Source organism: Oncorhynchus kisutch, linkage group LG2 (assembly GCF_002021735.2).
Source record: "Oncorhynchus kisutch isolate 150728-3 linkage group LG2, Okis_V2, whole genome shotgun sequence".
Lineage (NCBI taxonomy): Eukaryota > Metazoa > Chordata > Actinopteri > Salmoniformes > Salmonidae > Oncorhynchus > Oncorhynchus kisutch.
The window spans coordinates 20,404,229-20,533,179 of record NC_034175.2 but is presented as its reverse complement, the minus strand read 5'-3'; the positions used below and the strand labels follow the sequence as shown (position 1 = coordinate 20,533,179).

At 42.8% G+C, this 128,951-nt stretch overlaps 2 protein-coding genes across 6 annotated transcripts; both read left to right on the top strand.

The window, feature by feature from the left end:
* The first annotated feature begins 23,587 nt into the window (after nucleotides 1-23,587).
* LOC109902035 (thrombospondin type-1 domain-containing protein 7A) lies at nucleotides 23,588-119,440 on the top strand. Of its 5 annotated transcripts, XR_004203064.1 has the most exons (29): nucleotides 23,588-24,391; nucleotides 55,039-55,870; nucleotides 59,758-60,012; nucleotides 60,970-61,151; nucleotides 64,831-64,899; nucleotides 67,431-67,586; nucleotides 69,417-69,620; nucleotides 74,395-74,589; nucleotides 82,077-82,326; nucleotides 86,610-86,725; nucleotides 89,328-89,463; nucleotides 89,719-89,822; nucleotides 91,226-91,420; nucleotides 91,845-92,111; nucleotides 97,300-97,479; nucleotides 98,369-98,507; nucleotides 98,740-98,893; nucleotides 100,319-100,460; nucleotides 103,844-103,959; nucleotides 104,624-104,741; nucleotides 107,340-107,485; nucleotides 110,843-111,017; nucleotides 111,416-111,589; nucleotides 113,951-114,046; nucleotides 114,184-114,269; nucleotides 114,634-114,847; nucleotides 115,479-115,566; nucleotides 115,786-116,074; nucleotides 117,335-117,442. XR_004203064.1 is itself a non-coding variant. In XM_031790356.1 (28 exons), exons 1-28 carry the CDS (start codon nucleotides 24,232-24,234, stop codon nucleotides 115,970-115,972), a joined length of 5,136 nt encoding a protein of 1,711 aa, XP_031646216.1. In that variant the 5' UTR covers nucleotides 23,588-24,231; the 3' UTR covers nucleotides 115,973-119,440. The 5 variants fall into 5 exon arrangements, 4 of the variants coding, with proteins under 4 accessions (XP_031646216.1, XP_031646229.1, XP_031646221.1 ...); XM_031790356.1 differs by having other exon boundaries at nucleotides 115,786-119,440; XM_031790369.1 differs by lacking the exon at nucleotides 115,786-116,074 and having other exon boundaries at nucleotides 23,589-24,391; nucleotides 117,335-119,440.
* Nucleotides 119,441-119,905: 465 nt separating this feature from the next.
* On the top strand, nucleotides 119,906-126,387 carry LOC109903747 (neurexophilin-1-like). The gene is made up of 2 exons (XM_031790346.1): nucleotides 119,906-120,296; nucleotides 125,033-126,387. The coding sequence occupies exons 1-2, from the start codon at nucleotides 120,222-120,224 to the stop codon at nucleotides 125,792-125,794; spliced, it is 837 nt and encodes a 278-aa protein (XP_031646206.1). The 5' UTR covers nucleotides 119,906-120,221; the 3' UTR covers nucleotides 125,795-126,387.
* Nucleotides 126,388-128,951: the final 2,564 nt, after the last annotated feature.

Sequence of the window (128,951 nt, the reverse complement as noted above, 5' to 3'; positions counted from 1 at the left end):
TGGTTGCACTAATCGCACTGTTTGTCTACATAACCTGGTTCAAGCATTCATGACATTACCCTGAAGAACGCACAGTGATGCCGAAACGTTGGTGATTTACCCAATAAATGACTGGGAGTTTAAATATAGAGTGTGTGACTTTATTTTTATAGTTGAAAGTTTATTAGCCATTAGTCATCACCTCTACATTAAATAATTGTCTCTTGTTGTGCTCAAGTTTTTTATTCGACATACCAGAAATCTAACAATAAAAATAATACAAAATATCCTAAGTCTTAACAGCATAGAAAATTCCCCATTATGACATACTAACGTGCATCAGGAGATAGGTTTACCAGTGACTCCATGATCTAAGTTTAAACCCGGAGTTTATTCTTCCAAGAGTGCCAACTCGGAGTATCTCCGAGTATCTCCCAAAACAATTAAACAAAGGCATGTGTAATGCTTGTCTGTGGTGGAAGAAGGTGAGGACCAATGCGCAGCGTGGTAAGGGTCCATATTGATAATTTATTATCACGAGAACACTAAACAAAATAACAAAGGAGAATGAACGAAACAAACAGTCCCGCCTGGTGTAGACACAAAACATAAAACAATCACCCACAACTCAAGGGTGAAAACAGGCTACCTAAGTATGGTTCTCAATCAGGGACAACGATTGACAGCTGCCTCTGATTGAGAACCATACCAGGCCAAACACAGAAGTACCAAATCATAGAAAACCCACCCAACTCACGTCCTGACCATACTAAAACAAAGACATAACAAAATAACTAAGGTCAGAACGTGACAGTACCCCCCCCCCCCCCCCCCCCCCCCCCCAAAGGTGCGGACTCCGGCCGCAAAACCTGAATCTATAGGGGAGGGTCTGGGTGGGTGTCTGTCCGCGGTGGTGTCTCTGGCGCGGGACGTGGACCCCACTCCACCATAGTCTCTGTCCGCCTTTTAACCCGCCTCCGTGGCCTCTTTAGAGAAGCGACCCTCGCTGCCGGCCTCGGACTGGGGACCCTAGCAATGGGTCCCGAATGGACGGGAGATTCCGGCAGCTCCGGAGTAACGGACGGCTCTGGCAGCTCAGGACAGACGGGAGACCAACCAATACCTCATAAGGCTTCTCCTCTCCAAGCTGAGACCTTGGAACTGAGATATCATTTTGGTTCCCAGAACAATGTTCTTGGCGTATTGCCAATTGGTCTGAGGGGGAGGTCACAGTCACTTGCACGAACCAAGGTAGAGGGAGAGGAGATGCTGTGTAAAATTCAATGCTGTCTCTTCAGACAACAACATTTTCTCTCACAACCTGTCCTGGCATCATTGACCATAGGACTTCTGTGGAAATGTGTCTTCATCGAGATTGCCACAGATAAGGTATGTTTGACCCCTGTGATAGCCTACAGATGGTCTGTCATGCAAACAATGCCATAAATCGGGATTGAGTCATCACACTGTGCTCACACTTTGCTCCCACACCAGCCAGTCACTAGTTGCGAGTTTCACCTTCTCTCATTATTCCACTACACTAGAACTTGTAAATGATGTTCTCCATTGTTGTTCTGAAAGCTTGATTATACTGTGTACTGTTAGCCTTGTAACATTGTTGTCTCTTGTAATAGATTTTTATCTCTACAAAAAGTGTTTTTGCTGACCTTGATCAATAATCATGTAAATAATCTTGTCTCTGCTATAATGTTTTTAAACTAGGTAATAGGCCCTTACTGTGTACTGCAAACCTTAATAGAGAAGAAGTACATATCGGCCTACAAATCAAATAAATGTATTTATAATGCCCTTCTTACATCAGCTGATATCTCAAAGTGCTATTTTTATTTTATTTATTTATTTTACCTTTATTTAACCAGGTAGGCAAGTTGAGAACAAGTTCTCATTTACAATTGCGACCTGGCCAAGATAAAGCAAAGCAGTTCGACAGATAAAACGACACAGAGTTACACATGGAATAAAAACAAACATACAGTCAATAATGCAGTATAAACAAGTCTATATACAATGTGAGCAAATGAGGTGAGAAGGGAGGTAAAGGCAAAAAAGGCCATGATGGCAAAGTAAATACAATATAGCAAGTAAAATACTGGAATGGTAGTTTTGCAATGGAAGAATGTGCAAAGTAGAAATAAAAAAATAATGGGGTGCAAAGGAGCAAAATAAATAAATAAATAAAAATTAAATACAGTTGGGAAAGAGGTAGTTGTTTGGGCTAAATTATAGGTGGGCTATGTACAGGTGCAGTAATCTGTGAGCTGCTCTGACAGTTGGTGCTTAAAGCTAGTGAGGGAGATAAGTGTTTCCAGTTTCAGAGATTTTTGTAGTTCGTTCCAGTCATTGGCAGCAGAGAACTGGAAGGAGAGGCGGCCAAAGAAAGAATTGGTTTTGGGGGTGACTAGAGAGATATACCTGCTGGAGCGTGTGCTACAGGTGGGAGATGCTATGGTGACCAGCGAGCTGAGATAAGGGGGGACTTTACCTAGCAGGGTCTTGTAGATGACATGGAGCCAGTGGGTTTGGCGACGAGTATGAAGCGAGGGCCAGCCAACGAGAGCGTACAGGTCGCAATGGTGGGTAGTATATGGGGCTTTGGTGATAAAACGGATTGCACTGTGATAGACTGCATCCAATTTGTTGAGTAGGGTATTGGAGGCTATTTTGTAAATGACATCGCCAAAGTCGAGGATTGGTAGGATGGTCAGTTTTACAAGGGTATGTTTGGCAGCATGAGTGAAGGATGCTTTGTTGCGAAATAGGAAGCCAATTCTAGATTTAACTTTGGATTGGAGATGTTTGATATGGGTCTGGAAGGAGAGTTTACAGTCTAACCAGACACCTAAGTATTTGTAGTTGTCCACGTATTCTAAGTCAGAGCCGTCCAGAGTAGTGATGTTGGACAGGCGGGTAGGTGCAGGTAGCGATCGGTTGAAGAGCATGCATTTAGTTTTACTTGTATTTAAGAGCAATTGGAGGCCACGGAAGGAGAGTTGTATGGCATTGAAGCTTGCCTGGAGGGTTGTTAACACAGTGTCCAAAGAAGGGCCGGAAGTATACAGAATGGTGTCGTCTGCGTAGAGGTGGATCAGGGACTCACCAGCAGCAAGAGCGACCTCATTGATGTATACAGAGAAGAGAGTCGGTCCAAGAATTGAACCCTGTGGCACCCCCATAGAGACTGCCAGAGGTCCGGACAGCAGACCCTCCGATTTGACACACTGAACTCTATCAGAGAAGTAGTTGGTGAACCAGGCGAGGCAATCATTTGAGAAACCAAGGCTGTCGAGTCTGCCGATGAGGATATGGTGATTGACAGAGTCGAAAGCCTTGGCCAGATCAATGAATACGGCTGCACAGTAATGTTTCTTATCGATGGCGGTTAAGATATCGTTTAGGACCTTGAGCGTGGCTGAGGTGCACCCATGACCAGCTCTGAAACCAGATTGCATAGCAGAGAAGGTATGGTGAGATTCGAAATGGTCGGTAATCTGTTTGTTGACTTGGCTTTCGAAGACCTTAGAAAGGCACGGTAGGATAGATATAGGTCTGTAGCAGTTTGGGTCAAGAGTGTCCCCCCCTTTGAAGAGGGGGATGACCGCAGCTGCTTTCCAATCTTTGGGAATCTCAGACGACACGAAAGAGAGGTTGAACAGGCTAGTAATAGGGGTGGCAACAATTTCGGCAGATAATTTTAGAAAGAAAGGGTCCAGATTGTCTAGCCCGGCTGATTTGTAGGGGTCCAGATTTTGCAGCTCTTTCAGAACATCAGCTGAATGGATTTGGGAGAAGGAGAAATGGGGAAGGCTTGGGCGAGTTGCTGTTGGGGGTGCAGTGCTGTTGTCCGGGGTAGGAGTAGCCAGGTGGAAAGCATGGCCAGCCGTAGAAAAATGCTTATTGAAATTCTCAATTATGGTGGATTTATCAGTGGTGACAGTGTTTCCTATCTTCAGTGCAGTGGGCAGCTGGGAGGAGGTGTTCTTATTCTCCATGGACTTTACAGTGTCCCAGAACTTTTTTGAGTTAGTGTTGCAGGAAGCAAATTTCTGCTTGAAAAAGCTAGCCTTGGCTTTTCTAACTGCCTGTGTATAATGATTTCTAGCTTCCCTGAACAGCTGCATATCACGGGGGCTGTTCGATGCTAATGCAGAACGCCATAGGATGTTTTTGTGTTGGTTAAGGGCAGTCAGGTCTGGGGAGAACCAAGGGCTATATCTGTTCCTGGTTCTAAATTTCTTGAATGGGGCATGTTTATTTAAGATGGTTAGGAAGGCATTTTTAAAAAATATCCAGGCATCCTCTACTGACGGGATGAGATCAATATCCTTCCAGGATACCCCGGCCAGGTCGATTAGAAAGGCCTGCTCGCAGAAGTGTTTCAGGGAGCGTTTTACAGTGATGAGTGGAGGTCGTTTGACCGCTGACCCATTACGGATGCAGGCAATGAGGCAGTGATCGCTGAGATCTTGGTTGAAGACAGCAGAGGTGTATTTAGAGGGGAAGTTGGTTAGGATGATATCTATGAGGGTGCCCGTGTTTAAGGTTTTGGGGAGGTACCTGGTAGGTTCATTGATTATTTGTGTGAGATTGAGGGCATCAAGTTTAGATTGTAGGATGGCTGGGGTGTTAAGCATGTTCCAGTTTAGGTCGCCTAGCAGCACGAACTCTGAAGATAGATGGGGGGCAATCAGTTCACATATGGTGTCCAGAGCACAGCTGGGGGCAGAGGGTGGTCTATAGCAGGCGGCAACGGTGAGAGACTTGTTTTTAGAGAGGTGGATTTTTAAAAGTAGAAGTTCAAATTGTTTGGGTACAGACCTGGATAGTAGGACAGAACTCTGCAGGCTATCTTTGCAGTAGATTGCAACACCGCCCCCTTTGGCAGTTCTATCTTGTCTGAAAATGTTGTAGTTTGGAATTAAAACTTCAGAATTTTTGGTGGTCTTCCTAAGCCAGGATTCAGACACAGCTAGAACATCCGGGTTGGCAGAGTGTGCTAAAGCAGTGAATAGAACAAACTTAGGGAGGAGGCTTCTAATGTTAACATGCATGAAACCAAGGCTATTACGGTTACAGAAGTCGTCAAAAGAGAGCGCCTGGGGAATAGGAGTGGAGCTAGGCACTGCAGGGCCTGGATTCACCTCTACATCGCCAGAGGAACATAGGAGGAGTAGAATAAGGGTACGGCTAAAAGCTATGAGAATTGGTCGTCTAGAACGTCTGGAACATAGAGTAAAAGGAGGTTTCTGGGGGCGATAAAATAGCATCAAGGTATAATGTACAGACAAATGTATGGTAGGATGTGAATACAGTGGAGGTAAACCTAGGTATTGAGTGATGAAGAGAGAGATATTGTCTCTAGAAACATCGTTGAAACCAGGAGATGTCATAGCATGTGTGGGTGGTGGAACTAATAGGTTGGATAAGGTATAGTGAGCAGGACTAGAGGCTCTACAGTGAAATAAGCCAATAAACACTAACCAGAACAGAAATGGACAAGACATATTGACATTAAGGACAGGCATGCTTGGTCGAGTGATCAAAAGGGTCCGGTGAGTGGAGAGGTTGGTTGGTGATTTAGACAGCTAGCCAGGGCATCGGTAGCAAGCTAGCATAGGATGGAGGTCTGTTAGCCACCCCTTACGTTCCGTCAGTAGATTAGTGGGGTTCCGTGTGGTAGAGGGGATTAATCCAAATCACACAACAACAACAAAAATAAAAACAATAGATATAGTTATAGAGGCCCAAGAAGAAAAGATAATAATAATAATTTAAAAAATAATTTAAAAAAAATAATAATAAAAAATTGTCCGATTGTCTATTCAGATAGCAGCCGGTAAGACAGCTAACGGTTAGCAGGCCGCAGATGGGCGTTCAGGTAACGTCGCGACGGAGGAGCCGGCCGAATAACTCCTTCGGGTAGATAACGTCGGCAGTCCAGTTGTGAAGGCCCGGTGGGGCTCCGCGAAGGCAGTAAAACGGGTCCGGATAGGTGACTGCAGCCCAGGTGTGATTGATGGAACTCAGGAGTGATTGACGGAGCTTGCTAGCTCCGGAATAATTGATGTTTGCTCCGGAATCGACGAAGGCCGATGGTCACACGGATAGCAGCTAGCTAGCTGTGAGATCCGGGTATGAATGTCCAGGGACATGGAGAGAAAAATTGGTCCGGTATGTTCCGTTCCGAGCCGCGCTGCGCCGTACAGAACTGGCGATAGATTTTCGAGCTAAAGGATAGCTGATGACCACAAACCGTGGTTAGCTGAATATTAACGATTTGCCAGTAAAGGAGCTAACTAGCTTCTGAACTAGCTTCTGGATTAGCTTCTGGCTAGTTTCAGGCTAGCTTCTTGGAGTTTCTGGCTAGCTTCTTGGAGGATTACAGATCTGAGGTAAATAATACTTTTTTATAAATATACATTGGTGAGGCGGGTTGCAGGAGAGTGTTTTGAAGATGAGTTGATGGAAAATAAAAATAAAATGTATGTGAAAAAGTTGTAAATATATATATATATACAGGACACGACAAGACGAAGACAAAAGACGTCTGAACTGCTATGCCACCTTGGAACGAACATCCACTATAACTATACAGAAACCCAGCCTAAAACCCCAAACAGCAAGCAATGCAGGTAGTATCTCTATCTCTCATTCTGTCTCTAGAGAGTTGAAAACAGCAGGTATAGGACAGGTAGTACGTCCGGTGAACAGGTCAGGGTTCAATAGCCGCAGGCAGAACAGTCCTTTTTCCATTGATGTTCAGAAAGTGTGATTATACTGTATCCTAATAGCCTGGTAAATATTCATTCAATTGAACTCGTAAATAAATTAGATTTAGCTTTTGTGTTTCATTTTTGTTGTTGTTGAGTGTGTATTGATTTCAAAAGTATGGATAGTAGCAGGTGATTTAAAGCTGTGTTGCTGGATATGTACGACACAGCCCCCTACAAAACACATATTTGGTTAGTAGAGACCCTACTGAGTATTTCCCACTTCACTTTAGCTGAGAAAGCTTGAAGATGCTTGCTCCGTGCTTCTACACCTGCATTGCTTGCTGTTTGGGGTTTTAGGCTGGGTTTCTGTACAGCACTTTGAGATATCAGCTGATGTACGAAGGGCTATATAAATAAATTTGATTTGATTTGATTTGAAGAGTTCTCTCTCTACAAGCCAATATGTTTTCCATATACTGTGTATTGCATTTGGCACTACAAGAGGGGACAGAGTGAAAAGCCAGCAGCAGGCTGTGCGACACAGTCCCCCTCCAAAAGTAACCATATTTGGTTAGTAGAGACAGTGGTGTAAAGTACTTAAGTAAAAAATACTTTAAAGAACTACTTTTGGGATATCTGTATTTTACTTCACTATTTTATTTTTTACAAATACTTCACTAAATTCTTAAAGAAAATAATGTACTTTTTACTCCATAAATTTTGATACACAAAAGTACTGGTTACATTTTGAATACTTTGCAGGACAGGAAAATGGTCCAATTCACACACGTATCAAGAGAATATCCCTGGTCACCCCTACTGCCTCTGATCTGGAGGACTCACTATTCATACATGCTACATTTGTAAATAACGTCTGAGTGTTGGTGTGCCCCTGGCTATATGTACATTTTAAAAACAAGAAAATGGTGCAGTGGTTTGCTTAATATAAAGAATTTTAAATTTGATACTTAAGTATATTTTAGCAATTACATTTATTTTTGCTACTTCGGTATATTTAAAACCAAATACTTTTAGACTTCTACTCAAGTAGTATTTTATTGGGTACTTTAGTAATTTTCTATTAAGGTATCTTTACTTTTACTCAAGTATGACAATTGGGTACTTTTTCCACCACTGAGTAGAGACCCTACTGAGTATTTCCCACCCCACTTTAGCTGAGACAGGTATAAACTTTTGGAGTGGAGTCATCAGTACTCTGTACTACACCAGTTGCTCAGCACAAAACCATTTCAGTTTTGCAGTCTATTGAGTTATTCCAATAACATATATTTGTATTATTCAAAGTTTTTAAAGGTGCTTGCAATACTGTGAAAAACAGTTGCACTGCACTAGAGTTTAAAAATATATATATTTCCAAATTCTAGCATGCATTTGCAAGGGAACTCTTATTTTGAAAGAAATATTCCGCGATCATGCTGCCAGCATAATATCCTGCTGCTAGGAGAACGATATTCGTACACGCCCCTCGCTCTCTTCATTGGACTGAGTTTGTTGTTATGTAATTGTGTGACAATTATAGGCCTAAATCCTACATGAAATGTGTTTACAATACTAGTGTGATAATGTAAATAATCTGACATCGATTTTGTATTTCAAATATGTTGGTTGCTGTGTCTCATATGGATGGTGTAGTCTGTATACTGTATGTTTCTAGAACAAACAGGCAATTCAGATGGGAGTGGGACATTTAAAGCATACTTAGTATTATAGAATGGCTTTAGGTTCTAGTTCTCCTGTCAGAATCTTGGTAGCCTATGTCACCTGATGGGAGAGCTTAACCAAATTTTTGGCTTTCCAGGTGTTCTACAAATGCCAGCATTGTAACCAGACTACAAGTTTGTCACATGATTCCAACACTGAAATAAGGTTACTGTGTGTGTATTCCTTGAAGGAGCCCATGTCCTACTGATGGTTAGATTGTTAGATTATCTTGTTATATCAGTCATTGACAGTCACTCAATTAGCCATGTCAGCTAACAATTTTTAAATTGGTAAATGAGTTTAGCATATCTAAACTTGTAGTAATCTTGGCTGAATACCGACCGGTAACTTGCCCAGGAGCCCTGACCTCCAGGGGTCCCCCATTGATATTATTAGTCACTTTCACTCAGATGTCATTAACATGGCATTAGTCTTGGCAAAATGTGTAAAATGTTATGGAAATTGACTTTAAAACTGAAAAAACGTATCTCCACCCCATGGCAAAATGAGTAGAATTGCATGAAATTTGTTATAAAATTACAAAATGTTATCTCCGCCCCATGGCAAAATCTGAAGAAATGCAGAAAACTTACTTCAAAACTGCAACATTTTGTATTTATATTTATGGAACTCAGTCAGGGTCTCAGGGCTCCTGAGTGGCGCATGGGTCTAAGACTGAATCTCAGTGCTAGAGGTGTCACTACAGACACCCTGGTTCAAATCCAGGCTGTATCACAACCTACCTTGATTGCGAGTCCCATAGGGCAGTGCACAATTGGCCCAGCATTGTTCGGGTTTGGCCGGTGTAGGCTGTCATTCTAAATAAGAATTTGTTCTTAACTGACTTGCCTGGTTAAATAAATAGATTATTGAATTTGATAACCACAGGAGGGCAGTATGCTGTAAGTATTGCAGATGACTGGCTCCTCAGATAATTGTAGCAAAAGCTTTATTTCAATCTCCGTACTTATTCCCAGGAGCTACTCTAAATAATGTGGGAAAAATAATGGATTAGGACAACTGTCAAGTAGAAACATTTAAAAATATTTTGCCATGACAGTGTTTTAGTTGTGGCCTACTTGGTATTGCCACTAGTTTCGTCATTGTGCCCACACTAAGTAAATTAGAGAGGCAGCTCCGAGCATGACGAAATCAGTCAATGCTAATGAGTATAATGTACAACATATTCCTAAAATGCAGACCAATGCAGAAGGAGTCTTGAGGTGCTCAAACACATTTACATGTACAGATTTAACAAGCCCAGAGAGACCCTTATAAAAAAGATTGCAGTTTTGAAACTGCAGTAAAAGTGCAGTAACAGCAGTCAACTGTGGTACTGCAGTTGAAATGCAGTTATACTGCACTCTAACTGCAATTACACTGCAAAATTACTGTATAAAAAAACGGTGTTATTTTGGACGCAGTATTTGCAGCATACTGCAGTTATACTGCATCCTAACTGCAGTTATACTGCACCCAAACTGTAGTTATACTGCACCCTAACTGCAGTTACACTGCATCCTAACTGCAGTTACACTGCATCCTAACTGCAGTTATACTGCACCCAAACTGCAGTTATACTGCACCCTAACTGCAGTTATACTGCACCCAAACTGCAGTTATACTGCACCCTAACTGCAGTTATACTGCACCCTAACTGCAGTCATACTGCTCCCTAACTGCAGTCATACCGCTCCCTAATTGCAGTTATACCGCACCCTAACTGCCTTTATACTGCACCCTAACTGCAGTTATACTGCTCCCTAACTGCAGTTATACTGCAGTGTACAGCAGTTATACTTCACTCTGACTGATAACTTTTTTTGTAAGGGGAGCAAGCCCTACTTTCCTCCACCTCTTATTAGAGCGGTGGCTTCCTCTTACTCAGTCTGAGTTCCCTGTTACCGTACGACTACAGCATCTTAAGCACTCAGCTCCCACTACAAACACAATCATATTTGTACATAACTTACTCTGGATTACCGTAAGGGGTATGGAAAACCCTTCAGCTCCAGTCTTAGGTGGAGAGTTAAGAGTCTTCTGGCTCTGCAGTTCCAGACAGACTACAGTCTTAGGCTGCCTGTGTGTCTCTGATAAGACCTTAGGGAGAGCCTTGTGGACACATCCGCCCTTTCCCGGTGTCAGAAAACTATCAGCATCTGTGCAGAGGGTGTGGATGAAATCCATACTGCAAAGGTGATTTCTGAAGTCCCTTAAATCCATTTTCTGCTATGTTCATTTGCGCCTGTCAATTTCAACTGCCAATCATAAATCCGTAACGGGGCATTAGGCAACCAATGTTAATTGAAATTATCAACCACATAATAAGAATGTAGAATTAATCATGTATATAACCAAGCATGCTTTCTCTCTTTACATTTCTGGAATTGGCCTCAAGAGGTCTGGGCGTTATCAATCCCAGCCATAAGCCGTTGGAATGCTATAAACTAAGCACTGAGGTTAAAAATTAATGGTCAAGCTTAAACTGGGAGTAGCGATGCTACGTTAGGGACGAGGCATAACTCCTACATTTTCCCTAAAGCAATATCCTCACTTGAATTGCCATGTGCTTGTTTTTAATTGCTCAGTAGGTTATCAATATCGAACTGCAATGAAATATTAACATTGCCATTCCCTCTGCGATTGGTTAGAAAAAGTTTACATGAATTGGTAATTGAAGGCAAAGTCGAAGGCCTCCAAGATACCTCGGAAATTCAGGAAACATGAACATTAGTCGTTTTGGTTGAATCCTCCTAATAATTATGATAAACTATGATTACTCAACATGCAATCATACAGTTTCAGATTAGTCCTAGGGGTATTTTAGCCTTTTTTCAATCTCATCTCTCAACAGTCTCAAAGAATATTCACTGGCTTTTCATGCAAAAGTGATATTGCTGCACAGTTCTATCCTGTGGTTCAAATAACCACTACACCACTTACAGAACTATAGATTATCAGTGTAAAATGGGATCAAGGAGTCAACTACAAGGGGGTAGGTAATCTTGAGGGGATCTACTGTACTGTATTGAAAAATCTTAACTCTGTATTGAAATGTGTCCTATACAGTATAAACTGTTCAGCATACCGAGTGTGTTGAGGTTGTTGTCAGACATAGCTAACCCTAGATTGATCTTGGTTATGTGCAGTACATCTGTTTCCACAGAGGATCATCCAATCACATTCTGACCAAATTGAGAAAAGCTCGTATGATCTTATGACAGTGGGTGTATGTGGGATTAGACAGTGGTTTGCATGAGGCTTTTAGTGTGTGGTTAAATGGTTCGTTTATTGCCCTCCTTTTTCTTGCCCTCCTTTGAATGAATGAAATGGGCCACTCCTTGTAGTGCTGACCTGATTTGGTTGGCTTTGCTCTCTCCAAGAATATGACTCTTTAGATCTGCGATTGCTCAGGGGGCTTGGTGGAGGCCAATGCAGACTTTCCCCTTGGACTATTGGGGTTTTGGCTGATGCTCTTTAAGTTAACACATTAACCTTCTCCTAAATGTTTTTGACCTCATATGGTTTTGTTGTACTTAACTGTATTTGTTGACATGAGATGCTTGAGATGTTGTTTGTTGCAGTAGATCACCTGTAATATTGGTCCCCAAGGTCAATTACTTAGCCCATCAGTCTGGAGGGCTGCACATTAATCATGCCACACTATCTGTGTTTCATCCACAGCATTAGCCTCCTGTTGCAATTGAGACTCTAGGAAAGGAACTGACTGGTGCATTGGGAAAGACTTCAGACAGATATGGATGGACTAGCCAGTAGGTTGTTGAGCATCATTTTACCAGGCAAGTCAGTTAATTAAGAACAAATTCTTATTTTCAATGACTGCCTAGTAGCAGTTGGTTAACAGCCTTTTTCAGGGGCAGAACAACAGATTTTCACCTTGTCAACTCAGGGATTCAATCTTGCAACCTTTAGTTACTAGTCCAACACTTTAACCACTAGGCTACTTGCCATCATGAGGGTTTTGAGGTCACAATCTGTATTTCAGTGATTATTTTAGTGTTACGTACGACTGTGCAAGGTAGATACCATGTTTTGGCTAGTAGGCTGGGAGGAAATGGAACGTGATTGAAGTTGCTCTAATCTCCATGACAACATTTTAATTTATCAAATTGCTGTGTGTTTTGAGACCAATAGAGTATAAGGAAGTGGCAGGAGATGGAAACAGAGCAGACTGTGTGATTGTAGGTCATGTTAATGCCTGGCAAACCTGGCCCACTGACCCTCTCTCTGTTTGGACTCACTAAGGAGTCCCCCAGGGGACCAATGTGATGACTGTGGGGGCAGAACCTTGGCTGTGCCTTCCTGCGCCACACGCCATATACACATGCACGTACATGCGTGCACACACACACACACGCGCCCTGTAGGAGTGCTTCAGGACTAGCTATAGTGTATCCCTGCTCCAAATTCTTCCCAAGTCTCTCCTTCTGAACAGTAAAAACAAATGAGTGGTGTTGAGTAGTTAATGAGCATGACACACAGGCATGCACACGGGCACACGCCGGCATACACACACACATACATACACACCCTGCCATCCTGCCCGCTTGTCACAGCACATTACCATTGGGGTCAGGTTGCTCTCATCACCGTTGCTATGGCAGCACTCATTGAAAAGTGTCTGGCTGTAGGCCTGTCCTCTAGGCTGCTCCTTCAGAAGAAAAAACAGCCACAACATCCAGTGGTGTCAGAATTATACTCCTAGAAAGCATTATCACCAGAAATAACACATTCAGACTCCTGCTGTTACTGTATTACTCAAAATGATTAAATAGCCTTACCGTAAAAGCATGTAACCTCTTCACTTATTTCACCATTTGCATGGTGTTAATGGTTAAACTTCAGTTATTCAAACTGAAAACTTTGAGAAACCTACATTGATGATTCCGTCCATGGTTGTGATTTGATATGTTCGATACATTATAAAACCTCTGCTAAATGGTCAGCCATGCAGGTGCTCTACATGCTGACATGAAGTGTAGACTGTGATATGACATCTGGGTCATTTCCTCTATTTTGGGTGGATTGGCTGGGAGGCCACTAAAAAGAACTGCATCTGACCTCGTTCTTCCCTGGCTTCTTTTGGCTTGTTTTTAATGCTACTGACCCATATTTACTTTGACTCCATCTGAGCTCTCTATGAAAATAAGTATGGAAAGTGCTTTTTATTCTCAATAGAACCATTTGCTTTCATGTGCTCATATTTTTCACAGTTTGCAAGATCTGAAATGTCAAACAACTGTAATTTATGATCTGGTAGTTACAGTGCAGCTAATTCCAATGAATTACCATTCTGTTATGCGGAGTGGAACTAGGGAACTGAAGAGCAGACTCAGACGAGGAGACTGGGATGAAGTAACCAAGGTATTTATTGAAACACAGGGGGAGATGGAGTGCAGGTCAGGGGAAGCTCGGGCGGGTTGCTGGAAACCAGGTGTGGAGGCTGAGGCTTGAGCGAGAGGGGTTGAGACAGGGTAGGCAGGTCCGGAGGGGAGTCCAAGGGAATAGTAGAGTGGGGAATCCTGGACAGAGTAGCAAGATGGGACTGCAGAGAGGGACCAGTCAGAGTGGGCAGAACTGTAGCGGAGAGAACAACAGCGTCAGGCAAGGAAAACAGAATATGTATAGTAACAAGCAGCTAGAACCATAGACTGACTGAGCAGAGATTACGATCTGGCAGTATGGAAGTGGCAGGGCAGAGTATTGATTATGGAACAAGTTGCAGCTGGTGGGGATCTGCTCTGACTCCAGCACACCTGTCTCCACCCACACAATCACACACAGAGGGAGAGGGAGAGAGTATTGGGGGAGTAGCAGCAGGTCAAGGAGACACAGGATGAGCAGTGGAGGGCGTTGCAGGAGCAATGTGACACATTCATTGACAAAAAACATATTTGTAACTTTGATTAATTAATATATTCATTTTGATTAGTTAAAAAATGGATGTGACTCGACTGCCATTGATTAGTCGAGCAGTATATTATGTAATTGATTGTTTGACCCCAGCCTTTATTGAGGGCATTGATGGAAGTCACATCCAAGAGTTGAAAGTCTAGTCGAACAGTTCATTTATTAATGTGGTGCTATTTTGAAGTAGCAGCAGTGGCCTTTATGAAAAGAATCCTCCCAGCATACTGTGTGTGTGTTGTAACGCTAGCCTCTCATTAGACTAATTGGTTTTGGCCCATGGTCAGTAGATGAGGATAGCTGAGAGTGGTCGAGGCAGATGAGGTAAGCTCTTAATCTCCTGAAGTCCTTCCTTGCCTCACTGGGAGGACACGACTGTGACTCTAGTGCACTCCAAGGTGCAGCATCTCACTCACACACATCGCACAGTCTGAAACAATTCTCTGCAGGAGGGGTGTGTATGTGTGTGTGTGTGAGGTTGTGTTTGAGTGTGAGGGAGATGTGAGACAGAGAGAGAGAGTGTGAGTGGGTGTGTATGTGCATAATGCATAGTGTGTTTGTGTGTTAGAGTGTGTGCAAACAAATGTATACAGTATCTGTGGGCACACACGTGTGTATCTGCTCGTATGTTCAGTGCTCATTTATACTTTATATGTGTGGTTGCTTGTGTGCATACTTCATTTCTTTACCTTTTGGCATGCCAGGATCTCTGCTAGTGTGCCAGAGGACTTGTAAAGAAGAAGGACTGCCGTAACCTGACCCCAGAGTTCATCTCATTAAGCCATTAGGCCACCCGGGCCCTCGTGGCACGTTCATTTAAGCCAATGAGGACTGTTTAGGGTGGATTACGCCATACATTTATCAGAATAGGATCAACAACACGGCTTTCCTTGCGTCCAAGGGAAAGTGACGTAGTGGCATTGTAATTGTCTCCAACCCTAATCAAATTTCCGCTCATTGTACCACCTGGTAAGCTAATGTCAGACCTGGGTTCAAATACTATTTTAAGGAATTTAAAAGGCACACCTGGCAGGCTAAAGTAAAAGGTGAAAGATTTCAAATAGTATTTCAACCCAGGTTTAATGTTGGTTGGCTTGCATGGAGGGTGAAAGGTGAATTTCCATCTCTCTCTCTCTCTCTCTGGTGGCATGGTGTTGATATTAATCATCTGGATCCATTTGGAGGGATCTGTGGTTTCTATTAACCTTGATGTGTAGACTTGAGTGTGAAAATGATCCCTGGCGAATGTGGTGGTGCAGTGGTTCATTTCACCACACGGTCTCTGACAGCTCGATCCAGTGGAGATGTATAGGGAACATTTCACAGCATTTAATCAATTCCCACAACATTGCAGACAAGAGATCAGAAAATGTTTTTAAAAATTGCAGCTGAGCAATATGGTATTTCACCCGTTTGAGGAGGAATTGTTGTGTAGCGTGGATCAGTTAGACTCAAAATGTATTTATTTGGGTTATTGAACATGTCAAATAGACTCCTAGAGCTAGACTTAACCATTTCACCCACTTCAATTGTGTGTGTTTGTTAGGGTGTAGTGTTCTAGTAGTTCAATATGTACTCATATAGAGGACAACTGTACATTATAAGCATGTGGCCACAAAGGACATATCTGAAATATAGACCAAGTAGTTCTAGAGATTGATTGGGGAGATTTTTTACAGTATGTGCTGTACAAAGACTGCTTGACAATGCTTATGGAAAGAAGTCATTTTCTCCCAAGAATCAGACACTTGAGCCCTGGTTGTGGGGCCTCGTAGGCTGGCAGCCCTGTTTGACATTGGCACTGCTGTCATCGTCCCTTGCTTTATGACTCATGGTCATCCCACAGTGAATACGCACCTACAGGAAGACTGAGGTTGCCATGTATGATACTGGGGGGTTGGCTCGTATATGTATATATGAATGTGAGTGTATGGGTAGGCTATGTGGTTGTGAGCAGTGAGTTTATTTGAACGACCCAGCGGGGAGCCATTTCCTATACGGCATGCTGTATTTAAATCACGAATGTGTTATTGATACAGTACCTCTGTCCTGATATTTAATGCAGGAACCCTGCCTCTCTATGTGCTGTTTGAGAGACACCAGTCTTGCTGGTGTCACGAATGAGATAAAAGTACTATGGGATTATTGTGATGACGTTGCTCTCAATCCCTTTATGGAGCTCTAATTAATGAAGCAGAATACAGCAGGACTGGAGCACTGGGACAGGGACGGGGATTGGAGCTGGCTGCCTGACTTTCTCAATTAAGCTGTTTCACCCTGATGGGATGTGAGAGGTATGAACCATTTGGCAAAACGTTTATGGTTGGTTTTGTTGAAGGGTTAACCATCTTGGCTCTTCAGGTATACCTTATATTCCCTTGAAAATGTATTTCTCCAGACTGCAAACCAAACAAGGATTCAAGCACGTGTTGGCCTTGTTCTATCAAAGATAATATGTTGTGGGTTTATGCAACAAGAAATCCTGCTCAAATGTGAAAACTAATGTTCAAAACCTTTTACATGCACTCCAGCGCCACCGGTGGCTAGGTGAACTATGGAACTCGGGAACAAAATGACTAATTTCTGCTGATACAGTAGGAGTGTTGTTGTTCTTCGCCTCCTGATTAATTCGCAGCCGGAAGTGGTCATTTATTATTCATTAGGAGGCATGCACTAAGGGTTTTCTTTGATTCCATGGATGCTAAAAATGTCTAAAAACCAAATTTTGCTTCATCATTATGTGGTATTGTGTGTAGATTTATGGGGGGGAAACTAGTTAACTTCTTTGGGATATGTGGGACTGTAGCGTATTTTGCACCATTTTAAGATAAACTTCTTGTAAATCCAGCCACAGTGTCCGATTTCAAATAGGGTTTATGGCGAAAGCACACCAAACGATTATGTTAGGTCAGCACCTAGTCACAGAAAACCATACAGCCATTTTCCAGCCAAGGAGAGGGCTCACTAAAAAACAGAAATAGCGATTAAATTAATCACTAACCTTTGAGGATCTTCATCAGATGGCACTCACAGGACTTCATGTTACACAATAAATGTGTGTTTTGTTCGGTAAAGTTCATCTTTATGTCCAAAAACCTCATTTGATATTGGTGTGTTATGATCAGAAATACATTGTCTCAAAGTGCAGAGAGCCACATCAAATTACAGAAATACTCATAATAAACATTGATAAAAGATACAAGTGTTATACATGCAAATATAGATACACTTCTCCTTCATGCAACCACTGTGTCAGATTTCAAAATGGCTTTACGGCGAAAGCACACCTTGCGATTATGTTAGGTCAGCGCTAGTCACAGAAAAACATCCAGCCATTTTCCAAAGAAGGAGAGGTGTCAGAAAAGTCAGAAATAGCGTTATTGTAACGGCTTTCTTCCGTCGAAGGAGAGGAGGACCAAAATGCATCGTGGTTAGAGTTCATGGTTTTTAATAAGAGAAACTAAACATGAACACAATTACAAAACAACAAACGTGGCAAAACCCGAAACAGTCCTATCTGGTGCAGAGAACACAAAGACAGGAAACAACCACCCACAAACACCAACACAAAACAAGTATGGTTCCCAATCAGAGACAATGACTGACACCTGCCTCTGATTGAGAACCATATCAGGCCATACATAGAAATGGACAAACTAGACACACAACATAGAATGCCCACCCAGCTCACATCCTGACCAACACTAAAACAAGGAAAACACAAAAGAACTATGGTCAGAACGTGACAGTACCCCGCCCCCAAGGTGCGAACTCCGACCGCACTACCTAAACCTATAAGGTAGGGTCTGGGTGGGCATCTGTCCACGGTGGCGGCTCTGGCGCTGGACGTGGACCCCACTCCACCATTGTCTTTGTCCACCTCTTTAGCGTCCTTTGAGTGGCGACCCTCGCCGCCGACCTTGGCCTAGGAACCCTAACAAAGGGCCCCACTGGACTGAGGAGCGCCTCTGGACTGAGGGGTGCTTCCTGACTGAGGAAACTCCTCTGGACTGAGGGACAGCTCCAGACTGAAGGGCAGCTCATGACTGAGAGGTAGCTCATGACCTAGGGGTAGCTCATGACCGAGGGGTAGCTCAGGACCGAGGGGTAGCTCCGGACCGAGGGGTAGCTCAGGACTGAGGGGTAGCTCAGGACTGAGAGGTAGCTCAGGACTGAGAGATAGCTCAGGCTGGTTGACGGCTCTGGCAGCTTCTGGCTGAGTGACGGCTCTGGCAGCTCCTGGCTGACTGGCGGCTCTGGCGGCTCCTTGCAGACTGGCGGCTCTGGCGGCTCCTTGCAGACTGGCGGCTCTGGCGGCTCCTTGCAGACTGGCGGCTCTGGCGGCTCCTGGCAGACTGGTGGCTCTAGCAGCTCTGGACAGGCGGGAGACTCTAGCAGCTCTGGACAGGCGGGAGACTCTAGCAGCTCTGGACAGGCGGGAGACTCTAGCAGCTCTTGACAGGCGGGAGACTCTAGCAGCTCTGGACAGGTGGGATGCACTGTAGGCCTGGTACGTGGTGCCGGCACTGGTGGTACTGGGCCGAGGACACGCACCTCAGGGCGAGTGCGGGGAGGAGAAACAGGGAGTACTGGGCTTTGGACACGCACTCTGATTGAGAACCATATCAGGCCATACATAGAAACGGACAAACTAGACACACAACATAGAATGCCCATCCAGCTCACGTCCTGACCAACACTAAAACAAGGAAAACACAAAAGAACAATGGTCAGAACGTGAAAGTTATAAATATTCACTTACCTTTGATGATCTTGATCGGAATGCACTCCCAGGAATCCCAGTTCCACAATAAATGTTTATTTTGTTCGATAAAGTCCATCATTTATGTCCAAATACCTCCTTTTTGTTTGCGCGTTTAGTCCAGTAATCCAAATGCATAATGCGCGATCACTTGTTCAGACGAAATGTCAAAAAATGTATATTACAGTTCGCAGAAACATGTCAAACGATGTATAGAATCAATCTTTAGGATGTTTTTAACATGAATCTTCAATAATGTTCCAACCGGAGAATTCCCTTGTCTTCAGAAATGCAATGGAAGGCGCTCATGTGATCAGCTCATGGAACTCTGCCAGACCTCTGGCTCAAACAGCTCTCATTCTCTCCTCCTTTACAGTAGAAGCCTCAAAAAAGGTTCTAAAGACTGTTGACATCTAGTGTAAGCCTTGGGAAGTGCAATATGACCCCATAGACACTGTATATTCGATAGGCAATGACTTGAAAAACTACAAACCTCAGATTTCCCACTTCCTGATTGGATTTTTTCTCAGGTTTTTGCCATTTGAGTTCTGTTATACTCACAGACATCATTCAAACAGTTTTAGAAACTTCCGAGTGTTTTCTATATATGCATATTCTAGCTTTTGAGCCTGAGTAGCAGGCAGTTTACTCGGGGCACCTTTTTATCCAAGCTACTCAATTCTGCCCCCCAGTCCCAAAGAAGTTAATCCACTTTATAAATTGGCTGTAACAAAATGTGAAAAAAGTTCAAGGATCCTGAACACTTTCCGAATGCACTGTATATACAGACCTCTTGACTTTTCCCACATTTTGTTACGTTACAGCCTTATTCTAAAATATTCGAATCAAAACAGTTTTTTCGAAATGTTTGTATTAAGGGAAATATTCGGACAAATGAAAATCTATTTAGCTAGTCTATACATTGTAGGCAGCATGTGCTGCAACAGAATCACATGTTCTCTCCCTGCTTTATCATGTTTTGAACGAGGTGCATATTTCCAGTCTATATAATACCAATACCAATACCCTACTCAACAAATTGGATGCAGTCTATCACAGTGCAATCCGTTTTGTCACCAAAACCCCATATACTACCCACCATTGCGACCTGTACGCTCTCGTTGGCTGGCTCTCGCTTCATACTCGTCGCCAAACCCACTGGCTCCATGTCATCTACAAGACCCTGCTAGGTAAAGTCCCCCCTTATCTCAGCTCGCTGGTCACCATAGCATCACCCACCTGTAGCACGCGCTCCAGCAGGTATATCTCTCTGGTCACCCCCAAAACCAATTCTTTCTTTGGCCGCCTCTCCTTCCAGTTCTCTGCTGCCAATGACTGGAATGAACTACAAAAATCTCTGAAACTGGAAACACTTATCTCCCTCACTAGCTTTAAGCACCAAATGTCAGAGCAGCTCACAGATTACTGCACCTGTACATAGCCCACCTATAATTTAGCCCAAACAACTACCTCTTTCCCTACTGTATTTATTTTTATTTATTTATTTTGCTCCTTTGCACCCCATTATTTTTATTTCTACTTTGCACATTCTTCCACTGCAAATCTACCATTCCAGTGTTTTACTTGCTATATTGTATTTACTTTGCCACCATGGCCTTTTTTTGCCTTTACCTCCCTTATCTCACCTCATTTGCTCACAACGTATATAGACTTGTTTATACTGTATTATTGACTATATGTTTGTTTTACTCCATGTGTAACTCTGTCGTTGTATGTGTCGAACTGCTTTGCTTTATCTTGGCCAGGTCGCAATTGTAAATGAGAACTTGTTCTCAACTTGCCTACCTGGTTAAATAAAGGTGAAATAAAATAAAAAATAAAAAATAAATAATACAATACAGTACAGTTCACACTCAAAAAGACTAGCCTACTGGAGATTGTTTAATTTATTTACCCAAGAGAGCATAACTAGGCCTATATCTAAGGGCTTTTATGTGTTTCTGTTGTGTTTCTGTTGTGCGTAATGCATATTGCTTATGTATTGGATAACAGAACAATAATTTTTCATTTTTTGGGCTTGGGTTCATTAAATGGGGCGGCAGGGTAGCCTAGTGGTTAGAGTGTTGGACTAGTAACCGGAAGGTTGCAAGTTCAAACCCCTGAGCTGACAAGGTACAAATCTGTCATTCTGCCCCTGAACAGGCAGTTAACCCACTGTTCCTAGGCCGTCATTGAAAATAAGAATTTGTTCTTAACTGACTTGCCTAGTTAAATAAAGGTAAAATAAAAAAATGTCTTTAATGTAGGGCTCATAAAATGTATTTAATCAGGCTCAGGTTGCATCAGGCTTGAATTTTTTTAATCAATGCTCGAATCAAATCCAGACATAGTGTCACGCCCTGACCTTAGAGATCCTTTTGATTCTCTATTTTGGTTAGGTTAGGGTGTGACTAGGGTGGGTCTAGTTTTTTCATTTCTATGTTGGCCTGGTATGGTTCCCAATCAGAGGCAGCTGTCTATCGTTATCTCTGATTGGGGATCATATTTAGGCAGCCTTTTCCCACTGGGTTTTTGTGGGATCTTGTTTTTGTGTCGTGCCTGTGAGCACTCCATTACTTTCGTTTGTTTCTGTATTGTTTTGGTGAGTTTCGATAAATAGACATGTGGAACTCTACGCACACTGCGCACACACACTTGGTCCATTTATTCTTCCAACGATCGTGACACATAGGCCTATTTATATGCTTTAAAATGCTTTTGAATGACACTTGCAGGAAATATTCGAGAGAAAAGTGATTTATTATGGAACATTTGTAAAATACTGGGAAAATATTCAACCCTGATCACCAGTCAAAGTGTGAACAAAGTGTAGATTCCATTACTCTATTATAGGAGTCCATTAGCTGATCCCTGAATCGATTTCTTTGCTGTAATGAACACCCTCTTGGATATTTGGCCCAGTATAATGTTGGCATAAAGATGAAGGGATTGGTTGGATTTGTATTACACACACACACACACACACACACACACACACACACACACACACACACACACACACACACACACACACACACACACACACACACACACACTGACACACACACACATACACACACGGTCAGAGACAATGTGACTGCCATAAAAAAGTGCTACTAGGTGATTACCCTGTTCCCTCATTAATCATGCATTATCATTTGTCCAGGAACCAAAGGCATAGAAAAACATCTACTGAAAAATGTGAAGACAATAGCAGAAGTTAGGTTTTTAGGTTGTTCTTGGTGAACTGAAAATAAACTGTCCCCTTGTATACACTTGTATCAAAAAATTTTTTTAACACTAGATGTCATAGTTAGAGGTAATGTTTCTGAAATGAATAAATGGTTGCGTGTCTACGTTTCACCCAGAAAATATTGACATTTTGACATTTGCTTAAATTGGAATGGAATGGGCAGTGATAAGGACAAATTAGAAGAAAATACTTTTCTGTAAAACATTGAGGTTCTACTTTATGTTCACTTTTTGGGCCCTTTGTGTGTCCTTAATGGCCTCTCTCGACTAATCCCAGATGAGTTGTAAATGCGTGACTTTAGTGTTTACTAAACGTTTTATGTTGTGACCCACCTGTTCTTGCAACTTTTCTTGTGACAAAACCATGTTTACCAGGAACCAAGCTGGGCATGACCATTCTATTGACCCACCAATCGGTAAACGTTGGTCTACCAAGTGTTTTTTCCAGTATGGCAGCCCTCAGTCTGTGAAAATGTAGCTAATGCTGGCATACCCTCTGAAGTGGTTGTCCTCGCTAAGCTAACGCCTGTTCTAAAGCTAGCTAAAGCAAACCGGCTAAGCAGAACCACGTGTCTGCAGGTCAGAAACATGGGCAGGGTCTTAGCCTGGGCTCCTGGCCAGGGAACATGCTACATGTTCTCTGACTACAGGGGAGGGAAGGAGAGGAGAGCTGAGGCAAGGGATATCTAGCTGCTTGCCTCTCCCCCCTACTTATATCCCCCTCTCTCTCTCTCTCTCTCTCCGTCTCCGTCTGACGTTCAGTCTGTATGACTACGTCATTGGAGCGTCACTAGAATATTTCGGCACTTAACGATTGTGAAGTTGCTTTGTCAAGTCTGTGTCACGCTTTTCAGTCTCAAAATAGAATGAAACGCCAACACAGTAACCCAAATAGACTGTGCAAAGAGCCTGGAAATGATATTATGCACACCATGGTATTATTCTGTTCTGTTTTGAAGCACTGCAGTGCTATCTATAAGCCTAATACCCTACAACAGAGACAAAATCCAGATACCCACCAATCTATCTATATCTGCTTGATTTTGCTGATCGGTTTTACAAATCTCTCCTCTCTCTCACACACAGTCTACACCCCCGCGCACGCATGCACACACACACACACACACACACACACACACACACACACACACACATGTTCCCTATATCTCCCCATCTCCCCCATCTCTATCTCTTCCCGCCCTGCGCTGCACTGTCTCTGAACCTGGAAGCTGTGCTTGCAATAGCTCCTCTGCTCATTTTGAACGTTGGTCTCCAGCTGTCCTCTCAGCGCTGCTAGTGAGGAGTGGAACAGAAGACGCTTCCATCCCTGTACCCTCGGCAAGAGAGGGACTGTGTGTGTAAAAATTAGAGTGAGCTGGAGCATGGAGAGACAGAAAGAGAGAGAGTGAGTGAAAGAGAGCGAGAGAGAGAGAGAGAGAGAGAGAGAGGGAGAGAGAGAGCGTGTGAGAGAGGAAGGGAGGAGGTACCACTGCAGACGCACAGCCACTGTCACAGCTCCACAGCCAGAGGACAGAGGCAGAAACGGCAGCACCAGAGAGCATGGAGGAGCAAGACTCTATCATTCCTCTGGACCTCTACCCTCTCTCACTGACAACCTTCCTCTGGGAATACCCTGTAAAGAGTGGAGAAGAGAAGAGAAGAGGAGGGAGATAGAGGACAAGAGGAGTAATCTCTTGATCTGCCCTTCAGAAGAGGAAGCACCAGTCCCTTACTCTAGTGGGACAAATCACACACTATTCTCTTTTTTTGGCCTGTCAGACCTGTGCACGTCTTGGGCTATCTTCCCCTGCGGTGACCTTTTGACAGTGTGGACTTACGTTGACCCTGGAGAGGACCATGGGGCTAGGGTGGAGGTGGAGGGGTGCAGGAGGGACCCCCAGTATAAGGACAGGGGGCAGCACATTCCTCTGGGTGACAGTACTACTGCTCTGTGGTACTTGGAGGGCTAACACACAGATGGTAGAGGACACCAAGTCTGTGTACTTCTGGGAAACAGGTACTGGGCTCATATTGTACTATGAGAGACTTAGAGACAGATTGGTTGTTGTTTTGTACTGTTTGACTTTAATGGCAATCAGAATAGAACATCTGCAGTATTGAAGTCTAAGCAGAATATTGTGTTTCTAGGAACATGTTTTCAATAGTCAATGGTGACTATGTATTCAGTATTGAAAAAGCTTGTGGACAAGACACTCAGCTTGGGCACGATATTTTCTGTTCTCATTTCCTCTCTGTGAACCTTTTGAAAATTAGAGCAGGTCTCAAGGTCCTTAAAACCCCCTTGTTAATGCATTAGCTCATTTTCCCTGTCCCTTGAACTAGTCTCACAAGCTGATAGTTTGCACATGGTAACTGAAGTCTAGAAGACTTGAATAGCAAGCTATCATGGGAGAACGAGGCAGAGAGCGCTAACAGAGAAATCCACCAGAAGTCTATTAGTAAGCGTGATCCATTCTGACTGGATTACTTACATTTCTGTCTCTTAGATGAATTGGTAGTTGAGATGTGTGGTTGCACCATATCTGGATGATTGTACATGTGTCGGAGCACAGTAGTAGACAACATTTTTTTGTTTGATTGCAAACATGAGATGAAATGGGATGGGTGGTTGCAGAGTGTTTTCTGATCACCTCTGATATGAACAAGTGCAATGCATGAGTAATGTACGGCTCCTCTCACATAATTAGAAGATCTGAGCCAGGAATAATCATGCCCAGGGAGACTTGAGGCACTTACGAGTGCTTTTAAAAATATATTGGAAAATCTCCTTGGCCCTCGAGGTGATAGTTAACCCTTCGCTTGCTCACCTCCCCCACCACCTCCCTCCCCCTCATAGGACTAGATGAGGGCAAAATAACCCTCCCCCTTCCCAACCCACTGAACAGCTCAGCCCAGCGCCAGTCCTGAATCGATGGAATGTCGTTGTGTCTCGCACTTTATGCATCTTTAAAGAGGATGTAGCTGGGTAAGGAGATTAAAGGACTAGGGATTTGCTCAAGAAAGACGTTCCAGGGAGCAGCCCTACCCTAAGAAATGGAGCATCAGGGGCTAGATCTTTCCCACTGTAGATCATTACGATTACACCACTCTCCCACGCCACTGCACCCCTCTCTCCCACGCTACACACACACACACACACACCTGCACAAACACAATATATAAACACAAACACACACATACCTCATACTGCCTATAGCCACATCACATTAGGTCTTCACTGTGATATGTAACCCTCTGTGAGGAGGCTTTCTGTTCTTTCCAACTAAAGGAAGACTATTGATTTTAGGATAGAAGTTTTTATTTGTTTTAGAATTTTAGAATAAAAAAATATATATTTACATTTGTCTTCTTTGGTTTGGCGATGCCACAGAGCTTGGAGACCTACAGTAGAGCAATTTATTTATGTGCTTTCAAGCACTTTTATCAAAATGTGTCCTGTGTGGCTCAGTTGTTGGAGCATGGAGCTTGCAAGGCCAGGGTTGTGGGTTAAGTTCCCACGAGGGGACCAGTACGATGAAGTATGAAAAATGTATACACTCACTACTTCCTGTATGTTGCTCTGAAAAAGAGTGTTTGCTAAATGACTGAAATGTGGTATCATTGCATTTGCATACAACTTTTTGTGCATTTCAGCTCTTTTCATAAAATATGATTATGTTTATGCACATTTCATAGAGTGCAGTCAGTGGAGGAGGGAATATTCTGGTGACAAATGCTGCTGTGATGTTTGCATAGTGATGAGTTGCTGAAATACAGCTCTGTCTTCAAACTATAGGGAATTGGCTCACGTTGCTTTTATTGGCTTCATGAAAATATGATCTATGTTTTGAGGTGCAGTGAATTCAGGGATATTTTCCTCCGGAGGGTTCTATTTAAATGACAAAAACGAAAACAGGCACTGGCTGCCACAGTCTTGATAATGATGTTCTTGAAGAAGATGAGGATGATGATGACAATGATGATGAGGTGAAGGAGGAGAAACCTGTTGAGAATAAGGTTGATGAAGGCAGTGATGATGATGATGATGATGTGGATGATAATGAGGAGATTGTGAAAGAGTAAGAGGATGATATGGTGGTGTATAGTAGTGTTACAAGCCTTGAATAGATCCTTGGGGGGTTTAAGGCTCTCTATCACACAGTTATTTCTATCCCATATCTCTCACTTACACACACACAGTCACACACAAACACACACACACACACACACACACACACACACACACACACACACACACACATACACACACACACACACACACACACACACACACACACACACACACACACACGTAGACAGCCACATACAGTCACACACACACAATCACACACAGACAGTCACACACACACACGCACACACTCACATACACACACACTAGCATACAAACACACACAGTCACACACACACACACACACACACGCACACGCACACACTCACATACACACACACTAGCATACAAACACACACACACACACACACACACAGTCACACACAGTCACACACACACACACACACACACACACAGTCATACTGTGGGTGGAATTCCTCTTGCAGTTTGGTGCTGTGTGCGCTTCATTAGTTTCCGTTAGTGGAGTGGCAGTACTGCTGTAGTCTGTAGGGCGGAGCTGTCAGGATTGCACCAGCATGCGTGCCCATCGGAGGCCAAGGCAATTATCAGTGTGTGTACAGTGTGACTGTGTGTCCCGTTCAAGTCCAGAGATCAACCTAGAGTACACAACAAATGAGGCTTTGGAACTACGCTACCCCACTCCTTGAACTCTCACTAGGACACCATGGGATTTAAATGGGGATACTCCAACTGTCCTGACTTGTACTGGTATGACACCATCAAACCAACAGTGTTTGGTGTGACTCTTCCAATTGAAGAGGTATCTTCATATGTGACATCTTATCAAATATTCACCAATATAATTTGAATACCATCAAGCAACTTGTAATGACGTAGAAATGCAGTTGGCAAATGTCCTGCTGTGTTGTAGGGAAGCATGAATACATTACAAAGGGCTCCTGAGTGGCTCAGTGGTCTAAGGCACAGCATCTCAGTGCTAGAGGCATCACCACAGACCCTGGTTTGATCCTGGGCTGTATCACAACCAGCCGTAATTGGGAGTCCCATAGGGCGGCGCAGAATTGTCCCATTGGTTACCCCCAAAGAACAAATCTGCTGCGTCAAACCATAGAGTACATTTGAGTCATCATCTTCTAAAGTCATTATAGAGTCATTCACAATGCTTTAAACTTCTTCGGGATCGGTGTCCCTTCCATGGGATGGTTGAGCTAACGTAGGCTAATGCGATTAGCATGAGGTTGTAAGTAACAAGAACATTTCCCAGGACATAGACATATCTGATATTGGCGGAAAGCTTAAATTCTTGTTACTCTAACTGCACTGTCCAATTTACAGTAGCTATTACAGTGAAATAATACCATGCTATTGTTAAAGGAGAGTGCACAATTTTGATACAACAGAAATACAATGGTTCATTGAATCAGTGTAAAACTTTGCAAATACACTGCTGTCATCTAGTGACCAAAATCAAAATTGCACCTGGGCTGGAATAATACATTCTGACCTTTCTGTTGCATTTCAAAGATGATGGTACAAAAAATATGCAAAATAAAGGTTGTTTTTTTCTTTGTATTATCTTTTACCAGATCTATTGTATTATATATTCGTACACTCCTTTCACATTTCCACAAATTTCAAAATGTTTCCTTTCAAATGGTAACATGAATATGCATATCCTTGCTTCAGGGCCTGAACTACAGGCAGTTAGATCTGGGTATGTAATTTTAAGCGATTTATTTTTTAAAGGGGTGGAACCTTTTAACAAGTATAATAGACTACTGAGATGGTATTCAATAAATACGTTGTTACATCTAACATGTCCAAGCAGAAATTCAATGTATTTGGATATGCAACCTAATCCAGTGATTGACATGAATTTTGAGTTGACAATTAGGCTAATGCGGCAAATTTTTGTCATATTTTACTGTCAAAATTGGACTTGTTCAATAGAGATGAATTTGCCTTCATCTGTATGTGCACTAATATTATATACAGTTGAAGTCGGAAGTTTACATACACCTCAGCCAAATACATTTAAACTCAGTTTTTCACAATTCCAGACATTTAATCCTAGGAAAAATCCCATGTTTTAGGTCAGTTAGGATCACCACTTTATTTTAAGAATGTGAAATGTCAGAATAATAGTAGAGAGAATGATTTATTTCAGCTTTTATTTCTTTCATCACATTCCCAGTGGGTCAGAAGTTTACATACACTCAATTAGTATTTGGTAACATTGCCTTTACATTGTTTAACTTGGTTCAAATGTTTTGGGTAGCCTTCCACAAGCTTCCCACAATAAGTTGGGTGAATTTTGGCCCATTCCTCCTGACAGAGCTGGTGTAACTGAGTCAAATCGAGTCAGGTTTGTAGGCCTTGCTCGCACACGCTTTTTCAGTTCTGCCCACAAATGTTCTAATGGATTGAGGTCAGGGCTTTGTGATGGCCACTCCAGTACCTTGACTTTGTTGACTTTATAGGACTCATTTTACTGTGGATATAGATAATTTTGTACCTGTTTCCTCCAGCATCTTGACAAGGTAATTTGCTGTAGTTCTGGGATTGATTTACACTTTTCGCACGAAAGTACCTTCATCTCTAGGAGACTGAATGTGTCTCCTTCCTGAGCGGTATGACGGCTGTGTGGTGCCATGGTGTTTATACTTGTGTACCTTTGTTTGTACAGATGAACATGGTACCTTAAGGCGTTTTGAAATTGCTCCCAAGGATGAACCAAACTTGTGGAGGGCTACAATTTTTTTCCTGAGTTCTTGGCTGATTTCTTTTGATTTTCCCATGATGTCAAGCAGAGGCACTGAGTTTGAAGGTAGGCCTTGAAATACATCCACAGATACACCTCCAATTGACTCAAATTATGTCAATTAGCCTATCAGAAACTTCTACGCCATGACATCATTTTCTGGAATTATGTAAGCTATTTAAAGGCACAGTCAATTTAGTGTATGTAAACGTCTGACACACTGGAATTGTGATACAGTTAATTATAAGTGAAATAATCTGTCTGTAAACAATTGTTGGGAAAATTGCTTGTGTCATGCACAAAGTAGATGTCCTAACTGACTTGCCAAAACTATAGTTTGTTAACAAAAAATGTATGGAGTGGTTGAAAGACAAGTTTTAATAACTCCAACCTAAGTGTATGTAAACTTCCGACTTCGACAGTATAGGCCAATTAAATTGGTGCTAATTCACCACCTGAAGAAGTGGAAACTCAAAACACATTAGCCACACTGAGTGTAGAAAACATTAGGAAGACCTGCTCTTTCCATGACATAGACTGACCAGGTCAAACCCATGTCAGATATCTTGATTGTAAAACAGTGTGCTTTGAGCTCAGTAATGATCGTTGAGAAATAAAAAGCTGAGACCCTCTCTTTAATATGGAAAACAAATTGCTTGCAAAGTTTTTGTTTTTTTCCCCGCAATTGCGTTTTGAAATGTCATACAAGCACGGGGGAGAGAGATTGTGAGAAGCTCGCTCATTACAGCAGCCTGCCCCAGCGAAACAGGCAGGCCCAGCTGTAGGGCAGACACGTTTATTACAGGAATTATGTCATTTACTGTTTAACAAATTCCTGGTTTTATCCACCTAACAAAATAGATGTGATCAGCTAGAATGTGCATCTCGCACCAGGCCTACAGACGACACACCGTTGGCCCGCCTCCCAACCACTTGTGCCAATATGGGTGTTCCTAGGAAGGAAATGTAGATGACCCCTTGCAACTCAAAATACAATTGAACCGAGTAGCTCACTGCTACACCTCTAGTGTTGTGGACACACTGTAGCTACTGTATGTGTAACCATGATGCTGGACTGATGTCATCCCTCAATGAGATGGGCCAGTGTGAAGAGCACTGACAGGCCATTGTTACTGAATACATTTCCACCTAACGATGGCTCCAGCAGTGAGTTATGTCACCCGACCTAGCTGTTAGTGGCTCTCCCAGTCCCAACCACCTGCTATGATAACATACACTATATATACAAAGTATGTGGACACACATTCAAATCAGTGGATTTGGCTATTTCAGCCACACCCGTTGCTGGCAGATATATAAAATGGAGCACACCACCATGCAATCTCCATAGACAAACATTGGCAGTAGAATGGCCTTACTGAAGAGCTCAGTAACTTTCAACGTGGCATCATCATAGGATGCCACCTTTCCAACAAGACAGTTAGTCTAATCTCTGCCTCGGTCAACTGTAAGTGCTGTTATTGTGAAGTGAAAACATCTAGGAGCAACAACGGCTCAGCCGCGAAGTGGTAGGCCACACAAGCTCACAGAACGGGATCGCCGATTGCTGAAGCGCATAGAGCGGAAAATCGTCTGTCCTCGGTTGCAACACTCACTACCAAGATTCAAACTGTCTCTGGAAGCAAGGTCAGCACAAGAACTGTTCATCGGGAGCTTCATGAAATGGGTTTCCAATGCCGAGCAGCCGCACACAAGCCTAAGATCACCATGCGGAATGCCAAGCATCGGCTGGAGTGGTGTGAAGCTCAGCGCCATTGGACTCCGGAGCAGTGGAACGCGTTCTCTGGAGTGATGAATCACACTTCACCATCTGGCAGTCCGAAATACGAATCTGGGTTTGGCGGATGCCAGGAGAACGCTACATGCTCGAATGCATAGTGCCAACTGCAAAGTTAGGTGGAGGATGAGTAATGGTCTGAGGCTGTTTTTCATGGTTCGGGCTAGGCCCATTAGTTCCAGGGAAGAGAAATCAACAGTACAATGACATTCTAGATGATTCTGTGCTTCCAACTTTGTAGCAACATTTTGGGGAAGGCACCCATGCACAAAGCGAGGTCCATACAGAGAAGTTTTGTCGAGATCAGTGTGGAAGAACTTGACTGGTCTGTACAGAGCCCTGAGCCCAACCCCATCGAACACCTTTGGGATGAATTGGAACACCAACTGCGAGCCAGGTCTAATCGCCTAACATCAGTACCCGACCTCACTAATGCTCTTGTTGCTGACTGGAAGCAAGTCCCCGCAGCAATGTTCCAACATGTAGTGAAAAGCCTTCCCAGAAGAGTGGAGGCTGTTTAGCAGCAAAGGGGGGACCAACTCTATATTAATGCCCATGATTTTGGAATGAGGTGTTCGATGAGCAGTTGTCCACATACTTTTGGTCATGTAGTGTTGTACGCACCAGAGCCTGTCTGGAAAGCATATGAGGGAAAAGGTCAGACACTCAATACCATAACCTAAGGTCATTATCATGGTAAAACAAGCACAGCATGTCCCACTCTTCCAGACTCCCACTAGACCAGGGTAATTCAAACCCGGGCCAAGATCCATAGAGTGACTGGTGTTCTTCCTTCCTCTCTATTCAGGATCTGACTCAGACCTTGGACTCCAGGAGAGTGGACTATCTGGCCAAATCAATTAAGAAATCAATCAATCAATCAATGAACTACCAGGAAAAAAAAACAGCAGTACTGAAAAAACATTAAGGCCTGGTTTTTAATAGCCTTGTGCTATCACTTGAATGTACAGTGTTATAGATCGACAAGTGCCTTTGGCAGGACACAAGCCCAGGTCTAGCTGCCTCAGTAAGAGATGCTGTCTGAAGTTATGGCCATGGGGGATATCTCTGGCAACATCCCAATTGAATGTATCCTTATGGAGCCCAGCTTCATTTTATTGAGTGCATTTTAACATGACCCATGTTGACCCTCATTACCATAGTACCTGAGGGCATACCAGCTTCTGAATTATAATTGGCTGGCCACTCTTTAAGACCCATGGCAACAGGCTGCATATTTAGCCCATGAATAAATGAAGGTGATTTCCTTCGGGAGTTGGAGATCATGGCATGCAAGTGTTTTCTTGTATATTCCATTTTTCAGTTTGGCTCTAATGGGCGATAACTGAAGCACTAGCGTGTGACTGGTCTCACATCCAGATTGGAAACTGAGCACTCAGCAGCACTGCAGCCCACGGTGTATTCATATTTCTGGAGAGCGGCAACAACAGCAATACAACTTACACGCAGCGTCAGCAGATTTCTGCCTTGGAAAGGGAGGGTGAAACATTCGTTTCGTATCAAGATGAACGGTTTGGGGTTGGTTTCAAGTTTTGCCCCTGTTGTAACATCTGTAACAGCACCTTTGAACTCTACAGATATTTCATCACATAGAAAAGTGTTTGATGATGGAGATTCATAGAGAACTGCACTGACATCTCATGTTATCAAAATCTCTTCTTTTGACCCACATTGGGGTTGTAGTGGAGGGTGAAACTGTTATTTTTCATGCATATGTTGCATAAGCAGATTAAGCTGTATCCTTGTCGCCCAAAAAAACGGTACTTTGTGAAAACGGCCCATTCATCCTAAAGTTGCCCAGTCCCACATAGACGCAGCAGTGTGCAGGCCAGGAAGCACAAGAGTTTGTTTAAAGACTCAGCGAAATGACGTTGCCATGAGCAGCACCACAGAGATTGAGATGAGCAAGATGCAAGACTTCGCTCTCACATGGTCACACACAGTATCTCTGCGCATGTGCACGGGTTCACTTCAGTGGCCACCGACCCAAAACAAGTTGAGCCTCGCGCTTCGGCACGCTTAGTTGTTGCGGAAATAGACCCACTATTTTATGTGCTTTCTGCATCTACATCATATCGCTGGGTCTACCTTTAATCTAAATCGCAGAGTTTACTGATATAGCGATGCAGGCCGGATTACAGATTACACTTTATCCCCAAAACTTTATTTATAGCGATTTAAGAGGATTTGCACATTTACACCATATTCTACAATATTCCAACAGCTCACAACATATGATATTTAGACGGCAGCTAGGTCATAAATGTATTTAGCGTGTATTTAATGGTATTTATTACTTGTATGTACTAGTGTTTGTATGGTGAGAGTAAGTAGATCAATGGTAATATTAGGGGATAAGTTGTGGGATATTATAGAATTCTGATGAAAGTCTATCCCTTGACTCCTGTTTAAGCTCTATCGCTTTAAAGGGATGAGTGTATGATTGAATAGACCGACCTACACTTTCCTATTAATCTCCTCAAGTGCCCCCTGAAAGACGAGGACCGGAGACAGGTGACGAGGGGGACACATTGTGCGGGGACATAGGGTTGTGTCCTCCCAGTGCCTTGACTGACAACTACTTTATCCATACTGGGCCAAAGCAGAAACATGGGGACCTCTTCTCGTTCAGTCAGTGGATACGTGTTTGGGAAACATGCTATTTAGACTCTGGGAGTAGCATTCAAAACTGACTGTCATCTCCCGTGGGAAGCAATAAGGCAGCTTCAGTGGGTTGAGAGGAAATGGGCTCTCTGAGAGCGAGCAGTGACATTTACTTTAGTGAGACGAGTCTCGAGTCCACACACCTCTGCTCTGCTGATGGTAATCAAGGCATACCGTGGAGAAGTGGAGAAATCCGTCCATCCATTCATCACTCCATCCACCCATCCATCAGTCCTGCTCAGTTGTATTACTTCAGGACGAGCACGACTTGTGTGCTCATTGTATTGGAATGTTTTGGGAATCTAGTTTTAGTTCTGTGGTGAGTTCATTGACTGCATCATATCGCATCATAGGCCCAACGATGTACCGCATTTGATTACGTTTTTATACATTTGTATGAGTTTGGATTTTACTTATCTTATTTGTATATTATTACCAATGGCGTGATGGAAATGTAATTGAAATCTATTCTCTGCTGGGCTGTAGCATGCAATGAATATACAAAGTAATGAAGGCCTACCATATTGCGCCAGATGCATTTTGCTTTCATTATCTCAGTGATCCCAGGGTGAATTAATATACTGCTCCGTGTAATCATGTGTAAATACAGATTGATTTAATCTATGGTAGTGGAATCGAACGCTCAAGCCTCCTGGGTCAGACATGAGAATGAAGGACAATCTCTGCTTCTGCCTGACGGGCCAATATCTGAGAATGGAATCTGATGATGGTATGGTTAACAGTGAGAACCACAGGCATGTATTACATATGTTTTATATAATAATTGTACAGTATCTAGTACTGAAGTGTTGCTTTGCATATTGGTTATAAGTGTTGAGGTAGGATGCTGAACGGTCCATCAAGTGGTTAGCTGACAACAATTGTCAGTTCTCAAGTGCTACTGTAGCTCTAACCGGACTATAGCTAGCAGATCCCTGATGCTTGAAAACACTCTGTAATATACTGTTAACCCGGTTGGGCCTGTGTTTAGCATCTCTTTAACCTTGTCTTGGTGATACTGGGACATGAATCCCTGGCCATCTAGCCCTTTTAAGATGGTGTTTGTACAGGAAGAGCTGTTGGTGTCTGAGATCTGAGGCTTGTAGGGTCCTTCCCCACAGTACTACCATCTTTAATGTCAATTTCACACACGCATGGGCTAATCACTTATGAAAATCCACTGGATTAGAGCGAGGGCAGCCGATGGACCCAGGCAGAGGAAAGCCATGGCGGGGCAGGGCAGGGTGCATGGGGCCTGGTCAACACACAGGGCTGTTCTGGCTCCCTTGCTAGCTACTGTAGATGCATCCTCTGGCTTCTCCACTCGTTCACTCTAATTCTCTGGTATCCGTTCATCTATAAATCTACAGTGTCTATTCCGCATGGCTGATTCGTTGCTCTTTCTTTATGTTGTTCTCCTCCGTAATCCCTCCATCCATCTATCCATCCATCTATCCATCCATTCGTCCATCCATTCATTTATCTGTCAATGTGTTCGGGAGCTGGCAGCCTTGCCTGACCACCTCCTCCTCCTCCTCCTCCTCCTCCTCCTCCTCCTCTCCTTTTCCTCTATCCATCCATTCTCTCTGTTTCCACATTCCCTCTTTCCTGGCTCACGTGGGTGTTTGGGCGTGGGGCCAGGGCTCATGCATGGCACTTCACACCAGGTCTCTGGCATTCGCTCACAGACATGCTCACCCATCCCGTACATGCACGTACACACGCATGCACACACGTGCACTAGCAACTCCACATTCACACCTATAGAGAGACGCATTTACTGGCTTTTGCGCCTCTAAACCCTTTGGTAATAGCTCATGCTTGGGTTGCAGGAATGCAGGAAGAGTATTCCTGTAGATCACACCACCACTTATAGCTCACTACAAACATGTGACAGATTCAGGGTGAGGGATCTGCTGTTTTCTGTTCTCTCCCTCTATTCTCTCCCTTTATTTTCTCCCTCTGTTTTTCACGGATATTTCCAGAACATTGTTACAGTAACTTGGTACAACTAGATATTTATGGATTTCTTTAAATATGTTACACTTAAAGTTGTGTGAATGATAAGAGAGTGTCGTGAAAAGAGGCTTAGGGCTCGACCCACATTTAAAACAATTACTCCAGTGTGTTGAAAGGGAACTCTCCGTAAGATTAATATGAACTGCAATTATATATCAGATAATCATTTTCAATTATTTTTGGTGTATTTCTTTGCTCTTATTTTTCATATTACAGAAAGAATAACGTTGTGATTTACACAGTTTAAGCAGCAACGTAATTGTTTGCTTCTCTCAGTCCTCCAATCAAAACACTCACTGGGCTATCAGAAAATCTGCAAATTAAACTTGGTCATCTTTTGGCGGTTTGGATAATCAAAACCTGCTGGACTCAGAAATTGCTCATTATGCACACAAACCAGTGAAACCACAACAATTTGCTATTGGCACAATGGAAAACCTTGATTAGAAGGTATTTCTTGTTGTTTCATCCTTCGTGTTGTCACTACACAGGTCTCTATGAGAATTCATGAAGCCAACCGGCAGCCAGGCATCACAGGGCACAGTAATTCATCATGCCACATTTGACCTCTCTAGAATCTTTTAGGAAATACTCTTGAATGTGCCACAGGGTTTTCTCACCATACACTCTTCTGTCATATGAGCAGTTTGTCTCACTTGTCTATTGTAAATTATTTTGGACATCTGATTGATTGATTGTTTTGCCCCTTCTACAATGATACAAGTGGCTATTACCATCAATAATAACTTGGACAATGACTACTTTGTAAATAACATCGACTATGACTAATACCCAGGATAAACACAGTAGGATGATATTCGTGCGTGTCAGGAGAGACCAAGATAATGAGGGATGACATGAGTTGGTGCTGACCTCTGTGACGACATTTGCCACGGAGACATGGATCAAACATGACTGATTACAAGAGTAAGGCCTGTTTTTATCCATGGCTCTATCCACTAATGTACTGGCTATTAAGCCATCTGTACGTGTCATATTTATCCAGTGAGCATCACCATTGCAATTCCATTCCATTCATCACCTCTGCCTCTCAGCTGGTTGGCTACTTGAGATACCAAACAATACTGGACTGTTTGTTGTTTATTTGAACTACAAATCTTGCGTCTTTCACCATGCCTCCGCCTGTGCCTTGAAACCTCCCCCCGGGTTCTTCATGTCACAATAATCCTAATCAAGCGCTGGCTCTACGAATCCAAACTCAGTCCTCCCACTCCATTCCCATCTCTCCCTGTCTTCATCTCTCTGGTTGGTGGGTCTACGGTGGACGGCTAGGCTGAGCGGCTGGGCTTTAATGAAGATTGTGTTTCTTCCCAGAGAGGGGCCGGCGGGATTACACAGCTGTCACAGCTGTCAGTCATTCCTCCACCTCTTCTGGAGCTGCTAGAAAGCTGTAGCCATGGCAACAGCGATATGATGACTGCTTTATGTGATGATGTAAACCCTTCGCACCTGTACTTGTTTAATTCTGGCTCCCTGATGCAGAGGGGTAGTGCAGACCCAAAGTTTAGACAGCTTCGTGGCACGAGAGAGAGTCGAGGGCTTGACAATAAAGGTTCTATCGGTTAAAAGATGATTCTGAGATAATTGGCTTTAATGTTCCGAGCCCTCATTGACTTGAATGGTGTTCTCTACTTAACAACATGAATTGGAGTACTTATGATATACTATATAGGTAGAGAACATTGTCAATAAATACATTTTGACAAAAATGCTGATAGTCCCAAGCTCTTGTCGTTTAACTTTTTTCAAATCTGATATATAGCAGAAAATAAGAGCTCAACCGCAGTAGAAAATGAGGTATCATGAGCAAGATTATTTCAAATAAGCCGCAGTAACAATAACAGTGCAAAACAATCAACACAGCAACAAAAAAAGACTTAAACGGGAAGGACTGTTTCTCCTCTGCCCTTCGTTAATTTAACAGAACACAGACAGGTTTGTGTGTGTGCGCGCATGTGTGCCTGTGTGCGTGCATGAGTGTGTGCATGAATCTGTGTGTGTGAGCGTACGTGCAACCGCCTTGCATTATATATGTGTGTAAAATCTAGGTCAGTCCTGCTGCTGTTGTACCCCACTGGTGAACCCTCTGGTGAGACTATTGCAGATCTGAAGTGGTGGTGGGATGTGTGGATATGTGTGCTTATCTGTGTACAGTGTGTGGTTGTTGCATGTGGACACATCCTTTCATCTATCCCCCACCGCCGATGCCATTAAAAATAGACGTTTTCCACTGATAACACATCTAAATCAGTGTAAGAAGGCACTGGATCAGCACTATACCGCTAAAATCTGGTTCAGATGAAATCTAACCCAGGCCAATGGCAATTTTCAGAGGATTATTATCATTGAAATCCTCTCTTCCATGCTCAGGGCATCTCTGGTTGACTGCCCAGACCCTAGTGTGAAGCACTTTGGCCCAAGGACCCCACTACATCTGGTATTTACATGATCACAGACCGGAGAGTAGACACCATGTGGGGGAGAGAGAAGAGGGGGTGGAGAGACAGGGTGGGATTGGAGAGAGATGGAGGGAAGGAAACAAGAGAGAGGTGGAGGAAAAAAGAGAGATACAGTATGCAGAGAAACACTGTAAAAAATGGATCAACCTAGAAAAAAAATACTTCCTGGATCCAGGTAAATAACTAAGGTTTTCTCAATTGAAAATACTACATTTGTTGAAACCAAATACTGCATGTGATTCAATGGCAACTGTTTTATTTTATTAATACCAAAGTATATCTCAAGTTGCAACCTATTGCTTTCAACACTCAACTTACTTTTCCCCTTTGATTAAACCTAATAAAAAAACTAATGAAATACAACCCATTTTTTCATCTTGTTCCAAATTCACTTTTTTAGTTTAGAATAAGCTATCCAATTGGGTTACAAGCAATTTAATAAATTCTCTATAAAACAAGAAAATAAGTTTGTTCAGAAATATAAATAATATTTACATATTCTCCACACAAGACTGTCACATGTAGGTGCGATAAGATCATAAAAAGACATTTGCTTCCTTATCTTTAGTAGTATCACATGCACTTACACAATTATCATTACAGATGCTGACAAGGTACATGGTATGTTTGAATGAAGAATACAATAGACTAGATTAACTGGAATTACATTTACGCTCGTGGTGGGGCAAAAAGAGCAAATTGAAAACCACGCCTCCAATATGCCACGCCTCCAATATGCCACTCCTCAAACTCCTCTGATAGGCTGCCGTCGCTACATTGTCCCACTGCTGTTAGAACCTTTAATCAACTTTAAAAATCACATTAATCTGTCGAATTAGTTATTTGATTTCAGGCAAATTGAATAGAATAGGTTGAACGAACTAAAGCATCATTTTCAAATCATTCCAATCAACTTCATTTGAACAGCAACGTCATTACATAGTTTTTTACAGTGAATAAAGATGGACAAAGCTGTTGCTAAAGAGGAAAGCCGGGAGAGAGCTATGATTTTTTTTTAAATATAATTTGTTTGTGTGTTTTTTATTTATTTTAAATAAAAAATGTATTATTATTATAATGTTTTATTTTTTTAAATCTTAAAACTGCAGTGTTGGTTAAGGGCTTGTAAGTAAGCATTTCACTGTAAGGTCTACACCTGTTGTATTATGTGACAAATAAAATGTGATTTGATTTGAAAGAGAGAGAAGGAGAAAGAGAATAAGTAGTGGAGAGAGAAGAGAGAGAGAGGCTATCCCCAGTGGCATCAATTCCCTTCAACTGCGCCACTATCTCTGTGAAATGAATTGGTTATCATCAAAGGCTTAAGTCTATTGCATGGGAACAGCCTGTATTAACCTTTAAGGGTGCATGACATTATAATACTCAGTTGTCTGAGTGGATTTCACATGCCCCTCGTGTACGATCTCTCTCGTCTGGGGTACCTTTGTTTTTAGAGCGAAAAAAGAAAAAAGAGGGCCAAAGTTGCAGACAGTGGGAGAGAGAAGGAGAGAGTCAAGGAGAAAGATGGAGAGACTGCAGAGAGAAAGAGAAGCGAGAGTGACAGACATTGAGACAGGGAGAGAAGATGGTACGAGAACGAGGGAGAAAGAAGAACAGAGAAGTAGCTACAGAAGACCGTTGTGAAAACAGATGCAGACCTTCAGGATGGAATAATGTGGCGAGGAGAATAATATGACTTCTTAAAGTCCAGGCTGCTGCCAAATCCCAAGATTGATTAAGTCAGAGATTCTCTCTTTATTACCTCAGTGGCTGAGTATTGCTACACGACTTTGGCTTCAAATGTGATGTGCACTGTTCAATTTCAGCTGCATTTATTTCCATCCATCAAAATTAATGCATTCTCAAATGTAGCTTATATCCCAATGTGTTTCGGCCTTGTTGTGAAAACCAGGTGACTTACTTTACCAGTCCATCTTGTTTTCCTATTTCTTAGGAAGAGGACTGTATTTTAAAGTGTATATAAAAACAAGTCTCTAAACTCAAACTACTTTTCCATATTATAGCAAAATACCCTTGTAGCAACTTCAACACCCAGCCCACTATCTCTCTTGTCGTTTCTAGAAAATTGCATTACTTTATGTTCCTCAAATCCTATATCAAAGTGTTACCACGGGAGAATCATTCTCCTCTCATCCTTCCATTTCCCCAAATTTCTCCCGTCTCTCTTTGAGACGTGGGGGGGGGGGGGGGTATGGTAGAGTAGTGTTGGATTCACAGGAAATGCACTGTTAAAGAACACGGACTTTGGCTGGTACTGGGTTTCTTTGATCTGTCCACCTACTGGGCTCTCTTTGAACACTTCTCTTTGGATTAAAGTCATCTGACCCTGGAAAGGCAAAGCTAAGGTTCACGGCTACAAAGTAAGACCGTCTTTTCCAGATGACTCCCCCAGACCCTCTTTTACAGAGCTCGACTTCGGCCCATCAGAAAATGCCTTCACGTTAGTTGAAACCACTCAGTCGCTCAAATTTCAATCCGATCTATTGGATTGTCTTGTAGTTGTTCCATTTCTGAGCCCTAAAATGATCTTATATCCTTCAGTCGTATACTCACACAAATAAATCATGAAGTAGGGCAGGGATCATCAACTATTGTAGATAAAGAAATCTTGAGTGGATGGTCAGGGGGCTGGAACATAATGACAAATAATTTGAAGACTGCAAGTCTAAACAGATATAAGATTTGACTAAAACATAATCATTTCAAACCTTGCTTACATTTGTATATGATCACATATCTCATTATTATGTGTGAAATATTTTGGAACAGATTTAGAAAATGTAAATCACTTGGAGCTGTTTTGCTGTTGTTTTTACAGTCTTTTATGTCCAACAATAAAAAAAAAAGATTTACGTTTCATGAATTTTTTTGCTCAGAAAACATAATCAAATAAAAATACAATAATTTGGCCCGTGGGCCGCCAGTTGCGGAACCCTGGACTAGGCCAGTACAACATGTTTTGAGAGGATATAAATCCCATGTAGCCTTGAACATCTACCCTACAATATTCCCAAATCACACTCACAGTTGTCACACTGAATGTCTTCAGTGTCACTCAGAAGCACACACACGAACACACACACAAACACACACAATCCCCCCAAACACACACACTTACTGGAGGCAGAAATGCTTCCGTCGTCATATTTGCTCTCCCCCTCTTCTCCACCCATGCCCCCTAACACTAACAGATGGAACCATGAGGCAGCATGTAGAGGGGGATCTGTGTCTGTATGTCTGTCTGTCTGTCTGGGTACAGTACCACATGCCCATGCTGTTGTTCCTCCCCACTATGTGTGCCACCAGCCTGCCTACCTGGCAGCTCTCCACCCCCTCTGCCCTCCTGTCCCATTCTCTGTTGATTACCACTGTAATGGATTCGCCACTCTCTCACCACCCATCCTGATGCCCTGCCGCCGCGACGTGATTAAACCTTCAACTGTGGAAACTTCTAGATGTTGTGACAGGGAAAGGTGTCTACTGTATGTTTGACGAGATGAGTCCCGGCGTTTCTGGCTGCGTTTGGAAAATGTATTGCCCTTGGGGTTCGTGTTCTATCCCAGATACAGGAAAGCTATTCGTTTATGTGTGTTTAGTGTGATTGTGTTAACTCGCATGGAATTTAAATGTGCTATTTGCGGGTTGTCACTGAGCTGAGAAACCACTGTGAGTGAATTGGAGGAAGAGGGATTTGTATGTAAGTAGGATGATGATGACGTATCAAGCTGCAGATTCAAAGCAGACGGTCGCCTCTCCCTTGATTGTTTCCGTTGATCAATGAACAAAATAAGCAACTATGGACATGAGGGCACATGTCTGAATGGGTGGGTTTCAGTGTGTGTGTGTGTGTGTGTGTGTGTGTGTGTGTGTGTGTGTGTGTGTATATGTGTGTGTGTTCTAAGATAGAACCCCCCCTCTCTCTCCCCTCTCCTCTCATGTTTACTTGGCTCAGCACAGCGGTGGAATCAAAGAGCAGAAACACAGAGGTATGCTCATTCATCTCCTCGCCTGCAGATTGAGGGTGGCAGCCTTTATTGCACCCGACCCCTGGTGTGATCACAGCGAAGAGTGTGTGTCCCCTCCGAGGAGTGTGGCCTCAGGCCTCCCGCTCCACAATGAAACACCAGCAAAAGCTGTAGTCTCCACCTGCAATCCTGCAAAGACATCACCAAAGAGAGAGCCGAGAATGGCGCATCTTGTTACACTGTGACTCATTGAAGATGGTGTGTTCTAATGTGTGGAGCTGGAACAGATGTGAGGAACTGTGGGTGGTTTATTTGTGGCTAATGAGTTTCTCTCTCATGTAGCTTTCCGTTACTTCATAGAGGATTCAGTGCTCGCATAAATATCAGGAATATGGAAGATGCTCATGGTCTATAAATACAACCCAACGTATATTTCTTTTAGATCAAATCTGGATCTCATCCAAAAGGTTAGTTGTAAAGACGTTCTAAAATCATTTTCAAAGTAACGTTAATTCAGATGTATTTCTCATTTTGTACGTTTGTGGTCCAGGTGCTGGACACTACAGGTTCAGCCATGTGGATTCACTGGCAAGCCAGCACAGCCCTCATACAGTTTCATCACTCCTATGGTTCACAGAACATCCTTCAGTAGATTGGCTCATGTGTTGGTGTATGCTGATTTATGCTACTGTTCTGGTGTACAAACAGACCTCTCAATTGTTGCCCCCCCCCCCCCCCCCCCCCCCTTTGGTACATTTTCCTGGAACTAATGAATTCTTTGGGGATCTCTTATAGCACCTCCTTCTCTCTCAAGCTATATGATTGTGCAATATGTACTGGCCACTGGCCAATCTTTCAGGGGCCCCTTGATTTGTACAGTTTAGCATCAGTTATTGATATTGATTCCTTACATTGGCTCTTTGAAATGACAGGGTAGAGAGCTGCACAGCTGGCAGGGGCAAACAGAGTGTATTGCATACATCCACCAACAGGGTAGAGAGCTGCACAGCTGGCAGGGGCAAACAGAGTGTATTGCATACATCCACCAACAGGGTAGAGAGCTGCACAGCTGGCAGGGGCAAACAGAGTGTATTGCATACATCCACCAACAGGGTAGAGAGCTGCACAGCTGGCAGGGGCAAACAGAGTGTATTTCATACATCCACCAACAGGGTAGAGAGCTGCACAGTTGGCAGGGGCAAACAGAGTGTATTGCATACATCCACCAACAGGGTAGAGAGCTGCACAGCTGGCAGGGGCAAACAGAGTGTATTGCATACATCCACCAACAGGGTAGAGAGCTGCACAGCTGGCAGGGGCAAACAGAGTGTATTTCATACATCCACCAAGGCAGTGTACATAAAATATGTATGGCTTTTGTCAAGCTTGTGTCTTTCCAAACTGACACATTGATATCACTGTCGTTCAATCTGTTCACACTGCTACCATCTAGAAGGCAAAGACTGTACAGGTGCATCTAAGCTGGTATGGAGAGACTGAAAAACAGCTTCTATCTCCAGGCCATCAGACTGTTAAATAGTCACCACTAGCCAGCCTTTGACCATTACCCTGCTCTGAACTTTAGTCACTGTTACTAACCAGCTACCACTCAATACTCAACCCTGTGCCTTAGAGACTGCCGCCCTATGTACATAGTCATTGAACACTGGTCACTTGAATAATATTTAAATACTGTTTTAAACACACTTCGTATGTACAATGAGTGTACAAAATATTAAGAACATCTGCTTTTTCAATGACATAGCCTGACCAGGTGAATCCAGGTGGAAGCTATGGGTTATTGAGCTCATTTGTTAAAACAACTTCAATCAGTGTAGATGAAGGGGAGGAGTCAGGTTAAAGAAGGATTTTTAAGCCTTGAGACAATTGAGACAATGATTGTGTATGATTTCAGTTTATTTTGAGTCCAATAAAAATGAATGGTAAATCATTTATTGTGTCATTTTGGAGACACTTTTATTGTAAACATGTCTACATTAATGTAGATGCTACCATGATTTTGGATAATACTGAATGAATTGAATGAATCATGAATAATGATGTGAGAAATTTACAGACGCACAAATATCATACACCCCCCCCCCCCCCCCCCCCTGCTATTGTAAAAGTGAGAGGTTACCATGTCTTGATAGGATATGATATTTGTGTGTCTGTAACTTTCTCACTCATTATTCACGATTCATTCAGGACTGTCCGTAATCATGGTAGCATCCACATTGATGTACCTTCTATTCTTATTTACAATAAAAGTGACTCCAAAACGACACAATTCATTATTTACCATTCATTTCTATTGGGCACAAAATAATCTGAAACACAACCAAAACAAACAGCAAATACATCCAACAAGTTTGATGTAATCATTGTGATGCTAGGAATATGGGACCAAATACTATACGTTTGACTACTTTAATACACGTACAGTATAAGTGAATTTGTGCCCATACTTTTGGTCCCCTAAAATTGGCGGACTACATTATGTACAACAAGTGCTGTCATTTCTAAACAGCTCAGCCGATATGGATCAAAATACCCTCAAATTAAAGTTGACAGTCTGCACTTAAACCTCATAGTCATTGTATCATTTCAAATCCAAAGTGTAGAGTACAGAGCCAAAACACAAAATCACTGTCACTGCCCCAATTACTTTTGGAGCTCACTGTATATTTATATGTATATTTTTATTAATTCCTTTATTTGTTATTTTTTGTAGTACCGTGTATTGTTTTGTATTGTTAAGTATTACTGCACTGTGGAGCTAGGAACATAAGCATTTCACTGCACCAGCAATAATATCTGCAGAATTTGTGTACCCGACCAATAAAATTGTATTTTGTTTCATATGGGACATACAGTACGGCTATGCTGGTAAATAACCATATGGACAAAATCAGCAATTGGTGTGCAATGTTTGAAAACCAAAATCTTTGAGAACATGTATTTGAGACCTTTACACCAAAGAGAAGCGAGAAATGACGAGATTTGTGTCTGTCCCGTGACCACCATTAATAGCCTAGCAACCGTGTCCCAGAGGTTCCGTAATCTCCCCATCTGTCCAATTAACAGAGGGAGGAGCTGCCAGGGGAACATGGAGGGGGGAAATGAGTGGGATTGGAGCATTAGCACTGTGGATGGAAATGCTGGAGATTGGGATCACAGTTCTCTCCCCTCCAGTTGACACGGTGGCTATTTCTGTGGCTCCAGGTTAACACTTTTCTCCCTGCCCTTTTCTGCCTCGTGATTTCATTAGGTGCAACGCCACTCGTCACTCCGGTGTAGCGCAGGGACCAACTGGGCTCGTGTTCCTGTAATAGCGACACGAGGAATGGAAAAGGCTATACAATTGCATTTAGTGAGCTTAACCCTGGTGTGTAATTAAACCAAGAGATGAAACAGAAACTGTACGTGATGAACACATTGGTTTCGGGAGAACAGAGTTTCTGAGGAAGTTGATGTTTCTTGTAGAGAATGATGTTCTCTATCGTCTTCCACTCATGTCAGGATCATTAGGCAATGTGCTGTTGGATCAAGTTCACTGTCGTGAAAAATACCTTTATCTCTCTTAAATCCTTTGACAGTTTCCTGCAGTTCTTTGGAGAGTATGCTATAATGTCAATGCAGTACACCCAATACTTATTTTCTCTCTATTTTATCCTCAAAGATGCCATAGCCTGAACAGCATTCATGTTCACTGGCATAGCATGCAGCGGAGTCCCTGAATCCTAATTCAAAGGATTTGTTCTTAGTTACAGAGTTGACATTGAGATGATTACCTCATCCTCCGCTCGCTGTATTTGTCCTTTCTTCCGCATCTATGCAGGAAATATCACATCATGCAGAAAACATTATCTAAAGCAACATGTACATACACAGTATGCTCATGCAACACATAGGCACTGTGAAGAAGATATTCTGGTTTTATCATCATTTTTCAAAGTATTTATTAAAATCAAGTTATATATTTAAGAGCATATTGTGTTTTGTGTATGTATTTAGTCATTCACTTACAAACCTTCAACAGTTCCAAGTTAACGTATCCACCATCTGAACCTTTACGCAAATTGTGTTTATGTGCTTAATTGTTTTTTTGTTTCTATTGGCTGAACGCTAACGATGTGGCTAATTGACACAGTTGTTTTGACCCTGGTGATAAGTTCACCTGCCATTTTAGCTGTGCCCAAATGTTGGTCAGGGGATGTCTTTTAAGTTAGGTGAGCCACGGTTTCAGTTGCCAATGTTTTTATGGTTCTAACTTCTGGAGTTGCAGTTTTGTAATAAATATAAGACTGTTGAACAGTTATCTCAGTCTTTGTTTTAAGCCTTTTCAAGTGTTTGAGCTCTTCCACAAGCACACAAGTGCTTTCTCGTGATCCAGGATGTGATATTTGAAGCTGGGTGAATGCTTGTGAGAATTTACGAGTCTCTCTGATGTTGACATGCTCTCTTCTCTACGTGTCAATGAAACGGCTCAAATTAGAGGGAGAGAGAACCTCGGATCCTCTGGGAACGGGAGTTGTCAATCATTAATTCTATTCTTAGCATCGGAAACAATGTCTGGATGGGTGAGAATGGCTAACAAGCTCTATCTACTGCAATGAATCAGTGGTACAGATGCTTGGTGAAAACTCACTAACCATTTCAATCGCAGTGTTTTCGGGATTGGAGGATAAGTGTTCATTTGGAAAGAATTGGACTCAACAAGTGATCGACCAATCCAGGCAAGCAACACACTGAAACATTTTGAGTCAAATGCCCAGCCAGATCAATACCGACAGAATGAACAGAACATTTAATACAAGAATCCAGAAATATTGACAGGGAAATCAGAGGACGATAAACCTATCATCACTACTTTGCCCTTTCACTATATGCTTCTCTTGTAAACATAATATAACATTATTTGCCAAAATCCTAAAAAGACCTCACAGTGCTCACTGCTCTCAATTTGAGAACTGAGATCTCGGTAAACGTCTCAACACTTTGCTAAGACTGCAGCGAAACCTCCCTCAACCTCACCGTCATGCTCTCTGAAACCGTTCCCCCAACTTCACCGTCATGCGCTCTGAAACCGTTCCCCCAACCTCACCGTCATGCTCTCTGAAACCGTTCCCCCAACCCCACTGTCATGCGCTCTGAAACCGTCCCCCAACCTCACTGTCATGCTGAAACCGTTCCCCCAACAATCAATAGAACTGGATCTCCCAAGGGACCACTAGCTAGAATCAATAAATTAAAAGGTAGAATTAGTTTGCCTGGAGAAAGAACAGGTGTGAGAGGAAACTACTCTCTTTGGCACACACTTCCTGCACTCAAAGGCCTTTGCATCTGTCATCTGGCATGTTGTCTCTGTATTGTGAGTGATAAGATCTAGGTCCTCTGGCTTTAGATGGTTCCATTGAATGATGGTGAATTATAGCGTGACACGTTTCTATTCTTGATGTCAGGGCTTGCATGCCATGTACATACATTATGTACAGTGCTACATAATCTGACATTCAGATTTGGTATTCACAGGGGAGCTTTTAAGTAGTATTGCATTTAAGTGGAATCAATGGTAATTTGTTTTGATTAGGAGACATGATACAAAAGAAAGTTAATGTCTTTCACCCCGAAGGTGTATTTTTATTGCTGTTTACATCGTACATCTCACAGCTGATATAAAATGAAAGGAAACATGAAAAGTGTTGACAGAAAGCTGTGTGCCGGCCTAAGTGTGACTGCAGTCTGTCTGTTTTGGCCCAACGTGTGTGTGTGTGTGTGTGTGTGTGTGTGTGTGTGTGTGTGTGTGTGTGTGTGTGTGTGTGTGCTGTGCTAGGCTTGGCTTGGCTGGGGTATCCACTCTCTACCAACACCTCCCACACTCCTACTCAGTCCAAAAGAATAGTGCTGCTGGATCACAATCCAAGAGGGATCCCCATAGGCCCAGGAAAGAGATTCCACACCTCGTGTTCCAAGTTTAGCCACTAGCGTCCTAGAAGTGTTATTTTCCCATCCTGCACTAATTAGAAGCACAAGCATCCCAGCTGTGGAGTTTAATTATCAGCCCAACATGAGCATTTCTCACCATTTCTGTTGTATTATATAGGCATTAATTGATTAGAAACATGTTTCATCCACTAACATCCATCTTAGATCCTTCTCAATTGTAACGGGTCACATGATGATTTTGTGGACCCACACGACATTGTCGTGAATTGAGGACCGCTCAGCCCATTCCTGTCCTTGTCTTTTCTCGTGTCCTGATCGAAACAAAGATCTTGTTTACACTAACATGTCAACATCTCTCTCTGATCAGGATCGATGTTAGCAACTCTAAGCTTTGTCTAATCTCTGATTAGTGCCTGGGGTGAAAAGGACACACTGGCCATTGACTGCCAAAACGACCTATGAAGAGCGATGTTTCGTCTGAAGTATGGTACTGTATATGTTCCCACCACCTTTACAGATGGTTTGTCCCCTTTGAAGAGCGATGTTTAGTCTGAAGTATGGTACTGTATATGTTCCCACCACCTTCACAGATGGTTTGTCCCCTTTGAAGTTACCTGTCATATGATCAACAAATGTAACTTAGTTGATATGAACTACCAACCGTTGCTGGGATCATAGAGAATAACCTCCAAGTGTTATTGAGAATGACTAGTATTTTGTCTTCAGAGCTCTGTAATGGAAGCATTATAAGATTATAGGATTAATGTAATGTTTAAGCGGTGACTTCCTAATTGTATTGTTCTCTACACGTGCGCTTTGTTGTAGCAGACAAAGCATAGGTCACACACGCTTAGTAATAGTTTCCGGCCCACAAAACAATCATTTGTTTTTCACTATCTATTTCTAATTTCATCCATGACCTGCTGTGGACTGTCAGCTATAAAATTAAAATGTTAAACCTTCATGTTGCTCTTAATTGTGCTGCATTTGGCTGCCTTTTAGAACATGTGTGTTAGTTTGGCAGACACCTCCTCAGTGCCCGTTGTAAATCCTCATTCTATGAAGTTTCCGAGTGTTGTGTTACTTTACTATTGAATTGAGATGTAGAGAATGATGCATCGTAGGCAGCAGTAATCTAATCTTAGGCAGAGGCGCTCCAGAGGGTGGGGGATCTCACCGTGTGATTGGAGCATTTATCTCAATAAAGTGGCAGGTACATTATCAAATCTCTGGCCCTGGAGCTACAGTCACACACACGCGTGCAGCCAATCAGACGGGAACACGGCACATGCAGACTCGCCCACTTGTGCATGCACCCACACGTCCACACACATGCACACACGTGCACACATACAACACAAACACACTGTACTGGCACACACATTCATGCCAAGAGCACTTTTAACCCCAAAATTGATACGAAATTGACTAACAACAATAGCAGACACAAATAGTGAAGAGTTGGTCACATAAAGCATTAGCGTAACATTAGACAGATGATATTCTGTATATGCATGTATGGACTGTTTATGCCCCCAGGTTTTATAGCAATAACAGCGACAGTATGATTTTCCCTGCTAAAGGAGAAACAAGATACCCTGCCTCTTTTCATGGTATCCGTGCAGGCTCCTAGCAACACACGCAACTGTTTTCACAACCCAGCTCACTTCCTGTTAAGTGCAACTCTTCCTCGCAGACTAATGGCTGGCTTTTTTTTAAGGGCAGATTATAGTCAATGAAACCCCTCTCTCACCCCTCATCCTCTACCACACCAAGGAAGTCTTCCGTGGAAGTGCCTCTTTAGATTGGAGTCAACAATGTGCTCCTAACTGCCATCATATTAATATTTAACTGCAGTGCCAAGCACCAAGGGGCACATTCTCTCTCTGTCATTTGTCTTTTCCTTACTCTTTTTTTTCAATATGGTGGATTTTTTCGCTTGAAATGCAGTTTTGTTGGCATCATTTCAGGGGGCTTTGTTTTTGTATTGCAGTGGCTTTCAAATGTTTTACATGGATTAGGATATCTTAACTAAAACCTGTGACCATGTTATTTCATTATTTTCTGGATTATATTTCATATTTCAGTGGTTTACATTTTGTGTTTTGGTATAAATAAAGATGATAAATAAATAAATTTAAAAAAATTACAACTCTTTTAATCTCGTTAAGTGATCAGCATATAGGCTACATTGCAGCACGTGTGATTATTTGTATCCCAGTTCAATAAGCGCTTGTGTTGATGGAAGTCCAAAATATACATCGAAATCCATTCCATTCTATTACTTTGCATAATGGAAGTCCATTCCGCTGTGAAATGTGTTTATTATGTCCTCCCGCCATTTATCCTTTCTATAACTATTGTTTAAGAAAAACACTGCAGTCTGCTCCCAGATGAAGAGACAGAATCAGTTAGAATTTGTGGAAGTAATCAATCAAAATGTCCAACCTCTGAACTTCAAATGTCAACATGCCAATTTTATGAATGGTAGATTGTTGATTTGGTCCAATTACTGTGTCAGACCACCTTACAATAGATATCATACGCATGTTATCTGAAAACAGCTTTCTTCCTTTCATTGAAACATGATTCAGTGGCTTGTGACTAATTGCGGTAGGATTTACTGTTGGTTATCTGGTTTACCTTTCCTGTGTTCTCATAAAGCACGCCTGTCAGAGCTGCATGATGAATATCACCGCAAAGCAGGAGGGACACTCCCATCCCTATCCCATTATTTAAAGGCCACTGACTGCTCCTCCCACAACATCCTGCCTCAAACTGGGGCAAGAGAACGTTTGGGCAACAACATAAACTCCCACAACACACATAAGAGATCCATGTGAAATGATGAGGTTTATTGATTGTGTTCTTACTGTTACCGACAGCTTGGACACATTTCCTGACAGATTTCTAAGTGGAGCATGGACCATTGCGTTTTACCTTTTGAAATGTGTCTGCTGTTGAATGCATTGACAGTCGGATTTTGACAGACACACTTGAATGGGCGGTTTGTGCAGAATGCCAAAAATATCTTGTCACTGCAGGAGTGACAAATGAGTCTGTCTCCTACACAAGCTGCAGTGCAGTATTCCACCTTCAGTTTGTTATTGATCACTGAAATTAATGATTTAATTAGCTGAATCCAATGAGATGACTAGCAGATGGTAACCATGACACTTGTTCATGAAGATGGCATGGCATCAATAATGACACGGAGTCCGCACAATGTTTCCTATTTGTGAAAAATATAATTAAATGGAAGAAACTGTTGAACATTGTATGGGTTAAATTGAAAGTCTGCCTCAGAGTTATGTGCGGTGCTGTGTGTTGTGCTTGATGAACCAAAAATCATCAAAGCCCTTTAAACCATGGAAGCGTCATTGTGGTATTCCAGCTAATGACATTCAGGTCAATTGTGAGAGGAAGAGCTTTAGTCAATGGATTGTAGCTTATCGAAATATGGCCAAGAGCACAGATCACACTGAACATAGGGTTGGTAATTATCCATGAATGTTAAGCAGCTCAAAGTTTTTCAGCAGACATTAAGTGGTAGCCTCTGGTCTCTTCCTTCTCCTCAGACATATTTTTTCTCTTTTTCATTATAACCCATGATTTACAATTTGGTGTTGTTTATAAAGAAAAAAGAAGGTCAATGTTCATTTGGAAGTGAAATGAAGTGTCTGACCATACTTTAGTAACTTAAGATCTTATGATGCATTCTCTTCAAATGCAGACTTCTGTACTACCCCTTAGGAATATGTGGAGATTGTCTCTTCATCCTTTGTCTTTCCATGGTCTCTCTGAAGGGATACATAGTTTGGCCTTGTGGAATGCTCATCCGATTGTTTTCAAGCTTTTTGGCTAGATTGTTTGTAGGCCTTTTAGCTAACTAATTGCTCTACTGGGTTTAACAGGGGCTCAACTTGGCATATTCAATATGTTGACGTTCATCTCCGCCAAGGGTTATGTGCAATTGTATTTAAGAGGGCTTTTTGTATTCCATTTCACTCTGTGCTGCAACTGAACTTTACTCGTAGTTGGGTATGGTAGTTTGGGGATACAAGGTCCTCGGCTCGCTTTCATTTTACAGTTATTTTTTATAGCTTTGGCCATCTGAGATGTGATAGCACTTTATTTTAAGTGGTTTTCCTAAAGCAAACCTAATATGCTCATAATAACACCTGTCCAACCTGTTCCTGACATTCTGTAGAATGACAGACGTTTTGAGTGCTCTATGAGACACCTAAACCAGAAGTAACGACAGGAATCTCTTGGCAATAGGACCACCACTAGTATCTGTCAGACAGCAAGGACAGCTCAAAGTAATCCCTGACCTTGGCATTAAGTAGTTCCTGTCTTAGAAGGATCAATAACAAGCAAACACAACCAAGTGAACAGCTCTGTCTGACTCCATCCTTAGTGAGGATGACCCTGTGGGAGCCAAAACATGTCTGTTCATTAATGAACACATGGGGACAGAGAGATCCGACTGGCTCTCCAACAGTGGGGATATAACATTTCTTACTCCAGCCTAATCTGCTGCTTAGAGTTGGGAGTATGTACACTTGAGCCCATGGGAAATCTGTTAAGGCCCTTGGAAATTATGTATAAAAATGTTAACTAGGATAACAAAAGAAAGAAAACTCTCCCCTGAGTTATATATTCAAGCAATAAGGCCCGAGAGGGTGTGGTATATGGCCAATGTATCACGGCTAAGGGCTGTTCTTAAACACGATGCAAAGCGGAGTGCCTGGATACAGCCCTTAGCTATGGTACATTGGCCATATACCACAAAGCCCCAGAGGTGCCTTATTGCTATTATAAACTGGTTACTAACGCAATTAGAGCAGTAAAAATAGTAGTCATACCTGTGGTATACGGTCTGATATACCACGGCAAATAATTTTGCTAGGGTTTCATTTACTCAGGCAAACAGAACATAGGGATAAGCCTTGGGAATGCTCCAGATAGTTTACCCCCTGCCTCTTTTGTGCCGAATACCCGAAGACACCCCATTTCATAAGGCTATTAAATGAACCCCAATCTGATCGGTAGCTAACGGATGCACAGACATCCCCTGAATCACAACTATATATGATACATGTGTAGTATGACAGCAGGGCATTGATCTTGTGTTGATATAGGGGGAAAAAGAACAGCCATGTGTGATGTGTCTTGAGGCTTCTGTCGACATGCTGATACGCAGATTGAAGCCAGTTCCTGCCTGCGAGATCAGCAGCTGAGCGATGAGATGAGTCCACTAATAGGCTGTCATCTGAGGCATTTGGGTCTGATAATTGCAGGAAATGTTTCAGCCTGTTTCAGGCAGACTAGGGTTCTTTGTCCTCCACAGGGGGGGGAATCGGTTTAGGGGTGCAACGTGGGTAAACACAAGGCACCCTCACCCGGATACCACTCAGCTCGAGGCCATCATCTAACACAATCAATTCAAATCAAATCAAATTACATTTTATTTGACACATACACATGGTTAGCAGATGTTAATGTGAGTGTAGCAAAATGCTTGTGCTTCTAGTTCTGACGGTGCAGTAATATCTAACAAGTAATCTAACAATTCCCCAACAACTACCTAATACACACAAATCTAAAGAGGTGAATGAAAATATGTACATGTAAGTACATGGATGAGCGATGGCCGAGCAGCATAGACAAAGTGCAATAGATGGTATAAAATACAGTATATACATGTGATATGAGTAATGTAAGATATGTAAACATTGTATAAAGTGGCATTATTTAGAGTGCATTGTATGAAGTGACTAGTGATCCATTTATTAAAGTGGCCAGTGATTGGGTCTCAATGTAGGCAGCAGCCTCTCTGAGTTAGTGATTGCTGTTTAGCAGTCTGATGGCCTTGAGATAATAGCTGTTTCTCAGTCTCTCGGTCCCAGCTTTGATGCACCTGTACTGACCTCGCCTTCTGGATGGTAGCGGTGTAAACAGGCAGTGGCTCGGGTTGTTGACGTCCTTGATGATGTTTTTGGCCTTACTGTGACATTGGGTGCTGTAGGTGTCACGGAGGGCAGGGAGTTTGCCACCCTCTGGAGAGTCTTGCGGTTGAGGGCGGTGCAGTTTCCGTACCAGGCTGTGATACAGCCCGACAGGATGCTCTCGATTGAGCTTTTGTAAAAGTTTGTCAGGGTTTTGGGTGACAAGCCAAATTTCTTCAGCCTCCTGAGGTTGAAGAGGTGCTGTTTCTCCTTCTTCACCACACTGTCTGTGGACCATTTCAGTTTGTCTGTGATGTGTACGCTGTAGATGGAAGGGGTTGGTCTGAGGTGAAGCTGTACATTAGTCTCCTCTTCTTTCTCAGTTGTCCTGTGCTGTCACTAGCCTGCGGATAACAGCGTCAGAGCACAACATTGTCACGGATTAGGTTGAGCTGAATGACTCAATGAACAACACCACTATTAAGCCGCAGCTTTTCTACTGTGATGAGGTTTGGCGTCGGGGTAAAAGTCAGAGAAAGCTCTTGTGTTACGGCTGCAATGGAGACTTCATTCAGAGTAATAATGTGGAGCTGAAAGGAGAGCTATAGTAGAATAGCTGATGTACTAATCTTTTAGTGCATGAATTGTCAATGTGCTATATGCCTCTGTCAGCGGGTATGAAGGCGTGGTCGGGGTTCTCTATGACATTACTGGTAGACATTACTGGTCTCCATCGATCCGTCCACTGCGCCTGTGGATGATATTTGTATGGTTTGCTTTTTCCAAATGATTCATAAACTACCACCCCTAAAATAATCAATTTCCCATCAATTGATATACTGTATATTGTACACTGTATCTACTTTACCATTTGATGTAAAAACAATATGGTTATTTTAACCCTGTCTGTGTTGTGTTCCCAAGGGCCATGGGGCAGATGTATGGGCAGTGACTGTGGTCCAGGTGGCAGCCAGAGTCGGGCTGTGTGGTGTGCCCACGTGGACGGCTGGACCACCCTCCACACCAACTGTGACCAGTCCCAGCGGCCTTCCAACCAGCAGAACTGCTTCCGTGTGTGCGACTGGCACAAGGACCTTTACGACTGGAAACTGGGTGCCTGGAACCAGTGTGTGTCCGTGTCAGCAAGGACCTTTGGGGGCGTGCGCCCATACTTATGCAATGGGGGTGAGGAGGGCATTCAGACTCGGGAGGTGGGCTGCATACTAAAGTCAGACGAGTCTCCCGGAGACGACAACATCTGTGAGTACTTTGAGCCCAAGCCTCGACTAGAGCAGGCCTGCCTCATCCCCTGCCCTCATGACTGTGTAGTGTCTGAGTTCACCCCCTGGACGTCCTGCTCAAAAACCTGTGGAACCGGCCTAAAGAACCGGGTGCGCAGTGTCCTGGTGCCTCCGCTCTTCGGGGGTTCCGCCTGCCCCAACCTGACTGAGTTCCAGACCTGTAAGCCAGGGCCTTGTAAGGGGCCTGAGGGGGTGTACAGCCTCAGGGTGGGGCCCTGGATGCCCTGTTCTCTCCCCATTTCCCGGCCGGTGCGGCAGGCCAAGCGTAGGAAGGGTAAAGGGGAGGCCAGGGAGAGGCCTGAGGTCAAAGACCCTGATACTAGGGAGCTGATCCAGAAGAAACGGACCAGGAACCGGCTCAACAGGCAGGAGAGCCCCTTCTGGGACATCCAGCTGGGATACCAGAGTCGCACGGTGTCCTGTGCACACAGGAACGGGAGCACGGTGGGTCTCAGGTAAGTGGCTCAGCATCAGTATTTCAGGGTCCTTTGTGCCTGTGTGCTGGTTGTCCTTTAAAATTGTACTTTTAGTCTAAATGGGCAAACCATGATATGTTATTGGTCATTGGAAACCATGTGTTTTTGTCCTTTCAGAACTGTAATTCATCATAGTTAGTTATCTCTTGGCTTGTCCTTAAATAACACGCAATCTTAAAATAGGCACAAACCTGCCACATGTCTAAACAGGCCTTTACAAGGGGTTGTTTTTATCTTCTTCAGAACTGTAAGCACAGTATTATGTTGTGATGTGATGTACTGTACTGATGTACAGTGGATGACAGGTAAGGGAATGGTTATTTGTCTCTGCTTTGCTGTCAAAGCAATGGAGCACTCCCACTTTCTGATGTCTACTTTCAACGGTGGAGATGACAACTCTATATTCACTGGTGCTCATTCCGTGACAGGGATTGAATCTTAGCCAGCACTTTGTAAAGCACTTTGAAAAGTCTCATGTGATCTCCGACTGTAAAAGAGCAGGGTGAGTTGCACCAAGCACCTCATTGTATTGGTATTGTTACGTGTGCAGGTGATGAAAGATAAAAGCATTTCAAATCAAAAAGCTTGATTATTAAGAGTCATTTCAGTTCAACTTTAAAAAAAGTAGAGTCATTTATTTTTAAATGCTGTTGACCAAATACTTTTTATGAAAATCTTTCACATTAGGAGTATGGTTCAGGCTATCAATGACTAAGGTTCTTCACATACTATATCTTATATACGATATACAGTAGACAAGACAGCATGTGTGCCCTTTCTTGCCTTGAAGCTCTTTCTTTTGTGTTGAATGATGTCTTTGTTTTATGCTGAGTGACAATAACTTCAAATGTCAACACAGTACAGTACCTCTCATCTAGGAATCCATGAGGTCTTTCATCTCTAGCAAGGAGAACTACAGTCTCCGTTATATAGCCTTACATCCACATTATGTATGTGTCCCATGCTACAGATTTGATCAATTATGTACTAAATATATTCATTAATGCGCTGTTGGGGCCAATTTCTCAGCAGTGGCTGGGATCAAATATTTCAAAAGAACCGTGAAAACAAATCTTACGCCCTTGGGAATGTAAATATTAATCTTTGACTTGTTTTTTTCTGGTTCTGAAATATTTATTGTTGTTTTTGTCACTCCAGAAAAGTGGAACAAACTTCCCAGCAAACCAACATTGTTTCTGTGAAAGTTCCCAGAACATTTGTTAGGTTGCGGCAATGTTCTCATAGCACAAAAACTGTCCAGTTGCGATGATGATTATACAATATTTGTATAAAACACTTGCCTGATGTTGCAATAACATTCCCAGAACGTTGCCCTCATATTTTGTTGCAGCGGTTTGTTATAAAAACTTTACTGGTACATTGTGTTATTACATGATCTGGAAACCTAATGAGAACATTTGGGAGAATGCTCTGTGATGGTTGTTACAGATGTTATGCACAACATTTTCGTGAATTATAGAGAACATTCCAAGGATATTTCCTTTAAAACATTTTTTGAATCAAATAAAAATGTTCTTATCAAAAACATTCTTTGCATGTTTTTGGGATGTTATAATGTTAGATGAAACCCTAACTAGAACTTAATGAGAATCTTAGCTAATGTTCTGGGAATGTTCCCGGTTTGCTGGGTTCTCTCTGAAGCGATACCCAGTGAATCTAGGCAGTCGTCCTCCGGACATCTTGCTGACTTCATTTCCCATGTTGTTTGATGTACATCTGTCATCATTTGGCCACAGCTTTCTCTTGAATCATTAGACTTTGTTTTAGCCTGGTTGTAGAATAGTGGCTGGCTTTACATGTAATCATATGAAAACAGAATGCATGTGTAGGCCATTTACTGTAGAGTTCCAGCTTACATGTTGGCCTCTGAAGTTTCCATTTACCACCAGAAGCACTTCTAGAAAGTGTCACTTTACATCTTTTAGCTTATGCTTATGTTTCTCTTCACTGGCCACACTGGCCTTCCAACCATTCCACTCACATCAAGGCGCTAAAAAAGATTGTTAAAAGTTTTCGCCCAGGGTTTCACATTCCCTGACCCACATAGTACAGCCGGTTTTGTAGGCTTCAATTGTACAACATGTTTCTTAGCCAAAGCCTCGTGTAAATGAGCACGTTTGGGTTCAATGTGGATATTCTTCAGAAACCAAACTCTGTTTTGTGGAATTTCATGGCATTTCTTGTTGTTTGTCGTATAACCTTTATTGGTTTTAAAATGAGAGGTTTCAGTGTTTTTGAAATATTTTTACTCTCTTATTTCAAGTGAAATTGTTTTGTCTGTCCCCGATCTGTCTGACTGACGGAGATCTTTTTAAAGTATGACTACTTTAAAGACTTTTAAACCCCTACAACAATGCAGAATGTAATAAAAAGTTGACACAACAAAATCATAAAATACTGAAAGAGATCGAGATGCCGTGAAAAGGGTCAATGGACGCTTTAAGGCTTTTTAAGCATGTGTGAAGTTTCATCTGAGTCAGGAAGCGAGCCATTATCCTCACTGTGTCACAGAACCTTTGTTTTAATTCCTGAATGTTGTTCACTGAGAAAGAAACACCAGCGTGCCTTGCTGGCAGCACAACGGAGCTTCGTCGTGACGTCACACCTGCAGGCCCACCACATCAACGAATTCAAAAGGTATCTGAATCTGTGGAGACAGAGGGGTTAAAAACACAAGTCAGGCTCTTTTTCAAGCCTTTTTCAAACCAGTTTCACTCGTTTCTAGCAGAAGTGTGAGAAGCTAGAGGTGAAGTGTGGCATCGGCGTCGCCTAAATGAGAGGTTTCTAAATGAAGCCGAGCTGTAATTAGCAGTAAAAGCTCGTCAGCCGCAGCGCCTCAGGGAAAGGCAATGCACGCAACAGAGCAAGGAACAGAAAATGGTCGGCATTAATTGCTAATCATTTGAAGGAGCTTAAAGAGGCAGCGTTTATTCATTAGCTCTAATTGCAAGTTGAATGATTAAGAGAGTGATTGCTTTTGGTGATTGATCAGTTGTGGTTACTACTCTAATGCTTTTGAGGCACTACCCTTCAGAATTGATGTAGATACTGTATGAACCTAGTATAAGTAACTTTAAGTATTGTATTGTATTACATGTACCGAACCCCTCTTCTCATGGTCCTTTGAGTCGGATTTGAACCAGCAACCATTTCACTACCTAAATGTGGGGGCTGTTGTACAAACCCTTTCCATCTTTTTTTTCTACATTGTTTATTGTTTATTAAGTTGTGATGATTCTGAATGAAGGGTTGAGTACTATGGTTCAATGCCAGTCAGTTCCCTAAGGACTCTTGAATACAGCTTATTACAACATGCTTAGTATAATGTACATTCTACTATAGTACAAGTATTAGTACATTTTAGTATATGATAGTATTAGTATCATGTACTTCCATCCTGCTCATTGATGAATGACCCCTGGCTTCCCATTGTCTTCCGACAGGTGGTGGAGTCACCCAACACAGCCGTCTATCTGTCGTAAAACAATGCTTCCTTGATGAATGACCCCTGGCTTCCCATTGTCTTCCGACAGGTGGTGGCGTCACCCAACACAGCCGTCTATCTGTCGTAAAACAATGCTTCCTTGATGAATGACACACTGCAATAGACAGGACGAAAACCAACATTCCACAAATTCAATCAACATACACCAAATTCTATCTCAAAATGTACCTCAACTGTCTTTGAAACCCACTGACCACTTGTTCTAGGACCACCAACACACACAGGGCTCCCTCAGGACCAGATTTCACATCCACTGTCGCAAATTACAGGCAGCTCGCAGACTGATCTCAGATGACTGACCTTGCCACTCCTCTGCTCTCGCCTCACCTCTGTGTTCCAGTCGGTGTCTGCCCAGGGACCTCCCTCTGACGGTCCAGTCCTGCATCCTTGCTAAGGACTGTAAGCTGAGCGAGTGGGCAGACTGGGGCCCCTGCTCCAAGGCCTGTCTAGACCCAGACCCTGAGTCCCCCCGGGGCCAACGCTCCAGGACCAGACGCGTGCACCAGTTCTCTGTGGGGGAGGGGGAGGACTGCCCACCGCTGGAGGAGACGGAGCCATGTGACCCTCAGGGGGATGGAGTACTGCCCTGCGCCACGTGAGTGTCACTTAGTGTCACGAGGATGTGTGGAAGTTATAGTTTTACACTGAATATATGGTAAGAAAGATACAGAACATTTATGGTAGGCCTAGAGCTTGAATGTGGGTTAAGTCAATGTTGTATTAGCGGAATTTAAAATGATGTGTCCGAATGTAATGTATTACACAGTAGTACCAGTCTGTCGAAAGATACTACCGTACATAGTTCAGGAACCTGATAGGCCTCCAGGAAGTTTTCAACAAATTGGAACCACTTAGTGCACTAACATCCCAAAGTCTACTGGATTCTCCCTGACAGAGGTGATACATTCCTCCTGTTGATTTCCCATTAGCTACTTCACCTAGCTAATTCGCTCTCCTGGGTGGCCCGTAGGAGTTTGTTTGCGTGGGCCTGTGTCTGTGGTGGAGGAGAGAGCATATGGAGAAAGATTGGTGCAAGTGTTTGAGCTTTTGCAAGACACCGACTCCAGTCAAGTGGAGTCTATGACAATATTGTCTGTCCTGTAACCTGCCACGTAAAGACACACACAGATCATATCCCGTCTTTACACAACCATTCACATAACACTTGAGCTCTCCTGTTCCGATTCTGCGAAATACTTCAAAACCACACCATCTATAAAACTATCAGTCGTGACATAGCCTTTAAAATTGACACTTTTCATGACTAAAATGTATCTTTTCATATTACTCATGGGTTACACGGATTGGAAGCAATTAGCCAAACATGGAGCTGATAGCTGTTGAAGTTGTAGTGGAACGATAAGGATTAGTGTAATTCAAGTTTGGCAGCTGCAGCCTCAGATGCAGGTAGAACAGATCAACACACAAGTCACAAATGTGTTTTTATAGCACAGACATGTCAGGGATTTGATTAGCTAAAGAAACATCAGTCAGATTTTAAATGTGTTTTGACAGCATAACCCCCACACACCCATCTCTGTCACCGTCACAGTTACACCTGGAGGACTACAGAGTGGAGCAACTGTAGGGTGGACTCGTTGCTAAGCCAACAGGACCGTCGGCGTAGCAACCAGACCGGCCTGTGTGGGGGAGGGCTCCAGAACCGAGAGGTGTACTGTGTCCAGGCCAACGCTGAACTACTGACCTACCTCAACAACCTCAAAGACAAAGATGGTAATGAGACGTTTCTATATATAACACTTTTCCATAACAATGTCTTTCCTATATATAAGGGACTGATCAAAATGTATTGGGGGGAGGGGCTGGTCCAAATCAAGGAGTCATAAAAATATATACGTCAAAAATATTTTCACATGACCCTCCCCTTTACATGAACATAAATTGAACACCCTTCCACCTCATAGAATTAACTCTAAATCATGTTTACGACCCTGTGTTTATAAACGTTGATATCGACTACAGCATACTTTTGTTTCACAGTCGAGGGACCAAAAAGTCAGTGGTTTGCAGACTACCCCAGACGAGCCATATTTATAATTATATAAAATATATGCAAAGAGTTTACCACCAACAGGTTTCTGTGCCAATGCACCACACGATCAAGAAACGAAGCATACCGACTTAGGGCACTTCGATATCATGGTTGGTGTTTTCAACACCACGATAAATAGACTATGTCATTCCTGACAAACAGAGAATACTTCCCTCCCTACCTTGTAGGCCTACCCAGTATAGAAGGCTTGACAATCAGAGAATACTTCCCTCCCTACCTTGTAGGCCTACCCAGTATAGAAGGCTTGACAAACAGAGAATACTTCCCTCCCTGCCTTGTAGGCCTACCCAGTATAGAAGGCTTGACAATCTCTGAATGACATTCAACTTTTTTGTGTTTTGTAACAGATGGCTCTTTCAGTTTGGATCGATTGAATGATTTTTTTTGCCAGTAAAAAATATATACATATATACACAAAGATTTTTTAAATAAATCTGGGACTTATTTCCATTGTGGTCCCTACTTTCTACTATTTTGTATATGAACACATATACTTACATTACACAGATACAGACAAATTACACAGATACAGACACATTACAGAGATACAGACAAATTATAGAGATACAGACAAATTATAGAGATACAGACAAATTATAGAGATACAGACAAATTATAGAGATACAGACAAATTATAGAGATACAGACAAATTATAGAGATACAGACAAATTATAGAGATACAGACAAATTACAGAGATACAGACACATTACAGAGATACAGACAAATTACAGAGATACAGACACATTACAGAGATACAGACAAATTACAGAGATACAGACACATTACAGAGATACAGACACATTACAGAGATACAGACAAATTACAGAGATACAGACAAATTACAGAGATACAGACAAATTACAGAGATACAGACAAATTACAGACAAATTACAGAGATACAGACACATTACAGAGATACAGACACATTACAGAGATACAGACAAATTACAGAGATACAGACAAATTACAGACAAATTACAGAGATACAGACAAATTACAGAGATAGAGACCAAAAAAATGCTCAGTTTAAGTCCAATTCCTACCAGCTTGTTTGGCGGGTAGAGTATTCTTAAAATGATTAGGGCTGCTGGTGAACCATGATGTGCAGGCATAATCAAAGCCACACGGGATTAGCGCACTCGCTTGGTTTCCATCCAATTGGCGACAGATCTTCCAAAATCTTCATAAAAACAATATGCCATTTCAGAGTTTTTCTTTAGGAAACAACATGACAGGGAAGACGTTGATTTACCGGACATTGAAGACATCGACCAGGTTTCCATATACATTCAGATCCGACCTGGCTCCTCCAGCTCCATCCATAAACGAGGGATATTGGCCAAATGAGCCACACTTACGTGTCCATAAACTCCCTGCGCACGGAACCCGCTAGCGGGCTGAAATTCCACAACATACGGTGATCGCTACATAAATAGTCATATTAAACATTCTTGAAAATACAGGTGTCTCACATGTATCGAAAGCCTAGAATCTTGCTAATCCAACTGCGTTGTCTGATTTAAAAAAGGATTTACTGCGAAAGAATACAATGCAATTATCTGAGCATAGAGCCCCATAAAAAACAACAATTTTAACCAGCACAGGCATAACATGTTCACAAACTGCATTAAAATACATCGTTTACCTTTGACGATCTTCGTCTGTTTGCAATTCCAATGCTCATTGTTACACAATGAATGATTTTTTGTTTTTGTTTATTTTTAGCCCCCAAAAAACTCCCTAGTCTTTGCTAATGCCAAGTATACCCATAACATGATGCACCCATCACCATACTTGAAAATATGAAGAGTGGTACTCAGTGATTTGTTGTGTTGGATTTGACCCAAACATAACACTTTGTATTCAGGATTTTATTTTTATTTTTTTTTATTTTTTTTGTACAGGCGTCCTTCTTTTCACTCTCATTTATGTTAGTAGATTGGAGTAACTACAATGTTGTTGATCCCTCGTCAGTTATTTCCTATCACAGCTATTCAACTCTTTAACTGTTTTAAAATCCCCATTGGCCTCATGGTGAAATCCCTAAGTGGTTTCCTTCCTCGCCGGCAACTGAGTTTGGAAGGGTGCCTGTATCTTTGTAGAGACTGGGTGTATTGATTTATCATCCAAAGTGTAATTAATAACTGCACCATGATCATACTCAATGTCTACTTTTTTTACCCATCTACCAATAGGTGCCCTTCTTTGTGAAATATTGAAAAACCTCCCTTGTCTTTGTGGTTGAAATTCACTGCTCAACTGAGGGACCTTACAGATAATTGTATGTATGGAGAACAGAAATGAGACAGTCATTCAAAAATCATGTTAAGCACTACTATTGCAGTCCATGCATTTTATTATGTGACTTGTTAAGCAAACTTTTACTCCTGAACTTATTTAGGCTTTCCATAACAAAAGGGCTGGAGACTTATTACCTCAAGACATTTCAGCTTTTCATTTTGAATTCTAAATATATTTACATTTCTAAAAAATCAATATTAAATTCAGGCTGTCACACAACAAAATCTGGAAAAAGCCAAGGGGTGTGAATATTTTCTGAGTAAATGCTTGCCTGTACTCGGTGTCACTAACTGTCGTATGTCTTTACGTCACTACCGCAATTTGGGCTTCTTTGCATTGACAATAGTCTCTCTCTCTCTATCTAACCATAGATACTGAAACCACGTAATTTCCTCCCGCATGTTGAAACACACGTTGCTTTGGTACGCAGTTTAAGATTGACTGACATTAAAGGAGAATGTACTAATGATTTTTGTTGAAATGTATGTGCATGTTTGTGTTCCCACGTGTGTTTGTGTGTGTGTGCATGCGTGTGTGTGGGAGTTAGAAGGGAGAGTGTTCTTATCTTCCTGGCGCAGGATTCCTCTTCCTCCCCATCAGGGGGGTAATCTCCCCAGCTGGTACATAGATAGAGGCAGACACAGGCAGACAGTGCCTCAGTGAAGTCTGCAGCAACCACCACTGCATGCATAAACTAAATCACCACGCTCCTAGAAGAACAACTGGTCCAGGATCACCTTACCCTCCCTAAATCCAAACCTTAACCATTCTAGAGGGGAAAATCCAAAACTGACTGCTGATCAGGTTCTAGGGGTAACTGGATTGATCTTATTAGAGCACCTTCAATATACATTTTTAAAGATCAACAAGTGTATCCCTGCAGCGCTTCCCATCCTTATTCTTTCTACAAGTCTCATTCTCATATTGGAAAACCGCTAGACTCCTGTAACAGCACTTAACGTATGCCTCAACATCCAAAACCCTCTCCCTTTCTAGTGACGGTGTTGCTAATAGTTGTATCTCCCTGTGCCTGCAGAGGGTCAGACCTCAAACCAGCAGAAGCCTAGTGTTCCCCCTCTTCTATCCATCAGCTTTGAAGTTACAGGTAGGTGCTTTAGACCAATCCGAACCTCCCCTCTCTGCCCTGTAGGTGCTTTAGACCAATCCGAACCTCCCCTCTCTGCCTTGTAGGTGCTTTAGACCAATCCGAACATCCCCTCTGTGCCTTGTAGGTGCTTTAGACCAATCCGAACATCCCCTCTGTGCCTTGTAGGTGCTTTAGACCAATCCGAACATCCCCTCTGTGCCTTGTAGGTGCTTTAGAAAAATCCGAACCTCCCCTCTCTGCCTTGTAGGTGCTTTAGACCAATCCGAACCTCCCCTCTCTGCCTTGTAGGTGCTTTAGACCAATCCGTACCTCTTCTCTCTGCCTTGTAGGTGCTTTCGACCAATCCGTACTTCTTCTCTCTGCATTCTTCTCCTCCTTGCTATTTCTCTTCTATTTTTTTCCTTTTCCATTCCTAATAATGTTTCTCATTTGAAGTATGTACTGTTAGCATGCATTTCTGTTTTGATGGATGATACTGATGATACTATGATGGAGAGGTTGGCCTCTCCGCAGATTTTGCGTCTCAAGTGGTGTAGTTTTCTGAAACACCAACATGTGTTTTCAACTAAGTTTGCGAATAAACGGTTTCAAGAAGTGGTACGGAAAAAGGGACATTAAAGTATTTGCCTGGCACATCGGGACAAGTTTTTAAGCCTTTGTGGGAATGGTGAAATAACACACGGTTGTTTTTCCAGATGGAATATGCAAAGCATCTGTGAGATGTTTTTTTCCCCTGTTTTTCTACTCTGGCACACCAACAAGCAACAGTCACATTAGTTGCGCTAGGGGACATTTGTTATTGTAGTTTCAATACAATGCAGGAAATACAAGCACATTGTATAAGTCGTGTAATGAAGATGCTGGGTTTTTCTTTATCACAAACACCACTAATCTGTTGGTCGACAATTTCTATTCAGAATGGATTGATGTACTTAGATTTAAGTCTGTTCTGCACACTAATAATACAAGGATTATCAGGCTTTGCCAAATGGACTATTTGTAAGGGAATCATTCCTTTTGCATATCAATTTCAAAGCTGTGCTTGCTTTTCACTGTTCACTCGGCAGAATAATTTTTCAGCTCTCTTTGACTTGATAAGACTCGAAGCGCTGAATGTGTTGTTGGAGCTGTCAGACTTAGGGAGAGAGACGTGTGAGGACATCTTGATCTTCAGATCCTGCTTAGTGAGAAAGTGTGTTTGTGTACAAGTGTAATTGATTGAAAGTGTTGCATCCGCTGATGCAATGTTTGGATCATAGATTGAGTGTTTGAACGTGTATGTGCACATATACAGGTGTGTGCAGGTGTGTGTGCGTATGTGCATTTGTGCATGTGCATGTGTGTGCATGCACGTCTGTTCGCGTCCACGTGGGTGCCCACGTGCCTCTGCACATTGCATCTGTGAGTGTGTGTGTTCATATGCTGTGGCAGAGGGGTGTGAATTTGACAATGTAGCCAATGGTAGTGGATTTTGCCTTGGACAATCTGTTAGGAGATCAAGAGCCTTTGTTGCATCAACCAGAACAAGCGGCACTGTGCTATGTTCCAAAACAGCTTTGATGTGACAGACACACAAAACCACTCGCCAACTTTCCACTCCAACTTTCAAACAAACCCATTTATTCAAGTGCATTTAAGAAACATCCAGAAAATGGTGTCTCACAGTCGGCTTCACTTATCCTCCTGCCGAGAAAAACAATCTCTCTTTTGTTCCTTTGCGTGAAGTGAAGTTCCTCTGCGGGAATATACGCATCGTGTACACAGCTTCTAAATCTGAAGCGTTGCAACAGGGGAATCATGGCAATGGATTATTCTTCATAGAATATGTATGAGAGGAGACACTGCAGCTCTCTCACACCTTCGGTACCGCCTTCATGTGTCTTCAGTGAGAGCGGTGGGCCATGCTTCATGTTGTTTCAAGTGTTAGATTGCGCTGAAAGGTTAATCAGAGTTTATTTATCACCCTGAAATGCTAACAGTGTGCTATCAGTGGGGAGATAAACAAAAGGAAATGACAGCACTTCACAGACCTTGTTTAAAAAAAAAATGTATTTATTATTTAACCTTTATTTAACTAGGCAAGTTAGTTAAGAAGAAATTCTTATTTTACAATGACGGCCTGGGAATAGTGGGTTAACTGCCTTGTTCAGGGGAATAGTGGGTTAACTGCCTTGTTCAGGGGAATAGTGGGTTAACTGCCTTGTTCAGGGGAATAGTGGGTTAACTGCCTTGTTCAGGGGAATAGTGGGTTAACTGCCTTGTTCAGGGGCATAATGACATATTTTTACCTTGTCAACTCAAAGAACTTGATGTATGTAGTCCCCCCATTTGAGTGACAAAGTTACAGAAGGCACAAATATCATACCCCCAAGACATGCTAACGTCTCACATTAGCATATTTTGGGGGGTATGATATTTGTGCCTTCTGTAACTTTATCACTGAAATGGGGGACGACATACATCAAGTTCTTTAATTTTTAAACCGACTATACTGTAAGTATGCCTGTCCCTTATTTCCATGTCTCTAGCATCCCGTCCTGTGGACAGCAAGCTGTGTGGGGGTCCCATCCCCAACACATCCCAGCTGTGTCACATCCCCTGTCCTATCGAGTGTGAAGTGTCCCCATGGGGGGCCTGGGGACCCTGCACCTATGAGAACTGTGACGTCCAAGAAGGGAAGAAAGGTGTGTGGATAAGGCTTCGAGTGGGACTACTGTATGTCGATCACACTTTATTTGGATAGCCCCATATAAACGATCTACAGATGGTCACACTAGCAACAAACAATCAAATACTTGCTAAGGTTAGGGTTAGGTTTAGAATAGAGGTTACGTAAGAGTTAAGTTTAGGGTTAGGATAATGGTTAAGGTTAGGGCTTAGGGTTAGGTTTAGAATAGAGGTTATGTAAGAGTTAAGTTTAGGGTTAGGATAATGGTTAAGGTTAGGGCTTAGGGTTAGGTTTAGAATAGAGGTTACGTAAGAGTTAAGTTTAGGGTTAGGATAATGGTTAAGGTTAGGGCTTAGGGTTAGGTTTAGAATAGAGGTTACGTAAGAGTTAAGTTTAGGGTTAGGATAATGGTTAAGGTTAGGGCTTAGGGTTAGGTTTAGAATAGAGGTTACGTAAGAGTTAAGTTTAGGGTTAGGATAATGGTTAAGGTTAGGGCTCAGGGTTAGGTTTAGAATAGAGGTTACGTAAGAGTTAAGTTTAGGGTTAGGATAATGGTTAAGGTTAGGGCTTAGGGTTAGGTTTAGAATAGAGGTTACGTAAGAGATAAGTTTAGGGTTAGGATAAGGGTTAAGGTTAGGGCTTAGGGTTAGGTTTAGAATAGAGGTTGTGTAAGAGTTAAGTTTAGGGTTAGGATAATGGTTAAGGTTAGGGCTTAGGGTTAGGTTTAGAATAGAGGTTATGTAAGAGTTAAGTTTAGGGTTAGGATAATGGTTAAGGTTAGGGCTTAGGGTTAGGTTTAGAATAGAGGTTACGTAAGAGTTAAGTTTAGGGTTAGGATAATGGTTAAGGTTAGGGCTTAGGGTTAGGTTTAGAATAGAGGTTACGTAAGAGTTAAGTTTAGGGTTAGGATAATGGTTAAGGTTAGGGCTTAGGGTTAGGTTTAGAATAGAGGTTACGTAAGAGTTAAGTTTAGGGTTAGGATAATGGTTAAGGTTAGGGCTTAGGGTTAGGTTTAGAATAGAGGTTACGTAAGAGTTAAGTTTAGGGTTAGGATAATGGTTAAGGTTAGGGCTTAGGGTTAGGTTTAGAATAGAGGTTACGTAAGAGTTAAGTTTAGGGTTAGGATAATGGTTAATGTTAGGGCTTAGGGTTAGGTTTAGAATAGAGGTTACGTAAGAGTTAAGTTTAGGGTTAGGATAATGGTAACGTTAGGGCTTAGGGTTAGGTTTAGAATAGAGGTTACGTAAGAGTTAAGTTTAGGGTTAGGATAATGGTTAAGGTTAGGGCTTAGGGTTAGGCTTAGTGGATAGTTAGTTGAGATGTTGTTGACAGTTGTTGAACATCTACTGAACACCTATAAACCATTTATAAACAAGGCACTGTTTCAGAAGGTTATACAGTAATTATCAGTGAATATAGAGTAGTTGGTGTTATTGTAGCCATTGTGAAGTCCTCTTAAACAAACATATTCTGGCATAAATGTAGTATCTAACATCTGTGGGTGGTTCAACACCCACATGATAATGACACGCTGGCGCTTCGCAATGAAATCCTCTCGTTTGTATCAATTTATGGTCAATTTGATCACATTATGTGTTAAAGTGCCAACAATTAACTAGGCAATTACTTGCTTGCACTTGTACACTAATCCCAGTCTTATCATAGTAACATATCCTATTATTCCATTTCGAGAGAGCTGTTGAAGAGATCAATTCCAATGGAAGACAATTAGGCATATTATGCATTTTCTCAGAGTTTTTATATATTTTTTCCACATGGTTTTATGTATTTTTCATGATACATTTTTCATATTAAATTGAATTATGTGTCTTTTTCCCTTCGGCAGGTTTTAAACTGAGGAAACGGGAGATCAGCAATGAGCCAACGGGTGGACCAGGGAACTGTCCTCACCTGGTGGAGGCTGTCCCATGTGACGAACCCAGCTGCTGGGCCTGGCGCCTCGTCAGACTGGATGAGTGTATCCCCGACGGGGAGCTGCCGTGTGGCCCCGGGACACAGATACCTCAGGTTCAGTGTGTCAACAGCACCGGTGAGGAAAATCATGGAGATAACTAATTATCGGCTAAAGATTATTTCAATTGTTTTTTTCCTTCGTTAATTCCGTTAAACTCAGTCGTTGCTGTGTGATTTTAGATAAAGCTCTGTGATTGCAGTCTATAGGTTTATTGATTTGGTTAATGCACATTATAGAGTCCTTTATTTTCAGTGGACGTGTGCTTGACTAATTCATGTATATTTTTTATTTTACCTTTATTGAACTAGGCAAGTCAGTTTAGAACAAATTCTTATTTTCAATGACAGCCTAGGAAAAGTGGGTTAACTGCCTGTTCAGGGGTAGATCAACAGATTTGTACCTTGTCAGCTCGGGGGTTTGAACTTGCAACCTTCCAGTTACTAGTCCAATGCTCTAACCACTAGGCTACCCTGCCAATGGGCAAAACTGACTGAAATGACGTTGTTACAACCAGAAAATGGTTGAAATGTTGTCATTAAGAAGTTATTTCAACCAGTATTTCCTGCTAAGCTAGCATAGTACAATAAACCTGTACTATGGTATTCTGACTTAATATTATGCTCAGAATTCGCCACATTGTTAGCTCAGCTCCCTGATCCCCCCCACAAGAGTAGCCCACCACTTCCAGATGAACTATTTACATCTAGTGATGAATAAAGGTGTCCGCATGCTTCCCAGCCGAAACAGTTCGGAAAAGTTTGTGCATACAGTGCATTCGGAAAGTATTCAGACCCCTTGACTTTTTCCACATTTTGTTACATTACAACCTTATTCTCAAATTGATCGAATAAAAAATTGTCCTCATCAATCTACAACAATACCCCATAATGACAAATCGAAGTTAGCAAATTTCTTAAAAATAAAAAACAGAAATAACTTATTTACATAAGTATTCAGACCCTTTGCTATGGGACTCGAATTCGAGCTCAATTGCGTCCTGTTTCCATTGATTAACCTTGAGATGTTTCTACAACTTGATTGGAGTCCACCTGTGGAAAATTCAATTGATTGACATGATTTGGAAAGGCACACACCTGTCTATATAAAGGTCCCACAGTTGATAGTGCATGTCAGAGCAAAAACCAAGCCATGAGGTCGAAGGAATTGTCCGTAAAGCTCCGAGACAGGATTGTGTCGAGGCACAGATCTGGATCTGGAGAAGGGTACCAAAAGATGTCTGCAGCTTTGAAGGTCCCCAAGAACACATTTGCCTCCATCATTCTTAAATGGAAGAAGTTTGGAACCACCAAGACTCTTCCTGGAGCTGGCCGCCCAGCCAAACTGAGCAATCGAGAGTTCTAGAGTTCCTCTGTGGAGATGGGAGAAACTTCCAGAAGGACAACCATCTCTGCAGCACCCCAACAATCAGGCCGTTATGGTAGAGTGGCCAAATGGAAGCTACTCCTCAGTAAAAGGCACATGACACCCCACTTGGAGTTTGCCAAAAAGCTCTTAAAGACACGCAAACCATGAGGAACAAGATTCAATAACCCATAATGATAACTCTTTGGCCTGAATGCCTTGTCTGGAATGAATGATGAAAACCTGCTCCAGAGTGCTCAGGACTTCAGACTGGGGCGACGGTTCACTTCCAAACAGGACAATGACCCTAAGCACACAGCCAAGATAATGCAGAGGTGGCTTCGGGACAAGTCTCTGAATGTCCAGCCAGAGCCCAGACTTGAACCCGATCTAACATATCTGGAGGGACCTGAAAACAGCTGTGCAGCAACGCTCCCCATCCAACCGGATAGAGCTTCTGCAGATCTGCAGAGAAGAATGGGAGAAACTCCCCAAATACAGGTGTGCCAAGCTTGTAGTGTCAGACTCAAAAAGACTCGAGGCTGTAATCGCCGTCAAAGGTGCTTCAAAATGTAAATTCTTATGTAAATGTCATATTTAATTAAAAAAATTAATGTACTTTTGCAAAAAAATCTAAAAAACTGTTTTCGCTTTATCATTATGGGTTATTGTGTGTAGATTGATGAGTAAAAAAAATATGGAATACATTTTAGAATAAGGATCTAACTTAACAAAATGTGGGAAAAGCCAAAGAGTCTGAATACTTTCCGATTGCACCCTGACGACATTTTATTACATTTTTGTTTATTTTTGACTTCAGTGAGGTTTTTTTGGGCTGTTCGGGCACATACAATTTTTTATGGAGGCAAGTTCGGAGCCGAAGTCTACGCCCCCTTCGTCGGTGAAGAGAGTCTTCAATAAAGGCGACTAATTTTCGAGCACATTTTTTGATTGAGAAACACTGCACCAAACATCATAGTTAGATGTAAAATTGAGTGGCTAAGATCTCCTTGGCAAAAACGTCAAAATTAATGACAGTGATATCTTAGACTAATTCTGATTATTTTGAGGAAATGTATACTGGCTACGGCATCTCAAAATGGACAAACAGTACTATTGACACTTTGCGAGCACACTCATTTAGTTTGTCTAACCGAATTCAGCTAGGCACCAGCCGAACTGAAGCATGCTGATGCCTTAAATCAGGGTCTCACCCTCTGGATAAAAAAATCATATGTTGCTCAAGGTGACCTCTCTATCAACCCTCTAACATATGGCTATACTGTAACTGAGTGAAGAGCTGGGTACGACTAGAGAGAGAATGGTGGTTAGCCGCCCTGCCATTTATCACGGCTGCCATTTATCATGGAGTTCTCTCCAGACGACCTCCCCCACCTCACATCCCCCTCCCCCTCTCCTTTAACACTTCCCTAGCTCAGCAAAGCCACATATTGCCCTCCCCCTTTTCACTCTCTTAGCCAGAGCAATTAAACCCTGCTCGCACTAAATCAAATCAATTCTCTCTGGCCCTGAGTCTCGGGGACTCCCTTAACTTTGCAGCTTCGTGGTTTTACTGCTGCACTTTATTACTGAAGAATGTTTGACTGAAGACAATGGCAGTCGGTGCAGAGAGATGCTGTCTGTGTTTTTCAGCCGATTTCAAAATGTGTGTGTGATTGACAAAGATGCTATGTTATCAATCCCAGGTATAGTCGCCATTCCTAGTTTGAGCGTTATGAACGAGATGTGGAGAGATATCGAAGAGATACACGGAGAAAGATACAGGCACTGTAATGGATTGAGTCCAAATCACACTCCTACGGTACTCCTTTGACAATGACCTCTTTATCATCCTCCAAATTCGGAAAAACTGAAACATCCGACGTTACATTGTCATCTCACCTCACCCAGGACACATACTGTACATGTCCATCCACTAGTGGAATTCAGGGTTATTGCCAGGTCAGGTGATGTCTTCCTAGTAGCTTTGTGAGAGGCACAACCTCTTTGTGTTTTTCTAATTATCTTGACTGGCGTTGACTGATTCCCTCTGTCTCCACTGATGTTTGTTGTGTTATGATTTTGTGCTACTTTTTGCCCTAGAGACTTTGGGCTCAATGTCTGTCTGCCGTACTGAGGCTGAATTTTATGAAACTGCCACACCAACAACAAACAGCCACACCGCAGACAAAAGTCTATACAAATGTCATTGAAACTCCACTGTCGATACTGAGCGTATCTGATCTACACTGATATTAACAGTTCTGACTCATTTAAAATGAACTGTTTTTCTCAGTTCACTAAGCCTGGAGTTTTTCTAATAAAGGGTGTTCTGTTCATTCATGTTTTTGTCACCGTGAGAGCCACTGAGTTTCCTTGTCACTTCGCATTTCCACACTGTCTCGGGTTCAGTCACAATTGGTTCCCCGAATGCTCCTCAAAGTGACATCTTAATGTAAAGGCGGGGCCGATCGGAGGGTTTGAAGCTCAACTCATCCTCAGCCTGAAATTGCAAAAATCAACGGTCGGAAGATCCACATTTACTCTGCCGAGCCATTGTGTTGCTCGTTTTGGTTTTCGAAGTGTCTGGAATTCAGTTCCTTGCAACATGGTAGCCCTTTCCTAATATTTTTCATAATTTCATAATTAATTAACATAACAGAAAATCCAGTGTATCCAAACGGTTTTGTTATATTTCTATATAAATCTTATACATTTCGACTCTATATCTGACACGGTACAGGTGGCTGTACGCTCATAACCATCTGTGTGAGGAATATACTTTTGTTTCAAAGTAGATGTGTTTGTGTGACCCTGATTTAGCCCACTACAGTAAAATGTTAACCTGTTAAAAGCACATACAGAATATGTGGCTTAATAGTATAACTCACTGAAGTGGTCATGAATCATAAATATGTAAGTGAAAAATGTTTAAGTCCCATGTGAGTTTGTACTTACTATGTCCAAAGCTAATTCCGTCTTCAGATCGAGTTGCGTTGAGAATATCGCCGTCATTATTAATATGTTGTACAGATTATCCTCGATAACCTTAACCCAACACGTTATTAAACAGTTACCAAACATTTGACCCAGCTGTGATGTCAGAAGGAAGACAACAGATCAAGTTGAACGTCTGTGTTAATTAATTGTATGGGTTGAAATTGATTAGCATTCAATGACACTAAGGAAACATTATATAAACAACCCCACCAATGGACCAGAAAATTGTAGTGTGGTTTATCATATTGTAGACATTATAATGGAGGGTGGTTTGAATCCCGAGCCGACCAGGTGAAAAAATCTGCCAATGTGCCTTGAGCAAGGCACTTAACCCTAATTGCTCCTGTAAATTGCTCTGGATAAGAGTCTGCTAAGTTATATAAAGTGTAGTACAATTATAGATTCTGTTTTTGTTTGAGATTTTTTTCTGTATTGAAAAAGTATATAACAGTTCCATCAATGATTGGTTTTCTATTGTGCCACCCAGGTGACATGGTGGACAAGGAGCTGTGTGGGGGAGCCCCTGCCCCTGAGCCCATCGCCTGTGATGTGCCTTGCCCTAAGGACTGTGTCCTCAGCGACTGGACCTCCTGGTCCTCCTGCTCCCAAACCTGTTCCAGCAAAACCATCGAGGGCAAGCAGCTGAGGACCCGCTCCGTACTGGCCTACAACGCTGGCGAAGGTGACTATGAGACTATGTACTGTAGATGGTGTATTCTGTATTGTATATCTACTGTATTGTATATCTACTGTAATGTTAATATACCATGTTAAAGGGGTCTTTCTCTTTGTATAGCTTTCAAGTCACACTGCCCTTTAAAGATTCTGTCCCTCTGTCTGCTATTGTCTTTTACTGTCCCTCTGTATGTTACTGTCTGTTACTGCCTGTCTGTCCCTCTGTCTGTTACTGTATGTTACTGTCTGTTACTGTCTGTCTGATCCTCTGTCTGTTACTGTCTGCTACTGTCTTTTGCTGCCCCTCTGTCTGTAACTGTATGTTACTACCTGTCTTTTACTGTCCCTCTGTCTGTAACTGTATGTTACTACCTGTCTTTTACTGTCCCTCTGTCTGTAACTGTCTGTTACTACCTGTCTTTTACTGTCCCTCTGTCTGTAACTGTCTGTTACTACCTGTCTTTTACTGTCCCTCTGTCTGTAACTGTCTGTTACTACCTGTCTTTTACTGTCCCTCTGTCTGTAACTGTCTGTTACTACCTGTCTTTTACTGTCCCTCTGTCTGTAACTCTCTGTTACTACCTGTCTTTTACTGTCCCTCTGTCTGTAACTGTCTGTTACTGCCTGTCTGTCTGTCCCTCTGTCTGTAACTGTATGTTACTACCTGTCTTTTACTGTCCCTCTGTCTGTAACTGTATGTTACTACCTGTATTTTACTGTCCCTCTGTCTGTAACTGTATGTTACTACCTGTCTTTTACTGTCCCTCTGTCTGTAACTGTCTGTTACTACCTGTCTTTTACTGTCCCTCTGTCTGTAACTGTATGTTACTGCCTGTCTTTTACTGTCCCTCTGTCTGTGACTATCTGTTACTGCCTGTCTGTCTGTCCCTCTGTCTGTTACTGTATGTTACTGCCTGTCTTTTACTGTCCCTCTGTCTGTGACTATCTGTTACTGCCTGTCTGTCTGTCCCTCTGTCTGTTACTGTCTGTTACTGTATGTTACTGTCTGTTACTGTCTGTTACTGTCTGTTACTGTCTGTCTGTCCCTCTGTCTGTTACTATATGTTACTGTCTGTTACTGTCTGCTACTGTCTTTTGCTGTCCCTCTGTCTGTAACTGTCTGTTACTGCCTGTCTGTCTGTCCCTCTGTCTGTTACTGTATGTTACTGCCTGTCTTTTACTGTCCCTCTGTCTGTAACTGTCTGTTACTGCCTATATGTCTGTCCCTCTGTCTGTAACTGTCTGTTACTGCCTGTCTTTTACTGTCCTTCTGTCTGTAACTGTCTGTTACTGCCTGTCTGTCTGTTACTGTATGTTACTGTCTGTTTCTGTCTGTCCCTCTGTCTGTTACTGTATGTTACTGTCTGTTACTGCCTGTCTGTCCCTCTGTCTGTTACTGTCTGTTACTGTCTGTTACTGCCTATATGTCTGTCCCTCTGTCTGTAACTGTCTGTTACTGCCTGTCTTTTACTGTCCTTCTGTCTGTAACTGTCTGTTACTGCCTGTCTGTCTGTTACTGTATGTTACTGTCTGTTTCTGTCTGTCCCTCTGTCTGTTACTGTATGTTACTGTCTGTTACTGCCTGTCTATCCCTCTGTCTGTTACTGTCTGTTACTGTCTGTCTGTCCCTCTGTCTGTTACTGTATGTTACTGTCTGTTACTGTCTGTCTGTCCCTCTGTCTGTAACTGTATGTTACTGCCTGTCTTTTACTGTCCCTCAATGTTACTGTTTGTTACTGCCTGTCTGTCTGTCTGTCCCTCTGTCTGTTACTGTTTGTTAATGTCTGTCTGTCTGTCTGTCTGTCTGTCTGTCTGTCTGTCTGTCTGTCTGTCTGTCTGTCTGTCTGTCTGTCTGTCTGTCTGTCGGTCTGTCTGTCGGTCTGTCTGTCTGTTACTGTCACTGTCTATCACACTGTCTGTTACTGCCTGTCTGTCTGTCCCTCTGTCTGTTACTGTTTGTTAATATCTGTCTGTCTGTCTGTCTGTCTGTCTGTCTGTCTGTCTGTCTGTCTGTCTGTCTGTCTGTCTGTCTGTCTGTCTGTCTGTCTGTCTGTCTGTCTGTCTGTCTGTCTGTCACTGTCTATCACACTGTCTGTTACTGTCTGTCTGTCTGTACCTCTGTCTGTCACTATGATTTTTTGTTTTCATTGAAACATTTGGCTAAAAGTTGATCTGCATGTTGTTAACCTCTCCACAGTAACTGCAATGGTAGTGGCATGGATCACAGTGATGGAGGGTAACACTTGTGATTGAAACTAGCTGTTCGCTACATTTAACCTTAGCGATATGTTGGCAAATTACAAAATAATTGGATTTCTGTCCATGTTATAGGCTTTACTGTAGTTATACCTCGACAACCTTTGGGCACCATAGGTTTGATTTAAAATCCTAGTAGCAATAGATGTAGTGAAAGAAGTAGTTGCTTTTGGTTTTGTTGTTGTACAGTAAGTAAGTATAACTCATTCTTCAAATGTATTTACGCGTTCTCATATCTTGATGTGAGAATTTTAACATTCTATATCAATGTTTTCCAAAGGACTTTCAAGGGTGCCAAAGATTCCAAAGCTTTCTGGTACATTCTATTGGTATCTTTAAAATTAGTAATAGTACTAGTAGTAGTGGCAGTAGTAGTAGTAGTACTATTAGTAGCAGTAATAGTAGTAGTAGTAGTATTAGTAGCAGTAATAGTAGTAGTAGCAGTAGTCGGTGATGAGTAGTGGATATTGTTAGCGTAGAGTTTTGGGTAGATGATTTAAAGGGACAAATCATTGTTGAAACATTTAAAAAAGTGTCACTGTTTCAGTAAAATGGGGTGGGGCTGGAGAAATGTAACCACTCTAAAATGTATAGACAGAGATATGGATGCAAGGATTGATTATCCATTATATCAAAGGTATGGTTTTAAACCTGTTTTGAGGCTGTACAGTGTTTGTTTACATTGACTTTGTTTACAAACATTAGAGTTAAACAAGCTGATATTTTAGCTTCTGATGGGGTACAACAGTTAAAACTCTTCAGTACCCGCTCCTTTTTTAAGGTTTTCGCCTAAAATTACATACCCAAATCTAACTGACTGTAGCTCAGGACCTGAAGCAAGGATATGCATATTCTTGATACCATTTGAAAGAAAACACTTTGAAGGGGAATATAACACATTACATCTGGAAAAGGTAATACAAAGAAACAAACATGCGTTTAAAAAACTAATTGTACCATCATCTTTGAAATGCAAGAGAAAGGCCATAATATATTATTCCAGCCCAGGCACAATTTAGATTTTGGCCACTAGTTGACAGCAGTGTATATGCAAAATTTTAGACTGATCCAATGAACCATTGTATTTCTGTTCAACATTTTGTATCAAGACTGCCCAAATGTGCCTAATTGGTTTAATAATAAATGTAATCAAATCCAACTTTATTTGTCACATGCGCCGAATACAACAAGTGTAGACTTTACCGTGAAAAATGTGATTACTATTATTTGACCATGCTGGTCATTTATGAACATTTGAACATCTTGGCCATGTTCTGTTATAATCTCCACCCGGCACAGCCAGAGAGGACTGGCCACCACTCATAGCCTGGTTCCTCTCTAGGTTTCTTCCTAGGTTTTGGCCTTTCCATGGAGTTTTTCCTAGCCACCGTGCTTCTACATCTGCATTGCTTGCAGTTTGGAGTTTTAGGCTGGGTTTCTGTACAGCACTTTGATATATCAGCTGATGTAAGAAGGGCTATATAAATACATTTGATTTGAAATGCTTACTTACAAGCCCTTAAAACCTCTTACCGGAAACGGGATCCGTGCACTGTCAAAATCGACAACAACGGTGAAGCTGGAGCGAGCCAAATTCAAATGACAAAATCCTAATAATAAACATTCATGAACATACAAGTGTCCTACATCATTTAAAAACGTAACTTCTTGTTAATCCAGCCGCTTTGTCAGATTTCAAAAAGGCTTTACGGCGAAAGCATACCATGCGATTATCTGCGGACAGCGCCCCACACACAAAAGCATAAAAAACATTTTCCAAACCAGCAGAGGCGTCATAAAAATCAGAAATAGAGATAAAATAAATCACTTACCTTTGAAGATCTTCCTCTGTTTGCAATCCCAAGCGTCCCAGCTATACAAAAAAAGTCAGTTTAGTTGGCGCGTTTGATTCAGTAATCCACCCATTCCACTAGTTCAACATGCAAAGAAAGGAATCCCAGAAGTTACCAATAAACTTTGTCCAAACAAGTCAAAAAACGTTTCTAACCAATCTTCAGGTACCCTAATATCTAAATAAATTATCAAATTTAAGACGGAGAATAGTGTGTTCAATACCAGAGATAAATAATGAAGTGCGTACCCTCATCCACACACGCCACAAGACTACAGTCCAAAAAAAACAAACCTGAAACCCTTTTTAAAGACTGTTGACATCTAGTGGAAGCAGGATGGACTTTCCTCGGGTTTTCGCCTGCAATATCAGTTCTGTTATACTCACAAACATTATGTTAACAGTTTTAGAAACTTCAGAGTGTTTTCTATCCAATGCTACCAATATGCATATCCTAGCTTCTGGGCCTGAGTAACAGGCAGTTTACTTTGGGCACGTCATTTATCCGAACTTCCGAACACTGCCCCTTAGCCCTAAGGCCCTTAACCAACAGTGCAGTTCAAAAAGAAGAAAATATTTACCAAGTAGACTAAAATAAAAAGTAATAATAAAAAGTAACACAATAAGAATAACATAACAAGGCTATATAGAGGGGGCACCGGTACTGAGTCACTGTGTGGGGTACAGGCTAGTTGATGTAATCTGTACGTGTAGGTGGGAGCGAAGTGACTATGCATAGGTAACAAACAAACAGCGAGTAGCAGCAGTGTACTAAAGGGAGGGGGTGGGGGGTCAATGTAAATTGTCCTTTGACTATTTTATGAATTGTTTAGCAGTCTTATGGTTTGGGGGTAGAAGCTGTTCAGGAGCCTTTTGGTCCTAGACTTGGCGCTCCGGTACCGCTTGCCATGCGGTAGCAGAGAAAACAGTCTTGGGTGACTGGAGTCTCTGACTATTTTATGGGCTTTCCTCTGACACCACCTATTATATAGGTCCTGGATGGCAGGAAGCTTGGCCCCAGTAATGTACAGTAATGTCACCTGTGGATCTGTTGGGGCGGTATGCGAATTGGAGAGGGTCTAGGGTGTCCAGAGGGATGCTGTTGATGTGAGCCATGACCAGGCTTTCAAAGCACCTCATGGCTACCGACGTGAGTGCCACGGGACGGTAATAATTTAGGCAGGTTACCTTCGCTTCCTTGGGCACAGGGACTATGGTGGTCTGCTTGAAACATGTAGGTATTAGACTCGGTCAGGGAGAGGTTGAAAAAGACAGTGAAGACACTTGACAGTTGGTCCGTGCTTTGCTTTGAGTACACATCCTGGTAATCCGTCTGGCCCAGCGGCTTTGTGAATGTAGACCTGTTTAAAGGTTTTGTTCACATCGGCTACCGAGAGTGTTATCACACAGTCATCCAGAACAGCTGGTGCTCTCGTGCATGCTTCAGTGTTGCTTGCCTCGAAGGGAGCATAAAAGGCATTTAGCTCATCTGGTAGGCTTGCGTCACTGGGCAGCTCGCGTCTGGGTTTCCCTTTGTAGTCCGAAATAGTTTTCAAGCCCTGCATCATCGATGCACTTATTGATGAAGCCGATGACTGAGGTGATATATTCCTCAATGTCATTGGATGAATTCCAGAACATATTCTAGTCTGTGCTGTTCAAGTTCATAACTGTGCACTATCCTCAAACAATAGCATGGTATTCTTTCACTGTAATAGCTACTGTAAATTGGACAGTTAGATTAACAAGAATTTAAGCTTTCTGCCATATCAGATATGTCAGATATGTCCTGGGAAATGTTCTTGTTACTTACAACCTCATGCTAATAACAATAACCTACGTTAGCTCAACCGTCCCACGGGGGACCCACCGATCCTGTAGAGGATTAACAAAGTTTATTAGGCATTTTTTAAGCTATATTCTTCTAGTCCACATAAGTCCAAATATGGTTACAGAAACTGCATATTGGGCCTTGAAAGTTTTTCGGATTGGTGTTCTTCCCCACCAATGTGGAAAGGCACCAATGTGGAAAGTCTTCACATCATCATGTATGCTGCTTCAATATTTTTTTTACATTTTCCTGTTTGAAGAATACCTCTCAAAATATAGATATTTTAGCAGTCAAGTGTGCCGTCTGTTAGGTGATCCCAAGCTCCAGTGTCATAAGCCGCATACTAAATGTAACCACGCTAGCTCAGACACCCAATACATTATGGATGTCTTTCCAAGTAAATTTTGTGAATAAGTCAGAAAAGGGATGAAATTCATACCGCAAACATGAATGAACCTATATTCCACGAGCCGCAGCCTTTGCGTAGCATTAAAGCAGCTCAACTTGTCACATTAAGACTGGACTGATTTAGCTTCACCATTCATAAATCATCCACTACAACTCCCTGTAGAATCGACATAGACATTACCTCTTCCCAACCCAAACCACTTTTCTAGGTCAGTCTGGGCACCATCTGTGGCTTACTTGTCTGGTTAGTTTACGCTATTGGCAGAACCAGCAAACCAACATGGTTAGTCAGCGATGTAAGCAGGTAGCAGTCAGCAGAAAGGAAGGAGGAGGAGGTCTGTTCGTTTGCCATCAGGTTTAGATTAGTCTGAGTTGGCATTCCACATTGACCGGCCTGTGAACAACACCACTGCTGCTCATTATGGAACAGGTTGGCTTTCATCTCAGAATGTTGCAGGTGTGGAGGACTTACAGTCCCACAATGCCCCTTCATCACTGCCCAAACCTGTAAGTGTCTGCAATTACTCTGAAGCACTAAGGGCTCTGAATCTCACTCTATCGACCCACCTGCCTCCACTGAGCAGAGATGAGAGAGACAGAGAGACACAGAGCGAGAGACCGACAGACAGAAAAGAGAGAGAGAGAGAGAGAGCGAGAGAGAGACAGAGAGAGAGGTGAGGAAGGGACAGAGTGATGTTGGTTGTGTTGGATGTTTTAAATCCGACAGAGATGGAGAAGTGGGTTGGTAATCAGACTTGCAACTAGCAGTAGGAGGAGAGGAATCGTCTGAGCCTCAAAGTGGGCTGGAGGATTAAAATGCATTGTCAATCACCGGGGGAGGTCTTTCATCACAATCATGGACTGTCACTATCAATAATTGGCTGAATCTTTCAGACTGTGTTCTGACAGAATCGGACATTATTTAAAGGCTTCATGTATAAGCCAGAGCCTCCCTGACTGATGACATTGGGACTACCCTGTATATGTGTGTGGTGTGGTAGAGAATTTGAACGTATTGCTTATCATATGTTGCACTGTCATTGTGCACGATGCCGGACCTCTATAAAATAACTAATCAGCTGGCCCTTTCTGTGTGCGTGCGTTTGTTTGTGCGTGCGCGTGTGCATGTGTGCGTGAGTGTTCCTAGGTGGCGGCATGTGCCCCAACAGCAGTTCTCTGCAGGAGGTGCGTAACTGCAACGAGCATGCATGTACAGTGTATCACTGGCAGACTGGACCCTGGGGCCCCTGTACTGAAGATCCCTCAGCCTCAGCCCTCAACACCACCACTGCTGCTGCTGGCCCAAACACCAACGGGCAGGGCCCCTGCTCCCAGGGCATGCAGACACGCAAGGTCATCTGTGTCCGGGTCAACGTGGGACAGGTGCCGCCCAAGAAGTAAGAACATTTAGGCCCTAGGTGTGTATGCGTGCGTGAGTTTGTGTGTCTGCGTGAGAGAGAGAGAGCTAGAAAGTTATTTAGAAAGGTATGACAAGCAGTCATACAGTATGAAGAGTCGCTTTCAAGCCCTATCTCTACTCCACAGGCAAGCCCAGATAAATAAATATATATGCCGTCCCAAACAGGCTAATTAACCCTGTTCATTTAGGCCTGTGTAATTTCCCACTGATGATAATGACAGTAATTAAGTAGCTTGGATACTTTAAGGCAATTAAATCACCACAAGATGAGAGCTGCAGGATGTCGATGGTTTGCAATGCAGAACATAACACCGCAGCCTCAAAATGCATCGATAAGTTTACTTTACAGTTAGCCTAAAGTTCTGCTCTTGCATGGGTGCTGATTTGCTTTGCTAGGCTTACCTAGTCAGGATGTTATGTTTATTTAACTAATTAACCTGCTGTATGTAAGATCCAAAAATCTTAACCTTGAGTCTACAGTTTACGGCTCTTGTTGCTATCTATGGTCCTGAAGTAAAACCTCCCAGTGGTATCTGTCCAAGGTGCTGGGCCATCGTAGGCTTTGCTATAGAGTCCATATCCTTTTAAGGCCACTGTATTTTGCCTTTGTTATGAAATAACTTTCCTGCATGTTTTGCATTCTTTCAAGCCGCTGTTGCTCTTAAAGAGGCTTTGCCCTGTCATGGCGGATTAGGTTAAGACCGCTGAAGCTGGCAAAGCTCCAAAAGTGCTTTCTCTCAGTGCTTTGTCTATAAGCCCTTTGTTGTGAAGGGATAGTTCATTCTAAAATCAATATTTGTCAGTCATTGTAAGACTTCAAAAGTGGCCTAATGTCAGGGTGAGTCCATGTCCAATTGGCGCCAATCTTTTCCATTCCTTGGAGAGATGGTGTCGACTCATCTCCAAACGAAACCACTAAGGCCAGTAGCTATCTAGCTTAAGTGTAGATGTGGTTTCACCCTACCTGCACTCGGTGCGCTGCATTGTGACTTGACATGGTCCCTAGTTGTTATTTTTCCACCTGTGTCTTTTATTCCCACCATCCTACTTGGCAGGTAGGTTTGATTAGCCCTCCCCCAGGAACCTGGCAGAGCAAACAAACACATGCCTGCCTCGCTGGTGTGTATGCAGATGTGCCCCAACTCACTCACAGAAGGCGCAGAGCTGTCTTCACACACCTCGAGGCAGTGAACCTCACACAGTGTCACCACACACACTGTCAAAGCCCAATAGAGAAGAGAGTCTCTCAGAGACAAATATGTCAATCCCTCAGGCATACGCTTCTATCAATCTATATACAGAGTACTGCAGGGGGATTTGGAACTAAAACATCTTGGTTTATTGATTGTGACAATTTGCATGGGGATTGATGTCCGATGTGTTTGTATTATCGCACTGATTCTTACTTGGACAGTCGGAAAAGGAGTTGGGATGAATAATTGTGATAGTGTTTGACAGTCATAGTCAATCACGTGGATGTGTCCTAATGAAAACTGTGTTTAGTCACTGTGGATGACAGATGGTTGAAAGCTGTCAAGATAGTGGCCAAAGAAACGTACGCAAAGCCGAAGCTGTTTTCTCCCCGAATATTAAACAAATTGTGTTCTATTTGCTGTTGTACTTGTTAATAATGCATTTAATTCGTGCTTATCGTTCTGTGCCAGGCTTTGTGTGCTTTTGTGGTCTCTTAAAACGATGTGGGTTGCAATGTTTCCTCACTCTCTGTTCAACCACACAGTATGCTCATTTTGAAGAATCTCTTGCCGAACCGATTATTGAAGCGATAATAGAAAATAGCAGAACAAAAACATTACCCTAGCAAACTCTTCTTAATGATGTGCTGTGGGACAGACTCAGAGTAAACGTTGTGTTTCTTGCCTCGCTACAAATCATTACATTTAAAGATCATTAAGACATGGTAACACTAGCAGGGAAAACAAGTCGGCCAAAACCAGAGGATGCTTTAATTGGATAATCTAATGACCAGTCAAAACGTCTGCATACTTCAATAGCCGCGAAGACTGAGTTTTCTGCGGCGACGGTTTTGTGTTCTGAACTGTTTGGCCTGTTATTTTCATGAGAATGTCATTTTCATCATGCAAAATCCGCGTAGTGCCTATCAATTACACTTGGCCTAAAATACAATTAAAGTAACAGGGAACAGTAGGAATGTTTCTGTCTGCTGGAGCATTCGTTTCAGCATTAGTTTCAGCATTAGTTTCAGCATTAGTTATGTGAGGCAGTTAAGTGCTCGGGACAACAACTCAATCTGGGTCCTGTTGTTGTGTCTCATATTTAACTATGTTTTGTCTGGAACGTCGTTAAAACTGAAAGGGAACAGTAGGGATGTTTCTGTCTGCCGGAGGGAATTCAGCATTAGTTCTGGGAGGTGAAGTGAGGTAGTTAAATGCTCAGCTCAAAAGCTCAGTCTGGATCATGTTGAAGTGTCTCATCTTCTATTGTTTTGCCTAGAAGATTGCTACCTGTAGGCTTCTCTTTTGAAGTCTTCTGAAGTAGCTTGTCCTTAAACAGGCTCCCATGACCTTTGCGCCTATTGTTGATGCAGTTCATCCGTGTAAACTCTTTAAACCTAAAGAGGAAATAAGAAACTGATTTGATCCAAGCCTGACCCATATTTATCATCATCATCATCATCAACAGCTCTCTATTCTCCATCCCCGAGCACTGCTTTGGAGTGTAGAAACAGTGTACGGACGTGCCAGAGGATTTGTCTCACTAAAGAGGGATTTATCTCTCTCTCTATTGGTATTAAACGTAAATCTCTCCTCTCTTCGCATAGCTGCCTGCTGCGTTATTACATTATGCGTGTGTCAGGCACCCTATTTCTCCCCTGACGACACGGTGCCAACGAGTGGAGCAACCCCAGAAGAAGACAGTGCTCTTGCTCCCAGTGTGTAAACCTGAGCCAGATGATCAGCGCTAGCTAGGCTACCTATGCTATCTCAGCAATAGGATGAGGAAATAGAGCCGCAACATCACTTAAAAAAGCCCCAGGAGAGCCCATGTTCCGAAAAATCAGATGACTTGATGTCTTTTAGACGGACAATTTCCCCCCGTTTATCTTCATCCAGTGGCCTTTCACTGGGGATCAGAGGTACTTATAACTATAGGCTGGAGATTACATATAACCCTTTGTCCGTTAAATATGAAGACCGGCTCCAACCACAATCCCAGCGATCTAACGGATTATCGTCCAGTAATAGAATCAATTTAAAACGGGAACGATTCCCATCGACGGTCTTATCTATAGTGAACTGAATCTAGCCTGGAGGAATTAAATGCAGATTCTCCATTTAAGAGGAATGAATATTAACAAAGGCGCTGCTGAGCTGCTAAAGCCGTATACTGTAGGTCATGTTTAAATTGCCCTACATAATAAGACATAAGTTGATCTCTTTCCTTTTTTACTTTTACCCCTTTTTCTCACCAATTTCGTGGTATCTAATTGGTAGTTACAGTCTTGTCCCATCGCTGCAACTCCTGTACAGACTCTGGAGAGGAGAAGGTCGAGAGCCATGCGTCCTCCGAAACACAACCCAGCCAAGTCACACTGCTTCTTAACCCAACGCCCGCTTATCCCGGAAGCCAGCCACACCAATGTGTCAGAGGAAACACCGTACACCTGGCGTCCTTGTCAGCGTGGATTGTGCTCGGCCTGCCACAGGAGTCGCTAGAGCACGATGGGACAAGAATATCCATGCCGGGCAAACCCTCGCCTAACTCGGACGACACTGGGCCAATTGTGCGCGCTCCATGGGTCTCCCGGTCACGTCCGACTGCGACAGAGCCTGGAATCAAACCAAGATCTCTAGCAGCACAGCTAGCACTGCGATGCAATTCCTTAGACCACTGCACCACTCGGGAGGCCCCCTCTTTTCTTATCTGTCAGTGGTACCATAGATTGACATGGACATAATAGATAAAGGACTTCTTATCAGACAGTTGCTTCTTGTTGTCCTAGTTTGTGCTTCAGAAAACACTGGATTTCTCTCGGTAAAAGCCAAGTGGTTTTACATAGAAAAATGACAGAGTACAAAGCCAAGCAGGTTACAGTACTTTCTGAGAGGAGTATCTTCTAAGCCAAAAATCTATCATTGTTCCTCGATAGCTCCGTGGCTCTTGGCCAATCCGATGAGTCATTTGAATTCCTGCAGCCAAAGTGAGAAGCCTGTGTCTGTGTGTTACCAGCTATGTGTTTGCATGTGTTACCAGTAGTGTGTGTGTATGCTTATCATGTAGATGTCCTGAGAGTCCTCGTCCAGGTACAGTGCGGCCCTGTCGAATGCCCTGTAAGAAGGACTGCATCGTAACCCCCTTCAGCGACTGGTCCCAGTGCTCTCCCACCTGTGATGCAGGTATGAAAGAAGAATTCAAGCTACTGTGCAAAGACAGATGTAGGATCTTAATTTGATCACCCTGTTGCAGGACAACTTACCTGCTATGCAGTGTATTTGAGTCTTAAAAAGGCTTCTATAGTTTGAAATGTCCACTTAGAAATTTCTGACTTTTTCCCTTAAATATATCAACCACAACAAAAAAATGTATATTATTTATAATCCACATAATAATCATTCACATTTCCTGTTGCTGCAGGATTATTTTCCTGCTGTAGCAAACTGGCTCAAATGAATATCATACATCTGTACTTGTTCATTGTAAGTCTCTTGGGAGCTAGGTACTATGGAGCAAAAATGCTCTCCTAAATGGAATTACTTGCTTATCCAACCGCTCAGAGGAATATTATGCATGTCAGCTTTTATCATGAAGCATAGAAATCATTGATATTATAAACCAATGGAAAACTGGGACGAATAAGGAAACTGGCACCAATTGGGTGATGCATGCAATGTAAACGACTCATTACAGTTTCCTTAAGTTGTATTACTCTCGTTTCTTTACGGATATTTCATTTGACAGATTGACATGTAGGATGACCCTAAGATGACCTAATTTAGTGCAAACCAGTAAACATACTAGCCTGTGGCTACAAGTGACAAGACGCCATGTTGTTGTTGCTATTGTTGTTTTCATGCTGTGATAAAAACACCTTCAGACCACGTCACCTTTGTCAGACAGCCATGGCCACAGCTGGAGAACATTGTTGAATACATTACATTGATTTATGGGATGAAATTATCATCGTTCAGATTTTGATGACTTCTATATTTGGCATGACTGCATGAATCTTTGGCCCTCGCCACACACAGTCTCAGTCGTATATTTTGATAGTAGTGCTGATGTTCTCTTGCTGTATAGGATGACCTGCCTCCTACCCACACTGGTTGAAACTGAAGGTCAAGGCTACACAGAGCCTGTAATACACTCATATAAAATGATTAATCACTCCTGGGCCAGTCCTGGACCATAAAACAACATCTTCATCAGTATAGATCACTGGTCCTCAATCCTGGTCCTGGGGACCCACATTTTTGTTTTTGCCCTAGCACTACACACCTGATTCAAATCATCAAAGCCTGATTATGGGTTGATGATTTGAATCAGGTGTGTAGTGTTCGGGCAAAAACGAAAATGTGCACCCCTTTGGGTCCCCAGGACCAGGATTGAGAACCAGTGATCTATAGTCAGAGCTCTGGCAGAACTTTTTAGTTCTTAATTGTGTTTATTCAACGGGTGTGTCTATTGGGAATACCGCTGATCGTGGAGAAAGCATCCATCTTGTTGATGATTTTACTGCAACGATAAAGCAGTCAACATTCGCCCACTCTACCCTGAATACATCAGTTTGGCATGGAATGTCTCGACATCATTTAAAAGGGAACAGCGGCACATTTCAGAGTGGAGAGTGAAGTAGAAGCTAGAGCTAGGTCACAAGGTTCTGCAACCCTCCCCCTCACTGTAGTGCTAGATAGAACTTTGTGGAATGAAGCAGATCTACAAAAATAATCTACGTTCTGTGATGACAGCGAAATGACATATTTTGTTTGTAATTTAATTAAATGGAAAAGTATTCTTATTTGCATCAAATACCATACTCCTTGAAAGGTGTGTGTTGATTATATATAGCAAAGGCTACTTGATGAAGGATGGTCACTGGCAATCAACAGCTGCTGTGTTGCTCTTTGGATTATCCCATGTCATAGAATGGGCCAAGTGTGTGAACGTTTATAAAGACAAAGGCGAACACATGGAATTATTTGATTTGGATGGATGGATGGTTGACATGACAGAATAGTAGGCGGATATCTTCTGATCTAAAAAGTGGGGGAAGGTTTGCTACATTTCTCGAGCTCATGAAAGCAACCAGCTCGCACAGTCTCACGTCAAAATTAGACGTTCATCCATGTTTCTCAAATGTCAAAGTTTTCTGCTTGGTTTCCAGATAAATGCATTGAAAGAGGGATATGAAATAGGCTACTACCAAGGTCTGATGATGCTTCTGACAATATAGTAAAAGGATGTCCTAATGTATTTAGAAGTCTGCCGGAGACAGTGTATTGTTTATGAGGAGTTCCCTTGTGCTGTGTTGTTGCATGTGCAGTAAGTCCTGGGTAGATTTTTCCCTCCCTGCTTGGCAGAGATCTTATAAAAGGTAAGAATTGTGAACCCACAACCCAAATGTATCACATAAAATGTATATGCCATATCTCCCAATCAAAGGGGCTTCCCGAATAAAGCTTGTTCGCCGTGAGAGAACATAGTTTTTCTTCATAGATCTGCGTTATTCCACAAAGTTCTGTCTAGCGCTGCAATGAGGGAGAGGGTCGCTTAACCTTGTGACCTAGCTCTAGCTCTAGCTCTATTCCACTCTCACTCATGAGTGAGAGAGCTGCACACTGTGACAGACAGTCCAACACTGTGACAGACAGTCCAACACTGTGACAGACAGTCCAACACCGAGCCAGACAGGTTTAGGTACTGTGACAAATTTCCGGTGTTTGAAACTCGAATTATAAGATAGAATTAAAGTAATTCTCAATGTACTGTTTGCTTTGTCAGCTGGTAACATTCAGAAGAAGAAGCAGTCGAGAAAACGCGTCATCCTCCAGCTGCCAGCCAACGGGGGCCAAGACTGTCCTGAGGTGCTGGAGGAGGAAAAGGACTGTGAGGCTCCTAAAGTCTGCCCTGGTTACAGGTACAGCACAGTGCTTTCTGAAGACCCTGTACATGGAGATGATTACACCAATGATGATACTATTGCTACTGTTGTTAGCAACTCTTACTCATAAAGTGTATCATTATTATACACTAATTACCTCTACTGTCTGCTGATAATGTTACTGTTGAATATGATGATTTGAATGATTATGATGACATTGACTTGATGATCATCATCACGTTCAACATCATTATCACAATCATCATCATCACAATACTTCCTCTATTGCAGGTGGAAGTCACACAAATGGAGAAGGTGTCAATTGGTACCATGGTACATCAGGGAGGACAGCCCAGGGGCTCGGGAGACATGTGGACCAGGTCTTCAAACAAGAGGTGAAATGACATCCTTTAACCGTCTCTTTTTTCCTTCACAAATCCCATTCTATTACTTACTCTTCTATCCAATTTAAACATCCACAATGAAATTGACATTCTTTGTGGCCTCTGAATCTCAGCCAGGAGAAAACAGATGGATTTGGCAAGGTTAGGAGAGGCAAATTGTGCTTCTTAAACCACTTGTCAAATTCTTCTCCTTTAGGCGAAGATGTGAACTGGGGTTGACACTCCCCGCAGCACTGAGGACACCGCTTGTCATCCCTCAGTGAATTTAGGATGTCAATGTCTTCATGACTAGGCATCCACCTTGTTTGTTTGAGACAGTTTCTAAGTACCAGGTACCTCAGGCTCTTTTTATGCAGCTTCAATCACAGCTCCATTTGGGAGAGCTGCTACATTCCTCCCCTGGCTAACTACAACCTGTAAATATGTTTCAATTGTAAGCGAACACCATATGATAGCATATTGAAGCGTACGTTTTACTTGCATTCAGGAATGGCTCACCTACTGTAGATAAAAGGAGCTGTACAACAAAGTGGTGTACATGTGTTTTTTCAGGTCACATAATAATTCCATTGTTGCATAGCTTTAAATAGAACTATAATCAGTGGCAATGTTGTAAATTGACACTTGTGAAGTGCTAATATGCATAAATGGAAAGAGACACGTTACAATTTCATTTTCTTCATACAAACTATCTGACATCCACAATCCTTCTGTAGCGTTGGGCTGACTCTCATAGCCTGTGATAGTAGACGTTAACATCCCTGGGCTCGAAAGAATCCAGGTCACTGCTTGTCATTCTCTGAGACATGCTGAGACATAGTGTCTCTTTACCCCTGGGGCGTCTCACAGCTTATCACAGCTTCTCACTGTTGTGTACCTGGAGGGACCTGGAACACTCCTGACCGCCAGTCACACTCACAGTCAACACACATGCCATCCACAAACAACCCCACACATATCAACAGGCTACAGCAATCCAAACGTATAGAGTCAACAGAGGCCCGAGGGAGTTTGAGCAGAACTCTGCTTGTAAGTTACTTTGGAGTAGAAAAATAATTGGATCTTGAGTGTCTACGGCATAACGAAAAGCACATATTGCAATATCTTCAGTAATGTCCTTTTAATCAAAACTCAACATATTTGTCATATTAACATTGAACCTGTATTGATCATTATTTATATTTTACCCTGACCCTTCTTTCGACGTTGTTACTGACTGTATAAAAAAACAACAGTTTGCCTGAGGCTGTGTTCAATTGACAACCACCCTCTATTACATAGTACACCTTTTCTGCAACCCACCAAACCAATCAATGTCTCCATTCCTGCTAAATCTCTGTGACCCAGACAAAATGGCCACCAAGGGACATTGTGCCTTTGATTTCCCCCCACAGCCGTGTCCTGTCGCCAGCTGGACGGAGTGCAGGCAGACATTGGGGAGTGTCTGAAGTTTGCCAACACCATGCCCCCCATCACTCAGCGGTGCCAGCTCCCATGCCAGGATGATTGCCAGCTCACCAACTGGTCCAAGTTCTCGTCCTGCACAGCTGACTGTGTGGGGGTCCGAACCAGGAAGAGGTTACTTGTAGGTGAGGAATAGTAAAAAAACACGTGGACTTTTGGTAGTATGGCACCTTTGCACAGGGGCAGTCCATTAAGGAAGTTCTATAGCTTATAAGCAACACATGACTGATTCAGTTTACTCTATGACCTTGCGAGAAGGGGAGGTAGCATGTAGCCTGCTAGAGTGCAGCATAGATGCTATTAGCAACTATTAGATAAAGTCTCTTGTTTTGGGGAGCAGCCTAAGAATTTTAATGAGGTCTGGTCCAATTAATCTGGATGTGGAATATTTACATGTTACTCAATGAGAACATAATGATGCAAATTAATGCCTAGTGACAGGATGGAGTTTAGCTTTTAAATTGCACATGACAGACCTGCAGGCAGGCAGGCAGACACACACAAACACAAACGTCCTACCTACTAACCCCTATCCTCTCTCCACCCCAGGGAGAAGCAAGAAGAAGGACAAGTGTAAGAACACCCAGATGTACCCTCTGAGCGAGACGCAGTACTGCCCGTGTGACAAGTACAACGCCCAGCCCTTGGGCAACTGGTCCGACTGCATCCTGGCCGGGGGAGACCGTGTGGAGAGTCTCCCGGGCACGAAGGTCCAGGGGAACATCAAGGAGTGTGGCCAGGGCTACCGCTACCAGGCCATGGTGTGTTACGACCAGGACAGCAGACTGGTGGAGACCTCACGATGCAACAGCCATGGTGGGGTGGAGTTGTTGTTGTGTGTGTGTGTGTGCGTGCCCCCCAGGGGGAAGTTGACTAGCCGTAATCCCCCCCTGAGCCCCTCACACACTAATATACACACACACACACACACTAATACACACACACACACTAATACACACACATACTAATTAACACACACTAATACAGACACAGAGAGAGTATGCTCCTAATGGCATCATGCATTGCTCCGTTAACTATGACCCCTCATCTCTGATGATGACTGCTGACCTGCCAGCACCAAATCTGCCCCAAATCACAGCTACAGTGCTTGGTTTGATGCCAAGGGCGGGGATGTGGGTCGACTGGGTTGCTAGGTTTCTCTCCAATGATGATTTCCGTGAAACAATAAGCAATGCGTGTACAAAACATTGCAATATCTGTATTAAAATGTAAGATGTTTTACCACTTTCTAAGTTATCTGGCTCTCGTGAATATTACTATTTTTAAAACAACTGTTTATTTTTAAAACTGGATTTTATTTTAAACTGAATTTGACATGATTTATTTTCTTGAATATTCTTGTCTGAACTTTTCTTATCTGAATCGCTCTTATCTCCATGTTCTTAAAACATGAAGTGCAAAGGAACACTCGATGCCATCTCTAATTTGACACATGCAGACAAATTGCTTTTAGAATAGTTGAATTTTGAAGACATGTACTGATATAAGCAGCAGCAGAGAGCGAGATGTAGAAATGAACACATCAGTGTCATGCATTTCTGAACAGAGCCCAAGCTATGACTCAGAGATTCAGTTGCACATTAGTAAGCCTGGGAGTGGGTATGACTGGAGCCCGACACTGGGACGTGTTAGGAAAGAAAATATGTGTGTGTTTGTGGGACAAGGTATACTGTATATGATTATGGAAGGAATTATTGATAGTGTTCTAGAAGAATGTGTTTTTGTTACTGAGATGATCGTTACGGTATGTATCGTAATACATGCAATATCACTTCCCTATCTCTCTCTCATCTTTCTCTCTTCTTGCTCTCTCTCTCTTCCTCTCTTCTTGCTCTCTCTCTCTTCCTCCCATCGTCAGGGTTAATATTAATAGAAGAGGGAACATTGTCCTCTCTACCACTGTGTGTATGGTGACATATTTCCCCAGGCTGTGGTAGAGATCATCCAATGTAGTTATCTCTATCCCCCCCAGACATCAATAGAGGTGGGGATTAACGCTGAAAGGCTGTGTTGCTCACAGCGACGACATACACAGACATTCCTTTTACTGTTCACCTTTTTGTAAAGTCTTGGACTCAAGCGGTGATGATTTGACATAAGTTCATCTATTGCTGATTTGTTGGAGTCTATGGAGTTTTCCACATTTTATGGGGTTAACGTTTCACATGTGAACTGTTCAAGTCTCCATGGTGGGTTAAAAGGTGTTGGTTGGGGTACTGACCAGTGACCATGTGTACAGAATCCATATTAGGAACCTTGCCATTCCACCTCCTTGGACCTTCACGCCTCACCTTGACAATGTTCCTAGTATGGATTCTGTACTTTGTAACTCAGCCATTCCCTTTTCTATGATTATAAACTATGGGATGGCTCTGAGAGGCTTGGCCTTGGCTCGACAGGAATTGGGTGGTTAAGAGGGAATTTTTTTATGTGTTTTTTATTTTTTATTTCACCTTTATTTAACCAGGTAGGCAAGTTGAGAACAAGTTCTCATTTACAATTACTACCTGGCCAAGATAAAGCAAAGCAACGAGAGCGTACAGGTCGCAATGATGGGTAGTATATGGGGCTTTGATGACAAAACGGATGGCACTGTGATAGACTGCATCCAATTTATTGACTGGGTATTGGAGGCTATTTTGTAAATTACATCGCCGAAGTCGAGGATCGGTAGGATGGTCAGTTTAGAAGGGTATGTTTGGCAGCATGAGTGAAGGATGCTGTGTTGCGAAATAGGAAGCCAATTCTAGATTTAACTTTGGATTGGAGATGTTTGATATGAGTCTGGAAGGAGAGTTTACAGTCTAACCTGACACCTAGGTATTTGTAGTGGTCCACATATTCTAAGTCAGAACCATCCAGAGTAGTGATGTTGGACGGGCAGGCAGGTGCAGGCAGCGATTGGTTGAAGAGCATGCATTTAGTTTTACTTGTATTTAAGAGCAATTGCTCTGAGGCCACAGAAGGAGAGTTGTATGGCATTGAAGCTCGTCTGGAGGGTTGTTAACACTGTGTCCAAAGAAGGGCAAGAAGTATACAGAATGGTGTCGTCTGCGTAGAGGTGGATCAGAGACTCACCAGCAGCAAGAGTGACATCATTGATGATGAAGAGAGTTGGTCCAAGAATTGAACCCTGTGGCACCCCCATAGAGACTGCCAGAGGCCCGGACAACAGGCCCTCTGATTTGACACACTGAACTCTATCAGAGAAGTAGTTGGTGAACCAGGCGAGGCAATCATTTGAGAAACCAAGGCTATCGAGTCTGCCGATGAGGATGTGGTGATTGACAGAGTCGAAAGCCTTGGCCAGGTCAATGAATACGGCTGCACAGTATTGTTTCTTATCAATGGCGGTTAAGATATCGTTTAGGACCTTGAGCGTGGCTGAGGTGCACCCATGACCAGCTCTGAAACCAGATTGCATAGCGGAGAAGGAATGAGGAATGAGGTCACTGTGGGAATCTGCGCTGTAGGTGAAGGCTTGTAGTAAGGCGGACATGTTGTTAAGGACCAGTAACCTCTAGCAGTATGTGAGGTTGTGGTGGGGATGTGGTTTAGTTGGAGGCGATTGGGAGCCGACATATTAGTAAGGGCTAGTGAACTACTCTGCATGGGCAGGAGAGTGCTGTTGAGGATTAGGGTTAGCTAATGTAGTGAGAGGAGGAGGGGCTGCTATGGTATTAAGAGATGATTGGGCCACTTCCAAACTGCTGAAATGACGCAGCAAAACAAATCAGGTGAACGCAATGGGTTGTGCTAAATCTAAGCTGTGCTGAGGAACAGAAAAGTTCTGATTAAACAGCAACACATCCATTCTATGGATCCCTCAAGAAATGTGATACAATATGCAGTGTTTTTCCCACTCCGTATCCTCTCAATCCACCACACCCCTGCAGACACACAGCAGATAACTATACATCAAAATGTGTTTTGGTTTGAAACTGTCTTTACACTGTAGCTGCAGTACTAATCAGACATATAGAGACATTCTCTGTATGTTTAACTCTGGTTCTAATTCCTCTGATTGGAATTGGCACTGTAGGAACAGAACTGTAGCAGGGGGTTAATGTAGATCTATAGGGGATGAACACATATGTGAGGGTCCATGCACTACATGGCATAAGGGATGATTTCAGATCATTGGGCTGGCTTAAAGAGCAATTGAAGGCAATTAACAACTTCTCTGGTAGAAAATGGCCTATGTGGCATCAAATATTAGTCAGAAACATTAGTTTTACTGTTACAAAGTGTAAAGATGATCATTTTGTTCATAAGGTCAGTCACGTCCAAACTGAGATTTGAGAGATAATTAGGAAAACAATGGTACGTCTCGGAATGAAGGTTAGTGTATAAGTTTTCCTTGGGTTGGGTTTATTTCAATCCTGCCCACAGCTGGCAGCACCCAAGTAATCATTAGTTCAGGAACGCGCAGCTGCACGCGAACAATCATCATGCCCATGGTCAATTTGGTTTGGCATTCATTATCCTTAAGGGATATGGGACAATATTTTAAAATGTCAGTAGCTCCAAATTTATATAACTTAAAAAATCTCTAACCAACTATAAATTATACAAATTCATATAGAAATATTGAAAGCATTTAATGAGACAACTAAAATATACAAATATTGTCCCATTTACATTGTGAAATTGAATAAATGGAACTGAGTCAAACATGTGGTTTCCATATGTTTGATGTGTTTGATACTGTTCCATTCATCCATTCCAGTCATTACACTGAGTCTGTCCTCCTATACCTCCTCCCACCAGCCTCCACTGGTGTATGTGATGTCACATGACAGTAAGGCGTGTCACTGTGCCACTAGGGTCACCCCTGTTGGGATCGGAGAGGCTTCTTTCCCTGCCACCCCGTCTTCCTGCCATGTGGTCCGTCCCATCACTCAGGGAGCTCCTATGTTTGAACAGGATTCCAGGGTTAAATACTGCTGACAATGGTAGCAGTTAACAGCCAGGGCTTCCAATCAATTACACACCCAGCACCTAGAGAGTCTTCAGGAAGACAGAATGTTGTCAAAAAGTGCATTTTATGCACAAACACCTCATTTTGTCTCCTTGCGTGTTCACTTCATTGATTTAGCTGTTTTCCAATTCAATCTGGATGGGACCACAGGGAAACGCTGCTACACAATAACACAGCCTCAGGCCTTCAACCCTGAAGCTTGAGTTCAGACCCAGCCCTCAAACGTATACAATACACCGTACATTCCAGTTCATTAACAACCATCTCGTGAAAGCATCGAGAAGAAACGTGTTGTTCTCCACTGAAATGTAGCCAGTGGTTCACATGGATAACCTCTTCCAGTGAATTAGCCTGGGACCTCGGTGTGTTTGTCGAGACAGACACAGGATATCAGGGCTTGGGGATGTAGGGATCCAGATGAACAGGAGTAATAAGCAGAGTGAGATGCTTAAGCCAGCCAGCCCCAGTTGCCATGTCATGACCCTGTCAGCCACTTGAGGAAACATAGATTACATGAAAAAGCTTACAGTTGACCCAAACCACTGTTCAAGAGTATTTTTTATTTATTTTAACAGCTCCATATGAGACCCTGGAGTGTAGCTCTATTGTTATAGCGCAACATCAGCCGTCTCTGTAAATCAACAGTTGAGTCATTATTTGCTCATGTTGTTGGTGCTAGTATTGGTTTTCTGGTCATGTGATATCGTTACACCTTGGATTTTCTCCAAGTTGCACATACAATATTTTCACAAGAGTTTATTATGATGTTATTGTTTATTACAGAAAACAAAAATATAATGGGTAACATTATGCTTTAACTCCTTCGTGAAAATGTCATGAACATGCAATTACGTTTTACAACATGTCATAACCTTATCGCAATCAGACTAGAATAGATGCTATACCATGGAAAGGAAGGGCTATGCATCATAGGGCTCCTGGGGGCCTCTATGGGCCCTTTTCCTGGCCCTTCTCACACCACTCTCTCTCTCCTCCATGCAGGCTACATTGAGGAAGCATGCATCATCCCCTGTCCGTCAGACTGTAAGCTCAGCGAGTGGTCCAACTGGTCCCGCTGCAGCAAGTCATGTGGTAGCGGGGTCAAAGTGCGTTCCAAGTGGCTCCGGGAGAAACCCTACAACGGAGGGCGACCCTGCCCCAAACTGGACCACATCAACCAGGTACAGGATGAGAAACACTCACAAGACTGTCTAATGTAGAAATTAGTTCATGTTTACTTGTAATAATTTTGTCTGACAGCTGAGGGACTTCCTAATATGGATGCCAGTTTTTCCTAATATAAATTCTTTTTTCAGGCACTGTTTGTGATAAATAACACCGTTTTTGTGTTAGAAACACATTATTACAAACACATAGGAGAGAGAAACGAATGAAATATTCATTAAAATATTCCGTTTGAATTACCTTCCGTTACTTTCTCTCATGATTGCCAAATTGCTTTTGCTGGGTAGAATAGAGGGCCAGGGGAATGGATACTATAAATGGATGCATCCAACCGAAATGCCCCTGATTTGAGAAATGACTTTTTTTTTACCTTCAATATGAATAGCAACAGATTCAGAGTTGTGGATTAAATTCATGGTATGTTGATCTGTTTCTCAGTGTTTGAACTCTCTAAAGGGGTCTTCACAGAGGCAGCCTTTATTTACAACGTCACATTAATCAAATGTTTGATCGAAGCAATTCAATATTTGCATTTGTCAATTATACCAAATCTTTGTTACTTTCATTCCACAATGCACACTGGATACGGATTAACACAATAGGCCCAGGTAAGACCCTTTTCAGTATTACGAATTCACATTGTCAACAATGTTCCCACATACTAAATATCTCTTGTTGTGCATAGTACTGTACAGAACATTCACAGACGTAGCGGGGTAAGATTAAAAGGGATAGACATAAGCACCAACAAAACACCTCTGATAATGTCTTAATCATCTCAACACAGTCATATCATTGACGCTATTCTTGTCACCCAAACTCAATGATAAACGGAGGTAATAACCATATCCATATTAAGTGTCAAACCTCTTGCCTGGTGCCTTCCCCCAGGTGTATGAGGTTGTGCCCTGTATTAGTGACTGCAGTCAGTATGTGTGGGTGGCTGAACCCTGGAGTGTGTGGAAGGTCAGCAACTTGGACCTGAAGGAGAACTGTGGAGAGGGCGTCCAGACCCGCAAAGTCAGGTACTATACCCTTTCACTATATCACACTACTGTAGACTAAATAAAACCATCCCAAGCAATGTTCTACTCCCTCATACGAAGACCGTTGTGTCACACACAGTATAAATCCATGGTCCTCAACATATGCATGTAAATATGTTGTATATATTGCATTTGATTGACAGCTGATTTTAATGGAAAATGTTTTGACTATGTAAGGTCATATGAACACATCTCTGGGCCAATCCCATAGGTGTATGCTGAACACTATTGACGGTCCATCTGAGTCTGTGGAGGACTACCTGTGTGACCCGGAGGACATGCCCTTGGGGACGCGGGGAAGCCGGCTGCCCTGCCCCGAGGACTGTGTCCTCTCTGACTGGAGCAGTTGGAACCGCTGCAGCCTGGTAAGAATAACTGGTCGGAGACCAATCATCTCTATTCATGTATGTATGATGTGTATGTGATGAGTGTGGTAAGAGGTTTCCTGGATCTGTACAAAAGTTTTGGCCTCTCTGGAGTTGCTGCAGCCTGTTAAGAACCACTGGTACATGTATGTAGTAGGAACTGACCCTGGATCTGTATGATAGTTTTTTTAAATTCACCCACTGATTCTGTGATATGAAGTCCTGTGATTGAAACTGATACCTATTTCTCACTTTTCGAAAGAGACTGGAACCTAACATAAAGAGTTTGTTTGTCTAAGGATAAATGGATTGTGAATCCTTCACAGTATGATATTTCTTCCTCCACGGAGGCAGAAAAATAATAAAAATTGAAATGTGTGCTGCAGAACGGTAACAAATGCCTGTGAATCACATTATCAAATTCTCACCCATTAAAATACACAGAGAAAGAAACCGATGTAACTACTTCCCGATCGAGACTTCAGTGGAGGTGAATGTATTTCTGGATGTAGAAATCCCCTGGTGAAACAGCTGCACCTGCTCTGATCGGATCATGAACCACTCTCACTCTCCAGCCTGACACTGCTAGGAAGCCTTTGTAACACGGGAAAAGGCAGCCCGACCATGGTTGTCTCACAGCTGTAAAATAGACACATGTATGAAATATTACTGAATATAATCAAAGTCCAGTAGTTAACCGCAGTAAGGGGTCCACTCCTCCCCCTCTGACACATTTCATTGGTTGTAAAAAAGAGCGATTGAACTGTTTCGACGTCACCTGCTGTTTTCCTGAAAAGGCACCAGCCATTGTTAATCACACCCCGTTCTCTTGAAGTGCTTGACATGCTGACTTCCCACAATTCCAATCTCAACATGGAGTCTTGCCGGTACCATGTTTAATTCATGACGAATAAAACATTCCAGCGATGTTATTCCAGAGGCAGTGTTTTTCCCACTCTCACACTGTGTAAAAGGAATGTAAGGTTGGAATATCTATTCGAGAAGCATCCTCAACGTTTTCCGCAAAATTCCTAGGAATTCCATATTCCAGGAATGCCAGTCGAGAGGATATGGAAAAGTTGGCAGCCCTGGGAATTGGGAATGGCATGACATCAAAACATGGAATGTTAATCCACTTTTATTTAAGACAATTAAATATGGAGAAAAAGCTGGGAAATAATCCAGAAGCCTTCAAATTCACACAGTTGAATCGACTTTTATGTTCAATAAATATGGACATCATGGCGACAAGGCCTCTCCATTGAAAAGGGGCTTAGTTCCAGTTCAGTGATCTGTCTACATAGACTTCTTATGACTTGCTGCAATATGGATTTGTAAATCATTTACGCTATAACAAAAATACACAACCCTCCCCCTTTTTGCCCAACCCCTCCATGTCGATGTGAAATTGTGCCTACTTTTCAGCCATGCAGTTACAACAACAGCAGGAAACGGACAGCTTACGCCATCCGGTCACCTGGAGCAGGGAGACAATGTCCGGACACCACAGAGAAGGAGCCATGTAGTCTGAACCTGAACTGCTTTCACTATTTCTACAACATCACAGGTAAAAAAATAAATAATGAATCGCAGAATATCTCACTTTGACATCTTCCATCTAGTTTGTCTATAAGTAGCTACTTTCCATCAGCAGTGGCTATCTACTTACACTGTTACTTAAAGGCCCAATGCTGCTGTTTTTACCTCAATATCAAATCATTTCTGGGTAACAATTAAGTACCTTACTGTGACTGTTTTCAATCAAAATGATCAAAAAGAAACAAAAATAGCTTCTGAGCGTGAGCAATTTCTTGATCTATTAACTTATTTTCCGCCTGGTGACTGCATCCTACCAAAACAGGCAGAAATTTCAGGCGGCCATTTTTAACAGCTCTTAGACTAAAAGGGCATTATCATAATTTTCACAATTTTTATAGTATTATTCCGAGTTCATAGTGTGGAAATATATACAAAACCCTGGGAAATCATGTTATTGACCTCACTGGGCCTTTTAAGTGTTCTAATTTTACTCATACTGAAATAACTTTACCCAACTAATGCAGTTTAAAAAAATCTATATACACACTATAAGGTTATGTATTCATTTTGCACACTCTTGGTGCAGCATACTCTTATCTAGTGCTACTCCAAAACGACTTGGTCCAATTAAACTGCAGTCTTTTTTGGTGGCTCCTCTGTGATTCCAGAGATGTGTAGTGTTATCTTCAATATCGTAGCTCTCTCTCTCTCTCCTCTCTCTGTCTGTTGCTCACTTCACTGCTAATCTGTAGCGCTCTGCTCCCAGCGTCACCCAGGTCTTTCAGGGCCACACAGTAACTATGTAAATAAAATACCAGTGGAGATCATTACTGGAAATGCTCTATTTCATGTTGCCAGGATCCATCTTGCCTTTGCTTGTCTGAATCGTTCTCTCTCTCTCTCTCTCTCTCTCTCTCTCTCTCTCTCTCTCTCTCTCTCTCTCTCTCTCTCTCTCTCTCTCTCTCTCTCCACAATCTCCCTCTTCCACTCCCCTGAGTGCCACAAAGCTTTGCAGCAGGAGTTGAGCACTTAAAACAGCCGCTAAAAACAGCCACTCATCTTTGTCAGAGTGTTGCAGGCCCCTCAGTGGTAGACATGCTTCCTGGCTTAACTAGAGCCACATGGTTATTTGATTGTGGTTCTGGGATTCCAACTTCTCTGGATTCAAACGATATGTGTCACGTTCTGACCTTAGTTCTTTTGTTATGTCTTTGTTTTAGTATGGTCAGGGTGTGAGTTGGGTGGGTTGTCTATGTTAGTTTTTCTATGATTTGCTATTTCTGTGTTTGGCCTGGTATGGTTCTCAAACAGAGGCAGCTGTCAATCATTGTCCCTGATTGAGAACCATATTTAGGGAGCCTGTTTTCTATTGTGTTTCGTGGGTGATTATTTTCTGTTCTGTGCTTTGTATTTCACCGTTCAGGACTGTTTCGTTTTGTTCTCGCTGTTTTTGTTTTGTGTTCATATCATAAATACAATATGGACACTGAACACGCTGAGCATTGGTCCTCCGATCCTTCTACTACTCCTCCTCAGAAGAGGAGGACGAGAATCGTTACAATATGCTTCACTTCAGAGGATTGTTTATGTAAATACCTTACTATTTATATTTTTGATAACTTTTACTTCACTACATTTCTAAAGAAAATGATATACTTTTTACTCCGTACAATTTCCCTGACACCCAACAGTACTCCTTACATTTTGAATGCTTAGCAGTACAGGAAAATGGTCCAATTCACACACTTATCAAGAGAACATCCCTGGTCATCTCTACTGCCTCTGATCTTGCGGACTCACTAAACACAAATGCTTTATTTGTAAATGGCGTCTGAGTGTTGGAGTGTGCCCCTGGCTATCCATAAAAAAATAAAATAAAAAATACAAAATTGTGCCATTTGGTTTGCTTAATATAATATACTTTTACTTTTGATACTTAAATATATTTAAAAACCAAATACTTTTAGACTTTCACTCAAGTAGTATTTAACTGTGTGACTTTTTACTTGAGTCATATTCTATTAAGGTATCTTTACTTTTACGCAAGTCTGACAATTCCACCACTTCTCTTGAAATAGGCGTGGGCATTTCTCTTGATCTTTTTATGTGCTCCTCCGTCATATGCCCTAGTTTAGCTGTCAAAAGCATGGCAGAGCAGGTGTTACAAGCGGTCATGACTCTGTTCAGTTAATGAGCTCAAGTGTTAGAGGTGTTCCCAATGCGTCTGTTGCCAAACTAATCAACTGCCATCAAACTCAACTGAGTACATTTCCTATCTTTAGAAAATGGCTTGGGGTTGGAACTGCCTAAAACAGGCTTTGACATCAAATGTACCCTTTGCCTAATGATTGAAGCTTTGCATGTGTATCTCCTGTCCAGTTCGGGGCAATGATGTATATAAACACTAGATTGCAAATGCTGTGTATTGGCCAATGAGAGGCTTTGAAGCCACCGGTCGGAAATATTGGTACTCCCCAGAAGAATGAGTCTTCCATAGGAATAAATGGACGTCTTCACAGTATTTCAATTAAATGTTTCAAGGACAAAATTACATGTATTTAAGAATTTTTATATTGTAGTGGGGACAGCAACATTATTACTTTCTAAAAGTTATATGTTAAGGAAAATGTTATTTTATATTTACTTATAATTATTTCTATGTTTAGCTCATATAATATCATTTCAAAGTATGCATTAAGGTGTCTGTAATAGAATAAACTTGGTAAAAACAAATGTATAGATTAAAATGAATAAAATGAATTTCTATAGCTTATTTTTTACAATGGTGGGGGGGTAGTAAAATGGAGGATCGGTGGCTTCAAAACAGTGCCCCCCTGTTAGCCATCTAGTATATATATAAATCATTGGTTCGGGCCCTACGGTACACTGAGAATAGAAAACATTTTAGAACACCTGGTCTTTCCATGACATAGACTGACCAGGTGAATCCAGGTGAAAGCTATAATCCCTTATTGATTCCACTTGTTCACTCCACTTCAAGCAGTGTAGATGAAGGGGAGTAGACAGGTTAAAGAAGGATGTGTTTTATGTGTGCCATTCAGAGGGTGAATGGGCAAGACCCCAAAAAATGTATGCCTTTGAACAGGGTACGGTAGTAGGTGCCAGACACACCGGTGTGTGTATCAAGAACAGTCAACCACCCAAAGGACATCCAGCCAACTTGGCACAGCTGTGGGAAGCATTGGAGTCAACATGGGCCAGCATCCCTGTGGAACGTTTGGACACCTTGTAGAATCCATTCCCTGACGAATTGAGGCTGTTCTGAGGGCAAAAGGGAGTGCAACTCAATATTAGGAACGTGTTCCTAATGTTTAGTATACTCAGTGTTTGTTTGTGAGCTTGTCTTGAATTTGAGTGTGATTTTCATACTGGTCTGCCTTTTCACCTCAGACTGGAGCACATGTCAGCTAAGTGCCAATGCTGTGTGTGGGAATGGCATCAAGACGCGGATGCTGGATTGTGTACGCAGCGACAGCAAGTCTATCGACCTCAAGTTCTGTAAGGAGGTGAGATCCTCTTAAATGCTCTAACCCCAACTCCTGATTACAATCCTAGCTCTCATTCAGATCCACTATGATGAAAGTCAATACTGAGCTAGTGACACTGAAATTGGACCGCTTCCAGAGTAACTGAACCATCTGTACTGTCAATAGTTTGAAGTTGTGTGTCCTTGGAGTATTACTAATTTAGCGCAGCAGAGCAGCAATAACGTAATATATTATCTCTTTGGATCAGTATCAGCCACAAGTGATTCTAGGCAAATAAAATGACAGGCATGTACAGTATCTTCCTAAAACATACAGAAGTGTTTACACATGAGGATTGCTGCAGCCCCATCAGATTCAACTCAGTTTATTCATAATCCATTCAGACTCTCAAATTGTACCCTGCAGGCTGCAGTGGAAAAACTAAACTCACTGGTATTGAACCCATGGCCCAGTTGCAGTTCGGCTCAATCAGGGATAATAGGGTTTATACAAGCCGGGTGCCCATCTTGTGCCAGAACAGAACCAGCGGCTCCTGAGAATTATAGGCTATTTACCTAGGGGTCAGACAGAAGTAAGAAGTAATGGGTCTGGGCTGGCTGTAGCAGTCTGTTGCAAAACGCCACTATGATAGGTGCTGTGACTGATACTGTAACTGAGTGATAATGATCCCGCTCTTTCGTAGCTGAGCCTGGAGAGGAAGTGGCAGATGAACATTTCCTGTGTGGTGGAGTGTCCCGTCAACTGCCAGCTGTCTGATTGGTCGGCCTGGTCGGAATGCTCGCACACGTGTGGATTGGATGGTAAGACAGGTAGCCTAGTGGTTAGAGCATTGAGCCAGCAACCGAAGGTTTCCTCGATCGAATCCCCTAGTTGACAAGGTAAAAATCTGTCATTCTGCCCCTGAACAAGGCAGTTAACCCACTGTTCCCCGGTAGGCCGTCATTGTAAATGAGAATTTGTTCTTAACTGACTTGCCTAGTTAAATAAAGGTTCAATTTTAAAAATGTTATATATACTCCTATATCTTTTTACTGTCAATGGCTCCTAGGTAAACGTCTGAGATGATCAAGAAGAATTGAAGGACACTTAATGGGTTAACTTCTCCTGAGGTTCATAAAACCACACTCATCTTGGTGGTTATTAGTGAATATTGTTTCCATATGAGATACAGTGCATGAGTTACATAAGGACCATTTGATTTGTTTCCTACAAATATTCTATTCAAGCTAATATCACAAAATATCTCAGGCAGCCAGGGTTTGGGAAAAAAACTAAGATTACAAACGAGACAAACAGCATTAAACACGGTCATACAGTATCGTCAAATCTCACTCTGTTTCGTTCAACCTTACGTAATAGAATGCACACCTTCCTACATTCGCTGTGCTGTCAACCCATGTTAAATCAACAGCTCCTCTACACTGTCAGATTAGCAACAATCACGGGGATCTCCGTCTGTGCAAAATCACACAAGAATCGCAGGATTGCTCATTGAACTGAGAGAGATTGCATCATACATCGCCCTGTAAAGTGACTGCTCTGTCCTTTGTTGTTTGTTGTTGTACAGCATCAGACAATTGATTCTGTCCTATTATGTCTGTCTGCTAGCGGCCCTGTGGGAAGCCCTTTGAAGTAACAGCCAGCCTGTAGCCTCTAGCACCTGCAGCTAAATCACAGGCAAGAGATAAGTGTTTTAAGAGTGGCTAAAGGTGCAATGGGGATCGTCACCTGATCTATAGAGGATGTTCTGTTGGCTAGAACAGGATGTGAGGTAGTATTATGTCTGATGGAGAATGTTGTATTTTACTGTCTGATAAGTGTAGCAGGTGTTCTTTGTTGTTTGGTTGAGAGAGAGGATTGCTCTGTGTTGGAAAATGAGCTGTTATATGTGACCAATTGCAAAACAGAGATGGAGAAAGGGGTTTGAAAGAGTATGTGGCATGGAAGCAGTGAGAGGAATTTATACGAGAGGGGTGGAAAGAGAGGAATGAATGCGAGGTGGACATTGAGTCTGCAGTACTTGAAGTACCAGTGTGTTACAGAAAATCACAATCCGTGTGTGTGTGTGTGTGTGTGTGTGTGTGTGTGTGTGTGTGTGTGTGTGTGTGTGTGTGTGTGTGTGTGTGTGTGTGGGTGTGTGTGTTAGCTCACTTATTAATACCTATACTTTATCTGAGATGATGCACTCTTAGTATAACTACTGTATACATCACATTGCAAAGCCTTTATCAAGAAGGCTTACGAAATGCTCAAACTGCAGCACACCCGATCCATTACCCGCGAGAGACTTCACCACCTCATAGGGTCCTGTACTGCTGTTATATAAAAGGAAGGCAGTAGTTGGCCGAACAGAAAGGAAAAGTCATTTTGCTCAAGTGGAAGAGTGGAAGTAGAGAGGTAATCAATATGGCTGGAGGACAGAACAGTGTAGCAGGCTTTTTCAAGAGCTGCCTTTGTCAAGCAGTTAGGGATGACTGATACAGTAACCTATAAATAACACAGTAACACGCGCGCAAAGACACACAGGAGTACACACGAATACACACGTACATAAATACACACAATAACTGTTTGTAGGCCTATACTGTAATTACATTTCCTTGCCAATTGAATTGAATGCACTGAATGGTGAATGGCCTGACATTAAGACAATGGATGAACTTTAGCAGACTCCGTTCAAAAGAAAGGAAAAGAATACAGGAGGGAACAACACATCGTTGACGTGCGTTTGTCTAGATGGAGATCCACTGCTGTGGTTGGTTTGTAGCCCCGACCTCGTGCATCTCCCTATTCAGACATCAGTCATATGTTCATGTGAATCACAGTCAAAGCATTCTTTCTGAATCCAATAGTCCCCATGTCTGCAGACTTTCTACATGTCTTTGGGCGGCAGGGTAGCCTAGTGGTTAGAGCGTTGGACTAGTAACCGAAAGGTTGCAAGTTCATATCCCCGAGCTGACGAGGTACAAATCTGTTGTTCTGCCCCTGAACAGGCAGTTAACCCACTGTTCCAAGACCGTCATTGAAAATAAGAATTTGTTCTTAACTGACTTGCCTAGTAAAATAAAAAATATGTGATACTGTAACTACTACAGATTTAGAATCTTCATTTGAGTCAGTTTAGCTACAGCAGGAAAATAATCCTCACAAACAGGAAATGTGAATTATTATCTGGATTATAATTATTATAATTCATGGACATTTTTGAAAGTGTTTCATAAAGGGGAAATCAAGTCTGAATTTTCAAAGTGAAATTTACTTCAGGATCCTTTTAAACCTCAAATGCACTGCACTGCATTGCAGGAAAGTTCTCCTGCAACAGGGTGATCAAATTAAGATCCTACATCTGTACAAGACTAATTGTCCAGTGAGTGTTTCACATACATTTTGTGTTCTAGGGCGGATGTGGCGTAGCAGGGTGGTGGTGCAGGGGTCCCAGGGAGATGGGCGTCCCTGTCCCTCTCAGCTGGAGCAGTGGAAACCTTGTCCTGTCAGACCCTGTTACAGGTGGCAGTACAGCCCCTGGTCTGAGTGCAGGGTGGAGGTAGGCTACACCACACATAGTCTTATTCTCCCTGGTATGAGTGCAGAGTGGAGGTAGGCTACACCACACACTGTCTTGTTCTCCCTGGTATGAGTGCAGAGTGGAGGTAGGCTACACCACACACTGTCTTGTTCTCCCTGGTATGAGTGCAGAGTGGAGGTAGGCTACACCACACACTGTCTTGTTCTCCCTGGTATGAGTGCAGAGTGGAGGTAGGCTACACCACACACTGTCTTGTTCTCCCTGGTATGAGTGCAGAGTGGAGGTAGGCTACACCACACATAGTCTTATTCTCCCTGGTATGAGTGCAGAGTGGAGGTAGGCTACACCACACACTGTCTTATTCTCCCTGGTCTGAGTGCAGAGTGGAGGTAGGCTATACCACACACTGTCTTGTTCTCCCTGGTATGAGTGCAGAGTGGAGGTAGGCTACACCACACACTGTCTTGTTCTCCCTGGTATGAGTGCAGAGTGGAGGTAGGCTACACCACACACTGTCTTGTTCTCCCTGGTATGAGTGCAGAGTGGAGGTAGGCTACACCACACACTGTCTTGTTCTCCCTGGTATGAGTGCAGAGTGGAGGTAGGCTACACCACACATAGTCTTATTCTCCCTGGTATGAGTGCAGAGTGGAGGTAGGCTACACCACACACTGTCTTATTCTCCCTGGTCTGAGTGCAGAGTGGAGGTAGGCTACACCACACACTGTCTTGTTCTCCCTGGTATGAGTGCAGAGTGGAGGTAGGCTACACCACACACTGTCTTGTTCTCCCTGGTATGAGTGCAGAGTGGAGGTAGGCTACACCACACACAGTCTTATTCTCCCTGGTATGAGTGCAGAGTGGAGGTAGGCTACACCACACACTGTCTTATTCTCCCTGGTATGAGTGCAGAGTGGAGGTAGGCTACACCACACACTGTCTTATTCTCCCTGGTCTGAGTGCAGAGTGGAGGTAGGCTACACCACACACTGTCTTATTCTCCCTGGTCTGAGTGCAGAGTGGAGGTAGGCTACACCACACACAGTCTTATTCTCCCTGATCTGAGTGCAGAGTGGAGGTAGGCTACACCACACACAGTCTTATTCTCCCTGGTCTGAGTGCAGAGTGGAGGTAGGCTACACCACACACTGTCTTATTCTCCCTGGTCTGAGTGCAGAGTGGAGGTAGGCTACACCACACACTGTCTTATTCTCCCTGGTCTGAGTGCAGAGTGGAGTTAGGCTACACCACACACTGTCTTATTCTCCCTGGTCTGAGTGCAGAGTGGAGGTAAGCTACACCACACACTGTCTTATTCTCCCTGGTCTGAGTGCAGAGTGGAGGTAGGCTACACCACACACAGTCTTATTCTCCCTGATCTGAGTGCAGAGTGGAGGTAGGCTACACCACACACAGTCTTATTCTCCCTGGTCTGAGTGCAGAGTGGAGGTAGGCTACACCACACACTGCCTTATTCTCCCTGGTCTGAGTGCAGAGTGGAGGTAGGCTACACCACACACTGTCTTATTCTCCCTGGTCTGAGTGCAGAGTGGAGGTAGGCTACACCACACATAGTCTTATTCTCCCTGGTATGAGTGCAGAGTGGAGGTAGGCTACACCACACACTGTCTTGTTCTCCCTGGTATGAGTGCAGAGTGGAGGTAGGCTACACCACACACTGTCTTGTTCTCCCTGGTATGAGTGCAGAGTGGAGGTAGGCTACACCACACACTGTCTTGTTCTCCCTGGTATGAGTGCAGAGTGGAGGTAGGCTACACCACACACTGTCTTGTTCTCCCTGGTATGAGTGCAGAGTGGAGGTAGGCTACACCACACATAGTCTTATTCTCCCTGGTATGAGTGCAGAGTGGAGGTAGGCTACACCACACACTGTCTTATTCTCCCTGGTATGAGTGCAGAGTGGAGGTAGGCTACACCACACACTGTCTTATTCTCCCTGGTATGAGTGCAGAGTGGAGGTAGGCTACACCACACACTGTCTTGTTCTCCCTGATATGAGTGTAGGGTGGAGGAGGTAGGCTACACCACACACAGTCTTATTCTCCCTGATCTGAGTGCAGAGTGGAGGTAGGCTACACCACACACTGTCTTATTCTCCCTGGTCTGAGTGCAGAGTGGAGGTAGGCTACACCACACACTGTCTTATTCTCCCTGGTCTGAGTGCAGAGTGGAGTTAGGCTACACCACACACTGTCTTATTCTCCCTGGTCTGAGTGCAGAGTGGAGGTAAGCTACACCACACACTGTCTTATTCTCCCTGGTCTGAGTGCAGAGTGGAGGTAGGCTACACCACACACTGTCTTATTCTCCCTGATCTGAGTGCAGAGTGGAGGTAGGCTACACCACACACAGTCTTATTCTCCCTGGTCTGAGTGCAGAGTGGAGGTAGGCTACACCACACACTGTCTTATTCTCCCTGGTCTGAGTGCAGAGTGGAGGTAGGCTACACCACACACTGTCTTGTTCTCCCTGATATGAGTGTAGGGTGGAGGAGGTAGGCTACACCACACACAGTCTTATTCTCCCTGATCTGAGTGCAGAGTGGAGGTAGGCTACACCACACACTGTCTTATTCTCCCTGGTCTGAGTGCAGAGTGGAGGTAGGCTACACCACACACTGTCTTATTCTCCCTGGTCTGAGTGCAGAGTGGAGTTAGGCTACACCACACACTGTCTTATTCTCCCTGGTCTGAGTGCAGAGTGGAGGTAAGCTACACCACACACTGTCTTATTCTCCCTGGTCTGAGTGCAGAGTGGAGGTAGGCTACACCACACACAGTCTTATTCTCCCTGATCTGAGTGCAGAGTGGAGGTAGGCTACACCACACACAGTCTTATTCTCCCTGGTCTGAGTGCAGAGTGGAGGTAGGCTACACCACACACTGTCTTATTCTCCCTGGTCTGAGTGCAGAGTGGAGGTAGGCTACACCACACACTGTCTTATTCTCCCTGGTCTGAGTGCAGAGTGGAGGTAGGCTACACCACACACTGTCTTATTCTCCCTGGTCTGAGTGCAGAGTGGAGATAGGCTACACCACACACTGTCTTATTCTCCCTGGTCTGATTGCAGAGTGGAGGTAAGCTACACCACACACTGTCTTATTCTCCCTGGTCTGAGTGCAGAGTGGAGGTAGGCTACACCACACACTGTCTTATTCTCCCTGGTCTGAGTGCAGAGTGGAGGTAGGCTACACCACACACTGCCTTGTTCTCTCTTTGACCCTTTTACTCAGTTAACACATACAGAGGTGTTGACTTTTCCGTGTGTGTGTGTGTGTGTGTGTGTGTGTGGTGTGCGTGCGTGCATGCGTGCGTGTGTGTGTGCGCATCTATGTGACTGTCTGTCTCCCCCAGGAGGTGGTATGTGGAGCGGGACTTCGCTACCGGAACCTGTCGTGCGTGGTGTCAGACGGCTCCAGAGAGGGAGAGGGCAGCATGGTGGAGGAGGAGCTGTGTGGGGGTCTGGAGATGGCTGTCAACAGAGACAAACTGATCATACTGAAGGAGACCTGTGTTCTGCCCTGTCCAGGTAACCAACCGGCTAACTGTATACAGCGCTCCCGTCTGATGGAGGTGTGCTGTTACTTATATTGTGCATCGTGGTACAGTGTGGGTGGTAGCATAGATCCAGATGACAGCATAGAGAAAAAACACACTGTGAATTCATAGCATCTCCTTTTGATGCAGATATACACATACATTACATCAACAACAATCTGCTTTGAACTGCAATAGACGTTCTTCAACCCCAAGAGATGAATAAGCCTGACTTGGTTAGCTTTAGTTGTGTTTCTTGCTTTGTTGTCTTTTCTCTAGGCATATCACTCCAAATGGAACAAAGAGGCTAACAACTGTGTGTCTCTCTCTCTCTCTCTCTCTCTCTCTCTCTCTCTCTCTCTCTCTCTCTCTCTCCTCTCCTCTCTGTAGGTGAATGCTACCTGATGGAGTGGTCTGACTGGAGCCCGTGTCTGAGTGTGTGTGCCAAAGGGGCCGGCGTGGACTTTGGATCTGTCCAGGTGCGCTCGCGAGCCGTCGTGGCCCAGGAGCCTGAGAATGTCCAGCTGTGTCCTGACCAGGACTGGGAGTCCCGACCCTGCATTGGTGAGACTGGGAAAACAAGGTTGTATTCATTAGGGCACACAAGCTAAATGTTTTGCAATTGGACAATTAAGGTAGTCCTTTCCCGCTTCAGTCTGTTTTCTTCCATTTGGTGCCTAATGAGGAATTTATTTTACCAGGTCAAAATATAGCGAAACAAATTCCTCATGTTTCTATACAGTACTAGCATGGTCCCTATACAGTACTAGCATGGTCCCATGGCATCTTATTCATGTTGGACTAGACTACAGCATACAGTGTTATGTGAATCCCCAACCCCCCACTACGTTCCCCTGGGCTCTGGTTGGGGAGTTCCTCATTTTCTCACCCACTGCTGTAGCCGCCCCACAGCAGCCATCGCTGGAATGACCTGGTTTATAAGCATCACTATGGGCCCATGAGGGAGAGGGGATGGGGTGGCCCGGCGCTCTTTAAGAAGAAGAGGAAGGGGAGACAGGGGGAGATAGAGTGGGAAGGAGCGAGACATTGGATGGAGAGGAAAAACAGGAGAGAGAGAGAGAGAGAGAGAGGGAGAGGAAGCAATATGGGGGATAGAGAGAGAGAGGGGAGAGGAAGCAATATGGGGAATAGAGAGAGAGAGGGAGAGGAAGCAATATGGGGAATAGAGAGAGAGAGGGAGAGGAAGCAATATGGGGAATAGAGAGAGAGAGGGAGATGAAGCAATATGGGGAATAGAGAGAGAGAGGGAGAGGAAGCAATATGGGGAATAGAGAGAGAGAGGGGAGAGGAAGCAATATGGGGAATAGAGAGAGAGAGGGGAGAGGAAGCAATATGGGGAATAGAGAGAGAGAGGGAGAGGAAGCAATATGGGGAATAGAGAGAGAGAGAGGGAGAGGAAGCAATATGGGGAATAGAGAGAGAGAGGGAGAGGAAGCAATATGGGGAATAGAGAGAGAGAGGGAGAGGAAGCAATATGGGGAATAGAGAGAGAGAGGGAGATGAAGCAATATGGGGAATAGAGAGAGAGAGGGAGATGAAGCAATATGGGGAATAGAGAGAGAGAGGGAGATGAAGCAATATGGGGAATAGAGAGAGAGAGGGAGAGGAAGCAATATGGGGAATAGAGAGAGAGAGGGGAGAGGAAGCAATATGGGGATTAGAGAGAGAGAGGGAGAGGAAGCAATATGGGGAATAGAGAGAGAGAGGGAGAGGAAGCAATATGGGGAATAGAGAGAGAGAGGGGAGAGGAAGCAATATGGGGAATAGAGAGAGGGAGAGGAAGCAATATGGGGGATAGAGAGAGAGAGGGAGAGGAAGCAATATGGGGAATAGAGAGAGAGAGGGAGAGGAAGCAATATGGGGAATAGAGAGAGAGAGGGAGAGGAAGCAATATGGGGAATAGAGAGAGAGAGAGGGAGAGGAAGCAATATGGGGAATAGAGAGAGAGAGGGAGAGGAAGCAATATGGGGAATAGAGGGAGAGAGGGAGAGGAAGCAATATGGGGAATAGAGAGAGAGAGGGAGAGGAAGCAATATGGAGAATAGAGAGAGAGAGGGAGAGGAAGCAATATGGGGAATAGAGAGAGAGTGGGGAGAGGAAGCAATATGGGGAATAGAGAGAGAGAGAGGAAGCAATATGGGGAATAGAGAGAGAGAGGGAGAGGAAGCAATATGGGGAATAGAGAGAGAGAGGGAGAGGAAGCAATATGGGGAATAGAAAGAGAGAGGGAGAGGAAGCAATATGGGGAATAGAGAGAGAGAGGGAGAGGAAGCAATATGGGGAATAGAGAGAGAGAGGGGAGAGGAAGCAATATGGGGAATAGAGAGAGAGAGGGAGAGGAAGCAATATGGGGAATAGAGAGAGAGAGGGAGAGGAAGCAATATGGGGGATAGAGAGAGAGAGGGAGAGGAAGCAATATGGGGAATAGAGAGAGAGAGGGAGAGGAAGCAATATGGGGAATAGAGAGAGAGAGGGAGATGAAGAAAGAGAAACACCCCAGATCATTATACTCTGACAGATGACACTATAAAAATCTATTGTACTGATTGTAGCGATGATACTGTAGCCAGCTAGCACAGAGAGAAAAATTGACATTTGTCAAGGTTAGATTGCTCATTTACGATAGAGTTGAACTGGTTTTGCAGGTGATTAGTTACAGAGGGCTCCCTAAACAATAAGGGTCACTTGGAGCACTGATGGAGATATTGACGAAACATTAACAGCGTTCATGCATAGCCATCTAGCAAAAGCCTGAGCCTTTCATCCAGAATGTAAAAATCGAACCACACCCCTCTGTTCAATTAAGTTCTGTTTATTCAGTAGAACTGATCTGAATTCAATTTGGCTCCGTTCTGTACCTGGCTTAATGGCTTATCAATATCATTATGTCTTGTGCTCTTACAGATGGGGAGTGTTTTGAGTACAAGTGGATGAGCAGCACGTGGTCAGGCTCCTCTCGTGTCACCTGGTGTCAGCGCTCTGATGGACTCAACGTCACAGGTAGGCGGCACTACTAAACCTTCAATGGTGCCTTAATGCACTTCTTTCCATATGCCTTATTAGAGATTACATCAAAGACTAAAGATCTGACCAATCACATGTCATCTGATCCTTCTTTGGTGACCTTTGACCTACAGGAGGATGCCCCCCTATCAATCCTCCAGGGGACGACAACAACTCCTGTGACCCGCCGTGTCAAATGCCATTGTCCTTCTGCACTGAGGTGAGCTGTTCACGGGTAGTCTTCTATGTTTAGTGAGAGTGGTTCAGATTAGGTTTGTGCTCTGAACGCGTTGCACTTCAGTCCATTCTAGCTTGGCCAGATAGTGACAAGCTGACAACCGTGGTTGTGTCTGAAAGCATTCATACCTGTCAAATCATTGCTTCCTCCATCCTTGTCTCCTCAATTCCTTTCAAAGTGCATCAAAGGAGAGGATCCACAGTCCCTCCCTCTGACCTCCTCCTCCAATTAGCTTTGAAAGGAATTGAGGAAACAAGAGGAAGGACAGAGGAAGCAAGGATTCGACAGATAGTGACATATTCAGACACAGCAGTGAACAGTATTTGTGTAACACTGCCCTCTTCAGGCTGGTGTGTGTATGTGCGAGGAGGGCTACACAGAGGTGATGTCCTCCAGTGGCCAGCTGAACCACTGCACCCCCATACCCATTCTGGAGATCCCCACAGCCGGGGACAAGAAGACTGACGTGAAGACCAGCCGTGCCATCAACCCCACCCTGCCTGCCACCATACAGCCTGGACGCACCGGGCGCACCTGGTACCTGCAGCCCTTTGGACCAGGTGAACCAGCCATGTCACTAGTGTAGAAGTAGTGAACACACATTCAGTAACTTGCAGATGCAGAGTACAAAAAGTAAACCCATGAAAGTTAGATGCTGCGGGGGGGAATTATTTCTTACAGACGCAGCTACGTCGACCACAGTAAATAGCTTTTAAAGCTTTTGGTTTATGAGAGCTACATTTCTGCACACACTTCTGACAATAGCAAATATCGCAAGAATGTGAAGTGATGGGAGGACCATTTTGGATCAGAGGAAAATGTTTCTCTGCTACTCTTTCATTATTGCTAAATAAGTGCAGGAAATGAAAAGGAAGCACGTGGCTGACGATTTGTTAGACGCTGCAACAGGATTGCAGCCAATACAGGCGATACTATGTATTATGCTAATGTCCTGTAGGCTCTTAGCGAATTTGCTTGGTTAACAGCATAGTTATTTCCGGGTTAGAGTGCTGCATGTCACTGAGGCAGTAAGTGGCACTTGGGCTCTTACCATTTTCAACAGGTTGAGACTGTCTAGACATGTCCTCCAAAGCACAATTCAGATCAGCATTTTCAAAGACAGAAACGAATGGAAACTAGACCCAGTCAGCCGCGTAGCCAGCTGAACTGACAGCTCTCCCTCCTCCACAGATGGCAAGCTGAAGATGTGGGTGTATGGTGTAGCAGCGGGAGCCCTGGTACTGCTCATGTTCATAGTGTCTATGATATACCTAGCTTGGTGAGTCCGCTCTGATCTTGTCCTTTTTTACTCATCCATCCCTTCATCATTCATTAAGAAAATCCCCGTGGTGACTTGTTTTGGGCCGATTTGAGATGTTTTAGATTTCATTCAGTCATTAGTCCGTTCACCCCCCCCCCCCCCCCCCTCATCTTTTTGGTGTATTTATTATTTTGTTGTTGTTTGTTTTGTTTTCTTCATGCCATCTGTCGCCAGCAGCAGGTACAGCGTCCTCCGCCGCCATCTTCAGGCCACCGAGTCCAACGCCAATGGGGCGGTGGTCTGGATGGGCCAAAATGTACATGAGTTGACTTATACGTGCCCCGATTGCCAAGAGTTGGGTCAAAGCAGTGGCCAAAGCAGTGGCCAAAGCAGTGGCCAAAGCAGCAGCCATGGCAGCAGCTAAAGAGTAGCTGCAGTGCCAATCGTTGACCCCTGACCTCTGACCCCTCCACCAGTGTCACATGACATGTCCCGCTTGACCAGCTGTGTGAAGTTGCTGGTGCAGGTGAGGTCCCAGGAGATCACCTTCTAGGGGTTCCTCGTACTGTAGGTGGTAGGCTCCAGATAGACCCTGGTCGTAGGAAGTCCTCCGACTTTAGGATGACCTTACCTTCACCAAATCATTAACCTAAACCATTAGGGCAGTGGTCTCCAGACCCTAACACACCCAATTACTGATCAACGACTCAAGATGAAGATGAGTTAACTCAGAAGTGTTAGTGTTGGCCTGGAACAAAATATGTGACCAGGGTTAAGTGACTACTAATGTGACTACCGTTGACTGATTTGGTCTCCAGAGTGACGAAGCAGTCTAAGGCACTGCATCTCAGCGCAAGAGGCGTCACTATAGTACCTGGTTCGCATCCAGGCTGTATCACATCCGGCCATGATTGGGAGTCCCATAGGGCGGCGCACAATTGGCCCAGCATCGTCTGGATTTGGCCGGTGTGGGCCGTCATTGTAAATAAGAATTTGTTCTTAACTGACTTGCCTAGTTAAATAAAGGTTAAATCATATAAAAAAAAAAAAATACAAATTCAACCCCTTTAAGACTCATTCAGGCCTTTTCCTGTAGACTAATTTGTTTTCCTGACTGTAAAATGGCACAATGATGGTGCCATACTGCCCTCTGGTGGCCATGATAGACAGCTACTATATTTTAGAGCAGGAGCAACATTCCCCTGCTTTTATCAAATCCCCTCTGCCATCTCATCCCTGTTAATCCTCTATTTACCATACATTGTCACACACATGTATTATGTTGCTCACGTTTGTTATGCACGGAACACCAGTTGTTGAGGATGATCAAGTTCACACCACCATCAAGGAATATGGACACATGCAGTAGAAGTAAGCATTTATGCATGCATCTTTATGAGGCATTAATAATTGCAGGACAACAATAGTGCTTCTCTTTTCCTAGGATGGTGGCCTTTGCTAAATAGCTCTGTAATATTCTCGCACTGTCATAACCTATAGAAAAGGTACTTTATAGCTCCGAGCCCTAGAAGTCAAGTGAAGCATGGCCACAGTCATTAATGCAAATGGACAAACTAATACCTTTAACTAGCTTTTTATCGTTTTAATATGCCCATGTCTTCCCGAAATGTCAGTTTCATAGAGATATCGTTCATTTGGAACAAACGCAGCGATATGTTATAACTGACATAATAGTATGCCACTTTCTAGTGCTGCTGGTGTTTTACTTGCACTGTAGTGTACAGATTGTAAGGCAGGGTAACATGGCGTCTACTCTTCCTCTTAGCAAAAAGCCAAAGAAACCAAAGAGACAGAGGCAGATGAACAACCGACTGAAACCTCTCACCCTAGCCTATGACGGGGACGCTGACATGTAGGACTCTGGGATAGCCTAGTCCTCCAGAGACCTGCCACACCTGCCGTAAAAACAAGGAGACATATCCCATCATAGGAAGGACAGGAGGGTTTTCATCTGCAGATCAGAAGAAGAAGACCAACGGCCATCTTGAATCCATTTTGGGTCCTCATGAGTTAAATGGAAATTGGAATTGAGGAAAAATTTCTCCACTTAGAGATATTTGGGTTTAGTCCATGCAGTTCTCCTTTTTCCCCCATTTTCTTTTGTGATATTTCCTTAAGCAAACGCCTTCATGGCCTCCCCTCACTACGAGGAAAATGCCTTTTTTAGTTTGCCCTTTTTGCTTTCAAATGGAAGAGCTGCTGCGAAGAGACAAACTTTTTTTCTCCTTTAAACACAAACAGCACAAGCTCATTTCTTTGCTGTGTTTTCTGCTCGTCCCTGAAACGTTGAGTAGCTGGAGGCTTAGGATGCACTGGCGGTTCGCACGTTGCCAAAAGTCACCGCAGGGAAGGGGAGGAAAATCTCCATGAAAAGGCTTGGATTCCTTTCCTTTCTTGGGTTTTGACTGAAATCTCCTTCTTCGGTCGCAAACAAAGAGATACTTTTGGTTTCCGGTTGATTCCTAGTCCACTGCCTATCTTGGAGGATAAACATATACAGACAGAGAACACAAGATGAGAAACCATCCCTGGTTACTGGATCTATTGCCTGTCTCTCTTTTGCTTTGTTTCAGGAACTATTATTGCACTACGTTAGTGCAGCATGATATGCACATGATGACTTATATGTTGCATTGCCATAGAACATTGCCTCTCTTAAGACAGATATGCAGTTGGAAATCAAATGTGAAAATAATAGGCATTTTCAAGACCACGGATACATGATAACTGGAGATGATGTCCGTGTTCTATAACACAGGGGGTGTGAATCAATAGTAAATATGTATAGATTTTATTTTTCCACAACTCGTTTTGTTTTTGGTCCAGTATCTTTTGTGGTCTATATACTGTAGTTTGTTTGGTATTGTCCCTCTCTATGCCCGAATGAAATCGAATAGACTACATTAAATGAGGACCATTGATTCTGTTCTTGCTTACAATGAGATATTTCCAATGGTTTAAATGTTGTAAATATGAAACACAGCCCATATGTACATGGAAGATAAATGGGCAAATGGATTTTCTTATTTTTTAGATAACTTGTTTTGCAAAAAACAAAACACTTCTAAAGCTAAAACGATGTGTGTGACTGCTATTGTATTTTTTATCTAACTTCTAATGTCACGCAAACCTAACTTCTGCCTTATTGTCAATGATCAACTATCTACAGTACCATATACATTCATGAAACCAACATATTTAATAATGGGTGCAGCACAGGTTTAAACTGTATGTCATTGATTCATGTGATGAATGATTGATGAATTTGGTGATTGATGAATTTAGACGGAAGTTAAACAGTACCATTTTCTTGGACAAAAGGCTCTAGGAACACTACAGTTGTTTTCAGTTCTGACTTAAGACTATGGAAATGTCCTTTTTCACAATGACCCATATCATAGTGCCCTTAGACATATGATAATGATGCAGTTCGTTCTCTCGGCGTACAATATTACATCATATATTCTGTATATATCGAGGTCCATCTAAGCAGCCGTCATTACAGTATCTGAATACAGAGGAAATATGGTGCCGCTGTTCTACACTGGCAGAATTCGACCACTCTGCCTGAGAGCAAGAAGAACAGCTGATGAGGAGAATGTTTACTTTGTTGTTAGTTTTCCTTGTAAATAATGACATTTTTTAGATTTTTTTGAAAAAAAGGTCAACTTATGTGAACATTTATTTTGTATTGCACAGAAATGTTTAGTTTGAATATTGCAATGTGGGTGTATGATATTACTGATGGGGGGTTCTCTTGAAGCAAGTTGTGTGTTGTAAAAAAAGACAAGACTCCGTCGTTTTGTAAAGATTGTTTATATATGTATCGGAAGTATTACTAAAAATAAATGAAGAAAATGTTATAAACATACTAAGTTACAGTGAAAATGTTGATTGATGCCTTTCTAGTGTGTACTGTCATTATGTTAGATGTACCACTAGATGTCTCTCTAGACACAAATGAAAAGTTATACTGCAAGGCTCTCTTGCAGTCTCCTTTCCAACTCTCTCTTCTACCCCCTCTCTCTCCCTCTTCCTGCCTCTCTCTATCCCTTCCTCGCTCTCCTCTCTCTCTCTCTCTTCTACCCCCTCTCTCTCCCTCTTCCTGCCTCTCTCTATCCCTTCCTCGCTCTCCTCTCTCTCTCTCTCTCTCTCGGTCTCTCCCTCTTCCTGCCTCTATCACTCCCTCCCTCGCTCTCCTTTCTCTGTCTTTCTCTAGCTCGGTTTCTTCCTCCCTCTCTCTCCCCCTCTTCCTCGCCTCTGTCTCTCCCTCTTCCTGCCTCTCTCTCTCTCTCTCTCTCTCTCTCTACCCCTCTCTCTCTCTATCCCTCTCTCTCTCTTTGCCTCTTTCTCTCTTCTCTTTCTCTCGCTCTATAAAACATCACATCACACTGACAATCAGACCTACAAGCACTACCATTCACGCAACACCGCCACTAATCCTACCACAAAGAACGTATCATTCATATCTTCCAATAGACAAAACATAGACAGAGCATTTGATTTTCATCCCTCAGTCAATCTGAAGATTGATCCCTGCTATTTGCTCCAGGGTCTTTTTCATGTTTCCTTTTGTCATTTATCTCTAGTTGTGGCATTTTTACCTAGTCAATTTGATTTTTTTCAAGAAAGGGTTTTGCGTATAGGTTGGCATGAAAAGTGAAGGACTACCAAGAGGAATGAAGTCCACATGTTGGTGCATTGTTCTCCTGTCACTCATTTCTATGGTAAGTTGAGCTTTTGTTGTAAATTCTCTATTAAAAATATATTTTTCCATCTTTTGAAATCTTGAGTTCAAAGCTACCAGCTAAATGTACAGATGTTGTCTGTGCCATAGCATTTTTCCAAAGATATTTTGACAAGTGTTTGGTAAATGTATATGCTGCATACATATTTTGAGTATACTTTTCAGCACCTTGGAGAGCACCAGTCTGTGAATTTACTCTTAAAGGGAAATGTCACCGTAATTCAACTTCATATTCATCATCTCCAGCACCACCCCAACATCAACATATGTGTAAATGGCACGTTTCTATGTTTTGTAGTAAAGAAGATAGAGGAAGAAAAGTATTTCCAATGACATCGTCAACCAATTAGTAGACAATTAGTAGGCAATGCATACTAACAATTGGTTAAAATCACACGATGCACACCGACGATGTCATTGGAAACACTTATCTTCCTTTATCTTTTTTTACTACAAAACATAGAAACGCGCCATTTTCGCATATGTTGATGTTGGGATGGTGCTGGAGATGAGGAATATGAAGTTGAACAACTGTGAAATTTCCCTTTACATCTTTGACTCATCTATTGTTTTAATAGATGTGTTATTGTGTTGTGTGCAGAGGGAAACATTTTGTCATTCCCATTGCGATGGTTGTAGATCTAATTTGAATCAATCAACTCAGATTACTCTCCCATTTGAGTCACTCCATTCTGTTGAAAAGTACTCGCGCTTGACCTTTCACCTTTTGATAAGCTTGACACAATATCTTTATTGTTATGCCACAGTTTCTGACGTCCCAATTTTGTTAATCGTCTGGTACATAGTAACCCTGCGTGAGGTAAATCTGTCAACAGGCAAGCAAGAGAAACAGGCCCAAATTGTCTCTTACACATTATTTGAACTTAATCCCACAAAGTTGACTAATCTTCAATAGTTACACTGGGTTATCAGCACTTAATTTGCATAGTGATTGAAATAAGTCAATTAATAATAATTGTTTCTACGACTTAACTCCCATTATCGAATTTAATTCGCAGTCTTGAAAATGATGAACTCAATTTCACACTTGACTAGGCTCACTAATCATTTTATCCCCTGAACTAATGAAGCATTGTCTTTTTTAAGGAACACTTTTATTCAGTTGATTATGATGCAATTATATTAAACTAATACTATATTACTGTAAAATGTCATTACAGTACTGTAAACATGTAGTGTTGGATGTATAGAAAGTGTTTACTCTCAATTGTACCACTTGATGTGGATGTTTTCCCAGGCTTCGCCTCCAAATTGCTTCGCCATGCTTTAATGGGGTGCTCATAATTGTTTTGTGCTCGGCGCATCCTAAACTCTAGCCTCGAGCTCCTTCGACAGATTGACAGACCCATGGGAACCTCGCAAACTTATTTTGGATGCCTTTGAACCAACTCGTGTGTGAAATAAAATGATTATGTATTTATCCTCTGGGTGAGTTGGGGAAACTAGTGGCAATTTTTTTTTTTTGCCACGATCATACCCTCAGTCCAACTGCTGACCGTTTTGATCCTCTACAGACCTCATGGCGATAATACCACCCTATGTTTGCTATGTTTGATAGTCTACCATTCTATTTCACACCTATTTGAGATGTCTTGAGATGCCTCACTCTAAAGCCCATAATCTTTGACCCCCTCAGGTAACCGTTGGGGTAACATGGAGACCGAGCTTTCTGGTGATTTCACGCTGATCTCTGTTCATCTCTGAGAATGCTATAGCTGATCCATGAAAACATCAGAGAAAGAAAATCCTACATTTTCCAAGATCAATTTGGATATCAGTCCAATCAAACGATCCCTTAAAAAAGTGATGGCCAGCCCCCCCAGGAGAGCTACTGATTAGCAGAATCAAGTGTTAGATTAGGGCTAGAACAAAACCCTGCGGGGAGTAGTCTCCAGGAGAAGAGTAGGCCACATCTGCCCTAAAACATATCCCTGGAGATGTGTACAGTTTACTGCGCTTAGATCCAAATCCATTCTGCTCACTGAACGATGGAATCATGTCCCTGCGGACTCACAGATTCTGAATGGTTCTGATTGACCAGTGCTGTAAGGTGCTCTCTGAGATTCATTTAGGCACATATGGTAGCTGAGAGTTGAAAGGGACCTCGAGTATGTCATGTCAGTGAAGATCCTTTATATGCTAAATAGAATGGGTGGATTGGCCATGATTCTTGGATGTATATTGATTCATCAACATGGTGCAATTTTGTTTCACTAGAACACATTTTGCTTTGAATAAGAATAGAGATAGCTGGTTCCAACCATTCCAGCTCTAATGACTGTTTAAACAGGAAGTGTCAGCTAATCACAGCACCCAGAATTAACTTAATTTAGTTGCTAAAATGGTAACAGTCTGTCAGAAGAGACAAGTCTTCCCCAGAAACTCCCCTAAGAGTTCCAGCTGCAGTACCATTTCAGTGAATGAAAGCTCACACGTTTAATAGTCTCTCCAATGTGTTTTTTAGCTAGCAAGGTTGTCTTATCAGAACAAGACATTGTTGCTATATTGGGATTTTAACCTATAGCATATCCTCCTTATCTTAAGGGAAGCTACTGTACAGTACCAGACTGTATCTTCCTCTCTCTAGGGAAAGGATGCCTTAATAACAGGAAGAGATAGCATTCAGGTTCATCCATCTACTGTGTTTACCACATTATGTCTATGGGTATTTTCAATAGGACTCGCTAGGGTATTTCCAATAAGGTTTTAACAGGGTGTCCTCCATGATAAAATCATCCCAGCATTTGTGTAATCATGTGCAGGAATTCTGGTTTGTTTGAGGCCACAGGTAAGATGGACAAAAAGTGAGATTTAGAACTGGCTGATGAGCAATGCCTCACATTTTTCTAATTCACCCCAGTACAGCTGTTGGTGACAACCTGTTTCTCCACCTCCATTTAACACCAGCGAAATTTTTATTTTATTTTCTGTCTTCTCTGTCTCACATGCTCTCAAACAGAGCGAGGTAAGCTTGGCCTTTTCCCCTGTTTCCTCAGGCAACGCTGCCTTGATGTAAATGTTGGTTTAGTCAGGAGTGCCTCGATTGGCCTAATCTCTGTCGTGTGGATTACAGGTTGGTTATAATCCGTGAATTGGGGTCTCTGTGAATGTGACATGGAGCCCTCTAATCCCGACCATGACAGTTTGCACAGGCTGGCAGGTGCTTCAGATGAAAGCTAATTGGATGTCAGTGTTGAACCCAGTATAATAACCCTCATGACAAGACAGTAAGGACCAAGCTAACTCTCAAGAAAATGTTGTGAATTTAAGATGTACCCTATACAGTGTAATTGTGCATATGATTGCTTAGGAGAAACATGTCTGAATCAACTAAATGGGATATATGTTGTGAGATCCTTAAAGGGAAAACTAAATATTTTATTTTCCAGGTCGCCCTCGCGAAATAAGCTTTTAACCTTGATTCTTTCTCCTGGTTAAATAAAGGTTAAATGAGAGAGAGAAAATAATGGTTGTCTGTCCTTCCAAGTAGGGAGAATCCATTGAGATTAAGCTTCAGTCATTTAGCAGCACAGGTAATTACAGCTCTATGAAAGCTATTTTTCATTTGGTCATTGGAGACCCCACTGCTAATGAATCAGGAAAGAGAAAGCCTTGGGAAATAAATGGGGCTTATTTGAATTATGGGTCATACTTCCTATTCAGTGGAACTGAAGCACTCAACCTTTCCTATTTCTTTTCAGATGGAGAACGCAAATGTATAAGCTAAAGAACATTGCAGCGACATTTCCTTAGTGCAAAATAATTGTGCAAGAGTGCAAAAAAATACAAATTATTTAACCAGAGTTTAGTAAACTGTCCCCTTTATAACTCACATTGCTGAAGAAAAGTTTCAAATTAAATCAAGATGGCAGATTATAATTAGGTTTTTGCACAATTTCTTTCATAGTTTTCATGTTCAATGTATGAAGTCATATTTGGTCCAAAACAAAGATGAGATTGAAATTAGGCTTGAGCACCACAAATGATATTTTTCAAATGAAGTATGCTACGTCCAAATCCAACATGCATTCACACTAGAACTGTTGCAATATACAGACTACCCTACCGCAATGTCATCCAGTGAACTTTCTGAAAGAGAGACCTTATTCTCCTAGTATTGATCTGAGATAAAAGTACAAAATGTAAGACTTTGCCCAGATAGATCTGCTGTCACGTTCCACAGATGGGGTTAGGCCATCACTGTCACCATTCTTCGTGAAGTGCAGTGGGAATCTTAGCCCTGTCATCTGTATTATTATGAGGGCCGGAGTAAAGGAATCATCAATCAACCGTTCAGGGTACATTCAGCAGGTAATCGTCTGGTGTTGCATCACGTCTGTAGGCTACTGAATAAACGCTTCAGTCATCTATATGTATGGCAGGATTGGAATGGCCTTACTCTTGATAAAGGGCACTGTGTTCATGAGCCAATTGTGTCATGCACTGAATTTGTCTCATATTCTTTCTATATCCATTAGTCACGACCTTCAGCATCACTGAATTTCAAATGGGAATTGACTTTATTGCCATTTCAGACCGACAGTTCATGTATGATCTATTGGTATAAAACAAAACAATGGCATATCAAGGACATATCACTTTTTATCCTACACAGCAGGCTTATTTGTTTAATGGTTTGTGCCTGTTGTGTTTCATCATTGAAATAGGATTGCAATGTCTCTTTGTTTTCCACAGGTTACAAGTGCCCATTCATCTGCATCTGGAAGTTCAGACGTTCTGAAGTCAGAGAGACCAAAGTCAAGAGCTAAGGACCTCTGGACAACAGACACCAGCAAGGACGTATCCATCAGTCATCTGCTCTCCCAGACCTTTTATGACAAGAATCTGTCTGGCCTGGATCTGAACTATGACAAGTTGGAACCGTACTCTAAACAGGAGCTCTGGGACTGGCTCCACAACACCTCTAGCCTTCATGACCCACGCTCCCGATCCAAGAGGAGACCCATCGTCAAGACAGGAAAGTTCAAGAAGATGTTCGGCTGGGGGGATTTCCACTCCAACATCAAGACAGTGAAGCTCAACCTGCTGATCACCGGGAAGATCGTAGACCACGGCAACGGCACGTTCAGCGTCTACTTCCGCCACAACGCTACGGGCCAGGGCAACGTGTCGGTGGGGCTGGTGCCGCCCACCAAGGCCGTGGAGTTCCAGCTGCAGCAGTCGACGGTCCTCGAGCCCAAAGACACCAAGTTGTTCAACTGCAGGGTGGAGTACGAGAAGGTGGAGAAGGGCACCAGGAAGTCGCTGTGTTCCCACGACCCCTCGCAGAGCTGCCCTCAGGAGCAGACCCAGAGCCATGTGTCCTGGCTGTGCTCCAAGCCCTTCAAAGTCATCTGCATCTACATCTCCTTCTACAGCACCGACTACAAGCTGGTGCAGAAAGTGTGTCCAGATTACAACTACCACAGCGATACTCCCTACCTCCCAACCGGGTGATTGGCTGAGCGGCTAAGGGAAAGGAACAGAGACAGACAGGGCATTCGCTCCTGAGAGGTGTCAGTTGATTTGAGCTAGGCTGGGACGGCCCTCAATAGAACAGGGGAGGATGCTTTACTGGAACTGTTAAAAGGTATTATTAAAGCCAATGAATCCCTGCTGCTTGTGAGATCGCAACACTGAGCAGACCTTCCCTATGGCCATTGTAAGAGCAATTAGTACGCAACATTTCCTGGCTTGGCATACTTTTTACTCATGTATTTTGACCCTCTGCAGTAGCTATAAGAAAGTGCTCAGCCGGAGCCTTCTCTGAAGATTTGTCATTTATGTAAATAATAACTGATAAAGCCCACTTTATTCTATTAGAAACAGTTTCGATCTTCTAATTGTATGTTGATGGAATAGCATTTTGAATTTTCCTTCTCTCTCATTGTCCATTTCTGTTTGTCACCGGTGATTACAAAGCGGAAATGAAGTAGGTAGATGCTGACTTACTGTGAAGGAAAGTGTCAGAACGCATTAAGACGTGCCATCTATATCGTTGCGTGTTTGTATCTGTATGACAGCCAGAAATACAGATCCTTACAGAATTGTTTCTTTTTCAGTCTCAGTGAATTATTAAAACATCAACATGGGGAAAATACACACTAAACAGCAGGCATCTAGAATCTAGGCTACATTTAATAAGAACAATTATATTAAAAAACATTTCCTACAGATTAACACTGGGTACACCTAACATTAGGAACACCTTCGTAATATTGATTTGCGCCCCCTTTTGCGCTCAGAACAGCCTCAATTCTTCAGGGTGTGGACTCCACAAGGTGTCAACCCGTTCCACAGGTATGCTGGCCCATGTTGACTCCAATGCTTCCCATAATTGTGTCAAGTTGGCTGGGTGTCCTTTGGATGGTGGACCATTGTTGATACACACAGGAAACTGTTGAGCATGAAAAAGCTAGCAGTGTTGCAGTTCTTGACACAAACAGGTGTGCCTGCCACCTCTGAATGGCACACATGCACAATCCATGTCTCAATTGTCTTAAGGCTTAAACATCCTTATTTAACCTGTCTCCTTCCCTTCATCTACACTGATTGAAGTGGATTTAACCAATTCCATCAATAAGGGATCATAGCGTTCACCTGGATTCACCTAGTTAGTCTATATCATTGAAAGAGAAGGTGTTCTTAATGTGTTGTATACTCAGTGTACATTGTTTTTGGTAGATAACGAAGAAAAAAATGTTAGCAATGGTTTTCAGCTCTGACATTGATGCCCTGTTGATAGCAATCTCTTGCCCTCGGTTATATCCTGTCCGACACAAGTGAATGCAGAGTAAATCAGATCAACGGAGGACTTTCATTCATTATGGATCTAAGTGTATTTCAATATTTAAAAAAGAACCATTTATGTTTGCCCCATGAGGGAAAAAACACAGTAAAGAGTCCCCACTCTGTTCTCTAGAAAACATTAAAACCACGAAATCAAAGGAAATTACAGCATAAGATCTGCTGCTTGCCAGAGGACATGTATTAAACTGCAGAGGCATCTCTCCACACATGATAACAACCACTTCTGACATCAATAACGCAAATTCTGGATGATGATGAAGGAATTAACACAATACGATAATGATACAGGATATTCTATTTGGCCGTTGAGCTTTCATTATGCAAATGTGATGCTTGTAGCTGATTGCGGAACATCTCGGAGAACCATCACTGTGATTGTCATCCCTGTGTGAGAGAATAATGTCTGGGAATTACACTGACACACATTGGGAATGGAAACCCTTTATGAGGTTGATAGGCACCTTGAGGTATCGTTTTTTTATGCGGTTTGCATTGTACATCTAACTAGTCAACTATTACAAGGTCTTTAGTACTGTACACTTGCACAGAGACTCGTTTGTTGTTGACACAACTGAAACATGGAATGGAAGATTTGACAAGGTACTTTATAAGAAATAGGGTTTGTTTCCTGTGAAGAGAGGGGCCTATTTGATAAGAGAGTGTGAACAGGGATTTATGATGTGAATGAACAAAGCTGACAGAAATAAACGTTAACATTTGACTCGTAAATTGAGAGCAGTTATCTGTCATGGCTACTGGATGACAAATGTTTCAGATTATATTATTTGAGTGGGTCTTCCATTTTCAGTCATTTTCTGTATAAGATCAGTTAAATATGTTGCCAACCTGGACACTCGTCTTCATTTTATGTAATACATTATACTTGATTTATGGCTAATTATTATTTCTTTGAAATACATATATGAATTCAACTGCACTCTTTTATGATGGGCCATGTCCGATAGTTGCACTTGCTTCTGAGTCTAAGCTCTATCTGGTACCATTTCTATGAATGAAACCCTCCATCTATAATATACTACTGCATGATTAACACAAGGCTTTCAATGAGTGAATTATCCCCCATCCCAGATCCAGTCCGTTGGTGCAGTTGTCCTGGGCCATAGCCATACACCAAGCCTCTGGTCTCCTCCTGCTCTCAGAGAACTTCCTGATTAATGTGGTCTGGGGAACTGTCACAAATGGCAGATAGAATCAGGGGATTTCTCCTTCAGACTCCCAACGACACCCAGCAGCTGCAGGAGTAAACAGATGACTAACCATTGGCCTTTTGGCAACCATTGGAGACTGGGAGGAGACCTGTAAACGTTGCCTTGACATTTAGGTGGATTAAAAAGTTATTGGGATCCTGCTCTCCTGGTGTCGGGAGGTAGTTGGCTCCGTAATTAATTGTGTCTTGGTCCTTTTTCAAGAAGCTAAGCTAAAAGCATGCTAAGTATCATGCTTGTTGCAGTCCTTCACGTACTGTATGTAGGGCTAAGTACACTTGGTTAGCCTAGCTCTTTATCTGATATGACATCTATATTAGTGACCAAATAGCACATTACTCATAAACAGATCATCAGATGGGATGTCAAATGACTTATTTGAGTTTGTGCAATTGGCATCTAATTCCAGAATAATTCATTATTGTCATTTCATATCTTATGTTATTGCATAATTCATGTGGTGTTTTGCTTTGAATCTGTGGTGTTAATTTCTGTGTGAAATACTGATGAATTAAAGCTCTAGCAGACAATGGCGTGTGGTTTTTGAATTACAAATGAATTGCTCTCGTCCAAACGCT

Bases quoted from the DNA above. Each gene is read 5' to 3' on its own strand.
- LOC109903747 (XM_031790346.1), top strand. From the start codon at position 120,222: ATGAAAAGTGAAGGACTACCAAGAGGAATGAAGTCCACATGTTGGTGC. The intron at 120,297-125,032 runs GTAAGTTGAGCT...TGTTTTCCACAG, and splicing joins TCCTGTCACTCATTTCTATG to GTTACAAGTGCCCATTCATC.
- LOC109902035 (XM_031790356.1), top strand. From the start codon at position 24,232: ATGGGGCTAGGGTGGAGGTGGAGGGGTGCAGGAGGGACCCCCAGTATA. The intron at 61,152-64,830 runs GTAATGAGACGT...CTGTGCCTGCAG, and splicing joins CAACCTCAAAGACAAAGATG to AGGGTCAGACCTCAAACCAG. The intron at 115,567-115,785 runs GTGAGTCCGCTC...TGTCGCCAGCAG, and splicing joins TCTATGATATACCTAGCTTG to CAGGTACAGCGTCCTCCGCC.